At 44.3% G+C, this 144,179-nt stretch overlaps 1 protein-coding gene across 1 annotated transcript; it reads left to right on the plus strand.

Annotated features, from left to right (window-relative positions):
• The first annotated feature begins 40,810 nt into the window (after positions 1-40,810).
• Positions 40,811-104,238, plus strand: PUM3 (pumilio RNA binding family member 3). Its single transcript, XM_049897292.1, has 18 exons — positions 40,811-40,892; positions 42,758-42,849; positions 44,162-44,380; positions 47,537-47,672; positions 48,260-48,335; positions 52,047-52,140; positions 52,426-52,492; positions 53,901-54,075; positions 55,513-55,616; positions 57,014-57,092; positions 59,290-59,388; positions 61,599-61,652; positions 67,112-67,192; positions 86,508-86,650; positions 87,196-87,418; positions 90,247-90,334; positions 93,593-93,683; positions 103,938-104,238. Exons 2-18 carry the CDS (start codon positions 42,768-42,770, stop codon positions 104,068-104,070), a joined length of 1,944 nt encoding a protein of 647 aa, XP_049753249.1. The 5' UTR covers positions 40,811-40,892; positions 42,758-42,767; the 3' UTR covers positions 104,071-104,238.
• Positions 104,239-144,179: the final 39,941 nt, after the last annotated feature.

A 144,179-nucleotide genomic window follows, 5' to 3' on the forward strand; every position in this document is an offset into this window, starting at 1 on the left:
CGCCTCCAGACAGGAGCTGCCCACATAGTCTCATGTATCTACTTGAATTAAGAAACACGCTCTTCACAAGTATCATTTTATGTCTTACAGTCCAGTCTAGGAAACCCTGGTGTATAGTGGTTAAGTGCTGTGGCAGCTAACCAAAAGGTCAGCAGTTCAAATCCACCAGGCGCTCCTTGGAAACTCTATGCGGCGGTTCTAGTCTGTCCTATAGGGTCACTATGAGTCAGAATCAACTCGACAGCGACAGCAATGAGAGTCCAGTCTATGTCTGAAGAGTTGGCTTCGGGAATGGTTTTAGTTCTGGGTTAAGAGAGAGTCCAGGGTCATGTCTTCCGGGGTTCCTCCAATCTCAGTCAGACCATTAAGTCTGGTCTTTTTTAGCATAATTTGAGTTGTGCACCCCACTTTTCTCCTGCTCCATCAGGGAGTCTCTGTTGTGTTCCCTGTCAGAGTGGTCATTGGTGGTAGCTGGGCACCATCTAGCTCTTCTGGTCTCAGGCTGATGGAGTCTCTGGTTTACGTGGCCCTTTTTGTTTCTTGGGCTAATATTTTCCTTGGGCTAATGTTTTCTTTGGTGTTATTCATTCTCCTTTGCTTCAGGTGGGTTGGGACCAATTGATGCATCTTCCATGGCTGCTTGCTAGCTTTTAAGACCCCAAACACCACTCATTAAAGTGGAATGCAGAACATTTTCTTAATAAACTTTGTTATGCCAATGGACCCAGATGTCCCCTGAAACTATGATCCCCAGATCCCCACCCTTGAAACTCTGTCCCTCAAAGTGTTTGGTTGTGTTCAGGAAACTTCTTAGCTTTTGGTTTAGTCCAGTTGTGCTAACTTTCCCTATATTGTGTGTTGTCCTTTCCTTTACCTAAGATGATTCTTGTCTATTATCTAGTCAGTGAATTCCCCTCTCTCTCCCTCCCTGCCCTCATAACCATCAAAGAATGTTTTCTTCTGTGTTTGAACCTTTTCTTGAGTTCTTATAATAGTGATCTTATATGATATTTGTCCTTTTGTGACTGACTAATTTCGCTCAGCATAATACCTTCCAGATTCATCCATGTTATGAGATGTTTCACGGATTCATCATTGTTCCTTATTGTTGCATAGTATTCCATTGTGGAATATATCATAATTTGTTCATCCATTTGTCCATTGATGGGCACCTAGGTCGTTTCCACCTTTTTGCTATTGTGAACAGTGCTGCAATGAACATGGGTGTGCATATATCTGTTCATGTAAAGGCTCTTATTTCTCTGGGATATATTCCAAGGAGTGGGAATGCCAGATCATATGGCACTCCTATTTCTAGCTTTTTAAGAAAGCACCAAATTGATTTCCAAAGTGGTTGTACCATTTTATATTCCCACCAGCAGTGTATAAATGTTCCAGTCTCTCCATAGCCTCTCCAACATTTATAATTTTGTGTTTTTTGCAAAATTTTTTAAATAATTTATTTTATTTTGTTGTTATTGTTGAACATATACACAGCAGAACACACACCAATTCAACAGTTTCTATGTGTTCGATTCAGTGACATTGATTACATTCTTCAAGTTGTGCAACCATTCTCACCTGCCTTTTCCGAATTGTTCCTCCCCCATTAACATAAACTCACTGCCCCCTAAGTTTCCTGTCTAACATTTCGAGTTGCTGTTATCAGTTTGATCCCATATAGATAGTTCTTTAAAAGAGCACAATGCTCACGGCAGACATTCTTTACTAAACTATTGTTTGGTTTAAAGAAGACTTAAGAAGATATTTTTGGGTTAAGGACTAAGGTTTACAGATATGTCAGAGCAATAGTTTTGGGGGTTTATCCAGCCTCAATGGCTCCAGAAAGTCTGAATTCTATGAGAATTTTAAATTATGTTCTGCATTTTTCCCCCTTTTGATCAGGATTCTTCTATAGCATCTTTGAGCAAAATATTTGGTGATGATAGATTGTCCTGAAATTTTTTTAATTTCATATAATTAACACATAACTTTGATCTTTTAAAGTAGCAACTGTAGATAAACCAAAAAAAAAACTTCCACAAGTTACCTAGGAAGTAGTTGGTAATAGGATTAATAGGGCACAAAAACCACTTTGTCTCTAAAAAAGAATCCTGTAATTTCCATTTCTTTGTGAACATGATTGTTATTACTTTGTTCCTTTATTCATTTATTACTTTATTCCTGGACTACTGGAAAAGAATATAGCCCTTGTTACCAGAAGTAATTGCTTGGATTTTTTGCTTCTTTGACAGTTCATTTCTCAAGACAACCTTCTCTCCAGAGTTCTACAGTTGTACCCAAATGCCTCAAGTATAAATTGATCTGAGTTCTGGGAGAAAACAAGACTCAGGCCATCCTGGGCAGGACACAGTCAGAGATGAACACTCCAGAATGAAGAACAGTGGGAAACAAGGGAATGAAATGAGGACAGGAAGCAGGCCAATGAGATTCATGCTGAAATGTTATCTTAGTTATTCAGTGCTGCTATAACAGAAATACCACAAATAGTTGGAGGAAGGTCCTTGTCTCTTTTAACTTCTGCTTCTGGAAGATCTTCATGTGGCTTGGCATTTCTCTTCCCCATCTGTTTCTTTCACTTGCTTGTTTAAACTCTTTTGTATCTCAAAAGAGATCGACCAAAGATACATCCTGTACTTATCCTGTCTCATTAACATAACAAAGAAAATCCATTACCAAATGGGATTATAACCACAGGCAAAGAGGTTAAGATTTATAACACATATTTTGGGGAGACACAAATCAATCCATAACATTCCACCCTTTGGCCCCAAAATTCATGTTCTTGCCACATGTTAAACATATTCATCTGATCACATCATCCCAGAAGTCTTAAATCCACTCCAGAATCTCATCTTCTGAATCATCAAAATTAAATATGGGTGAGACTTTAGGCATATTCCATCCTGGGGCAAAATTCCTCTCCATCAGCAAACCTGTGAAATCTAGACTACAAGTTCCCTGTTTCCAAAGTACAATGGTGGAACAGGTACAAAGTAGACATTTCCATTACAAATGAGAGAAACTGTGGGGAAAGCATAGGTAACAGAAAAATCCAGAACCCAGCAGAATACATTACATGAGCTCTCAAGGTTTGAAAATGATCCTGTTCTCTGAAACCACCTGGGCAATGGCTCCATCCTCCAAACTCTGGGTGTTGGCCACACCCTCTGGATTCTGGATAGAGGCCCCTCAATCCTGTGCTTCAGCTTTGCTTTCCAGGCCCACTGGGACGGCAAACCTGCTTCCTTGGTTTTGGGCAGCCCTATTCTCCTAGTCCATCTGAATGGCGAACCTACTCTCTCAGCCCCAGTAGGCCCCATTCTTCTGTCCCCTGGGCATGGAAACCCCACCTCCTCAGCTTTGAACAATGGCTCCATCTGACTGGCACACCTTAATGGCAGTCCCACACTCCAGAACCCAGTTGGCGAAGATCCAACTCTTTGAAACCTAGGAGGCTATGGCTCACCCTTTGAGATCCAGGGGACTGTAGCCTCACCCTTTGAAACCGAGAAGGCCCTGCTTCCCATGCTCCTTCCAACAGTTCTGCTGATTCCCAAGCTACTCCAGGGATGGTTCTTTTCTTTTCTTGGAGGACAACAGATGTAGCTCCTTTGGCCTGTTTCCTGCCTGTGGAATTTCAAGAGTCAGACAGCATTGTCTCCTTTTGTTGTTTCTATCTCTGCTTTAGTCTAAGCTGGTCGGTTTTCTATTATGGTAGTTGGTTAGATCCCTCAGTCACAGGGTTAATCTCTTTAACAAATTTTGTGTAGCCATATTATTGGAGTACGTTCTAGGACACATGTCTTTAGTTTGTACCACAGAATTTTCCAAATCTTTAAGTTCTGTTTTCATTTTGCATAGTTCATTTTTAAGCCCATCTCTTTCATCTCACATTTTACTATAAGCAGCAAGGAGAAACCACAAGGCCCCTTTAAGATCTTGCATAAAAATATTCTCAGCCAAATATTCAAGTTCACCATTTACAAGTTCTTTGTCAATGCATAGAAAGCATCGCCCTTCCTCCACTGTCCAATCATATGCTTGTCATTTTCTTTTACATCCTCACTAGAAGCACATTTAACATCCACATTTCTAACAACGTTCAGTTGCCAGTGTCATATGTATTCTCTAAGACGATAGAGACTTTCTCTATTGCTCTCCTAACTTCCTTCTGAGCCCTCACCAGAATTGCCTTTGACATCCATAATTCTACCAACTGTCTCTTCAAGGCCATCTAAGCTTTTAATATTAGGCACCTTAAAACTCTTCGAGCCTCCACCCATTACCCAATTCCAAAACATGGAAGCAGCATTCTACTCTCCCAGTACGAAATTCTGTTTCAATTATCCAATACTGCTGTAACAGAAGTACAAGTGGATGGCTTTAACAAACAGAAATTTGTTTTCTCACAGTTTAGGAGGCTAGAAGTCCAAATTCAGGATTCCAGCTCTAGGCCAAGTCTTTCTCTCTCTATCAGCTCTGGAGGAAAATCCTTGCCTATTCTGAGCTTCTGCTCCTGGGCAATGTTCACGTGGCTTGGCATCTCTCTTCCCCCATCTTTACTTCTTTTGCTTGCTTGTTTAAACTCTTTTATATCTCAAAAGAGATTGACTTAAGAGACACCCCACACTAACCCTGTCTCATCACCTTAACAAAGACAACCCATTCCTGAGTGGGATTATAACCACAGGCATAGAGGTTAAGATTTACAACCCATATTTTGGGGGGACCCAATTCAATCATAACCCATGGTCCAAACAGTTAATGTGCTCAGCTACAGCTGAAAGGTTGGCAGTTCAAGACCACCCAGAGATACCTCCAAAGAAAGATCTGGAGACCTACTTTAGAAAATCAGCCAGTGAAACCCTATGGAGCACAGTTCTGCTCTGACACACACGGGTCACCGTGAGTCAGAGTTGACTCAACAAGTGGTGATTTTCTTTGTTAGCATTTCTGAAACATCATTGAGGGGCTTTTCCCCTCCCTCTGGAAAATACAGATTTCTTGCTCCCACCTCAGACTCTGCTCTGTCCCAGAGATGAGATAAAGAGCAGGAATGAGGCATAGGGGGAAAGACAAGAGAATGAATGCAAAGACATGTTAAATTGGAGGGAGAAAAGGGGATTGTAAGTAGAATCGATTGAATTATCAACAGCCCTTTTCCCAGGTAGCTGTTGAAGAGTGTCTGTCTGTCTAGCTATCATTATTTATTTATCTCCCTTACCCAGTTTTCCAACCTACCTACCCATCCATCCATCCATTTACCCATCTATCCATCCTTCCTGCCTTTTTCCAAAAATATCGACATTAGCTCCCAATGACAAGTTGTATATGATGTTATAGTGCAAATTAAAATTACAAGGAAACCCAAGGATGGGGGCAAATGAGCCTGTGCTACCACACACACTTGTTGTGGCTGGACCACAGTGCCTGTCATGGACAGCCTATGACAACAGAAGGCAGTGACACACCCCAGGTGAGCAGCTTGCTACACCTGGCACGTTGACCTGTGACACAGGTCTTCCATTCCAGATTTGCTTCTCTGGTTGTGTCTTGCTTGAACTCAGCCTCACCCAGTTGGGCTTTGTGTCGTTGCTGTTACTAGTTGTGACCAAGTCAATTCTGACTCATGGCGACCCCATGTTTGCAGAGTAGAGCTGCACTCCACAGGGTTTTCAAGGTTATAACCTTTTGGAAGCGGATCGCCGGTCCTGTCTTCTGAGGCGCCTCTGTGGGTTCAAACTTCCAGACTTCTGGCTAGTAGGCGAGTTCTTAACCATTCTTGCCACCCAGCGGTGAGCAATGAGTGGCGAAGGGAAGACAGGCTAAAAGTGTGAGTATTATGTATGTTAAAACCCAATGTAAAACTTAACTTCACTTGCAGAAGGCAAAGTAACAGAGGAACCCACCCAGCTACAGAAGATACCTTGTCGGGGCCATAAAACAGAGCAAATAATTTTTTCAGAGCTCGAAAGATAGGAAATTTTAAAACCACTTTATGAGTTAAAAAAAAAATAGATATAAAAGTGTGTTGCTAGGAAAGTCCTTTTCTTATCTGACATCTCCCTCTACTGAGAGCAGTCCCTAGCTTCCCGCTAACAACCCAGCAGGGAAGCCTTTGTAAGGGGTATGTGGTGAAAGGCCTTTAAGCCCTTGCCTGGAGATCGCAGGAGGCCCAAGGTTGGTGGGGGAAGATCAGAGGTTCTGTTTGGGATTTGGGGAATTGGAGCCCTCCAGGTTCAGGCAGCAACAGGTTACATGCCTGGAGCTCAGAAGACAGATGGCAGACAAAGGCATGTGAGAGTGGATGAAAGGAAGGAGGACATCACCTGAGTCTCTGATACATAGGGGTCAGGTTGATGGTAGGCCACCAGCCATCTGTCAGTTTGCAGTTCTCTGATGGTTCTCGTGTTGCTAGGATACTGGAAGCTATGCCACCAATATTTCAAATACCAGCAAGTCACCCATAGTGGACAGACTTCAGCAGAGCTCCCAGGCTAAGACTAGGAAGAAATGCCTGGCAAGCTACTTCCAAAAATTAACCAATGAAAATCTAGTGGATCACAACAGAATATTGTCTGATACAGTACTGAAAGATGAGCCCCCTAGGCTGGAAGGCATTCCAAATACACGATGGCTGCAACAATGGAGTCAGGCATACCAATGATCACGAAGATGGCAGGGGACCAGGCAATTTTTCGTTCTCTTGTGAATCGGGTCGCTGTGAGTTGGAGCCAACTCCATGGCAACTAACAGCAACAGACGGGTAGGAGCAAAACCACGTAAATTTGGTCATTTATTCCTCCGAATGCCTTTGACGGCTTTTCCAGACAGACACGCCCATCTTTGGCATGTGTGATTCCAATGTCGGGAAACTCACTTCTTTGTCACTGTTTAATCATTTGTTGTTGTTGTTGTTGTTGTTAGAACATAATCATTCCTTACAGTGAGCTGGAATCAGCTCCCCCACAATTTCTATCCTTCCCCCCCTCCCTGATTCTGCGTGATAAAGATAGAATCTGTCGGCTCACACATTCACCCGACAAATGCTTCCCCACGAGAATCCAGTGAGACAAATATGACTAAATGGTTAAATCACTCCTTTCAAGGTCTGTTTCTGCCCCTCGCCCCTGCCTCACCATAAGCCCTTGAGAAGAAGGATGGTTTCGATGTTCCTCCCTCCCCCCACCATCCAGAATGTTAAACATTTTAGGGAGGCTTCCTATATAGTACAACATACTCAGCTGCTAACTGAAAGGTTAGCGACCCAAATCCACCCAGAGGCACCTTGAAAGAAAGGCCTGGCAGTCTTCTCCAGAAAAAGTAGCCACTGAAACCCATGTAGACCACACACGGGGTTAACATGAGTCAGCGTGGGTTTGAGAGCAACTGGCTTGGTTTTTTTCTTGGTTTTCTACGTTGTAAGTGCTTGGTGTAAATGATCTCTTTAGACATCACATCAAACGTATAAGCCAGGTGTCTTTCTTCATTTACTAATGAGGAAACTGAGGTTCAGAGAGAGAGTCAGCTTCCACGAGGCTGTATTGCTCGTGCGTGGTAAAGCCTGGCTTAGAACACACGTCTTTCTGATTCCGAAGCCTGAGCACCTAAACCAGCATTAACCCACCGCTCTGCACCTCGACAGAGTCTAGCAGGGAAAAAGGCCACGGTAGTACCCGCTGGACTGAACCAAACTGTGATCACTCCTCTTTTCAAATCAGTATATTGGGGGTCACAGGTGGCTGAGTTACAGGTAAGACAAGCTTAGACTTTGTCTCTGGAACCAAGCTTCTCCTCAGTTAACACTGCTGTTGTTGTTGTCAGGTGCCATCCAGTCGATTTTCATGTGACAGAGCAGAATTGCCCCATAGGGTGTTCTTGGCTGTAATCTTCATGGGCGCAGATTGCCAGGTCTTTCTCCCACGGAACCAATGAGTGGGTTCTGTCAAAAAATAAACAGCTCAGGACTCCATTACTGTATTTTTACCCAAATAATGCATGGCTTTTACTTTTGTTTGCCAACTGCTCCCTTTCCCCACAGGGTATTTTTGCAAGTACCGCTATGCCTATTTGTTTTTCTTTTTTTTTCACATGTTGCTGTGAAAAGAATTAGCCTAGCACACTTACAAAAATACTTAATGGTGTGGGGAGGGGCAGTTGACAAACAGAATAGAAGCAGCCTGTTATTTGTGTAAACATACGGTAATGGGTCGCTATATAGGTTTAATAGACAATTTTTAAGTGAGGCAGTGCCTCATTTACCCGGTAAACGAGCGCTCCGATTAGTCAGGATTCTTAAAGTGCTTATATACAAAGGTATCAGAAGCTCTTCAACAAAAATTCTGATTGGTTGACATTTATGTAACATTGCTAAAAATCATGAGACAATCACAAGATTAGTGAGTCTTGGTTACAAGACTCCTAAAGTTTTGGAAACAGGCTATTTTCATCAATCTTGAAAACAGAATATGTTTATTCATTTCAATTGTTTTCTGAGTTTTAAGTGAAAGTTAATTAGTAATGAAACCAGTCTTTCTGGTTTCAGTGAGACTAGTCACCTAACTACTCTTAAAGGTTAGTTTATAGCATAGCTAAAATTATTTGTTAGGATGCAGAAATTTTCAACATTTAACGTGATGACCTTTAGCATTGTGGGTAAGAGAATTCTTTACGTTTTCATAATGCAAAACTTGTGATTTCCTGACAGTTCGAACCACCAGCCTTTCTCTTAAGAGCCAAGCGCTTAACCATTGTGCCACTAGGGCTCCTTCAATTAGCCACATTGACTCTTAAAAAACTTAATAAAGTTCTATTGGGCTATAGTTCACAAGGTCCCAGGAAGTTATACATAAGAATCAGCTGGGGGATCTTGTTAAAATGCAGATTTTGATTCAGTATATCTGGGGTGAAAAGGCAGATCTTCGGCAGGGAACTCGTTAGAAATGCAGATTCTCAGCAGAGGTTCAACCTGGAATGAACCGGTTCAAAGCCCTGCTTATCCCAACAACTGCCATAAATCAGCTCCCCTTGGCTTATTCCATCAGCGTAGCCATTCTGACCCTGACTCTTCTGTATGACCTTCACCTGCCCACAGCTCCCCTCAGCCCTCTCCACTGAACACTGCATCCACATAGGGACCCCTGTTGTGCTAAAGGTTTGGTCCCTCAGTGCTTCCAGCTCCCACTGCTCTAGATTCCTCCAGAGGGCAACAGATTCTGGCTTGCCGTATTTTGAATGTAATTGGCTCTGCGCTAACTAGTTTATTTAACTCCTTTGGGCTTCAAGTTTCTTATCTTTAAAATGGGAATGAGAACTAGGGCTTGAGGGCATATTGTGAGTTTAAATGAGAATGCGCATACAGCTTCCAACCCAGCGCCTGAGCTGTACCTTGTCCCTTCAGAAGGAGTAGCTACTATGGATAAGCACATGGATGGCCCTTGAAAACATGGTGCTGAGTGAAATAAGTCAAGCACAAGAGAACAAATATGGTATGATCCGACTTATATGAAATACCCAGAATAGGCAAATGGGTAGAGACAAAAGTAGATTAGAGGTTCCCAGGGCTGGGAGGCGGAAAACATGGGAAGTATTGCTTAACAGATAGTGAGTTTCTGTTTGGGTGATAAAAAGAAGTTTTGGAAATAGATCACGGTGATGGTTGCACAATATCATGATGTAATTAATATCACTGAATTGTATGCTTAACCTAAAACCTGGTACCGTCGAGTCGATTAGAAATGGTTAAAATGGCAAGTTTTATGTTATAAATACTTTATCACAATAAAATGTTTTGAATAGTAGTAGTTATTTTTGCTCTGTGGATGGAAACTGGAAAGTCTGTGGTTGTTCTTTCCACCTGGAGAAGATGCAAAATTAGAGGAAATAGAGACAGCAAAGAGAGAGAGAAGTCGTAGGGGAGAACGAGCAAATAAAAGATAACATCATGGAAGATGTAGAAAGACAGCGTGCCATCATTAATTCCTATTTCCTAGTGGGTGTTCAAGAATTTTCGTCTTGTGGGAGTATAGAGACCAAAGCTGACTAGTGGTTACCCAAGGTAGGAGGGAGGGCAGGGGAAAGAGGGGCCTGTTACTTAGGGACACTGAGGATCTGTTAAGGGTGATGGAAAAATTTGGAAATGGGTAGTGGTGATGATTGTACAACGTGATGACCCTAATCGATGCCACTAAATTGTACATATGAAGAATATTGACGTGGCCAGTGTTTTGTTACACACATTTACCACAAAACAAAACAAAAACTCACAGTCTTGTATTTGGCAAAGAGACACAGGGGACTTTGCAAAGCTTACATGTGTAGAGAAGTGGGGATAAAGGCAGATGGCAGAGAAATGAAGATAGCAAGATTGTAAGGCAATGATGACAGTTATTGGTGACTACTGCAGGAAAATGGAGGAGGAGGCAGCTATCGGAGAGCAACACATTCACGTTAAGTAGCTGATCAATAAATGCTCCCCAAATGAATGGCTGAGGGAACAAGTCAATGAGTGAATCAGTGAGGATGCTTGGAATTCGATTAAATGATTTTGATAATGTTGATGTAGAAATAGCTTAACACTTGGTGGGGTGGAGAGTACTCATTGCAGACCCATGAGTTCCAGATGGCTCATTTACTACAGATGAGCTGATTATTGTTGGCTCCATGGCATCTATAAACCTTTTTGGCAATAGTGGTGGTAGTCAGGGAGGTGGGGAGAATGGGAGGATTATACAAAGTTTTCAGTCAAAATAACACATCAGATGACCAGCAGCATTAGGTAAAAACTCTTTCACCTCCTCTGTTTGTGCATCCCTAAACCACCAAGCCTTCCTGAATACCCTCCAATTGTCTGAAATCTGAAAGAAGGGGCTCGTTGGAGACCCAGGAACAGCAGTTTTTGGATACAAGCTGTTATGGATTGAATTGTGTCCCCCAAAAATGTATGCTGAAATTCTGACCTCTGTACCTATAAATATGACCCTCTTTGGAAAGAGGGCTTTTCTTATGTTAATGAAACCACACTGGAGTAGGATGGATCCTAATCCTAGTCTGAAAAATCAGCCACTGAAAACTCGCTGGAGCACAGCTCTACTCTGATACACATGGGACCGCCATGAGTTGGAATTGGCACCATGGCAAGTGGTTTGGTTTTGTTTTTTTCTGACTCACAAAAGAGCGGGATAGTCACAGAGACACACGGGGGGGAAATAGACACTGTGTGGAGTTATATCTACATACAGCAAGGGAACCCCAAGGAACACCTGGGGCTATGGAAGCTGAAAGAGACAAGGACCTTCTCTCAGAGCCCACAGAGAGAACAAGAACCCTGAATTCACACTTCCAGCCTCCAGAAATGTGAGGAAGTAAATTTCTGTTCTTTGAAGCCATTCGCGTGTAGTATTTTTGTTACAGCAGCACTAGGAAACTAAGATAGAAGCTGATTTTTCAGGAGTTGCATCTGGACAGGTATCATGAGCTGAAATGGCCCCCCCCAAAATATCTGTCAACTGGGCTAGGTCATGATTGCCAGTATTGTGTGATTGTCCACCATTTTGTCATCTGATGTGATCTCCCTATGTGTTGTAAATCCTTTCTCTATGATGTTGATGAGATGGGATTAGTGACAGCTTTTTTTTTTTTATGTAGATTCAATCTACAAGATTAATCTACAATTTAAACCAATCTCTTCTGAGATATAAAAGGGAGAAGTGAGCAAAGAGACAAGAAAGGAGCACCACAAATGGAGTGTGTCCTTTGGACCTAGGGTCCCTGTGCTGAGAAGCTCTTCGACCAGGGAAAGACTGATGACAAGGACCTTGCTCCAAAGCCATCAGAGAAAGAAATCCTTCCCCTGGAGCTGACACCCTGAATTTGGACTTGTAGCCTACTAGACTGTGAGAGAATAAATTTCTCTTTATTAAAGCCATCCACTTGTATTTCTGTTATAGCAGCCCTAGATGACAAAGACAGCAGGTGAGGCTGAGACTTGAAATCCATGTGAGAGTGGCTTCTGAGAGTCTTGCACTCCGGTCGTTGAGGGCAGGATGAAAGCCCACTGATCTATTCCCCTCTGCCCTTTCCCAGATCCAGAACTTCCCTCCCTGAGGGCTCTTGGTTAGGCAGAAGTAGTCTAAACTCCACACCGGTTGGATGGAGAAAACAGACCCAGTGAGGACAGATGGTCACTTATTATAAATCAACACAGATCTCCTAGGAATCTTATCAAAATGCAGATTCTGATTCTGTTAGTCTGGGGTGGTAGGGATTGAATTGTATTCTGCAAAAAGGTATGTTGAAGTCTGTAATGGTTGATATTATGTATCAGTTTGGCTAGGCCATGATTTTCAGTGTTAGGTAATCAGCCTCCATTTTGTGATCTGATGTGAGCAGCCAATCAGCTGGAAGGGGAGTTTCCTTGTGGGTGTGGCCTGCCTTCAGTATATATGGATGTTCTGGTAAACCTCACTCTCTTGATCCATCCCTCCTGCATTTGTCTCACTGCCACCTGACCTGCTGATTTTGGGTCCATCAGCCCCTGCAGCCACATGAATCAGTACAAGCATTCAGCCTGTCGCCTGACTCATGAATTTGGGACTTGCCAGCCCCCACAATTTCATGAGTCATTTCCTTGAAGGAAATATCTGTATATATCTATATGTGCTTCACTGGTTTTGCTCCTCTAGAGAAGCCAGACTAAAACAAAGGCCTAATCCCAATACCTATGAATGTGATCTTCTTTGAAAATATTATTAGTTAACATGAGGCACCAGAGTAGGAGGGTCCTAATCCAATCTGAGTGGTGTCCTATAAAAGAGGAGAAGAGACACTGAGGGAAGACAGCCATGTGACCACAAGTTACACTACAGCTGCAAGCCGAGCAACACCTGGGGCCACCAGAGCTGAGAGAGACAAAGATCTTCCCCTAGAGCTTTTGGAGAGAGCATGGCCCAGCCAACACCCTGAACTCAGACTCCCGGCCTGCAGAACTGAGACAGTACATTGCTGTCACTTGAAGCCACCCACTTTGTGTTACACATCACTAGGAAACTAATACAATGGGACCTGAGAGTCTCCCATTGAGCAAGCACCCACATGATGCCGGTAGTACAACTGAGCTAGTTTGCCTGCACCCAACTTTGTGATATTTGCTGCGTAGTTGAGACATCCTTGGTGTCCGTCAGTATTAGGACAGGTTCTCTCCCATCCCCACCTCCCACCAACCCCAACCCAGACCTGGGAAATGCAATGAAAAATGGTAATAGGAGCTGTTCAGACTTCAGAGTTCACAGCTGAAAGATTTTTTTGCTTTGCAAAAAAAAAAAAAATATATGGGGGGAGGGGGCTTCTCTCTTTCTGAGATCCGAGAATTCTTGATTTTCCTGACCTTAAAGGTTTGATGCAAACCCACTTTTGTTGATCTGGCATTTCCTCTGTGGATAAACCTTCGGACTTTGGAAAAAGTCTCCTTCCTTTTTGAGGTTCCTGTCACCTGCAGGATTTCCATTTAGCCTAATTGGCATGTTTATGTATTGACACGGGGGCCTAGAAGGCTTGGGCCACGGCATCTTTTGTATAAATCAGAAAAAAATGAAATGAGCTCTTCTCACAGTCACGTGCCCTTCAGTCCTGCGGAGCGCTAAAAGGCTTGGCACCCACAGGCTGCCAAAGCTCAGGAAGATCAATGAGCATTGTGCAACCCGGACCCATGCAGAAGAGCAAAATGCGTCATCTTCAAAGCCCGATTATTTCAGGAACTTGGCCATTACTAATTCCCTGGGAAACCCTCCTGGGGCCTTCCATAACTCCCCTGCTAAGGAATGGCCTGCCCAGCTCCTGATGTACTTCTTCCTAAGTTAAGCTGGAAGCCATCTCCCAGGGCGGGGTAATTTGTAAACTCTGGGGAGCCTGGACAGTGTGTAAATTCCGGCTCCCGTCAACCCCTCAGATCACGAGCCCAGCTGGGGACTGTCACCGGTCAGGTCACGTCTGAAGCCCAGCACCCTCGGAAGGCAAGCGTAAGAGCTGACACTGGTTAATATCTCTATGGTTAATGGCTTATGGATTTTGCTGCAGTCTGGCCCTGCTAGGAGTGTCTGCTAAGGTTGATAGAGGTCAAAGGGACTGAGACAAAGGCCTGACTCCCCCAAGCCAGACTGAGAAATATCTCCTTAACAAGAGTTCTTAGGACCTTCTGACAATTTGCAAGAAAGAGGAATCTTGCTTGGCCCCTGCCTTCTAGAACGCACTTTTCACGAGAGGTGAGGATGACATCCGAAACAACAAACAAACAGTTGCTGTCAGGTTGACCCATCATGACCCCAAGTGTGTTAGGGTAGAAAGGTGCTCCACAGGGTTTTCAATGGCTGATTTTTTGGAAGTAGATAGCCAGGCCTGTCTTTCAAGGCTCCTCTGAGTGGGCTTAAACCTCCAACCGTTTTTTGGACCTTACAGGGATTCTGACAATAATAGCAAGGTGGCACAAATGCCCCACAGGGTGAGGTCATTGTTAGGTGCCACTGAGTTGATTTTGAACTCACAGTGACCCCATACAACAGAGTAGAACTGCCCCCTAGGGTTTTCTAGGCTGTAATCTTTACAGTAGCAGATTGCCATGTCTTTCTCTCTAGAAATCACTGGGTGGGTTCAAACCACTGACCTTTTGGTCAGCAGCCAATCGCTTAACCATTGCACCATTAGGGCTCCTTTTAATGGGATGAGAAGTTGATGAAAACAGGTTCAGGGGAGCCAGCTACCCCTGGAGTTTTCATCTTCTGCCAAGATGGTCGATGATTTAGGTTGCTGGCTCCGTCCTCCAAAATCAACCCTGGAGAAACTCTTGCACCAAAACGAAAACCTGAATTTCAGAAACTAGTGAAAAAAAAATGTGAGATGCCTTCAAGGATCCTGAAGGCTGTTGTCTGAGTCACCTAGCGCTGCTATAACAGAAATACCACAAGGGAATGGCTTTAACAAAGAGAAATTTGTTCTCTCACGGTCTAGGGGGCCAGAAGTCCGAAGTCAGGGTGCCAGTTCCAGGGGAAGGCTTTCTCTCTCTGTTGGTTCTGGGGAAAGATCCTTGTCATCAATCTTCCACTGAACTGGGAGCTTCCCAACACAGGGATCCCAGGTCCAAAGAATGCACTCTGCTCCTGGCTCTCCGTTCTTGGTTTTATGAGGCCTCCCTCTTTCTCTGCTCACTTTTCTCTTTTATATCTCAAAAGAGATTGACTCAAGATACAACCTAATCCTATAGATTGAGTCTTGCCTCATTAACATAACTGCCTCTAATCCTGCCTCATTAACATCAGAGAGGTAGGATTTACAACACTTAGGAACATCACATCAGATGACAAAATGCTGGACAATCACACAATATTGAGAATCATGGCCTAGCCAAGTTGATATACATTTTTTGGGGACACAGTTCAAATCATAACAGCTTTCTTGCCTTGGCGTAGAACAGGTGGGGAGCTATAGGCAAGACGATGACCTGAGGCAAGAGTAAAAAGAGATGTTGGAGGAAAGCTCATTAAACTCTGACCCTGCTTCTCCTTCAAGTTACTAGGGCTGGTCGCCAACTAACTCTTTACTACAAAAACCCCCACAATTGGCCAGGCTTCCTCTGCCAGTGTCCACAGGGTGATATAGATGAGGGCACAAAAGCTTTGTGTCTTTGTCATCTCGTGCTGCTATAACACAAACAACACAAGTGGGTGGCTTTAACAAACAGAAATTTATTTTCTCACAGTTGGGAGGCTGGAAGTCCAAAATCAGAGGAAGGCTTCTCTCTCCTGGCTCTGGAGGAAAATCCTTGTCTATTCAACTTCTATTTGCGTGATAGAATTTTGCAAGACCGACGACTTCTTCATTGCAAATACTTCTTTTCACCAACATAAACAGTGACTATACACATGGACCTCCCCAGATGAAATACACAGAAATCAAATCAACTACATCTGTGGAAAGAAATGATGGAAAAGCTCAATATCATCAGTCAGAACAATGCCAGGGGCTCAGACTGCAGAACAGACCATCAATTGCTCATGTGTAAGTTCAAGTAGAAACTGAAGAAAATTAGAATAAGTCCGTGAGAGCCAAAGTACAACCTTATGTAAAACCAGAAGACCCATTGCCATCAAGTCAATTCTGACTCATAGCAACCCTATCAGACGGAGTGGAACTGCCTCATTGGGTTTCCAAGGGGTGGCTGGTAGACTTGAACTGCCAACTTTTGGTTAATAGCTCAGCTGTAACCGCTGGACCACCAGGACTTAGCCTTGAGTATATCCCACCTGCATTTAGAGACCATCTCAGCATAGATTTGACACATTAAACACTAATAACCAAAGACCAGACAAGTTGTGGAATGACATCAAAGACATCATACATGAAGAAAGCAAGAGGTCATCGAAAAGACAGGAAAGAAAAAAAAGACAGAAATGGATGTCAGAAGAGACTCTGAAACTTGCTCTTGAACGTCAAGTAGCTAAAGCGAAAGGGAGAACTGATGAAGTTAAAGAGCTGAACCGAAGATTTCAAAGGACAGCTCGAGAAGGCAAAGTAGTATGTATTATAATGACATGTGCAAAGACCTGGAGATAGAAAACTAAAAAGGAAGAATAGGCTCAGCATTTCTCAAGCTGAAAGAGCTGAAGAAAACATTCAAGCCTCGAGTTGCAATATTGAAGGATTCTACATGGAAAATATTAAATGACACAGGAAGCATCAAAAGAAGATAGAAGGAATATACAGAGTCACTATATCAAAAAGAATTGGTCAACATTCAACCGTTTCAGGAGGTACCATGTGATCAGTAACCAATGGTACTGAAGGAAGAACTCCAAGCTGCACTGAAGGCATTGGTGTAAAACAAGATTCCAGGAGCTGATGGAATACCAACTGAGATGATGCAGCTAACGGATGCAGAGCTGGAAATGCTCACTCGTCTATACCAAGAAATTTGGAAGACAGCTACCTGGCCAACCAACCAGAAGAGATCCATATTTATGCCTATTCCCAAGAAAGGTTATCCCACCAAATGCGGAAATTATCAAACAATACCATTAATATCACACTCAAGTAAAATTTTGCTGAAGATCATTCAAAAGCAGTTGCAGCAGTATATCAACAGGGAACTGTCAGAAATTCAAGCTTGGTTCAGAAGAGGATGTGGAACCAGGGATACCATTGCTAATGTCGAATGGATCCTTGCTGAAAGTAGAGAATACCAGAAGGATGTTTACCTGTATTTTATTGACTATGCAAAGGCATTCGACTGTGTGGATCATAACAAACTATGGATAACAGTGCAGAGAATGGAATTCCAGAACATTTCACTGTGTTCATGAGGAACCTTTACATGGATCAAGAGGCAGTCATTTGAACAGAGCAAGGGGATTGGGTGGTATAAAGTCAAGAAAGGTGTGCCTCAGGGTTGTATCCTTTCACCATACTTATTCAATCTGTATGCTGAGCAAATTGTCCAAGATGCTGGACTATATGAAGAGGAATGGGGCATCAGATTTGGAATAAGACTCATTAACAACCTGTGAAATGCAGATGACACAGCCTTGCTTGCAGAAAGCAAAGAGGACTTGAAGCCCTCACTGATGAAAAACAAGGACCACAGCCTTCATTATGGATTGCACCTCAACATAAAGAAAACAAAAATCCTCACAACTGGACCAATAAGCAGAATCATGATAAAGAGAACAAAGGTTGAAGTTGTCAAGGATTTCATTTTACTTGGATCCACAATCAACGTCCCTGGAAGCAGCAGTCAAGAAATTACATGCCGTATTGCATTGATCAAATCTGCTGCAAAAGACCTCTTTAAAGTGTTAAAAAGCGAGATGTCACCATGAAGACTAAGGTGCTGCTGACCCAGGCCATGGTGGTTTCAATCATCTGATATGCATGCAAAAGCTGGACAATGAATAAGGGAGACTAAAGAAGAATTGACACCTTTGAATTGCGTTGGTGAAGAGCTTTGAATATACCATGGACTGCCAAAAGAACGAACAAATCTGTCTTGGAAGAAGTACAGCCAGAATGCTCCTTAGAAGCAAGGATGGCAAGATTATGTCTCACATACTTTGGGCATGTTGTCAGGAGGGATCAGCCCCTGGAGAAGGACATTATGCTTGGTAAAGTGGAGGGTCAGCGAAAGAGAAGAAGACCCTCAATGAGATGATTAACACAGTGGCTGCAACAATGGACTCAGACATAACAAGGTTGGTAAGGATGGTGCAGGAACGAGCAGCGTTTCATTCTGTGGTACATAGATAGGATAGATATGAGTCAGAATCAACTGGACGGCACCTAACAACAATTCAACTTCTATTTCTTGGCTCCTTGATCATCTTCATGGGGCTTGGCTTCTGTCTTCCCCCATCTCTCCTTTTCTTTCTTGCTTAATCTGCTCCTTTTGTAACTCAAAAGAGATTGACTGAAGACACACCCTACGCTAATACTGTCTCATTAACATAGCAAAGACAATGCATTCCCAGATGGAGTTATGACCACAGATATAAAACCCATTGCCGTCTAGTCAATTCTGTCTTCTATTTGCAACATGTATTTTGGGGGGACACAATTCAATCCATAACACCTTGCAAGGAGCCTTAGTGGTGCAAAGGTTAAGAGCTCAGCTGCTAACCACAAGGTTGGTGGTTTGAATCCACCAGCCACTCCATGGGAGAAAGAGTTGGCAATCTGCTCCTGTAAAGATTGTTGTTGTTGTTAGGTGCCACCGAGTCAGTTTCTACTCATGGTCACCCTATGTACTACACAATCGAAGTCCTGCACCACCCTTGGAGTAGTTGATATGTTTGAGCACATAGTTGCAGCCATTGTGTCAACCCATTTATTCAAGGTCTTCCTCTTTTTTGCTGACCCCCTACTTTACAAGGCATGATGTGCTTCTCCAGGTACTGGTCCCTCCTAATAACATGTCCAATGTACGTGAAATGAAGTCTCACCATCCTGGCTTCTAATGAGCATTCTGGCTGTGCTTCTTGCAAGACAGACTTGTTCATTCTTCTGGCAGTCCATGGTAGGTATACTCAATACTCTTCACCAGCACCACAATTCAAATGCACTGGTTCTTCTTCGGTCTTCATTATTCATTGCCCAGCTTTCACATGCATATGAGGTGACTGAAAATACTATGTCTTGGTCAGGCACACCTTAGTCCTTTTGATCATTAAGGTTGTGTGTCAACTTGGCTGAGCCATGATTCTCAGTGGCTTGGCAATAATGATGTATTTTAGCACTCATGTAATGATGTGATCACTTCCATGATGAGATTTGATATAATGGGATCACCTCCATGATGCAATCTACTGTGAGTAACCAATCAGTTGAAAGGTAATTTCCTTGGGAGTGCGGCCTGCATCCAACATTGGCGGACTTTCTGGCAAGTCTCTCAGGCTTTTGTTTGCTCTGAATCCTGCAGCCAGCTCCTGTTTGTCTGACCTCCAGCTCCTGGAACTTGAACTAGCAGTTTACCTGCCGTCTTGCCTGCCTATCTTGGGATTCGTCAACCGTCACAACCTGTGAGCCAGAGCTGTGCTGTCTGACCTGCCACTTTTCGGGTTCACCAGCCCCTGCAGCTCCATGAATCCTGATTCATGGACTTGGGATGTTCCAGCCTCTACAACCGCATGAGATATTTCTTTGATATAAATTTTTTTTTTATGTATATTTATATGCCTTACTGGTTTAGCTTCTCTAGTGAACCCAGCCTAAGTTCTCAAAGTGACATCTGTGCTTTTCAGCACTTTAAAGAGCTCCTCTGCCCCAGATTTGTTGAATACAATGCATCATTTGATTTGTTCACTGCTGCTTCCGTGGCTGTTGATTGTGGATCCAAGTAAAATGAAATCCTTGACAACTTCAATCTTTTCTTCGTTTATCATGATGTTGCTTATTGGTCCAGCTGTGAGGATTTTTGTTGTCTTTATGTTGAGGTGTAATCCATACTGAAGGCTGTGGTCTTTGATCTTCATCAGTAAATGCTTCAAGTCCTCTTCACTTTCAGCAAGCAAGGCTGTGTCATCTGCATAACGCGGTTGTTAATGAGTCTTCCTCTAGTCCTAATGCCCTGTTCTTCTTCATACAGTCCAGCTTCTCAGATTGTTTACTCAGTATACAGATTAAGTAAGTATAGTGAAAGGATACAACCCTGATGCACATTTTCCTGATTTTAAACTGTAAAATATCCCCTTGTTCTGTTCGAATGACTGCCTCTTGGTCTATGTACAGGTTCCTCATGAGCACAGGTAAGTGTTCTGGAATTCCCATTCTCTGCAATGTTATCCATAATTTGTTATGATCCACACAGTCGAATGCCTTTGCATAGTCAATAAAACAGAGGTAAACATCTTGCTGGTATTCTCTGCTTTAAGCAAAGATCTACCTGACATCAGCAATGATATCCCTGGTTCCACATCCTCTTCTGAATCCGGCCTGAATTTCTGACAGTCCTCTGTCCATGTACTGCTGCAACCGCCTTTGAGTTATCTTCAGCAAAATTTTACTTGCATGTGATATTAATGATATTGTTCAATAATTTCCTCATTGTGTAGGTCACCTTTCTTTGGAATAGGCACAGATATGGGCCTCTTCCAGTCAGTTGACCAGGTAGCTGTCTTCCAAGTTTCTTGGCATAGACGGATGAGTGCTTTCAGCAGTCCATCTGTTTGTTGAAACATCTCAGTTGGTATTTTGTCAATTCCTGGAGCCTTGTTTTTCACTAATCCTTTCAGTGCAGCTTGGACTTCTTCCTTCAGTACCATTGGTTCCTGATCATATTCCACCTCCTGAAATGGTTGAACATCAACCAATGTTTTTTTAGTACAGCGACTCTGTGTATTCCTTGCATCTTCCATGGGAGAAAGACCTGGTGATCTGCTCCTGTAAAGATTACGGTGTAGACAATCCTATGGGGCAGTTCTGCTCTGTCACATTGGGTTGCTATAAGTAGGAATTGACTCAATGGCACCCAACAATAACAAAAGCCTTACAGGAGGAGGGCATTGACTGCAATGAGAATCAACACTGAGCCTTCTGGGAGTACTCACTCCTCCACTTCCTCCTCCTCCAAACCCTGTAGCTCTTGCTTACAAACTAGGGAGGAGGCTCCCTCCTTCCAGCACTGCTTCTGTCTACCTTTAAAAGGTGTAACCCTGAACAGAGGTGTGATGACTTGGCAGCAAATGGCAATGATCAACAGTGGTTCTGTGGTGCCTGGGCACCACCCTGGATCTCCTTCCTCTCTCTTCAAACTCACCTGAACTCACACAGGTAAGCCCTTCATATTCCATCTAGAGCAGGAGTGCTGGAACAGAAGGACCAAGAATTTAAAATTAACATGGAAAGTGCTCGTGATAGGGAAGCAGTTACTAGTTGCCATCACATCAACTCCGACTCATGGTGACCTCACGTGTGCTATTCTCCACAGGGTTTTCAGTGGCTGATTTTTGGGAAATAGATGGCCAGGTCTTTCTTCCTAGGTGGATTTGAACCACCAACCTTTTGCTTAGCAGCTGAGCACACTCACCGTTTGCACCACCCAGGGACTCCAGGTGTCTGATTCCCAGGCTCAAATCAAAATTCAAAGCTAAAGGCTTTTAATAAACACTTTGAGCTTTGTTAGCTCTATTCACTATCAGCCTTGCCATAAATTTTTCAGGACCTTTAGTTACAGGCGTTTGGGTGAGTCTGACATCCATTTCCTGCAAAATACCATGAAACTTGCATTAATCACAGAGTGGTTGGTTTTCTAGTTAAATTTTTCCCATCTAGTTTTTCTGTGGAAACTCCGGAGCAGGTGGTTGGTAACATGAGGAGAGTTATTGTCCGAGTTATACACAAGAGCGAGCAGATGTGGGCTTTAACGGTTAGAATGGAAAGAACACCTGTAAAATATATTTTCCTCTGGTTTTCCAAGTATAACTCATCACTCCACCTCCCTCTAATGGTTCCTCTTTGCCCCAAACTTATATGAACCAAAACCCAAACCAAAACAAGCCCGTTGCCATCGAGTCGATGCCAACTCATGGTGACCCTGTGTGTTACAGAGCAGAGCTACTCCTTAAGGTTTTCTTGGCCTTTCTTCCGCAGCATCACCAGGTGGGTTCAAACTGCCAACCTTCAGATTAGCAGGTGATTGCAAACTGCTTATGCTACCCAGGGACCTTGAACTTAGGTAAAGGAACAGGTAAAAGATGGGCCACACCAACATCAGAAGCCAAATGCTAGAGATACTGAATTGGAAGGGTCAAGGCAAAGCTTCTCTGGAAAGTGGGCCATGGCCCATGTGGTGTGGCTGCAGCAATGCCAGGAAGTGTCTTGCTCCCTCTCAGACGCAGAGGGCTGGGGCCCAGGCTGCCTCCTGCAAATTTCCAATGCTTTATTCCTCGTTGGGAAGGAGCTGGAAGGAAAAGGTTCACACTGATGAGGACACCTGGAGAGAAGAAGGTCAGTTCTAGAGCCCAGGGCACAGGTCTGAGGGATTTGGAGAGGACTGTACTCTTAATCAAGAAGGCAGCAGCTCTGAGATTCATGGTTAACAGCCCTCCATGTCCCTCTTGACGTCATCAATGTATCATTAGCCAAACCTTCTTCTCCTTGTAGGTCCACCCCACTCCCACCTCCTTGCTGCTAGGAGTATCTATGGAATCAAGTTTATTAATAAAATTTATATTAAAGGCTTCATTACCAACTGCCCCAGTAGGACCTCTGGTGCCTAATACAGTCCTCTTTTGTCTCTGGAGACATTGTTTGAGATACAAAAGAAAAAAACAACCCAGTGCCATCGAGTCAATTCTGACTCATAGCGACCCTACAGGACAGAGTAGAACTGCCCCGTAGAGTTTCCAAGGAGTGCCGATAAGATGGGGCAAATCGATAAAGGACCCTTCCTTCATACTCCAAACCACACACGTGATTTTTTTTTTGGGGGGGGGGCGATGTTTGTTTTCTGGTTTTGCTCAGAGGTTTTAGGTATCTTCATCATGGGTGCCTCTGGGACAATAGTGGATGGGACAGTGACTGTGCCTGAAAAGGATCTTTGATTCTCACAAAGGTTACATTTCATGTAAAAGGTTCATCATACATCAGTTCTCTCCCACTCTGCATGCGTGAGGGGATACGAATGAGAATGTTCAGAGCAGTGTCACTCATAATGGTGAAAAGCTGGAGAAGGTGTCCATCAAAGTAAAGTTGATAAACTGTGGATACTTGAGAGCAACAAAGTAAATGAACCGTAACTACATACAAGAGTCTGAATCAGTTTTTTTTTTTTAATGTTGAGCAAAAGAGGAGATAGAAAAGGACATGTTTCTTATGATTCCTTTTTCAGAAAATTTCAATATATGCAAATCTAAACGACAATGCTGAAACCCACTGCCATCAAGTCGATCCCGACGCACAGCGAGCCTACAGGACGGAGTAGAGCCGCCCCGTCGGCTTTCCAAGGCTGTCATCTCCGGAAGCAGACTGCCACGTCTTTCTCCAGACGAGTGGCTGGTGGGTTTAAACTGCTGACCTTTTGGTTAACAGCTGAGCATCTAACCACTGCGTCACCAGGGCTCCTTCTATAGTGCTTAAGCCAAAAAAAAAAAAAAAAACCAAAGCTGTTACCATCGAGTTGATTCCGACTCGTAGTGACCCTATAGGACAGAGTAGAATTGTTCCATAGGGTTTCCAAGGAGTGCCTGGTGGATTCGAACTGGTGACCTTTATGATTAGCAGCCGTAGCACTTAACCACCACGACACCAGGGTTTCCTCTGTAGTGCTTATGGGTGCACCTTTATGTTGTTAAGTGTGGAAAAAGCCAAGGAAGTAATGAGCACGAAGGAGGTGTGCAAACACGTTTTTAGGCTCAATCATGTTTAAGAGAATTTTACTCCTAAGGGTCCTGAGCCATATTTCTAGAATCATGCATCTCAGGACTGAAAGGGACCCTCAAGGTCACTAAGATAAGTAGCCCTTTGAATTTTTAAACTTCAATTTTGATCATGTTTCACGAAAAATTAGAGAGTTCAATATAGGATTGCCAACCTTTTGATTTTGCCACCTAAAAAACCTGCCACTATTGCTGGAGTCCCTGGTGGTGAAAACAGTTAACGCACTCGGCTGCTAACAGGAAGGTTGGAGGTTCAAGTCCACGCAAAGATGCAGGACTGGGCAACGTTTCATTCTGTTGCGCACGGGGCTGCCGTGTGTTGGAGCCGACTCCATGGCGCCTAACAACGACAGGGGATCAGGAGTAATGGGGCCAGGAAAGGAGATATTTTAGGTAGAAAGATGTAGAGATTCTTTGGCAGCCGTATTTTGTGTCACGGTAACTACTGGACATTGGTGGCTTTCTCTTCTCCTTTTCCACAGCGGGCAGGAGAAGGAAAAGCAAAGAATGAGCCACTGAGTGGTGTTTCTGGGACCAAGAGGGACTGATCTTGGCTTTGGATAAAGATATAAAGGGAAAAGCAAAGGAGCCCTGGTGGCACTCGGCTGTTCAAACCCACCAGTGAATTCCCAGGTGAAAGACCTGACGACCTGCTCCCGTAATGGTCGTTGTTGTTAGGTGGCATCCAGTCAGCTCTGGTTCGTAGCGACCCTACGTACTACAGCACGAAACACTGCCCAGTCCTGTGCCATTCTCATAATCGTTGTCACGCTAGAGCCCATTGTTGCAGCCACTGTGTCAATCCAACTCATTGAGGTGCTTCCTCTTTCTTGCTGACCCTCTTCCTTACCAAGCATGATGTCCTTCTCCAGGGACTGGTCCCTCCTGATGACACGTCCAAAGTACATGAGTGAAGTCTTGCCATCCTGCCTTCTAAGGAACATCCTCACTGTACTTCTTCCAAGACAGATTTTTTTTGCTCTTCTGGCGATCCAGGCTATATTTAATATTCTTCACCAGCACCATAATTCAAAGGCATCAGTTCTTCTTTGGTCTTCCTTATTCATTGTCCAGCTTTCACATGCTTACGAGGTGATTGAAAATACCGAGACTTAGGTCAGGCCGATCCCCTAATGATTACGGCCAAGAAAACCCTATGGGACAGTTCTACTCTGTCACATGGGGTCACTATAAGTTGAAATTGACTCAACAGCGTCCAACAACAACACCAAAGAGGTCTTTCAGCTGCCAGGGAAGAGAGCATAGACTCAAGTAAGAGATAGTGGTAAAGAAATCTTCGTGCTTCCGAGGTCTGACACAGAAAGGAAGAGCGCTTCACCAGCAGACACCAGGAAAAGGGGGGTTGTGGTCGTGAACAGTGGCGAGTAGGAGAAAGGGTGAGGAGTGGCAGGGAGGGGCTGGGGAGGAATTGAATTCTTTCCTTCTCTAGCTTGAACCTGGCTAATCTGAGTGAGGCTTTGCTTCCTTCAATTGGCAAAATGCGTGACCGACTCATTAAAAAGTCAAGGAGCCTCAGATCTTCCCGTCCCCAAAAGGTCCATGGAGAGAATTCAGAAGGACCGTGAACTTGAATGGTTAAAAACAAAAGGTGGCGGGGGAGGGGGCGGAGGGAAGAGAAGGGAAAAAAAATCACATCTTTATTTTCGTTAACCTCTGGCTGAAATTAAGCATTTTAATCAAATGTGAAAGTAGACCACAAATATCACATTTCAATTGCTGCAGATACCTTGAAAAAAATTTTTTTTTCTCATTAAAAAAAAAAAAAGCCGTGGAGTTGACTCTAACTCATAGGGACCCCACGTGTGTTAGAACAGAGCTCTGCTCCAGAAGGTTGTCAGTGGCTGATTTTTCAGAAGTAGATCGCCAGCCCTTTCTTCCAAGGTGCCTCTGAGTGGACTCCAACTGCCAACTTTTCTGTTAGCAGCCGAACACGTGAGCCATTTGCACCATCCGGGGACTCGTACTTCAAGATTATCATGGATAAGAGGCCTGCACTGGATCTTGTCATCTGCTGTATTCATGTTGCTGTTGTCGTGCTGACAAGTTGATTCCGAATCTAGTGACCCCATGTGACACAGTAGAACTCCCTATAGGGTTTCTAGGCCGATTCTGAATCTAGTGACCCCATATGACACACAGAGCTGCCTATAGGATTTCTGGGCTGTGATCTTCACGGAGGCTGACTGCTCCGTCTGTATTAATAAGAAGCACACGTATGATAACTGCATCTCACATTTTCTTAGATGGTCTGACAATTACATTTCACTTTAGCTGGCTTCCTTTGTAAATCTATGAATTCCATTTTACACATTTAAAAGCGTAATGCTGAGGAGGAATTCAGAAGCCTTACCCAGCTGCCACAGGGCTAAGCACCCCAGTATTAAGCTCCCCTGAGAGCTTGGATGGGGAGAGCAGGATCCTTCTGAACTTCCTGTTCCAGGGAGCCTGCAGAATTGTCTAAGGGCAGACAGGACCATGCTCACCCCTGGCCTTTGGAGCTCCAGGCACCTGACATTGAAAGAGATGTTAATAGTAATCAACACTCTCCTCTCTAGCTGCTAATAATCCCTGCAGGCTTCCACCTTTATGGGTTTGGGGGGGAATCAACTCGATGGCACTGGGTACTGGGGTTCAGCTATTTCAGGAGAAATGGTGCCATCTGGTGGCTGATTTTCTTCCTCTGTGCATAGCTCTGTTTGCCTTGGAATTAGGGATATTCACAGCAAAAATACATTGGCATTTAGAACGGCCAATGCATCGCTCCACCCTTTTCTGTTCACTGCATGTGTCCAATCTTGTCAATCACCAAATCTCAAAAGATCCAACGCACCACAACACTTGAGCAAGTTTCTGCAGAATCCTACTTGTAGCCTTCTTAAAAATGTCCAGCAGGGGGCAGCAAAGGGCAGTGTTGTAGTTACAATTCTCACAACGTCCAGCGGGAGGCAACAATTGGCAATGTTTAAGTTACCAAGACCCAAAAAAAAAAGAAAAACCAAACCCGTGGCACTGGATTCCAACTCACAGTGACACTATAGGACAGAGTAGAACTGGCCACAGGGTTTGTGAGGCTGTAAATCTTTACTCAAGCGGACAACTACTTCTTTCTCCCACAGAGCAGCAGGTGGGTTTGAACCGCCAACCTTTCAGTTAGCAGCTGAGTGCTTAGCAACTGTGATAACAGGGCTCCTGACAATTCTCACAAGACTTCAATAATGGCGAATGTGCCTCCCCTCTCAGAAAAGGATTTCTATTTGTGATAGTGCTTGTAGCATTTCAAATGCCAGGTGCACACACGGGAGGGCTGTGTGGGCCGTCCATCTTTCTGTCTGTCTGGAAGCTTCAGGTAGCATTGACCTTGGTGGATCTCTGGGCTTCTGACATATTGCCCCTGGATTTTCTTCCTTATTGTGTTCAGTTGACCCTTGGATCAGTGTCTCGATGCTGGCTGCTCACCTGTAAGGATCACTGAATGATTGTCAAGTACGTGCTAAACTCAGGTAGGTTTCTCTGCTGCATTAAAACGAGACCCCTCCCCCCCCCAAAAAACAGCAGGAACCCAAATCCACTTCTCACGTCAAATTTGAACCAACCTGGGGCTGCACGGATCACTACATTGCAAGTTTTGCCTATAATTACTTTGGGGGAAACAACACTATACAAATTTACATTTGAAATTTTGCTTAAAATACTAATGCTGAGGCCCCTCCCCTTGGATATCCTAATCCAATTAGCCTGAGGTGGGAGCTTAGGCTTCGATGTCTTTGAAAAACTCCTGGGGTGATTCTAGAGACAGTGGTGGTCCAGTGGCAGGAGACCCGGGTTCGATTCCTGGCCCCGCACCTCAAGCGCAGCCACCACTCGTCTGTCATTGGAGGCTTGTGTGTTGCTATGATGCTGAACAGGCTTCGGCGGAGCTTGCAGACTAAGACGGATTAGGAAGAAAGGCCTGGCTCCAAAATCAGCCAATGAAAGCCCTATGGATCAAATGATCCAATTTGCAACCAATCATGGGGGTGGTACAGAGTCAGACAGTGTGTTCTGTTATGTAAGGGGTCGTCATGAGTCGGGCTGACTCAATGACAACCAACAACAACCTGAAGATCCTGGAAGGTCACTGAAAGCCAACCAGAGAGCCCAAGAACTGTGTCATGGATCGAATTTTGTCCCCACAAAAATGTGTGTATCAGTTGGGCTGGGCCATGATTCTTAGTATTGTGTGATTTTCCTATATGTTGTAAATCCTGCCTCTATGATGTTAATGAGGGAGGATGGACAGCAGTTGTGTTAGTGAGGCAGGACTCAACCTACAAGATTGGATTGTGTCTTGAGGCAATGTCTTGAGATAAAAAAGAGAGAAGCAAGTAAAGAGGCAGGGAGACCTCATACCACCAAGAGGGGTCCTTGCACAGAGAAGCTCCTAGTCCAGGAAAAGATTGATGAGGAGGCAGACACAGAGAAAAGGCCTTCCCCCGGAGCTGACACCCTGAATTTGGACTTTTAGCCTACTTTACTGTGAGAAAATAAACTTCTCTTTGTTAAAGCCATGCACTTGTGGTATTTCTGTCATAGCAGCACTAGATGACTAAGACAAGCTGGGACTAAGACAATCTAGGGCTCTTGTCAACCAGGGTACAGCAAAAGGCATCTGTAAACGAGGTTATATATCTATTTGTAACAACCTCCACTTCTTCTTGATAATTTTTTTTGGAAATATATACAGCTGTACACCATTTCAACAATTTCTACATGTACAGCTCAATGATGTTGGCCATATTCTTCAAGTTGGGCAACCATCCTCATGATCCCTCTCCTAATTGTTCCACCACCATTGACTTAATCTCACGGCCTGCTAAGCTTCTCATCCAGCCTTTTGAATTCCTGTTGTCAATTTGATCTCACATAGATAATTCTTTAAAAGAGCACAGTGCTCAAGGCAGACATGCTTTACACCCACTCCTCACTTATCAACATGGTTAAGTTCCGACAAGCAAAAACTGGCATTATGTAGAAATGTAGGATGACTACATCGGATGACAAAATGGAGGATGACTACATCACTCCGTAACTGTCAAACCACTGAGAATCATGGCCCAGCCAAGTTGACACATAACCTTAACCATCACAGTCAGCATTACTCTCGCCTTGCACTTCAGCATTCATTACTGCCAAACGTACTCATTAATGTGTAGGTTTTTTACCATTGTCATAAATGCAAAATGTCATGCAATGAGACAGTTGGTAAGTGAGGAGTGGGTGTACTTACTAAGATGAACTATTTTTTGTTCAGTGAAGACATCAGGGGATAGTTTTGGTTTAATGTTTAAAGATTTTCTCGGGGCAGTAGTTTCAGGGGTTCATCTAGCCTTGAGGGCTCCAGAAAGTTGGTATTCCTTTGAGAATTTGAAGTGTATTTTTACTTGCATTTCATTATCTGTCTTTTCCATTAGACTGTAAAACTCCTTGAGAACAGAGACCAGGCTGCCTCAATCACACAGAGCCGTGCATAGTTCATGGCCTGAGCCAACTTTTAGATCTAGCACCCAGAGACTGAAGAGGTGGCCAAATCCCCGGGGGGAAGAACCCTCCAACACCATAGCAAATATGTGCCATCAATATTCCCCTAGTCCTCCAGAGGAGAAGGTGGCAATGGAAGAAAGAGGTGACTGAGGGAAGAGGAATCCCCACACATTCCAAGGACTGCTGGGTTCCAGGCTGAGTTAACATCAATGTCTGGAAGCTCAAAGCATCATTATGTCCCTCCTTCTAGAGTGGGGATGTTCTAGGTCCAGGTAATAAGTAGAGTCCTGGCCAAAATCACATAAAGTAAATCTACTAGGTCTGTGGACACAGTTACCAATCATTTCTCTCATTCCCAAGAGTACAATCAAGACTGATTTACTCGGCAGTTGCAGTCATCCCCGCATGGGTTTTTTGGCTTGGAGGGTGTCATAGACTGAATTATGTCCCCCCAAAAATGTGTGTATCAATTTGGCTGGGCCATGATTCCCTGTATTGTGTGGTTGTCCTCTATTTTGTGATTGTAATTTTACGTTAAAGAGAATTCCGGTAAGATTCTGACACCCTTACTAAGGTCACATCACTGATCCAATATAAAGGAGTTTCCTGGGGTGTGGCCTGCACCACCTTTTATCTTACAAGAGGTAAAAGGGAAGGGAAGTAAGCAGAGAGTGGGGGCCCTCATATCACCAAGAAAGAAGCACAGGGAGCAGAAGGCGTCCTTTAGACCAGGGGTTCCTGCACAGAGAAGCTCCTAGTCCAGGGGAAGGTTGACGAGAAAGACCTTGCTCCAGAGCCAACAGAGAAAGAAAGCCTTCCCCTGGAGCTGATGCCCTGAATTTGGACTTCTAGCCTACTAGATTGTGAGAGAATGAATTTCTCTTTGTCGAAGCCGTCCACTTGTGGTATTTCTGTCACAGCACCGCTAGATGACTAAGACAGAGGGTTAGATGAATCGTAATGAGAACAGACGAGGGGAAGCCCCTGAAACTGCTCCGGCCACCCCTGCACCGCAGACTAAGTGGTAAATCAAAAGCTGTGTTACCTGCTGGGGGGTGACAGACACTAGTACCTCCGTTACAGACTGAAGGAGACGGGGTAGTGGCCTCTGTCATACTAACCAAACCGATCCAGCTGCTGCTCCGTCAGCTCCCATCCGTGGCCCTGTTGGTAGGGTGGTGCTCCATAGGGCTTTCAGTGGGTGATTTTTCAGAAGCAGATTGCCAACTCTTTCTTCCAAGGTACCTGCCTTTTGGTTAGCAGCATGCGCGTTAATCATTTGTACCAACCAGAAATTTTGGTCTCTGTCATTTCTCCCCTTAATTTGCCAGTCTGGCCCCTGCATAAACAGATGGGTCCAGACTACTGCATGTTCAGTCAAGAGTCCCCCTGAGTGCAGCGACTGTGCCATCCACATATTATTCCTGGGCCAAGGATGAGGCATAGGCTACGTGTATGCAGTCCTCCGTCTCTGCTTTGTGAATGCCAGATCAGAAAAGGGGACCAGCAGCAGTTCATTCCCTGGGATGAACAGCGATATTCATTTACAGCTTTGCACCAGGACTATGCCAACTCGCCCACTGTCTGTCTTAATATAGTCCACAGATCTGGGCCATCTGGCCATCCCACAGAATAGCACATCGATCCGTCACATCGGTAAGATCAAGATGAGAAGTATGCTAGTGACCTGGGCCATGTGCTCCAGAGGGCAGGAGACAAACCCTATGAAGATTCAGGGACATGCAACTTCAGTAGAGCTTTAAGGAGTCCAGGGGCCAAGGACATGTCAGATATTCCTTCCAATGTAGAAGACACATTGCTACACCTTGCGTCCTCTATGACAAAGAAAGAAGTTGAATGCCTGGTGGGCCTCTTCAGGTTCTGGAGGTGACATATTTCATGCTTGGGAAAACTGCTCCAGTCCACGTGCCAGGGGACAGGGAAGGTTGCTGGCTCTGAGTGAGGCCTGGACCAGGATCTACAGTAGGTCCAGACTGCAGTGAAGGCAGCCCTGCTGCTTAGCCCGGCCATCTGGTAGACTCTGTGGTGTTGGTGGTGTCCATGGTAAGAAAATATGCAGTGTAGAGCATATGGGAAACCAAAGTGGGAGAATCACAACACAAGGTCTTGGGGTCTGTCTTAGTCATCTAGTGCTGCCATAACAGAAATACCACAACTGAATAGCTTTGACAAACAGAAATTTATTCTCTCATAGTTTGGGAGCCTCAAAGTCCAAATTCAGAGCACCAGCTCTAGGGGAAGGCTTTCTATCTCTGTCAGCTCTGGAGGAACATCCTTGTCCCTTTAGCTTCTGCTTCCTGGTTCCTTGGAGATCTCCATGTGACTTGGCATACATCTTACTGTCTTAGTTATCTAGTACTGCTATCACAAAAATACCACAAGTGGATGGCTTTAACAAAGAGAAATTTATTTCCTCACAGTAAAGTAGGCTAAAAGTCAAAATTCGGGGTGTCAGCTCCAGGGAAAGGCATTCTCTCTCTGTCAGCTCTGGAGGAAGGTCCTTGTCCTCAATCTTCCCCTGGACTAGGAGCTTCTCCACGCAGGGACCCTGGGTCCAAAGGACACGCTGTGCTCCCAGCACTGCTTTCTTGGTGGCATGAGTTCCCCCTGTCTCTCTGCTCACTTCTCTCTTTTATATCTCAAGAGATTGCCTCAAGACACAATCCAATCCTGTAGGTTGAGTCCTGCCTCACTAACACAACTGCCACTCATCCTCCCTCATTAACATCATACAGGCAGGATTTACAACATACAGAAAAATCATGTAATACGGGGAATCATGGGCCAGCCAAACTGATGCACACATTTTTAGAGGGATGTAATTCAATTCATGACACTTACTGCATCTCTCCTTTGCTCACTTGTTTAATCTCTTTTATATCTCAAAAGAGATTGATTCAAGGTATCCCTTACACTAACCTTGCCTCATTAACGTAACAAAGGCAACCATTTCTGAGTGGGATTATAACCGCAGGCATAGAGGTTAGGATTTACAACAAGTAATTTGGGGGACATAATTCAATCCATAACAGGGTTCTAGAACAAAGCCTTGCCATCTGTAGTGGAAAATAACCTGCATTTCAAAAAGCAGCTCTGGGAGTGTTACTGGCCTCCAATAGAGATAGATGCTGGACCACAGGGAACCCTCTTCACAGGAAAGATGATGCAGGAGTGGACTCATACTTGTGGGACCCACAGGTGATATCACATCTGCATCATCCAGAAGAAGCTAGCCTGAGAGAGCATTGTGATGGTCTGTTGAAGGCTCAGGTGAGGCACCAGCTGGAAGGCAATAATCTCCAACCAGGGTGCTCTTCTCCAGGACACAAAATACATATTAACTCACAGACTTCTAGTGGCACTGTGCCCCTAATTGGAAGAATGCGTGGTCTGGGAACCAAGGAGTAGAAGCAGGAATGGCCCCACTTATCATCGCTCTCCATGACCCTCTGGGGAACTTTGTGCTTCCTCCCCCACAACTCTGGGATCTATAGCGTTAGAGGTCCTTGTCCTACTACCTCTTCCTGGGGGTACAGCAGGAGTCCCATTGAACTATGAATGCCACCTGGATATTCTGGACTCCTTGTATCCGGGACCTGCAGGTAAGAAATGGAGCCACTGTCTTGGCAGGGAGGATTTTCCCTGATGAGTAGGAGGTGGTAGCGCTGCTGTATACAATAGGGAAGCAGGGGGATATATGTACCATCCACGTGATCCCCTTGGGTGCCTGTCGGTGCCCCTTGACTCTGTTGTAACTGTAAATGGTCATGTGTGGCAACCACTGCCCTAGAAGATATGACTACCAGAGTCTCAGATGGCTCAGAAGTGAGGGTTTAAGTCAAGCTAATAGCTGAGGGTGAGGTGAACTTACAACGGACAGTGGAGGAGGAAGATGATGAGTACCAATTACAGCCCCAAGGGGACTAGGGATTGCCCCACTAATTTACCTCTTCTAACTTCCCCTCATGAAACAAGCAACTTTGTTGTTTCCCCCTAATGAAATATATGTTTGGTTATCAAGCCCTTATTGCTCATAAAGAAATCACAAGCCAACACCAGTGTCATGGTTTGAGTTGTGTCACCCAAAAATGTGTGTCTACTTGTCTAGGCCATGATTCCCAGTATTGCATGGTGGTCCACCATTTTGTCATCTGATGTGATTTTCCCATGTGTTGTAAATCCTACATCTATGAGGTTAATGAAGCAGTTATGTTAATATATTAATGAGACAGGACTCAATCTACAGGATCAGATAGTATCTTGAGTCAATCTCTTTTGAGATATAAAAGAGAGAAGCTAGCAGAGAGGGGAGGGACCTCATGCCACCAAGAAAATAGCGCCAGGAGCAGAGCCCTTTCTTTGGACCTTGGGTCCCTGCACTGAGAAGCTTCCGCCAGGGGAAGATTGATGACAAGGATCTTCCAGCAGACCAACAGAGAGAGAAAGCCTTCCCGTGGAGCTGGCACCCTGAATTCAGGCTTCTAGCCTCCTAGGCTGTGAGAGAAATAAATTTATCTGTTAAAGCCACCTACTTGTATTTCTTTTATAGCAGCACTAGATAACTAAGACAACCAGTCACTACCTTCCAAAGGAAATACTTTTTATCAAGCCGAAAAGAAAAATTTAAACAAAAACTTACATCACAAATGCGTCAACTGTTCTTGCTGTAGCTAAAACCCACGGCTGGTATATGCATGGAAGTGCCCATGTATAAGTGATAATTTGTGCCATTTAAGTGACATTAACTAACATTTATTTTTAATTCTCCATCACATGATGACATGATCTTTTATTAAAGGTGGCACAATCAGATAAATTTTCATTCTGGTCATATAATTTTTCTATTGCTCCAAAGCCTGTCATCAAAGAAAGAGCATGAGGACAAGGTCAATTCCGTGTTTACTAGGCAACACCCAGAATGTTGTGAATGTTCAATTGATGTTTAGACTATATCGGCGCACTTTTTAGCAAACGTATTGTGTTGAAAAACCATCATCCACACTACTCAGGAGCAGTTCTTTTCCACCCAAAGAAAATATGTTGGCAACCACTGCATTTCCATAGATTTGTGATTCTAATAGCGCCTGAAAATAAAACCCAATCTTTGCCAAAATCTTACTTAGGCTTTACAGCAATAACATGCCCTCTGCCCCTCCTTATGTATTTGGGAAACAGAAAAAACAATCCCAATTAGTTAAAAATCCACTAACTGGAACACTAACAAACTGATTTCGGGGAGGGGAGATATGTGACAGCTGATACATACTTGATTTTTGTGAAAAAGAAAAAAATGGCACAAAATCATGGGAAATTGAAACAAGCAGCAAACATTTTCCAGAGTGTGTTTGGAAGTGTCCGATGCAAATTTAAACCATTTTCAATATCTAATGATGTCAAATCACAACAGGAGACCTCGATTAAGAAAGATGTGGTTATGCCTAAGATATTCTACTTCAACGAGTACATCATGCATTTAGTCTCTAATTCTGCTGACTGCAATCAAAGGAAGGGCCGGGGGGGTTACAGGGCTTAACTCTAGTTACCTAAAAGATCAAATCAACAACTTGAACCCCATCTCTTAAACAAGTGGCTGGTGACCTTGGTGTACATTAGCATCGTTGGGGGAGCTGTTCAAACTCTTAATGCCCAGGTCTTACCTTGGACCAATAAATTATAAACACTGGTACATTTAAAACTGCATCGGTGACTGAGAACCACCACCTCGAATGCTACAGTTATTTCAAGTTTTAGCTCGTGAATTTAAACTAGATTTGTTTAAATTACAAGTTAAATCTCTACTACTGGATGCAAGCCTATTTGCCAAGTGACTTTACTAAACCCATTGCTGTTGGCTTGATTCCCACTCATAGGGACGCTACAGGACAGAGTAGAACTGCCCCATAGCGTTTCCAAGAAGCACCTGGTGGATTTGAACCGCCAACCTTTTGGTTAGCAGCCATATCGCTTGACCACTATGCCACCAGGTTTCCCTCAACTTTGCTAGAGTATTGGAAAAAAAGAATGAGATCTGAATGTCTGGTTAACATCATATGAGATGGTCCTCCAAATCCTGGGGCTAGACATGAGGCCCAGTTCCGGGCACTGAAATAGAAGGGGGAACTCTGTTGGTGGCTTTTCTTTTTAGGATAAAAAGAGAGAATCCTATGGGGGAAAAAGGCTTTTGTCCCTTTCACCACTCTTCTTGCCTTGAGCTCTGATATATATAAATCCTGGAACTGAGAATTACATTTTACAACCAGAAAGCAACAAGTGTGAGAAGGAAAAGCCAGCAAACTGGGGATGGCAGAGAAGCATAGAGAGCAAAAGAGCTTGGGTCTTTGATGACATCGTTCAGTCCCTGAACTAGAGCAACCAGCTACCTTCGGAATTTTTGTGTAACAAACATGAGGGCCTATTTAGTTAAGTAAGGCACTATTAGCTGAGCTTTTCATTACTTGCAGCCAAAAGCATTCCTAATGGATACATTTTACTTTGTTTTTCTCTGTCTTTATTATAAGCAATGAACCATTGACCATTTACTCTTGGCTAAGAACTTTATAGATATTATTACTTTTGAGCCATACAACAACTCCAAGAGAAAAGTGTTATTTTTCCCGTATTATATATGCAGAAACTGAGGCCCAGAGAAGTTAACTATCTCATCCATGGTTGTACAGAACTTGGTTTGTAAGCCAGACTCATACGATTCCAATGCCAGTAATCTTAATTGCATTGCTACAGTTCTGTGACTACCCTCTCGGATGTGAGCAGGTCTAGTTGCTCTGATTAAATTGTATGCTGTATCATGCAACAAGAGGAATGCTCTATTGCTGTACATTTAGATCCTTGGCTATTTGAAGGAATCATGGGGTCAACTTGGTAAACTGCAAAATTATAAGATAAACGTTTGTTGTTGTTCTATAAAACCACAAGATACTTTCAGCTCACTCCAAACAGATAAAATACTCAAGACAATCCACTTTTTTTGGCAGCACAGAAGACAAGATAAAAAAAGAACTGATAATAATCTAGAACTTTGGCACGTGATGACTTTTTTCTCTCCCTGATGAGAAGAAAATGAATACAGCAGTCGGGTTTTGATGTGTATGTTTAAGGTAGCTACACGGACGTGTCTGTGAGGATCTGGGGTGCTGTTATCTGTCACAAATGAATCCCTTCCAGGGATTGTGTGGTGTGTTTTGTGAATTTTTTTTTTTTTTTGGCCAGTATTTATTGCCAGTATTTCAGGCTATCTAATAGTTCCACTACCATACTATTTGGCCAATAGCCACTGCAGGTGGGTCTCATGAAATTCTATTTCTGAGCTCTCTTCTCTTGAGCATTTACTAAAGAAATAATGGGTGTTATGGATTGAATTGTGTCCCCCCCCAAAAATATGTGTCAACTTGGCTAGGCCATGATTCCCAGTATTGTGTTGTTGTCCTCCATTTTGTGATTTGATGTAATTTTCCTATTTGTTTAAATCCTAATTTCTGCCTGTGGTTAATGAGGCAAGATTAGTTCATGCTAAAGAGGATTAGGGTGGGATACAACACCCTTACTCAGGTCACATTCCTGATCCAATGTAAGGGGAGTTTCCCTGGGGTGTGGCCTGCATCACCTTTTATCTTGTTGTTGATAGATGTCCAGTCCATTCATTTGGACTCATAGCTACTCTGTGCACAACAAAAGTTAACGCTGTCTGGTCCTCAACCATCCTCACAGTTTTTGCTGTGCTTGAGCCCATTGTTGCAGCCACTGTGTCAATCCATCTCATTGAGGGTCTTCCTCTTTTTCACTGACTCTGTATTTTACCAAACATGATGTCCTTCTCCAGGGACCGATCCCTCCTGATAATGTATCCAAAGTATGTGAGACATAGTCTCGCCATCCTTGCTTCTAAGGAGCATTTTGGCTGCTCTTCTTCCAAGACAGACTTGTTGGTTCTTTTGGCAGTCCATGAGTCCATGGTATGTTCAATATTCTTCGCCAACAGCGCAATTCAAAGGTGCCAATTTGTCTAACATCTTCCTTATTCATTGTCCAGCTTTTGCATGCTTATGAGGCATTTGAAAACACCATGGCTTGGGTCAGTGCACCTTAGTCTTCAAGGTGACATCTTTGCTTTTCAATACTTTAAAGAGGTTTTTTTTTTTTTTTTTTTTTTTTTTGCAGCTGATTTGCCCAATGCAATGCATCTTTTGATTTCTTGACTGCTCCTTCCATGGTTGTTGATTGTGGATCTAAATAAAATGAAATCTTTGACAACCTCAATCTCCTCTCTGTTTATCATGATGCTACTTATTGGTCCAGTTGTAAGAATTTTCGTTTTGTTTATGTTGAGGTGTAATCCCTACCGAAGGCTGCAGTCTTTGATCTTTATCAGTAAGTGCTTCAAGTCCTCTTCACTTTTAGCAAGCAGGGTTGTGTCATCTACGTAACACAGGTCGTTAATGAGTCTTCCTCCAATCCCGATGCCCTGTTCTTCTTCATATAGTCCAGTTTCTTGGCTTATTTGCTCAGCATACAGACTGAATAGGTATGTTGAAAGTATACAACCCTGACACACGCCTTTCCTGACTTTAAACCATGTGGTAGTCCCTTGTTCTGTTGGAATGGCTGCCTCTTGATCCATATACAAATTGTTCATGAGCACAATTAAGTGTTCTGGAATTCCCATTCTTTGCATTGTTACCCATAACTTGTTATGATCCACACAGTAGAGTGCCTTTGCACAGTTAATAAAATATGGATAAACATCTTTCTGGTATTCTCTGCTTTCAGTCAGGATCCATCTTACATCAGCAACGATATCCCTGGTTCCATGTCCTCTTCTGAGTCCAGCTTGAATGTCTGGCTGTTCCCTGTCACTACACTGCCGCAGTTGCTTTTGAAGGATCAATTTTGCTTACATGTGATATTAGCGATGTTGTTCGATATGGAAGGAATACACAGAGTTACTATATCAAAAAGAATTGGTCAATATTCAACCATTTCAAGAGGTAACATATGATCTGGAATTGATGGTACTGAAAGAAGAAGTCCAAGCTGCTCTGAAGGCACTGGTTAAAATTTTAAAAAAGGCTCCAGGAATTGACGGAATACTAACTGAGATGTTTCAACAAATGAATGCAGTGCTGGAAGTGCTCATTAATCTATGCCAAGAAATTTGGAAGACAGCTACCTGGCCAACCGACTGGAAGAGATCCATATTTATGCCTGTACCGAAGAAAGGTGATCCAACTGAATGCAGAAATTACTGAATCTTTTATCTTACAAGGAAAAAAAGGAGAGAGAAGTAGAGAGATGGGGACCTAATTACCACCAAGAAAGAAGTGCCAGGAGCAGAGGGCATCCTTTGGACCTGGGGTCTCCATGCTGAGAAGTTCCTAGACCAAGGGAAGATTGATGACAAGGACCTTCCCCCAGAGCCAGCTGACAGAGAAAGCCTTCCGCTGGAGCTGGTTCCTTAAATTTGGACTTCCAGCTTCCCAGACTGTGAGAGAATAAATTTGTTTGTTAAGGACATCCATTTGTGGTACTTTTGTTATAGCAGCACTAGATAACTAAGACAACGGGCTAGGGAAAGCAGTCCAAAGGCAGCCATGTTGAAAAGATCATGATTTTGAGTCAGACTCATGGGATCAAATTTACTACAGGTTTTCCCCTTTTCCATAAAATGAAGGGGAAAGACTTAACTTAAACACTATTCTCAGACTCAAGAGAGCTGAAATGTGAACATATTTGTAGCAGTAAATATAGGCAACAACTGTTTATCAAACATAACTATGTGCTGGGTAGTGGGATAGATGCCTGGCAAGTTACATGGCCCCTGCTCTCAACAATTCACTACAGTCTCAATCCTAATGCCTTAAGAGGCAGGAAACGGCATGAGTTGGAACACAGTAAAATATGAAGCTTGACACACCTGCGATCAAGTTCCACCCCAACTTTGCAGATGTGTATGGTGGGTTGTATGGTGTCCCCCGAAATGCTATGTCTACATGCTAACTCTCAGAACCTTATTTGGAAAATGGGTCTTTGCAGATGTAAGTTAAGGATCTCGAGATAAGATCATCCTGGATTATCATGATGGGCCCTAAATCCAATGTGTTCTTATAATACAGAGAAAAAACACCGATAAAGAAAACGGCATGTGAAGACGGCGGCAGAGACTGGAGTGACGCAGCCATGAGCCAAGGAATGCCTGGAGCCACCAGAAGCTGTAAGAGGCAAGGAAGCATTCTCTTCTAGAGCCTTCAGAGGGAGTGTGACATCTTGATTTTGGATTTCTGGCCGTAAGATATTAAATTTCTGTTGTTTGACACCACTAAGATTTTTGGTTATGTTATGAAAGCTCTAGGAAACTAATACCAAACAAACAAACAAAAACAGTTGCCATTAAGTCTGTTGGGACTCATGGGGACCCCATGTGTGCAGAGCAGAACTGCTCCATAGGATTTTCAAGGCCATGACCTTTCAGAAGCAGATCACCAGGCCTTTCTCCCGAGGCACCTCTGGTTGGAACCGCCAACCTTCTGGCTAGCAGTCAAGTACTTAAGCGTTTCTGTCATGCAGGGACTCCAGGAAACTAATACACCAGATTTATCTTCTCGGGCGAGTTATTGAACCTCTCTGTGCCTCAATTTCTTCATCTGTAAAACGGGAATAACCACCTAATGACAGCTTCACTTTCTAAAGTGGAAAATGAGGATAACTACAATCTTAGAATTGTACAGACATTAGTAATGGTCTTTATTGAGCGCTTACCATGATCGTTCATTGTGCTAAGCACTTCGCACGTGCGATTTAGCTACCTCTGTTTTATTGATTAGAAAATCGAGGCTGGAACAATTTAGTAATTTGCTCAAAGCCACTCAGCTACTGCGCAGAAAAGCCGGGATTACAAGTCAAGCCTACTCTCCGGATATTCCTTTTAACCTCCACCCAACACAGCCAGAGAGAAGGCAGCCGAACGCACTTTAAAAACATTAGCGATTTTAATATTAGTACAGGCTACAGGATTAACCGCGTCTGAGCTGAGACTCCAACGTGCCAGCTAAGTCCCCTCCCAATAGCGACTAAAATCATTCCCACAAGGAAATGACAGGGTTAACAACGTCACTTTCAGGAGCCACCGACACATCTTCGGTCCTACGGGTCCTTTCGAGGGCCAAACTTCGCGTTAGGCACGTCCGTCGCACCTCAAGATTAGGTAGGCAGAAGCGGACCAATAGAAATTTAGCATTTCCGTTTTTCCTCCGAGTCCCCGCCCCGTTTAACCCCAGTTCCGTTCCGGACAGGAAGTAAGATGGCCGGGGGCGGGGCAAGGTCTGGAGGCGGAAGTGGCGGTCGGAGAGCAGGATCCACGCGTGGCGCGGCCTCACGTGTGCGGTGAGTGCGGTGAGGTGGTAGCCTGCAGCTCGGTGCAGGGGCCGGCGAGCCCCGCGGCGCCCCGGGAGAGGGCGGAGGGGGTCAGGCCACGGTTTCTCAAAAGGGTTCGGGGATCGACGGTGACCTGGCAAGGGGCGGCTCGTTCATTCCAGGGTCCCCCTTCGCCCCGCGCGGCCCCCGTACTGCTGCGTGGACTGGAGTAGGTTCCCTCTCTAAAGTCCCGGCCCTGCGAGGTCGTTCACCGTACCTGTCGTACGTGTGACAGACATCCACTCTGCGCCCGATTCTGTGCTGGGCGGTAAATTGGGTACTCACTCCCCTGGGATTTACAGCCTAAACGTACGGTTGCGAATTGTAAACGCTGGGAGGGAAACGAACCGGCTTGCCGAGATAGAGGATAGGGGAGTCTGAAGACGTGATCTCTGAGCCGAGACCTAAAGCCTAACAGGAGGAAACCGTGAGCTCTGAAAGCTGAGGAAAGACAGCTCTGCAGTAAGTCTGTTGAAGGCTTATAATCAAGGGAAAAGCACGATAGACCTGGGTGCTCTTTCGAAAATATGCTGTATAAAAAGTGGAAGGCTAGTAAGGAAGTGGTTTGGTTTTGATAAGGATGGTGGTTTGGATTCGAGTGCTGGTAGTGGAGTTAGGAATTGGACGGTTAGTTGTTAGGTGCCATCGAGTCAGTTCCAACTCATAGCGACCCTACATACAACAGAAGGAAACACCGCCTAGCCCTGCAGCATCCTCACAATTGTTAGGCTTGAGCCCATGGTTGGAGCCACCGTGTCAGTCCATCTCTTGGAGGTTCTTCCTCTTTTTCTGCTAACCCTTAGAAGTATTTTTAGAAGGCATCAAGAGGACTTCCTGATGGATTGAATGTAGGAGACCAGTGATTGAAAAACGTGAAGGACAATTTTTAAGTCCCTTCCTTGAGCAGTGGAGTGAGTGATGTGCCATTGACTGAGATGGGGAAGAATAGGGTGGGGTGAATTGGTGAAGCTGTTTGGGGTGCTTTACAGTGGAGATATAAAGAATTGTGTGTCAGGTCTTTTAAATGTAAGGTGCCTGTTAGACACACAGAGGTGTCAGGTAGGCAGTTCGACATGCAGGCCTGGAGCCCAAGGAGAAGTTCATAATAGAGAAATAAATTGGGAGTCTTCAGCATAGAGATCCATGAGGTCAGATGAGATCATCTAGGAAGAAGTGTGGAGAGAAGAAAGGTCATGAGGACAAAGACTTGAGGTATGTTAACATTTAGGGTAGGTTACGGAGCCCTGGTGGTGCAGTGGTTAAGCCGAAAGGTTGGTGATTTGAACCCACCCAGCGGCTCTGCAGGAGAATGACCTGGCATCTGCTCCTGTAAAGGTTATAGGCTAGAAAACCCTATGGGGCTGTTCTATTCTGTCACATGGGATTGCTATCTGTTGGAATCTAGTCAACACCACCCAACAACACAGTGAATGGTAACTATTTTCAAAGTAAGAAACCCAATGGTAATACTGTCAGTTACCCGTCACAAAGCCTTCCCAGATTACAAGAAATGCAAATGCTGATACTTTTACTTAATATAAACAAGGGCCTATTTTTAGCTAGTACTATTTCTGACTGGCCTCCACATAGGTATATCCATGAGGCAGGAGTCAGGGTGGATGTTCTTAGTGTCTGTATTGAAACTGTGTTCATTTTTCATTCTAAAGTCTTAGAGCAGTGAGTGGTGATGGCTGGGCTTGTGTGGATACCCGCACCCTACCTGGCAATTTTGTACTCCACCAGGGAGCTGAAGGACTGCGTGCGGCAATGACTGTTTACTGACTCGTATGTGATGAGAAGCAATTCAGTGATCCCGTTGTGTTTTTGTTTTCCAGAGTTGACGTGATGGAAGTCAAGGGGAAAAAAAAATTCACTGGAAAGGGCACAAAGGCATCACAAGGGAAAAACAGATTTCATAAAAGCACTGGTAAGGTGGACGCCCCCAAGCAAGTGTCACAGCGTGGTTGTTCTGGCCATCACGATTGGAGGTGGGGGGAGGCGATGGTGGAATAGTGGGGTGGGTAGTAGACTCCAGTTTGTACTCATGGGCCACGATTAGGATTGAAATGTTCGAATGAAGTAGGTGTTAGCGTATGTGGGTGGGTTAGCATGTTTTTTTGAAACTGAAAACATTTGAGAAATTGCCAGAATAATTAGAGAGCATGACACGTGATACTCATGAAAGACTGCGTGTCTCAGCCGGAGATGCTGCTGCCTGGTTACATTCACTCTAACGCACAGGTTGTACTTTAATGTTTGACAAATCAGGGCTGGTTGATACATAGTGCTGGTCATCCAGATACTTTCAGTGTCGGGATCTGTAACTACATGATGTCTTTATTATTCCCTCAGGTGTCAGTGTTGGAAAATAGGAATGTCAAGCACCATGTAACTGACTAAATGTAGGGGTCGGAATTGACTTGATGGCAGTTGGTTTGGTTTTTTGTTGGAAGCTCATCTCACCTGTTAAGCTCTTAGTTTGCAAGCTTTATTGACCAAAGGTAGATTTTATCAAATAATTTTATTATAGACTTTGAAAAAAATTTTTCTCTAAACTAGAAATTTTGAAAACATTATTGATTTATGTTTTTGATGTATTTTCTAAATTTCAAGGGTGTTGATTTTATTCTTAGAGTCCTTCTGTTTTATTGGACCACCAAAAACTATGTGTAAAGGCCTTGATGAGCTAGAGTCATTAAAGTGGAATTCAAAAATGTGAATAATATCCCTACTAGCTGCTTAAAACTAGAGAATTACACTAAATACATGTCACCAGCGGCCTCTCTCTTGACCAGGTAGTAGGATTATGGGTAGTTTTTGTTACGTATTTTTGCTTTCTAGGTTTTTTATAATGAACTTTTAATTTTTTAATCAGGGAAAGAGTTTTTGTTTTTTCTGATTGACTTTTTTAAAATCCCACTCTATTCAAAAGGATAAGTTTTGCATGTTTGAGAGTAAGACAAAATATATCTCACAAAAAAAAAACCCAAACCTGTTGCCATTAAGTCAATTCCCACTCATAGCAACCCTGTAGGACGGTGTATAACTGCCTCCTTGGGTGTCCAAAGAGCACCTGGTGGATTCAGACTGCCAACCTTTTGGTTAGCAGCAGAGCTCTTAACCGCTGTGCCACTGGGGCTCACTAAAGAGCCTGCACATTTCTGTAATGAACACAATCCAGTGAATAAAAGAGATCTGTGCCCAGGGTCATGGAATTAATTGCTTATCATTGTCACTAGATTCTGGTTCTTCAAAGACGTTCCCAGGAAAAGCTGTTAAGGAAGGTGGACCTAAAGGCCCATCTAAGAACTTTGAGAAAAGTGCCACCAAACCTGGGAAAAAGGGTGTGAAGCAGTTCAGGAATAAGCACCAAGGGGATAAAGTACCAAAGAACAAATTCCAGGCGGCCAATAAATTCAACAAGAAGAGAAAGTTCCAGCCGGACAGTAAAAGCGATGGTAAGCACTGGTCCCTTTAGCCAGGTCTGTGCAGAGCCCTTGCCCTGCCTGAACTCCTGCCTGAACCAAGGAGACTCAGAAGACTTTCGAAGTCCTCTATAGACCTCTCATTCATGTTCTTGAAATGCAGTAGTTTTGTGGGGAAGGAGTAAGGAACAGATTGGCTTACATAAGCAATAGAAACCTTCCCTGGCCAGCATTTCCCTCTTAAGAGTTCCTCATTTCCTAAAACCCTCCTGAGTTAGCTATGGAATTAAGCTAAGCGGTAATGACACAATACAGTGAAGCATCAATAAAACATTCAGGAGGTTAAAATTCATTCATTCATTCATTCATCAAATACTTGAGTTTCCTATGCCCTGTGCTAGGAGATGGAGTTAAAAAAAAATTAACCAGTAAGAGGACTGGCCCCGACTAACAGGCATAATTGTTGTTACATGCCATCGGGTGGATATTGACTTATAGTGACCCCGTGTGGTGGAGCAGAGCTGCCCCATAGGGTTTTCTAGGCTGTAATTCTATAGGAGCAGATCCCCAGTCTTTCATGGAGCTGCTAGGTGGATACAAACCACCAACCTTTTGGTTAGCAGCTAAGCACTTAACTATTGTGCCACCTAAAATAAACCCATTGTTGTCGAGTCGAGTTTGACTCATAACCATCGTATAGGACAGAGTAGAACTGTCCATACGGTTTCTAAGGCTGTAATCTTTGTGGAAGCAGACTGCCACATCCTTCTCTCGTGGAGCAGCTGGTGAGTTTGAATCGCCTAACCTTTCGCTTAGCAGCCAGGCGCTTAACTACTGCATCACCAGGGCTCCTTAATTGGTTCGTTCCAAGTTACTATCTGATCGGAAGTCTTGGCAGAGCTCCTGTTTGCCTGTTGAAGTAAACCGCTGATGTCTTCATCTGACGCTTACGGGGCATTTTTCACCCAGAACTCTGTTGAACAGCACATCCTGCTGTGCGTTGTCCTGCCCAGGTCTCAGCTGTCTCCCAGGTACAGGAGCTGACGGACACGCACCTCTGCTGCAGCGGGATGGAGATCACTTGGGTGGCTTTCATTCTTTTTCTCCAACACGGCATGTCCCAGCACTGTCGCATGGCCACCAGCTGAGGCCATGCCGTGGGGCCGTCTTGGGAGCTCTCTGATCTGCCTCAGCGCTCAGCGACAGAGAGGGGGGAGAAAGGAAGGAAAGGAAATGTCATTGTTTCTCGTCATGCCTGCAGGATCCTTTCGTACTGCAGCCTCCATTTTTTCCCCAGGTTTTCCTCTTCCCTTTCTCTCCCTCCTCCCACTCGAGTAGTTTCTCGTCCAGCTTCTCTGTCCTATGTTTTCTTTCCCAGCCTGTCTGTCGTTAGCTGCTGTCCAGTTGGTGCCCAATTCACGGTGACTCCATGCAGAGCAGATTCGAATCATTGTGATCCGTATGATTTTCATTGGCTGACTGTTTGGGAGTAGATTGCCAGGCCTTTCTTCCTACCCTACATTAGCCTGGAGGCTCCATTGAAACCTATTCAGCATCATGACAACACACAGGCCTCCGCTGACAGTCAAGTGGTGGCTGCGGATGAGGTGCATCGGCCAGGAATCAAAACAGAGTCTCCTGCGTGGAAGGTCGGAATTCTCCCACTGAGCCACACTGCCCCCTATCCTGTCTAACAGGTCCTAAATCTGCCTTTTCCTGTGGGAGTTCTCGAGGCTCGCGTTCTAAACACACACGTTCTCACAGTACGACCCTGTGGTGCTAGAGCCCTGCTTCCTTTGGCTGTGGGAGACACGTTCTTGACATCTCAAAGTGAAGCTGAATTTGTTTTATTTTTATACCAGCAGCTGAGAGGGATTGGGTACTACTGCATCTCCCCAGAATTGATGTATCTGCTATGACCTAGCGTGGCATCTGCCATGGACGCCCAGATATTTGTGTTCTTACTCTCTGTTCTATAGAATGGAGTGCTTTAGGGTTGATGGTAGACACTCCCCCCATTGCCTGTAACATGTCTTACCGGGGGGGAACAACGAGGGGAATAATTAAATAAATTTTGGCATGTAAGCTATTAAAAGCTATGATCTTGAGGAATATTTCGTGGGAAAACACTTGTAACACGAAGTTAAGTGAAAAGACAGGAAGATGATAAATTTCTATAGGAGATTAATATAAAGTTAACACGTGTAGAAAAAAGGCACCAATGAGGTAAAATGTCAGTGGTTATTTCCGGGTTTTGATATTACAGGAGGATTTTGTTTTCTGTAGAAGTTACTTTTACAGTGAGTCTGATTTTTTTTTTTTACAAGAAGTGGTTTTACAGTGTGTATGTTTTCTATGTGTAATCAGAGGAAGATATTTAGAAATCACTAATTCTCCACAGGGTGCTCCTTTTAACAACACCCATTTTATTAGGTTACTGTTTGTTTTACCTCTTCGGGTTTTTTTATTCAGTTGGTATATTGCTCAGAGTTTTGAGAACAAGAAAAAAGAGTAATAGATACTAGACCTTTATAGCATTCTCAACTGTTCGTAGAGAACTTAGAAATTTCAGCTGCTCTTTGTTGTAAGAGACTGCAGAGCACGGGGTTTCAGAGGGTCGTCTCTGGGTTTGGATTCCAGCTGTACCACTTGGGAGATGTGTGACCTTGGGCCCAAGGAATTTAACTACTTGGTTCCTTTGTTTCCCAAACTCGAAAGGGGATATGATAATAGTAGGCACGTCCTAGGGTTACTGTGAGAATGATTTTAAATGCATTCCAGACAGTGAACTGTGTACGGTTATTCCTGGTCTCATTTGGACTCTCTTTTGTTGAGAACTGGTGATACCTAAAGCCCAACGATATTATCTAAAGCAGAATTTTATTTTATAATTGAAAAAGATTTTTTTTCTTTAAATTGCCTTTACAGTCCTTTCTATTTTCTTAATAATTGTTTCTGTTAACACCTCGTCAGTAACTGTTCAGTGAATGAGTGATTGGCCTTGATCAAGTTTAAAATGTACAAACTGCTCAGAAGATGAAATAAAGTGTTAAATCTTAGGGGCTATTTCCCTCCTCTAGCCTCCACCGGAATAGCGAGCCTGATTTCTGATAGACTTGCGTACCTAAGTTGTATTCGTTTATAGCACTCAGAATGTTAAATGTGATCAAAAATCATTTCTATAATTAGAATCAGCCGCCAAGAAACCCAAATGGGATGATTTCAAAAAGAAGAAGAAAGAGCTGAAGCAGAGCAGGCAACTCAGCGACAAAACCAACTATGACATTGTTGTCCGGGCAAAGCAGATTTGGGAGCTGTTAAGAAGGTAAAGATGTCTTTACTAGTCCTTTTGAAATGATGGAGAAGTATTAGTGCCTTGTAAACAGCGAGAAGCCCCGGAGTAAATGGCAGAGCACTTGGGCTACTTAGGGATCACATCTACCACCCCAGTAGACACATTGGTATTTGGATGTCTCCTCATTGCAGAAATGTGCGGAATCGTTAGGATGGTGTCAGGTATGTTTCTGAAATGTATATTGTGAAAGCCAAAATGGACTTGACATCCTTCCTGCAAGACTCGAGAAAACGAAGGACGAGACTTGAGAAAATGAAGGACCGTTTCTTACTAGCTAGGCTTGGAAATACTTCTTAAGTATTTGGTATCCTCGACTTGGTTTATGGTTTTCTTTACTTCTGAAGTTCTGGCTGTGAAGATTTAGATTGATGCATAAATTTACACCTTAGTGAGATGAGTGTCTGCCTTCGAGGGGATTACTTTATCTCTGGCTGCTCAGTTTTAACTTCTGAAAAGAAAATCACGCTGAACTGGGTGAACACGTTAGTATGGTTTTTAGTCGCGTGTGTTTAAAATAACTTCTTAAGCCATGTTTCCTTCCACCTTCTTACTTATAGAAAAGACTGTGACAAGGAAAAAAGAGTGAAGTTGATGAGCGACTTGCAGAAGTTGATTCAGGGGAAAATTAAAACCGTAAGTGTGGCGCACTCATGGTTGCAATTGTAAGCAGTTGAAACTAACTCACTCTCAGTGACCATTTATGGCAAGTGGATTCTTCATCGTTTCAAATGTATTTGGTCAAAAAATTTCAAATGCCACTCATAACATGGACCAAATACAAACTTAATAGTGAGAGAACCTTCCCGCTGGGCACTTACGGGAAGACTCACATACTTGGCTGTGTCATTTTTTAGTAATTTACTTAAAATCCATTTTCTCTTAAAGTTATCTTGAGAAATTTAATAGTATGTGTTCGAATGTCTTACTCAGAACTGTGTATAATTTAGGACGTTTTAACTCGTTGGCTCTTTTGTGTTTGTGGTAAGGACATTTAATTCCTTCTTTCTTTTCTTCCTTGCTCTTACAAACTTCCTCCAAACATCTTTAACTGAAATTGAATAGATTTGGGAGCTGTGGGGTAATTTTCATTGTTGCTGCTAATCCTGTTTGTAGTAAACTTCCCTTGATTCTCGTGTATCTGGATAAGTACTTAGTGGCCGCATACTTGAAGGGAAACAGACTCCAGTAGCTTTGGGGCCCTGGAGGTGCCGGCTTTGCCGAACCACATGCGTAACCTGTTGATATCAAGTCGATTCCAACTCAGAGCGACCCTGTAGGACAAAGTAGAATTGCCCCGTATGGTTTCCAAGGCTGTCGTCTTTACGGATGCAGACTGCCACATCTTTCTCCCGCAGACCAGAGCAGCTAGTGATTGTGAACCACCTGCCTTTTGTTTAGCAGCCGAGTACTTGACCACGTGCAGAGATCTAATCCAATCCCAGGTTACAGTCTGAAGGAATGTCTTGAAACAGCAAGGCTCCAGCTGCTGCTTTCTTGCTAATCTAAGCAAGATCTTTTTAGGGCAGAACTGCCGCTCAGCTCTAGCTGTCTTCTTTTGTCCTCAGTTTACAGGTATTTCCTGCTCAAGGTCGTTCCCTGATGGCCCTTGGGTTTTATGACAGTACCACGGACTTAGCCTTTGAGCAATAATAACAAATGGTTAATCAGCTGTTACTGTGTGCCAGGAACCGTGCTGACCGACATACAGTGTCTCGTTTAACTTGTGTCCTTGTCCCCATCCTACACGTGGACATCTCAGGCTCAGAGAAGTTCAGTTTCTTGCCCAGGGCCATGGGGTAGCCAATTCCCTAACTTGTCATGACCTCACTCTTCTCCTGTAAAGCAGGAGTAGCAGCACTTCACTCTTAGGTTGCCTTGAGTTCTGAATGATAGCCTGTGTGTTAAAGATCTTACTTTGGTTATGTGGGAGCTGCTCGAATATATGCGCATGTGATTCTCAGCCGTTTTTTTTTGGGAAATGTAACCCAACCTCAAGCATGGGAAGAAGATCAAGAACTTGACTTCTAGTGTTGGTATTTTGTTACTGTGCAGCCAGCCAGTAAAAAAGGTCAACAAAGTAAATGATTGTATATCCATCTCTTGAAAACAGCCTTTTTGTTGTTGTTTTGTTTTCTCAAAGATACCTAAGCAAATCTCCCTTAAAGAAATTCTTCTGTAATCCCTATCTTTGATGGAGTGTACTTTCACCTTCTGACTTGTTGTAATTAAAAAGAAGTTAAAGATGAGGTGAGCAACAAACAAGGACTTCTGGAATAGACCAGCACAGTAACATAATAAAGACAATTTGGTACGATCGATTACCTGTGGCCGTTGCTATAGAAAATTGATCATCGAGGCCTTGATAGGGTCTAATCTCTCTAATATTTGTAGAGGTGGTGAGGGGGAGCGGGGAGAGGAATGGGGTGGAGAATCAGATTTGGTAGATAGTGACCGTTCTAGGAATATAACCAGATGTGTGTGCAGGGATTATGAAAATAGGAGAAGTGGAATATTGGTAATGTAGCTGCCAGTGTGTGTTTATAGATGTATTTGATCGATTGATTTATCTTTATCTATGGAAGAAATGCAGCCAGAATGCTCCTTAGAGGCAAGGATGGTGAGACTCAGCAGAAAAGAGGAAGACTGTCAACGAGGTGGATTGACACAGTGGCTGCAACAATGAGCTCAAGCATAACAACGATTGTAAGGATGGTGCAGGACCGGGCAGTGTTTCGTTCTGTTGTGCACAGGGTCGCTATGAGTCGGAACCGACTCGACGGCACCTAAAAACGATAGGAGCCCTTGGATGGCACACACTGTTAAGCACTGAACTAGTAGCCAAAAGGCCCATGGTTTGAACCCACCAAGCGGTGTCCCTGGAAGACAGGCCTGGCGATCTGCTTCTGAAAGGTCAAAGCTTTGAAAACCCTGTGGAGCAGTTCTGCTCTGCACACATGGGGTGGCCATAGTCGGCTTGACGCAACAGCAGCATCTTTATCTCTGCCCTTAGTTGCTTAACCCGAACATTTTTAGATTGTTGTTGTTGTTAGGTGCTGTCGAGTCGGTTCCAACTCATAGAGACCCTGCGTACCACAGAACGAAACACTGCCCGGTCCTGCCCCATCCTTACGGTCTTTGTTACACTTGAGCTCATTGTTGGAGCCACTGTGTCAGTCCACCTCGTTGAGGGTCTTCCTCTTTCCCGCCCACCCTCTATTTTACCAAGCATGATGTCCTTCTTAGGGACTGATCCCTCCTGACAACATGTCCAAACTATGTAAGATGCAGTCTGGCCATCCTTGCTTCTGAGGAGCATTCTGGTTGTACTTCTTCCAAGACAGATTTGTTCGTCCTCTTGGTAGTCCATGGTGTATTCAATATTCTTTGCCAGCACCACAATTCAAAGGCGTCCGTTTTTCTTCAGTCTTCCTTATTCATTGTCCAGCTTTCACGTGCATATGATGCTTTTGAAAATACCATGGCTTGGGTCAGGCGCACCTTAGTCTTCAAGGTGACGTCTTTGCTCTTCAACACTTTAAAGAGGTCCTTTGCAGCAGATTTACCTGATGCAATGTGTCTTTTGATTCCTTGACTGCTGCCTCCATGGGCGTTGATTGTGGATCCAAGTCAAACGAAATCCTTGACAACTTCAGTCTTTTCTCTGTTTATCATGATATTGCTTATTGGTCCAGTTGTGAGGATTTTTGTTTTCTTTACGTTAAGGTGTAATCCATAGTGAAGGCTGTGGTCTTTGATCTTCATCACTAAGTGCTTCAAGTCCTCTTCACTTTGAGCAAGGAAGATTTGTCATCTGCGTAATGCAGGTTGTTAGTGAGTCTTCCTCCAATCCTGATGCCCCGTTCTTCTTCATATAGTCCACCTTCTCAGATTACGACAAACTGACAGACATGGGGGGTTCTTAGATTATATATATGTAAATCCTAAAATAATAGTATTTTTGAACCTGGAAACTTTCCCTTTTTAGGGAAAGAAACTTTCAGAGAGATACAGTACATATGATCACTGGACAGTTTTGGTTTGGTTTGGTTTTAATTGTGATGATAGGAATCTTGCAAAATGGTTAAATTTATTCCTCCTTAATACCATTATTAATTATACCTATAAAATGTGTTAGGTAACAAAAGCAAATACGGCTGGTTCATCCTCGTTCTATACAATTAAAACAAGCCTTTTTACATCCTAAGCAATCTAGATTTTATTTTATATATGAAAACCCAACTTTCTTTCTAACAAGGAATTCTGAAGGAAGTAGCAATAAAGCAAGAAGGGAACGTAAGTCCTCAGAGAGAATCAGTCTGAAGGGCCATACTGTTTTCCCCACAGATTGCCTTTGCACACGACTCCACGCGTGTGATCCAGTGCTACATTCAGTACGGAAATGCAGAGCAGAGAAGAGAGGCTTTTGAAGAACTGCGAGGTATTCGTTGTGTACTGAAGTTGAGACTTATCCTAATCGTTTGTAGTATGTCGTTTCTTCCTCTTGAGATACCCAGGACACCCCTGGCAAACGATTCTATTGAGCAGCAGTGTGTGCTTGGCAACACGCTTTTTGTTTTTGTCTTTGTTTGGACTTGTTCTTTGCCTGGACAGGGAAGGCAGAGTTACTAGTTTGTGTCCCCAGTATTGTGCTTTTATTCTCTCCTCTGCTCAGAAGGGCTGAAGTGAGAACACTAAATCATTGTTAAGTTATTTTGTTTTTCAGATAATTTGGTTGAATTGAGTAAAGCCAAGTATTCTAGAAACGTCGTTAAGAAGTTTCTCATGTACGGGTAAGTTGTTTCTGTGTTTCTGTTTTGTTTTTTTCCTTAGCTTTTTAAAGGAGCAGGTATCATGTGCGTGTGTTACTTAGAAAGCTGGCCATCACCGTAATAGTCCTAAGCAGGCATTTGTCGTGTTTCCAGGGAATGTAGTCCAGGCAAGTTATTGAAATTAATGTGAAATTATGCTACTACCTTTACTGTTCTTAAGGGTATATTTTTATATCTTGAAGCTCTGGAGGAAGAGAGTTGGAGTAATTAGTTTGTAATTAGTTCCAGTATTTGGAGAGGGCAGGGGGTGGGGGCGGGGGGGTCAGGTGGGTAGACTCAGGTAGTGTAAATGGGTCAGGAAAGGTCAGGATCGGGGAGTCTCTAGATTAGGTGAGATTGATACTTGCCTCGATTTATCTTTTTGAGCATAACGATATACCAGAACATGATAACCACCAACAACAAAATGACAGTACACACAGTTGACAGAGTCTTCAGAAAACATATACCTGGCTAAGGTGCTGGATTATTTTAAAATATGAATACTTCTATCGACTCCTGTCTTAAAAGAACATCCTAGAAAATGTTGTATTCCTGTTTCCCCACATCCTCGATTTTTTGCCTTCCCTTTTCTCCTACTTTGTTTCAACCTGAAAATTAAGTAATAAACCACATACTGTGCAGTCAACTCTGACTCTTGGGGACCCCATGCATGTCAGAGTAGGACTGTGCTCCATAAGGTTTTCAATGGCAGATTTTTCAGAAGCAGATCGCCAGGCCTTTCTTCCTAGCTACCACCTAGACACTCCAAATTTGCTAACAGCAAGTGACACTTACTGAGCACTTACTACGTGCAGGTCACTGGTCTTGGTGCAGCTTTTCCCCCATAATACAGCCTTACTCTCTGTACTTTATGTGTGTGGAAGCTGAGGCACAGAGACATTGGCTCACTTGCTGTAGGCCCTTCAGCTGGAAGCAGAGCCAGGTCGCAAACCTCGGCAGCCTGGCCACCAAGCCGCTTTGACAGCTCTAGGTGGAAACACAGGGCAATTGGAATTGTCCTCTTATCAGATTGTTCAGTGGGAGCCTTCCCACGCACGCGTGAGCTACTCACAGGAGAAGTCAGTCAGTTTTTGTTGTTGTTGCCAGCCAGCCGCCTTCTTTCATCATTTATTATTGTTCTCTATGATTGCTGGGATTAAGAAGCCGTACTGGCACAGTGGTTAAGCGCTTGGCTGCTAACCGAAAGGTCTGCAGTTCAAACCCACCAGCTGTTCACCAGGAGAAAGATGTGGCAGTCTGCTTGTGTAAAGATGACAACCTTGGAAACCCTGTGGGGCTGCTCTGTCATATAGGGTCGCCTTGAGTCGGAATCGACTTAGTGGCAACGGGTTTGGTTTTTTCTTTTTTGCTTTATTGTTGGGTCTAGGAGCAAACCACAGATTGCAGAGATCATCCGCAGCTTCAAAGGCCACGTGAGGAAGATGCTGCGGCACGCCGAAGCCTCGGCCATCGTGGAGTACGCCTACAACGACAAAGCCATCCTGGAGCAGAGGAACCTGCTGACGGAGGAGCTGTACGGGAACACGTTTCAGCTCTACAAGGTGACGGCTCAGGAGCTGCTTGCAGGATTCTTACTCTACGTGCTGCTCTTCCTTCGGTGCCCCGTTTTCTGAATGGACTTGTACTTTGGTTGGGCATTGAAGAAACCATGTCACATCCTTGATTCTCTTAGATTATTTTGTCCCTAGCGAGCAAGTGACCATATGGACATATCTGTCTCCCAGGGCTCTCTAAGTCCTCCTCACCACTGCTTTGTGGGTAGCATTCCAGTACTTTTGGTTCAGCTGTCAGTCAGGCCAAGAGCTTGTTTTTTTTTTCAGTTGCCATCTAGTTGACTCCAACTTACGGCAACCCCATGTGCGTCATTGTAGAACTGCTCCGTGGGGTTTTCAGTGGCTGAGTTTTTGGAAGTGCATAGCCAGACCTTTCTTCTGAGGTGCCTCTGGGTGAACTCAAAGCTCCAGCCTTTTGGTTAGCAGCCCAGCGTGTCCCAGGGAGTCGCAGGCCAAGGTGGAAGACTCTTAGTAGCTAGTGAAGCTGCACTGTGTTGGGTGCTCTGTGGCTGCCGTCCCCATGCTATTCATGCACAGGGATGCCCCTGCCCCAGGTCGTGCCCGGGGGTGAAGGGGAACAGAAGCCGACTGTTGATGCGGGGTAGGGACTGACTCTGAGAAAGACAAGTGGTGGCACTTGGACGCTAAAAGGGTCTGTTTCAAACCTAGGGACGTAAATGCATGTGTTTATCTGTAGAAATATGGATTGATTCCGGGGTTGCTTCGCCATTTGAACATGGTGCTCTGTTTCTTTTGTAACAGTCTGCTACACGGGTGATTATAAAACACTCGGTGGTAAGAATTTGTGAACTGACCACTTAGGGCACGTGCCCGTTAGCTGCTTGCAGGTTGGTTTTGGGCTGGCCTCTTTGGCCTGGTCCCTTGGAGGATGTCCAGACTGAGAATCGGATCATCAGGACGTCTTCCACCAATGTGTATACATCAGGGCTTTCGTTGTGCAACTGTGGGGAGTCTGAAATTTCCTGTAAGGCTATTTAAACTGTCTGTAATTGATTTTCTTTGATCTAAAATTGGAGAGTCCCTAGGTGGTGCAAACGTTAACGTGCTCGGCTGCTAACCGAGAGGTTGGCAATTCAAGTCCCCCCCCAGAGGCACTTTGGAAGAAAGGCCTGACGACCTAATGGAAAAGCAGCCATTGAAAACCTTGTGGAGCACAGCTGTACTCTGACAGGGGCTTAGAACTTGTCACATTTCTAACAAGCTCCCAGGAAGTTATACTTAAGAATCTCCTGGGGATCTGGTTAAAATGTAGATTTTGATTCAGCGTATCTGGGGTGGACGTGCAGGTTCTCAGCAGGGAGCTCGTTAGAAATGCGTGGGGTTGCCAAGAGTCAAGGCAAGCAGTGGTGGCAAAGACGGAGAACACGATTAAATTTAGAGGGTGTGATTTTTCTTTCGTTGCAGGCAGCAGATCACCCAACCCTGGACAAAATATTAGAAGCACAGCCAGCCAAACTGGAGCTTATTATGGACGAAATGAAGCAGATTCTAACGCCAATGGCCCAAAAGTAAGAAAGATGCTTTTGGTTTTTCCTTAACAGATGGTTTTTGAAGGAGGAAAGCTTTACCATAACGCTGGCGTGAAAAAGGTGGCTGTTTCTTCTTGACTGTTGCTATCTACCCCAAGTTAAGAGTATGTAAACCTGGGGATTGGAAACCATTCTTTGGTGTGAATGGAGTTGTTCTCTGATAGTGTATGCTGTGGAGCAATACCATGTAGTTGTGGCTTGTAGACCTTTTTTGTTAGCAGTGAAACATTTTTCCTTCAAATGAAACATTATCCTGAATTTTACATACTAAGTAGTTTCACAAGTACAGCCCGTGGTCTAGATTGACTTGTAAGGCCCAGAAGCCCAAGTGTGTGCCCTTCTTGGCGTTTGTAGGATAGTGGAGTGGTTAGGAGCATGGACTGGGACCAGGGCGTTTGGGTGTGAATCCTGGTACCTCCAGCTGCTGTCTCTGTTACCTTGGGCACCGTCACCTCTCTGCATTTTAGCTTTGTTATCTGTAAAGTTGGGAACATAATCGTAGGTGCCCCCTACCATTCTAAGATTAAATGGGTTAACATTCCTAACGCACTCAGAGTGGTGCTTCCCCCACGGTAAAGGCCACCTAAGTGTTTGCTGTCTACTTGGATGCTCCATGTGACCTCAGGTCTGTGATGCCCAACCATCAACCTCCACACCACACCTGAGTCCCCCAGGTGTCATGTGGGGAGGCTTGAACCCATTACGTGTCAGTGCGATTGCTGGTATTGTTTTGATCCATGTAAATTTTCACTGTGTTAGTCATTTTATGGAACAGATCCGTTGTGAAGGATGACTGACAGAAAGCGTTGTTCAAGAAAGCAGGTCCACAGGTGTGAATTTCTAATCATGTGATTCCTCGTTGGGGAAAAATACAGGTGTTTCTCTTTAAAAGGCAGAGTCCTTGGGTGGTGCAAACGATGGATGAATGTACTCGCTGCTAGCTGCTAACTGAAAAGTTGGAGGCTCGAGACTACTCACAGGTACCTCGGAAAAAAGACCGGGCAATCTACTGCCAGACAAGCAGCTATTTGAAAATGGCATGGAGCCATAGTCTACTCTGGAACACGGAGTTGCCATGAGTAAAAAATTTTACGAGGTGGAGTGTATTTTGAGTGACGCTTCATCTCTGCTGATTAGATAACTAGAAATTCGTTCCCCTGGCCTTGGTTGTAGATGGCACAAGCTCAATTTCACAGCCTAAAAGTAAAAAAAAAAAATCTTTAGAATTGCTGAAAGAGACAATCTACCTCGTCACAACTGCATTCGGTAAAACCATTTCACTTTGCTTTGAATATTTTATAGGCCATACCAAGGTTCCTGTCTCTGAATTAACTTCAGCGTCAGGTCTGACATTTTCCTTTCTTTTGTGCTTTCAGGGAAGCAGTTATTAAGCACTCTTTGGTACATAAAGTGTTCTTGGATTTTTTTACCTACGCACCCCCAAAACTAAGATCGGTAAGTTCTTGGTTTTGTGTTTGAACCAGGGCCTGGTGGGTGAGCTGTGTCGAAACGTGAAACGCACCTGTGATGTACACGGCCTTCTGCAAAGTTTCAAAGGCTATTTCCTTGCTTAGAGAAGTTCGTAAAAAAAAATTCCTCCGAACACATCTGCTAATTCCGTTCAGATTTTTACCAGAAAACCATTGAATAGACCTAATTTTTATTAATGGGATTTTGATCGACTTATTTTTAATCTACTGAATTAAAGTTAATCCATTACGTTTTTTCTGTTTTAATTATAATTTAGGGAAATGTCCTCCAGCCAACCCAGTCTGAAAATTAGCTAACAAGTAGTGGTATGGTCAGAATTCACGTAGTTTTAAAGTCAACTGTGAATCCATAAAACGAGAAGCCATGTTGGTGTTGAAAGGTTATGGGAGGGTGCTTGATTAAAAATAAATGGATGGGGTGTGTCAGAAGGATGAGGAACCAAGAGTGAAGGTGGGCTGCGCCACCCCAGAAGCCAGCCGTGGGGACACAGAGGAGGGTTCAACATTCGGTCTCCTGGGCTTTGCTTGTCTCATCCTGCATGGAGCTCACTGTTCATTTCTTCTTTCTAATCACAAGAGATAACTAGTGAGACTGACTGCTTTCTAGCAAACATGACGGATTGTGTAGTCATAGGAATTGTGAACCTTTCGGGAGCGGCCACCCTCGAGCCAGGCTTCACTGCCAGGGCCGCTGCTGCTTTCGTGGGGGTTTCTCCCCCTTTCCTGCAGGGGGCAGTGTCTTACAGGCCTGGTGCACCACGGCGGGACTGTGCCTGCAAAGCTGACAGTGTGGTCGTTGCAGTGTACTTACTGGTGGAACGTCTGTCTCTTTTTAGCATTGAATGTGGTTTAGTTAACAGCAAAAAAAAAAAAAAAAAAAATGGAAATTAGCGTGAATATAAAATAAGCATATGAATTATCTTTCCGGGCCCCAGGGGCATTTTCTTTAAAAAAAAAAAAAAGAAAAAACGCTCTTGGGGATGATGGAAATGTGCTTGGAAACCTGCAGAAGTCCCCCGTGGGACCTCTTGGGAGGGTGGCGGTCACCAGGGGTGTGTAAGTTCCGGCGTGTGAGCCGAAAGCTGTGTTCCTGGGTTCATTCCAGGAGGGTTGTAAGCCAGTTGTGGAGGTGAAATCTCCCGTTGGCATTAAAGGTGGGTGCCCACGCTCCTCTTTCCTGACATGAGACTTCTGTATTTGTTTATTTCATTTGAAGTTCTTAAGTTGGCACTACGTGCTTAGACTTCCAAGGTATGATTTAGAAATTACCTGCACTGGAAACCAAGACTGAAGGTTAAAAGTAAGCCAGATTTGTAAGAAATCAAATGACAGAGTTTTTCCTGCAAGGGCATTGATAGGCAAGGGCCCTGTTGAAACATTAACACAAAGGTGGTTTTTTCTCAGGGAAATGTTACTGAAGTGTCTGTGGGGAAAAATAGGAGCCCTCGTGGTGTGACAGTTAAGCACTCAGCTGGTAACCAAAAGGTTGGTGGTTCGAATCCACCCAGTGGCTCTGTGGAAGAAAAGACTTGGTGATCTGTTCCCGTAAAGATGACGGCGTAGAAAACCCTACGGGGCAGTTCTACTCTGTCACGTGGGATCGCTGTGATCCGGAATTGATTGACATGACCTAACAACAACATGGTGAAGAATGAATATGAGTTCTGGAGTTAATTCAGTGAGAAACTACAAAACAGAAACTTTCCCAGCTAAAATTAGGGCTTGGGTTCCCCCCTCACTATATACACTCCTGTTTTAGGGAAAAGCGTTTTGTTCTCTTTACCTAGGCTTTCTGTTATGGGGTCCTTTCTCACCACAGCCACCCGTTGGACTTCTTTCTTGACAGATGGCTTAGAACAGCGTATCCTGTACATACAGCCTGTGACTGGTTTTTGGTAGACATGGGTACAACTTAAGTGTTTTGTTTATAGAAATTGCTTTCCAGCCACAGTTGCTGTTCTGGATAGAAAAGAACCTTTCTAGAAAGAGGTCATGTTTCTGCATGATTGTCTACAAAATTAATAATTAAATTGGTGGCTACCTTTGCTCTCTTTCTCTCATTCTCTGTGCATAACCACCCCCACCCCCCCAGTCCCAATGGACAGACAAAAGGTTGGAAAGAAAGAAAAACCACCCAATCGCTGACAGCCTTTGCCCCCTAGGAAATGATTGAAGCCATCCGAGAAGCGGTGGTGTACCTGGCGCACACCCACGATGGTGCCAGAGTGGCCATGCACTGCCTGTGGCACGGCACCCCCAAGGTACGTGAGCTGGGCCGCCTGCACGGGGGGCAGTGGGTCCAGTGGAGCCGCTCTTTAGACCTCCCTCGCCGTGGTCTTTGCCCCATGGTGCATAAACATCATTGTTTCCGTGGAGCTGTGCCTCACTGGAATCGGCTGTCTTCTCTGTTTTGGTAGAAACCTTAAGCTTTCATTAGAAGTATGGTAAGGGATCTGCCAAGCCAGTAATCACAGTATTTGTGTTATTTATAGAAGTTTTGATACCTGTCGGGCTCATTAAATTCTCGCCTTCTGTATGGGGAGACCCAGGTTCAATTCCCAGCCAGTGCCCCTGTAAAAAAATGGTGTGAAGGCAGAGTCTGACCTCTAACTTCACAAGGGGTATGGAGAACCAAGATCGACAGCCCAAGGCTGATTCTTATGAGGCAGGAGTCAGACATGCCTCCTCTCTCTGCCATCTTTACCAGTTCTGGTACCAGCCATCCCTCCCACAGCACTCTCTACTTCTCTGTTGGGTTTGATTATTCGTTGCAGTGGCCACACAACTCACAGACCGGTCCCACAATTATGGGGTTTATTAGCAAAGTTACAGATTATCATTCAGGCTCAGAAACACTCAAGGATATAGTTCTTCCATCAGGACAGCCTCTCCCCAGCCATGCTCGCAGGCATGCTTCTCAGAGGCACTCAGCTTTCTCTCTCCATGGGCCAGGAAGCCCACCGTGCTGTCTCCTGCTGCTGGGCCTCTCCTGCCACTTCTCACTGCCTTCAGGGTTAGAGCTGACTCTGTGTTTCCTGTGCCCAGGAGCTTCTAAGCACAGGGATACAGAGTCTAAAGGACTTGCTGGTCCCTGGCTGTTCTTCCTTGGTGGTGGTAGGATCCTCTTTTTTCTTGCCTCTGGGGTGGCTCATTTCAAGCCCAATGGGATGACAAAATTGACCAGTCCCCTTGGTGGACCACAATTACCCTATCACATCGTCCTGCCCAGTCAGTGCCTGGAAGTTACGAGACCATGGCTAGGAAGGTCACACAAAAGCGATCTGTGGCACTGCATCACCTCGCACACAGTCCCATCCATCTGTCACTGGAGGCTGGCATGTTACGATGATGCTGAACAGGGTTCACTGGAGCTTCCAGACTGACTGACAAGGAAGAAAGTCCTGGCAATGTAGTCCCAAATAATGTAGTGAAAACCCTGTGGATCTCAGTGACCCTATCTGCACCTCCTCCTGGGGATGGTGTAGGACTGGGCAGCATTTTCTTCCCTTGTGCATGGGGTTACGATGAGTTGGGGGCCACCTGGAATGACAAAGATCCCAATGGGGGAGGACGAGGGAGTAGGAGATTAAGAACAGCTACAGGTTTGCTCAAATGGGTGTTCAGTGCTCTGACGGAAAAGATAAGGCTCCGTATTAATCACAGAAGTTTAACGGAATGATAGTCATTTCTTTGTATGGTTATATCTTCACAAGACACTTGCCCATTGTCTACTTCTTTAAATTAATACAAATTAAATTTAAGTTAATATAGCGCCTGCTAGATCCTCATGTGTTTAAGGACAGTTTAGACATTGGGAAAGGGCTCTTAGCCCTCACTGTGAGAGGAGGCATCGGTTTCACTATGTTTGCCTGCTACTTGCAGATTTTATGGTTCCATATTTATATCTGGAGCCCTGGTGGCACAGTGGGTAAGAGCTGCAGCTGCTAACCAAAAGGTCAGCAGTTCAGATCCACTAGCCGCTTCTTGGAAACCCTGTGGGGCAGTTCTCCTGTGTCCTGTAGGGTCTCTTTGAGTCGGAATCAACTCGACAGCTATGGGGTATGTTTATAAAAAAAAAAAAAAAAACCAAACCCACTGCCGTCGAGTTGATTCCGACTCATAGTGACCCTACAGGACAGAGTAGAACTGCCCTGTAGGGTTTCCAAGGAGAACCTGGCAGATTTGAACTGCCGACTCTTTGGTTAGCAGCCGTAGCACTTAACCACTACGCCACCAGGGTTTCCGGTGTGTTTATGTCTGAATGGATTTTCACATAGAAGACTGAGATGGTGAGGGCTGCAAGAGGACTTCTGTGCTATCTTGCAATTCTTTGTTCCAGCTGAGCAACAGTTATTTTCACCAATCAAAAGTTATGCCATCAGGTGGAATTCAATAATATACACAAAATTTGACTGTAAGATACCCTTAATCCACACCAAGCTTACCGAGGCACTTTTTCTTTTCTTTTAAGGATAGGAAAGTGATTGTGAAAACTATGAAAACGTACGTTGAAAAAGTGGCTAATGTAAGTATAATAAATCTACACGTTTCCTTTCATTATTTTTAATAGTAAATTTATGTCAATTATAGAAAATTTGAAAAACTCAGAAAATTACCAAGAAGAAATAATTATTTAATCTTTTTCTATACATATGCAGGTATTTTTATATGTTCTTAAACTCACACAACACAGCGTCCATACCATGTGTGTTCTTCTCGCTGCTTTTCATTGAACATTGTGTTGTGGCCGTTTCCCGTTTTTGTCTTAGCTAGTCTGAAGACCAGATAGTTACTAATTACTTCAATGAATTTGTTCAGTTGTGTTGCTGGACATCAAATTACCTCTTTAATGTTGCAGTGCACAGCTTTGAATGTAGCTTTTGTGTGTTTTTGCTTATTTGTAGGCTCATTTCCTGGAAGCATAACTGCCTTGCTAAGGTATATACATGTCTTAGGCTCTAGGTAAATAATGGCAATTTATACTGTAGAAAGTTGGGACTGTTTTTGTCACCACCAAAAACATATCAGAAAGTGAAACTTGTGTCTCTTTTTCTTTATAGTGTGGTCACAGGAAAGCCTAAGCTCTTGAATCCTTTGGAGATCAACTTTCCTGATGAACTTAGCACACGCAAAGTTATTTTTGAGGGATCGATTGCCTTAAAATGTTCATTTTTGTGTGTTTAAATGCTAAACAGTTTTTCACACTATTTCTGTAGAATACTGTAAGTAGAGCATATGTAATAGTAACCATTAAGTGCTTGCTACTAACCAAGACTTCGGAGGTTTGAACCCACCTAGAGAGGATGTGCTTCCGAAAGGCCACGGCCTTGAAAACCCTGTCGAGCAGTTCTGCTCTGAAACAGATGGGATTGTCGTGAGTCAGAGTTACTCCACAGCACTGGGCTTTCACCATTATTTTAGTTTTAGAGTTATATTTTGTGTATTATGTTTAACAGCTTCTAATTTGCTAGTGAACTAGAATTATTTAGTGATAGCAACTACTTTTGCCCCCGGAAAAATCCCGTGAGAACTGCTGACCTCTGGTAGACACTTAAGCTAGCAAATGCTAACTCAAACAAAGGAAGATTGGTGCCGGTGCCTCTGTGTCCTCTCTTAGGCTTGGGGACTTGGAGGGGAGTTAGTACAAAGCCACCCAGAAGGCGGCTAACTTCTGTAACAAAGCGAGATTCTCTAGTGGTTGACTCTGTAGCATGAGAAGACTTAGTTATTCATAATTTATCATGAAGTAAATCTTTGGTATGATGTTTTCATGTGAATATTTTAAATTAGAAATGAGTAAAATCGTAATGTTAATAAAAAAAAGTATTACTAGTAAGAAAACAATTTTTAGTCATAAAATTAATGACATTGTTTTCATTTTAGTTTGGTTACGTTAGATGATTCAACACACAGGCTTTTGAGAACCTGATCCCAGCCGTTAGCCTGGTGATGGTAACACACGTTGACAATACAAGGCCCTTTTTAATCTCAAGGAGTAGCGTTTCTAAGGGAAAGATAAATTTAACGCAGCCCCTGGGTCGTTTAATCCATGAGCTATTTAGAAGTGTTGTTTGTTTATTAGCTGCTGAGAGAAGCGTGTTAACCTCTCCAGGTACGATTGTGGAAGCGTCTAGTTCTCACTTAAATTCTGTTTGCAGCTTCTTTTGTAGTCACCCAAGGATCCTTCGTTTGTGTGCCTGTTTGTGTGCCTGTGACTTAAACGGAAGCCAGTGGTTGTGTAGTCTGTAGGGCTTCAGACTGGTTCCTCCTGGTTGGAACCCCTGCTGAGAATTTCCGTTTCTAACTAGTTCCCAGGTGACGCCAGCGCTGCTGGTTAGGGACCAGTTCCGAGAAGCACTAGTAGAGCAGTGGTCTCACGATTTATTATAGGTAAGAGTCACTTGGGGATCTTGTTAAAATGTTGATTCTGGGGTGGAAGCGTTAGCATCCCCCAGGAACTTGTTAGAAATGCAAATTCTCCACAGGGGTTGTGAGCCAGAAGGCACCTGTTCCAGGCCCTGGTGTGTTGCACATTGTTCTCAACTTCGTGCTCTTCACTTAATTCATTTTGGAGGTCATTTTATTCCAGTACATATACATTGTTAAGAAAAATAAAAACCTGCCAGAGTTTGAACATTAAGGTTTCTTCTGAGCATTGTATTTTGTATGCATATAGGGAAGCCATTTCGATCCAGAAAAAGCAAATGGCTCGGAGAAGCCACGTGCAGGAGGAGGGAGAAATTATAGAAGGTCAACCACTGGCTAATCTTCACGTGACAGATTGAGCCCTGCCCTCCCCCTTTGCTGAGATCTGCTGATAGCAGTTTATTTCTGGCCTGGCTGCTAACAATTTGGCCCTCTACCACCTGCAAGGAGCCTTGGTGGCACGGTGGCTAAGCACATGGCTGCTAACTGAAAGGCCGCTCCATGGGAGAAAGATGTGGCAGTCTGCTTCCATAAAGATTACCAAAATCGTTGCCATCCTGTCTACTCTGATCCATAGTGACCCTATAGGACAGAGTGGAACTGCCCCATAGGATTTCCAAGGAGCAGCTGGTGAATTTGAACTGCCCACCTTTTGGTTAGCAGCTGAATTCTTAACCACTGTGCCACCAAGGCCTTGGAAACCCTATGAGGCAGTTCTGCTCCATCCTATAGGGTCACTGTGAGTTGGAATCGACTCTATGGCAAAGGGTTTGGTACCCACCATTGGAAAGCCTGGTGGCATAGTGGTTAAGTGCTACAGCTGCCAACCAAGAGGTCGGCAGTTTGAATTTACCAGGCGCTCCTTGGAAACTCTGTGGGGCAGTTCTGCTCTGTCCTGTAGCGTCACTATGAGTCAGAATCAACTTGAGAGTAACGGGCTTTGCAGCATGAGCTTTTTTGGGGATTTGAATTAGGAGGCAATGGTTTGACCAGCTGTCCTTCTCTAGCAAGTTAAAACAGATTTACATTGCTACAGCGCAGCTTCTGGCAGGCTTTTGCAGGTTGGGTTGGGCTTTTTATGGTTAATATTTGGTTTCCTGGATAAGAAAAACCTTAAAATCAAAGGAAGATGTCTGTTGGTAATTTTCCTGTTCCACACCTTTCCCCCTCACGCCTTTAAATGACTGGGTAATATTTCAGTCCATGGCTGTGCCTTCATCCCTTTACCCAGCCTCTACTGTTGGACTCGGGTACTTTCTAGGTTCTTGTTGTTACAAATAGTACTCCAGTGGATATCCTTCCACACCGGTCATCGTGCTTGTGTGGCAGCATGTCTGTGGGGTCAGTTCCTAGAACAAGAATTGCTGAATCACTGGGCGCACGTTTCATGTTTTTATTGGGGTTGCCAGTCAGCCTCCAAAGAGATAGAAACCCTTTGTGCTCCCACCCGTAGCCTGCAAGTGCACCGGCTTGCCCCAAACCTTTGCCAACTTAGCGTATTATTAAAGGGCTTCCTCCTTGCCAGGAGCATAAGTGGAAAACGGTCTCTTATTGGCTTAATTTGTGAGCAAGCTTAGTTAATGAGTAAGGTTGACCATTGTTTCACGTGTAAAGCCTGTGCCCTTCCCTTTTCCGTGAGCTGACATTTTAGTGGGTTGGAACTACCTTTATCTAAATATATAAAACTTTATGCATTCGAGGAAGTTAGCCATTGGTCGTTCTCCTCCAGTTGTTTTTTGACCTTGTAATTGACGTATTCCTCAGTGTTTCTAATTGAGATTTTATTACCTGCCATATTCATCAGGCTTGGCTCTGAGTGAGTTCTGGCTGATATCAAAAATCAAATCTTCCCCTTGGAGTAAAAGAAAAGAATTATATGGTCATCCAGGGTACTAAAAAGAATTGAAAACACGCTCTGAAAACTTTCTCTAATCCCAAGTAGCAGTGTTTTCAGTGTCTGGAACACTGTCAGCACCATGGAAATAAAGGTGTCGTTTCAGGAGGCAACTGCAGGCAGCCCTGACTTAGGACGTCTTCAGCTACAACGAACTGCACTTACGACCATCTTTTTTTATGATTTGTGTCTTTTTTATGTATTAAAATGTATCTCTAAGTTTATATGTAATGTTTCCAGCACTCAAAGACAAATATTGTATTTATAAAGATACTGATAATAAAAGGCAATAATGAAAACTAAAAATGATTAGGTATTCGACTTAGAGCAGAACCGACTTACGAGTGAGCCGTCAGAACAAACCCCATCCTAAGACAGGGATTACCTGTATTAAGAAGGCCACAATGGATATTTCATGAGGCCATGCTGCCGTATTTATTTAAGAACAATTACTTTTATCTCATTCTTAGGTTCGGTATGTGAAGTATAGACTTCTAGTCTGTTTTTCACTGTTGCTGTTCTGGTTACGTACGATCATTCTATAGCAGTTGGAAAGCTTCCAAAAGAAAATGAAAAATCATTGTAATCTTTTAACCCAAAGATGACTATTGCAGTGTTTTTCCTTCAAGGATTTTCTGTGTACATGTATTATATATAATCATGTACGTATATGGAGCCCTGGTGGCGCAGTGGTTAAAAGCTCACCTGCTAACCAAAAGGCTGGCAGTTCCAATCCACCAGCTTCTCCGTGGAAACCCTGTGGGGTAGTTCTACTCTGTCCTGTAGGGTCGCTATGAGTCCAAATCAACTCGATGGCAATGAGTTCTAGTTTTTTTATATACACATATAATTCCATGTTTATATATTTTCATGATTGGAATGCTATTCTACAGTTTTATATTCTCATTTTTCTTTTTCACTTAACCTTTCATTTGAGTTTTCTTGAATATAATTTTCAAGTAGCTGTTTATTACAGGGGGAGTTTTAGTTTTTTTATGTATGTATATATTTCTGTGTTTCTGTATTTTCTTTTCGTGACTGTAATGCTATTCTCCATACAGTTTTATATTCTTATTTTTCTTTTTCACTTAGTCTTATCATTTAAGTTTTCTTGAGTATAATTTTCAGGTAGCAGGAGGAGCCCTGGTGGTACAGTGGTTAAAGCACTGGGTTGCTAGCCCAAAGGTCAGCAGTTCAAACCCACCAGATACTCCATAGAAGAAAGATGTGGCAGTCTGCTTCCCTAAAGATGACAGCCTTGGAAACCCTGTGGGGCAGTTCTGCTGTGTCCTGTAGGGTCACTATGAGTCGGAATCAACTGACAGCAACAGTTGTTTTTTTTTTTAAACTCATTAACAGGACAGTTATTTAGAGAGGTACTGCGTCCTGGTTAGTTAGAAAAAAATGAGCCTGAGATATTTGGTTTTGAAGAATGTGTTTTTTTATTTCTTCTTTTTTTTTTCCTAACCAACCTTGCCTCTAGAGTATAATTAACTAGGTCCTGATAAGAGAGGAGGTTTATTTGAATGGCTTTTAGCTGTCTTGTTTATATCATGTGCGAGCAGTTGTCAGTGTTGGTAACCTTCATAAAGTGACTCCACAGGGCAGAGTAAAAGGGAAAACCTGGGCATTTTTAAACCTTAACTGTCTTCTCATTCTTACAGGGCCAATACTCCCACCTGGTTTTACTGGCAGCGTTTGACTGTATTGATGATACTAAGCTGGTGAAGCAGATAATCATATCAGTAAGTAATTCTGATGGTCTTGGCCTTACTTAAATCAATCAGTTGTGGGTGTCTGAGCTTGATCTCACATATGCATGTGTGCAGAGACTTACGTATGCTTTCTACCCAGTATTTTCTGTTATCCTGTCAGGTGTCTCAACTGAGTCTTATTTTTGCAATTTGCTTTGTTCTTGTATAGACTATAATTTTATAACTTGATGTTAATATTGTTTTATCTGTTTAAAGACTCAACACTTTTACATTTGGGGTAGGATAACAGCCTTTTTTAAAATTTTTTCCCTAAGATGGATTTGTAAAAACTATTTTTTAGCACTGTGCAGAAACCTTTTATGCTAAATAATATCGAATTTCATTCTTCTGAAAGATGTTGCTGATGTTTCTTAGGGCACTCCTATACATACTATGTTTAGTGAAACTATTTTTTACAAAGCAGTGACTTGGGCAGACCAACCCTAGTTCAGTAAGTCATTCCCTGTTTTCATTTAGAAATCGCAGGGTTGTGCTTCTGTAGTTTGCCTACCCAGCAGTGTAAAACACGGACACATTACAAAACAAAACAGAAACGGAGTAAAAACTCACAGTCCTTTTGATTGATGCTCAGAGGGTAGTCAGTACCAGGAACCAGTCCAGAGCGAAGCCAGATGCCTAGTCAGCGTGTCACACGGCCCCAGTGGCTCAGCCTGTCTGCATCAGCTTTCTCTAGCCTGAGACCGGATCAGTTCAGTCTTCAGTACGGGGAATGGGAGGAACACACCGACCTCCAGCCATCAAACTTCCCTCAAGCTCAGGAAACTGTTTCACAGGTAACCGTTCTGCCCCATAGCAGGCAGGCAGCTTTCTCAAATCTCCAGCTCTGCCCCCTGCTTCTAAGCCACCAGGTTGTCTCAGAAGTCACCTTGGATCTCAGTGACGTTAGTGTGTTTCCTCCAGCTACCTTGTCACCTGTGAGCTCATCATAAAGAATCATGGCCACCAAGTCCTGGGAAACTCTGCTGGACTTGGCCTGTCACTGTAGCGGGCTCTGTTTGTGGAGCCCAGGCTTTGATCAACGATCCATCTTGGTGGCCTTCTGCCCTCAGGAGGTCTGTTACCAGATGCCCTGCGAGGTGCACTGCCAGCTTCTCGAGCAGGTGCTCCATTTGGTTTAAAAAACACTTCAAGCCTCAGGCCCGTAAATCTAGCTCAGTGTCCCGGTGGCTCGCTCATTTTTAACACTTGGCAACAGCAGCTTTCTCAGTTTACTTCAGGACAACCACCTCAGCAACCCACAACTTGTAGTCCTCAACAGCCAGGAGGCAGGGTTCTGGACCAGGCTCGGGCAGTTCAGAGCGGGCCTCACCCGCTGAGGAGGCTGCCGTTGTTAACCTTACCACAGCAGGCTGTGTGCAGCCCCAGGCAGCTGGCGCACTTCTTGCAGCCCAGATGTCCGCGGTAGCAGCAGCAGTACAAACAGCTCCGTCGTCATGGGCGTGCAGGCGGCCAGTCAGAAGGTGCAGTGAAGAGAGGCGCGCCAGCCACTCCACGATCCTGAGTCTTGGAGAAGACCAGAGCATTGAGTATGGCTTTCTAGACCACAGGAGATATTAAGAAAAGAATAAAAATTAGCAAAGCAGTGTTTGGATTTGATCTGAAATTAGTTTACACAGTAATTCTTGAATTAATCGGGGACTGTGATCCAGGCAGAGGGTGTCCCTGGCTGTTTAACCTTCCCTCCTTATGGAGAAGCCGCCTGTGTACAATGACCCTGTCCACCGATCTCTCCCCGATTGAGCCGGAGAAGAAAAACTGATAAAACTCACTCGATTCTGATACTTCTTAGAGCTTCTGTGAAAAATTTTATGGAAACAGATTAAAAAACGACTACCGAAGACCCACGGGAGGAGAGTGTGGAACAGGATTCAAATTCTTGAAAAGCGCCGGCTTACCGGATCAGTAGAGGCTAGAGGACTCCCTGAGACTGTTGCCCTGAGATGGTCTTTAAACCTTGACCCAAAACTATCCCCTGGGGTCACTGACCTTTTAGCAAAATAATGGATTGGCACACAAAGGATATTATCCGCAATACAGTGCTCCAATAAAAACATCTGTGTAAGACCAAAAAGTCAGCAATTATGCTAAACCAAAAATGAGAGGATAAGGGGCAGGGAAACTAGAGCAGTGGAGATGGAACAGCCAGGACGCGGTGAAAGAGAATGTGGACACGTTGTGAAAAATGTAGCTAATGTCATTGAAAAATTTGTGTCAAAACTGTCAAAAGGGAACCTAATTTGCTGTGTAAACTTTCACGAAAACACAGTGTTTTTTTTTAATTATTACTAAGATTAAAACCCTAGCTTCCATTTTGTATGTCAGCAATTCCTTCCAGCCCGGTCTAATGACCACATAAAGCGGTAGTCGTTGGACGCAGTTTAATTAACCCTAAGATTGCCTTCAGAAAACCCAAGCCATCTTTTTGGAGAAACTCCTCCAAAGTAAAAAGTACAGTCTGAAACATTTCTCTCACCCTGCAGCGACCCTTCTTCTGACTTCTAGTTCTGTTATCCTCTCTTCCCTTCCTTTATATGTAGTGTGTGAGTGGTATCGGGTATACTATACGGAGAGAGGGGGTAGTGGCCATTAAGAACTTGGCAACATTGATAGCAAAGAGCGACCTTCTTTTATGGAGCCCTGGTGGCTTAGTGGTTAAGAGCTCAGCTGCTAACTAAAAGGTTGGCAGTTCGACTCCACCAGCTGCTCTTTGGAAACCCTATGAGGTAGTTCTGTTCTGCCCTATAGAGTCACTGTGAGTTGGAATCGACTCAGTGGCAATGGGTTTGGTTTTTTTGGTTTTGTAGTCTGTATAGATGTAGATTCTTCATCTGAACGTTTCACAACCTTTCTGCTTGATAAATGGCCGGGCCCCTTGGAGAAATCTTAGGGGCAAATGTGGCTTTCACACAGTCCAAAGGGAGAGGCATATGGATGATGCAGAAAGAGACTTTACCTGGTGACAGGTGGTCTTGCTGTGACCTGTCTGTGTGGCCTGTCTGGACCAGCACAGCTGGGTGTAGTTAAAAAAGTGTATCAGTTGGTAGAGGGAAAGATTTGTTTTCTTTGGTGGCAGCTAAAGCTCCTGTGCTTGGGTTTCTCATGCCCTGGCTGTCATTTTCCGGCTTTGCCCATGCGTGTTTGATGGTGGTGACTTTGTTTGGGACGGACTTGTGGGAAGAAACCCGTTGGCAAGACTTTCGTGTCACCGACTTGAGTGTTTTGACAAGTTCCTGGTGACTTTATTACCCCTCTGACTCCAATCAGTGATGATTCTTTTTCGTTCCTATAACAGCGATGGGAGCCCATGGAATTAGCTAATGAATAAAGTTGTTTCATGAAAGTGGAAACTGGCTGGGGCCATTGAAAGTTCGCTTTTGTTTCATATTTTCACTACAAATAAAATTTGCATAACCCCTCCAAGTGAATTTCCAGGGAAGCCAGACTTTCTTCAGAATTTGTCACAATTGTGTGCCTTCTAGTTTTTTCTGAGATTGATTCCTTTTAAGTCATCATTGAAGCAGTCGTGGTTCCCTGAGCATGACTCCGTTTATCAGTTCAGTTCCCACAACTCTTTAACCCGCGTTCTAATGGCTACTCATACTCAGGGCGACTTTGCGACCTCCCGCCTCTAACTGACAGACGCTCCCCAGGTTCTGTGTATCCTTCAACTGTGGAGCAAGTGAAGTAACTCTGAATGCTAATTGCTCTTGCGTTTTTTCTCACCCATCCACCACAAAACCTGTTGCAGTATGCAGTGCTTTTGAACACTAGCCCAGACAGCTTAGTGTTGCTAGGCGTTCCGTTCAGGGGGACCAAATTTTCCAAAAGGCCAGATTGCGATTACAGCCTGGTCAGCCAAGCGCTTCACTTTGAAAATGAATGCACTGTTTCCACCCACTTCACTTTCCGAAATAAGCGTATGGAGAACATTTGGTCTGTTTTACCCTTAAATCGCTGCTGTGGTGTAGCTGGTTTGACAGCAGTGATCCCCTGGAAAGGAAGTAGGTGCACCAGCCAGTTGCTGAGGAGCCCTTGTGGTGCAGCGGTTAAGCTCTCGGCTGCTAACTGCAGCGTTGGCAGTTCAAACCCACCAGCCAGCGGCTTCTGGGGAGGAAGACCTGGTGATCTGCTCCCATAGAGATGACAGCCTAGGAGGCTCCATGGGGCAGTTCTACTCTGTCATCTAGGGTGGCCGTGAGTTGGAATCAACTTGATGGCACCAAACAATAGCCAGTTGCTATTTGAGGTTGAATAAATTTTGGCACATATTTTACAACATATTATCTTTAAAACGTACAGCTACGTGTATGAGTATAGCAGTGAACACCCAGCTTCCCACCATCTGACATAGGGAGGAAAACCTGACAAACACAGTTCAAATTCAAGCCTTGGTGTATCCCCCATCGCGTGCCGCACCCCCACTCTGTATCCGCTGTGCCGAGCTTGCTGTTTGTTATTGGCTGGCATTTCCTTGTTCTCTCTCTATATGTAGATGTGTCCGGTATTGTTTTGCATGTTTATAAGTGCTGCATAAACGTCCTGTGGTATGGCTTCTTCTGCAGTTTGTGTTCTCCTTTTGGCGTTATGTTTGTGAGATTCACCCGTGGCTAGATGAGCCTCTTTTGTAAATACGACGAGTATTTTAGGCTTTGTCGGCTGCATGTTGCCTGTGTTGCATACTCGTGTTTGTTTGTTTTTGGAACCCTGGAAAAATGTAAAAACCATTCTTTGCTCATAGAATGTGCAAAAACAGGCCACGAGCTGGATTTGATCCACAGGCTGTGGTAAGCCTACCATTGTTCTAAAAACACATATATGTTATTGTCAGGTAATATTCTACCGTATAGAACCAAAAACAAAAAAAAACTTAATAAACCCATTGCTGTTATGTTGATTCCAACTTACGGTGACCTCGTGTGTTACAGAGTAGGACTGAGGCCCATAGGGTTTCTTGGCTGTTATCTTTACGGGGGTGGAAGACAGCTGCCTGCCCAACCTACTGAAGAGATCCATATTTATGCCTATTCCCAAGTAAGGTGATCAAACCAAATGCGGAAATTATAGAACAATATCATTAATATCACACACAAGCAAAATTTTGCTCAAGATCATTCAAAAGTGGCTGCAGCAGTATATCAACAGGGAACTGCCAGAAATTCAGGCCGGTTTCAGAAGAGGACGTGGAACCAGGGATATCATTGCTGATGTCAGATGGATCCTGGCTGAAAGCAGAGAATACCAGAAGGATGTCTACCTGTGTTTTATTGACTATGCAAAGGCATTCGACTGTGTGGATCATAAATTATGTGTAACATTGCAAAGAATGGGAATTCCAGAACACTTAACTGTGCTCCTAAAGAATCTGTACATAGATCTAGAGGCAGTCATTTGAACAGAACAAGGGGATACTGAGTAGTTTAAAGTCAGGAAAGGCATGTGTCAGGGTTGTATTCTTTCACCATACCTATTCAGTCTGTATGCTGAGCAAATAATCCGAGAAGCTGGACTATATGAAGAAGAACGGGGCATCAGGATCGGAGGAAGACTCATTAATAACCTGCGTTATGCAGATGACACAACCTTGCTTGCTGAAGGTGAAGAGGACTTGAAGCACTTACTAATGAAGATCAAAGACCACAGCCTTCAGCATGGATTACACCTCAACAAAAAAAGAAAACAAAAATCCTCACAACTGGACCAGTGAGCAACATCATGATAAATGAAGATTGAAGTTGTCAAGGATTTCATTTTACTTGGGTCCACAGTCAACACCCATGGAAGCAGCAGTCAAGAAATCAAAATGATGCATTGCATTGGGCAAATCTGCTGCAAAGGACATCTTTAGCGTGTTCAAAAGCAAAGATGTCACCTTGAAGACTAAGGTGCGCCTGACCCAAGCCATGGTATCTTCAATTGCATCACATGCATGTGAAAGCTGGACGATGAATAAGGAAGACCGAAGAAGAATTGACGCCTTTGAATTGTGGTGTTGGTGAAGAATACTGAATATATCATGGACTGCCAAAAGAACGAACAAATCTGTCTTAGAAGAAGTACATCCAGAATGCTCCTTAGAAGCAAGGGAGGCGAGAGTGCATCTTACATACTTTGGACATGTTGTCAGGAGAGATCAGCCCCTGAGAAGGACATCATGCGTGGTAAAGTAGAGGGTCAGTGGAAAAGAGGATGACCCTCAATGAGATGGATTGACGCAGTGGCTGCAACAATGGGCTCAAACATAACGATTGTAAGCATGGTGCAGGACCGGGCAGTGCTTCGTTCTGTGGTACATAGGGTCGTTATGAGTCAGAACCGACTCGACAGCACCTTTGCAACAATCTTACGGAAGCAGTTCACCAGGGCTTCTTCCACAGAGCCTCTGGGTGGGCTCAAATCACTAACCTTAGGTTGGCACCTGATTGCAAACCACTTGCACCACCCAGCTCCTTTCTCCTGTGTAAGTATACCACAATTTATTTTTCCGTTTTCCTGTTGATGGGCATTTTGGTTGTTTATGGTTTGAAGTCTGTTTATTCATTCATTCATTCATTCTGCTGCTCCCAGTAGTTCTACATTGTAGTCCCTGTCTTCTCATACATGTGTTACGTCCCCCTGAGGTGTTGGCTTAGCGGTAGAATGGCCGGGTTGTCATGTAGGCTGCTCCCGGTGATGAGGAGCCGAGTGGGCATGTTTCCCTCTCAGCCACTGCAGAACCTGTTGTATTGTGGTGCTTTTTGAAGTAGCTGAGGAAGCTTTGTGTTGCTAAGCATTCTGTTCAGAGTAGCTGGGTTTCCCAAAATGTCCGATTGGAATCATAGCCTGGCGAACACTCTCCCCTTTCTCTCTTGTTCAAAGCCCAAGCTGCATTTTGCTTCCCATGTAGCAGCCTTGATATCCCAGCCACACCTGGTCTCCCACTCACTCAATCCTGTAGTTCTTGTCTTTGCCGTCTGTCTTAGTCATGTGGTGCTGCTATAACAGACATACCACAGTCGATGGCTTTAACAAAGAGAAATTTATTTTTTCACAGTCCGGTAGGCTAGAAGTCCAAACTCAGGGCATCAGCTCCAGGGGAAGGCTTTCTCTCTCTGTCAGCTCTGGAGGAAGGTCCTTCTCATCAGTCTTCCCCTGAACTAGAGCTGCTGCATGTAGGAACCCCAGATCCAAAGGACAGAACGTGCTCTGCTCCTTGCACAACTTTCTTGGTAGTAGGAGGTCCCCCACTCTCTGCTTGCTTCCATTTCCTTTTATCTCTTGTAAGATAAAAGGTGGTGCAGGCCACACCCCAGGGAAACTCTCTTTACATTGGATCACAGATGTGCCCTGAGCAAGGGTGTTATATCCCACCCTGATCCTCTTTAACCACTGGCAGAGATTATGATTTAGAACACATAGGAAAGTCACAAAATGAAGGAGAACCACACAGCACTGGGAATCATGGCCTACCCAAGTTGGCACATATTTTTTGGGGACGTGATTCAATCCATTACGCCATCCGTTTGTCTAGTGGTACTTCATGTGCTGACTCATGGAGTTCCTGGGTGGTACAGCTGGTAAATGGTCTCGGCTGCTTACAGAAAGGCTGGTGGTTTGAGTCCACTCGGAGGCACCTTGGAACAAAGGCCTGGTGATCTACTTCCAAAAGGTTACTGACCCATTACCATCGAGTGGATTCTAACTCATAGTGACCCTATAGGACAGAGTCGAACTGCCCCATAGGATTTCCGAGGAGCAGCTGGTGAATTCAAACTGCACTTACCCACTGTGCCACCAGGGCTACCTGAAAGGTCACAGCCGTTGAAAACCCCGTGGAGCATGGTTCTACTCTGATAAACATGGGGTCTCCATGGCTCAGAATTGACTCTGCAGCAGCTGGCTTTTTTCATGATCAGGCCCAGTGCTTGCAGACTCAGAAGCGCTCCTGGACCAGGAGGGAAACAAGTAGGCCACGAGTGTCAGACAAGGGAGCCTGGGAGCAGGGGTGGCGGGGCGGGGGAGGTGCTGTGCTAATGGAGAGAGCAGGTGCCTGGACCAAGTTCACGGCCTCTGCTCGGCCAGCCTCTGGGAGCGTGGGCTCCAAGTTCACAGACCGTCAGATTTCTGAGTACAGCCAAAGAGGTGGATTTTGGGGTGAAATCATCAGATTTTTGAAACAACTCAGGAAGCTGGTGTCACTGCCACTTTGTGACTAATGATGCAAAAAGAATGTTATCCTCTAAACTTCTGCTATGAGCCATTATTTAAATCTTTTATTTTTAGCTTTTGGTTAAGTTTGTCTTGCCTCTTGCCACAGATTTTAGCTCTGTAAGGTTCAGGCCAGTCTGCGTTCCCGTTTGTCCTCACACACCGCCTACATGGAGTTGCATGCACCCAGGCTCAGCTCTGTGCATGTGGTGTTTCCTGCGTTACTGCAGTGCACCCAAGGTGCACGTGCACTCTGACTCTGCTTCCTGTGTGCACCTTTGACTTTGGCCTTTACCTTTCCTTTTTAAAAGAGGATTGGCCAAACAAGAGTGCCAGGAATCTGGCAGGGGGTCAGTACCAGGTCAGAGCTCACCAAAGACATCTTCATGAGGGAAGCCGTTTGTTCTTCCTGTGATTTGTCATCTGTTCACATACCTGCTTTAGAGCATAATAAGAAATTACAACTAGATGGCTTTGGGGTGGTTCTGTCTGAGATAATTCTTGCAAGGGGAAAACGCTAAGCAGAAAACCTATAAGATTGAGTCTCTACTGCTGGTATTCACTTTTGCTGGGATCCCAAGCCCATGATCCTCGCTCCTTGGAAACTCTATGGGGCAGTTCTCCTCTGTCCTATAGGGTCGCGATGAGCCGGAATCGACTCAGCGGCAGTGGGTTTGGTGGTTTATATACTCCTAATACTCCTAATTACCCTCCCCCTAATGAGACAGCAACTCCTTCTCTCCACCCTGTATTCCCGTGTCCATTCAGCCAGCTTCTGACCCCCTCCGCCTTCTCATCAACCCTCCAGACAGGAGCTGCACACATAATCCATGTGTCTACTTGAGCCAAGAGGCGCACTCCTTACCAGTATCATTTTCTATCTTATAATCCAGTCCAATCCCCGTCTGACGAGTTGGCTTTAGGAATGGTTCCTGTCTTGGGCTAACAGAGGGTCCGGGGACCATGACTTCCACAGTCCTTCTAGTCTGTTAGACCATTAAGTCTGGTCTTTTTATAAGAATTTGAGGTCAGCATCCCACTGTTCTGCTCTACCAGGGGTTCTGTGTTGTGTTCCCTGTCAGGGCAGTCATCAGCTGTAGCTGGGCTGCTCTCAGGCTGATATGGTCTCTGATTGATGTGGCCCTTTCTGCCTTTTGGGCTCATAATTACCTTATGTCTTTGCTCCAGGTGGGTTGAGACCAAATGATGCATCTTAGATGGCCGCTTACTAGCATTTAAGACCTCAGACGCCACCCTCCAAAGTGGGATGCAAAATGTTTTCTTAATAGATTTTATTATGCCAGTTGACTTAGATGTCCCCTGAAACACCATGGTCCCCAGACCCCCGCCTCTGCTACTCTGGCCTTTGAAGTGTTCAGTTTATTCAGGAAACTTCTTTGCTTTTGGTTTAGTCCGGTTGTGCTGACCTCTCCTGTATTGCGTGTTGTCTTTCCCTTCACCTAAAATAGTTCTTGTCTACTACCTAAAATGGTAAATACTCCTTTTCCTAATGTGTTTAAACTGTTTCTTGAGTTCTTAATAATAGTGGTTTCGTACAATATTTGTCCTTTTGCAACTGACTAATTTCACTCAGCATAATGCCTTCCAGATTCCTCCATGTTATGAAATGTTTCACAGATTCATCAGTGTTCTTTGTCGATGTGTAGTATTCCATTGTATGAATATACCATAATTTATTTATCCGTTCATCCGTTGATGGGCACCTTGGTTGCTTCCATCTTTTTGCTGTTGTCAACAGTGCTGCAGTAAACAAGGGTGTGCATATATCTGTTCGTGTAAAGGCTCTTATTTCTCTAGGGTGTATTGCAAGGAGTGAGATTGCTGGATCTTATGACACTCCTATTTCTAGCTTTTTAAGGAAGTGCCAAATCGATTTCAAAGTGGTTGTACTATTTTACATTCCCACCAGCAGTGTATAAGTGTTCCAGTCTCTCCATAACCTCTCCAACATTTATTATTTTGTGTTTGTTTTTTTTTTTAATGCCAGACTTGGTGGAGTAAGATGGTATCTTTGCAGTTTTGATTTGCATTTCTCTAACGGCTAGTGATTGTGAGCATTTCCTCACATATCTGTTAGCTGCCTGAATGTCTTCTTTAGTGAAATGTCTGTTCATATCCTTTGCCCATTTTTTAATTAGATTATTTGTCTTTTTGTCGTTGAATTTTTGCAGTATCACGTAGATTTTAGAGATCAGACACTGATCGAAAATGTCGTAGCTAAAAACTTTTTCCCAGTCTGTAGGTAGTCTTCTTACTCTTTTGGTGAAGTCTTTGGATGAGCATAGCTGTTTGATTTTTTAGGAGCTCCCAGTTATCTAGTTTTTCTTCTGGCGATTCTGCATTGTTAGTAACATTTCGTATACTGTTTATGCCATGTATTAGGGCTCTCAGCGTTCTACCTATATTTTCTCCCATGATCTTTATCATCTTAGATTTTGTATTTAGGCCTTTGATCCATTTTGAGTTAGTTTTTGTGCATGGCGTGAGGTATGGGTCTTGTTTAATTTTTTTGCAGATGGATATCCAGTTATGCCAGCACCTTTTGTTAAAGAGACTGTCTTTTCCCCCATTTAACTGACTTTGCACCTTTGACAAATACAAACTGCACATATGTGGATGGATTTATGTCTGGATTCTCAATTCTGTTCCATTGGCCTATGTATCTGATGTTGTAACAGTACCAGGCTGTTTTGACTGCTGTGCTGGTATAATAGGCTCTAAAATCAGGTAGCCTGAGACCTCCCTTTGTTCTTCTTTTTCGGTAATGCTTTACTTCTCCAGGGCCTCTTTCCCTTCCATATGAAGTTGGTTATTTGTTTCACCATCTCACTAAAAAATGTCATTGGAATTTGGATAAGAATTGCATTGAATCTATAGATCGCTATTGGTAGAAGAGACATTTTTACAATGTTGAGTCTTCCTATCTATGAGCGAGGTATGTTTTTCTACTTACGTAGTTCTGTTTTGGTTTCTTGCAGTAGTGTCTTGTAGTTTTCTTTGTATAGGTCTTTTAAATCTCTGGTTAGATTTATTCCTAAATATTTTATCTTCTTGGGGGCTGTTGTAAATGGTATTGATTTGGTGATTTCCTGTTTGTCTCTCTCTTTGCTGATATAGAGGAATCCAACTGATTTTTGTATGTTTATCTTGTATCCTGATACTCTGCTGAACTCCTATATTAGTTTCAGTAGTTTTCTTGAGGATTCTTTAGGGTTTTCTGTGTATAAGATCATGTCATCTGCAAATAGAGATACTTTTACTTCTCCCTTACCACTCTAGATGTCCTTTATTTATTTATCTAGCTTAATTGCTCTGGCTAGGACCTCTAGCACAACGTTGAATAAGAGTGGGGATAAAGGGCATCCTTATCTGATTCCCGATCTCATGGGGAATGCTTTCAGACTCTCTCCATTTAGGATGATGTTCTCTGTTGGCTTTGTATAAATGCCCTTTATTATGTTGAGGAATTTTCCTTCTATTCCTATTTTGCTGAGAGTTTTTATCATGAATGGGTGTTGGACTTTGTCAAATATCTTTTCTGCATCAATTGAAAAGGCCATGTGGTTCTTTTGTTTTATTTATATGGATTACATTGATTGTTTTTCTAATGTTGAACCATCCCTTCATGCCTGGTATGAATCCCACTTAGTCATGGTGAATTATTTTTTTGATATGCCGTTGAATTCCATTGGCTAGGATTTTGTTGAGGATTTTTGCCTCTAAGTTCTTGGGGGATATGGGTCTGTAATTTTCTTTTTTTTTTTTTTTTTGTGGTGTCTTTACCTGGTTTTGGTATCAGGGATATGGTGGCTTCATAGAATGAGTTTGGGAGTATTCCGTCCTTTTCTATGCTCTGAAATACCTTTAGTGGTAGTGGTGTTAACTCTTCTCTGAACGTTTGGTAGAGCTCTCCAGTGAAGCCCTCAGGGCCAGGGCTTATTTTGTTGGGAGTTTTTTAGTTACCTTTTTGGTGTCTTCTTTCGTTATGGATTTATTTAGTTGTTCTACCTCTGTGTTAGATTAGGTAGGTAGTGTGTTTCTAAAAATTCATCCATTTCTTGTAGGTTTTCAAATTTGTTGGAGTACAGTTTTTCATAGTAATCTGATATGATTCTTTTAATTTCATTTGGGCCTATTGTGATATTGCCCATCTCATTTCTTACTTGGGTTATTTGCTTCCTCTTCTGTTTTTCTTTCGTCAGTTTGGCCAGTGATTTATCAATTTTGATAATTTTTTCAAAGAACCAGCTTTTGGTCTTGTTAACTCTTTCAGTTTTTCTTTTCTCTATTTAATTCTGCTCTTTATTATTTGCTTTCTTCTGGTGCTTGAGGGTTTCTATTGTTGCTCTCTATTTTTTCAAATTGTAGGGATAGTTCTTTGATTTTGTACCTTTCTTTTTGGATGTGTGCATTTATTGCTGTAAATTGACCTCTGAGCACTGCTTTAGCTCTGTCCCAAAGGTTCTGATCAGAAGTGTTTTCATTCTCATTGGATTCTATGAATTTCTTTATTCCATCCTTAATGTCTTCTATAACCCTGTCATTTTTGAGCAGGATAGTGTTCAGTTTCCAAGTGATTGATTTCTTTTCCCTGCTTTTTCTGTTATTGATTTCTATTTTTGTGGCCTTATGGTCAGAGGACATGCTTTGTAATATTTCGATGTTTTGGATTCTGCTAAGGCTTGCTTTATGACCTAATGTGTGGTCTGTTCTAGAGAGTGTTCCATGTGCACTGGAAAAGAAAGTATACTGGGCTGCTGTTAGGTAGAATGTTCTGTATGTGTCTGTGAGGTCAAGTTGGTATTTGGATCTTCCGTGTCTTTATTGGGCTTCTTATTGGATGTCCTGTCCTTCACCAAAAGTGGTGTGTTGAAGTCTCCTACTATTATTGTGGAGCTGTCCGTCTCACTTTTCAATGCTGATAGAGTTTGTTTTATGTATCTTTCAACCCTGTCATTGGATGCGTAAATATTTAATATGGTCATGTCCTCCTAATATATGTCCCTTTAATCATTATATAGTGTCCTTCCTTATCCTTTGTGGTGGATTTAACTTTAAAGTCTATTTTGTCAGAAATTAATATTGCCACTCCTGCTGATTTTTGATTGTTGTTTGCTTGATATATTTTTTTCTATCGTTTGATTTTTTGTTTGTGTCTTTAGGTCTTGTAGGCAGCATATAGATGGATCGTGTTTTTTTATCCATTCTGCCCCCTCTGTCTCTTCATTGGTGCATTAATCCATTTACATTCAGCATAATTATGAATAGGTATGAGTTTAGTCCTGTCATTTTGGTGTCTTTTTTTGTGTGTTGTTGACAGTTTCTTTTTTTCCACGTAATTTTTTATGCTGAGTAGTTTATATATTGTCTTTTCCTCTTATTCGTTGTTGTTTTGTTTTTGCTGAGTATTTATATTTTTCTTGTATTTTATTTTGATGTGTAGGAATCTTGGTCTCCTTTGTGGTTACCTTAATATGTACTTCTATTTTTCTAAGTTTAAACCAAAGTTTTATTTCTTTATATCGTCTTGACTTCCTCTCCATGTGAAAGATCTGTGACTACATTTTTTAGCCCCTCTTTATTGTTGTAATGTTGTCATCTTTTGCATAATGACATCACTGTTTCCCTGTTTTGAGCATTTTTTAATCTTGATTTATTTTTGTGATTTGCCTATCTGGGTTGATATCTGGTCGCTCTGTCCTGTGTTCTAGTCTTGGGTTGATATCTGATATTATTGATTTTCTAACCAGAGAACTCACTTTAGTATTTCTTGTAGTTTTGGTTTGGTTTTTAGAAATTCCCTAAACTTCTGTTTATCTGGAAATGTCCTAATTTCATCTTCATATTTGAGAGACAGTGTTGCTGGATATATGATTCTTGGCTGGCAGTTTTTTCCTTCAGTTATTCATATGTCATCCCATTGCCTTCTTGTGGCATGGGATCTGCCGAGTAGTCCGAGCTTATTCTTATTTACTCTCTTCTGTGGGTGACTTTTTATCCCTAGCCGCTCTTAAAATTCTCTCTTTGTCTTTGGTTTTGGCAAGTTTGATTATAACTTGTCTTGGTTACTTTTGAGATCTACCTTATGTGAGGTTCGTTGAGCATCTTGGGTAGGTATCTTCTCATCTCTCACGATATCAGGGAAGTTTTCTGCCAACAAATCTTTAACAGTTCTCCCTGTATTTTCTGTTATCCCTCCCTGTTCTGGTACTCCAATCACTTGTGGATTATTTCTCTTGATAGAGTCCCACATGATTTTTAGAGTTTCTTCATTTTTTTTTTAATTCTTTTATCTGATTTTTCTTCAAATATGTTGCTGCCAAGTGTTTTAGCTTCAGTCACACTAATTCTGCCTTCCATTTCCTCAATTCTGCTCCTCTGACTTTCTATTGAGTTGTCTAATTCTGTAATTTTATTGTTAATCTTTTGAATTTCTGATGGCTGTCTCTCTGTGGATTCGTACAGCCTGTTAAAGTTTTCCTCATGTTCTTGAATAACCCTTTTAATTTCTTCACCTGCTTTATCTGTGTATTCTTTGGCTTGTTCTGCATTTTGCCTGATCTCATGAAGAGTTCTGTAAGTTAATCTTTTATATTCTACATCTGGTAATTCCAGGAATACATCTTCATCTGGAAGATTCTTTGATTCTTTGTTTTGAGGGCTTGTTGATGTGATTGTGGTCTGCTTCTTTATGTGATTTGATATTGACTTGTCTCCGAGCCAGCTATAAGTTATTGTATTATTTTATGTTTGCTTACTGCATCCTAGCTTCTTGCTTTGTTTTGTTTGATTTGCCTAAATAGGCTGCTTGAGCTAGCTTGATTATTTGCTTCTTTGAAGCTCTAACGTCCTATCTGTAGCTAGAGCTGTTACCACATATATGAGCCCAGGAGTCCATTCACTTTTCTTGTATGGATTCAGCTCAGGTGTCCAGGTAGTTGGTCATCAAGTGTGTGGTACAGGCTCTGTCCTACAGTCTTACAGGGGCAGGGGTGATTGGTGTAGGCACAGGTATCTGGTTACAGCGGGGAGTGGGGTGTCACACTCTGAACAAGGCAGGGGGCTGACAACCGTTCCCTTAGTGTCTGTGAGGAAAGTATGTCCCTGTTTCCTAAAGCGCACAGGTGGGTGGGTTTTGTAGCCAGACCATGGGTATCCAGTGCTTTTGGTGGTAAGGACTGGGAGGCACCACTTATCCTTGGACCCCTGTCGCAGGTGACTGTGTGACTTGAGTGGAGCCAACAGTCCTCAGGCCACTGATGTGGATATGTGAGAACCGTGTTTAATAGAGAAAGTGGTGTCAAACATCAAAAACCCACCTCTCCACCACACAGCTAAAACAGTTGAAGTGAGACCTGAAGCACATACACTGTTGCAGTAAGAAGGGCCTGATCTATTGAAATGGGCCCACACAAGCCCGTGCAGGGGTGAAAGGTATTCAGAGTCAGCAGACTGTTTGTGCCTGGACAGAAGCCACTTCTGTCCTGAGCTCCCCAGCTTAGTGGAGCTGGCAGATTATCTTTTCCCCCAATTGTTAATTTATTCCTTCTTCAAGGCGGGGAGAATGGCCAGAATGGCTCAGGGTTCACAGCAGGACCTATCTCAGGCCCAGGGAAATCTACAGCCAATAAAGCAGGCTTGGCGGCTGGAGTCATGGCAAAATAAATGCAAGTACTTGGCTTTTACCAAAGCGCTGTTCTTCTCTGGTTCTGGAGGTGTGAGTAACCTGTGTGACTCACCGTCTCTTCCTGAGGAAACCGCGTCCCAAACGCTACCATCAGCCCCGCCGCGGTTGCTCCAGGAGATCGTGCCTGAGGGGCGCTGGTTCTCGCCAAGTGAGGTCTGGCAACTCCTTGCCACTTCTGAACCATCTCTCCTTTCGCCTGCTGCTCAGTCCGATTTCTAACTTTGCCTTTGATGTTTGGGACTTCTAGCTTGTCATGTATATAATCGTTTCACTTGGTTTTTTTGTGTCTTCGTTGTAAGAGGGATCACGAGATGCATCTGACTACTCCGCCATCTTGGGCACACCTCTCTCAAACTCTAGAGTGGTATTTTTAAAGATTGCCAAGTTGTTTTGTTTGTTTTTGGCCCAAGCTGTGTATCATTCCAAGTAGCCCTGGTGGCACAGTGGTTAAGCACTTGGCTGCCAATCAACAGGTCGATGGTTCAAATCCACCAGCTGCGCCACAGAAGAAAGATGTGGCAATCTGCTTCCGTAAAGATTACAGCCTTGGAAACCCTATGGGGCAGTTCTACACTGTCCTATAGGGTTGCTATGAGTCAGAATCGATTTGCTGGCAATAGGGTTTTTTTAAATGTATTGTTCGCACCCTTCTCTCTTAACAAATTCACAGATTGGACAACAAATTAAAGTGTCTGTCTGCTTTTATGAGTTGGTGAAACCGAAAATAGAAAAAGCTACACTCAAAGTAACATGTATTTGTGGCACTAAAAAGTTCATTATCAAAAACAAATATATTGAGCCCACTTTGAGGGTCATCTCCTTTGGGATTACAAAAGAATTCCCTACCCTATAATAAGCCTGCCCATTCTTTCTTTCCGTCTTTCCTTTTATGACTGAAATTTTAAGCTCTTTGCCCTCTGGGTAGTTGAAATGATGAATTCTTTTTGAGGTGGTCAGATCTATTGCACCTTTTCTCTGCTGTCCTTTAGGTTTTATGTAGAAATCTTTATACTTGGACCTTAAGCTTCTTCAGAAGTTTAAGTTTAAGGAGTCGTGGGAAGAGGGGAGCATATCTTGGCTCTGCCACGTTCTGGGTCAGTGACCTTGGACAAGTTGCTTTCCTTATCTGAGCCTCATGGTTCTTACCTGCAAAATGACAAAACTGTAGTACCTACCTCATGGTATCATGAAGATTGTTTCAGATGATCGGTGTACAGCTGTCAGCGTAGCATCCGGCTCCTAGGAAGCACTTAACAAGATGTGTTGTTGTTGTTGTTAGCTGCCATCAGGTCAGCCCCAACTCGGGGGGACCCCACCACAACAGAAGAAAACGCTGCCCGGTCCTGTGCTGTTTCTGTGGCTGGTTGTGGATCAAGCTCTGTGATCTATAGGTTTTCATTGACTGATGTTTGGAAGTAGACTGTCAGTTCCTAATTGTAAGTCCTAATTATTAATATAATTTTGTGCAAAAACGAGGGAACCTGGGATTTTAAAAGAAGAAGAAATAGAATAGGTGTGGTGTGTGGAGGCTAGAGTTGCTTATTTTGCTGTGTCACAATCCCCTGGTTGACGACCGATCATTTTTAGCTTGGTTCCTTGGACAAAAATTACTGATCTCATTGTAATAAACGGGTGCTTATGATAATAGAGCCCTGGTGGCACAGTGGTTAAGAGCTTGGCTGTTAACCGAAAGGGCGGCAGTTCAAACCCACCAGCTGATCTTTGGGAGAGTTGTGGCAGTCCGCTTCTGTGAAGATTATAGCCTTGGAAACCCTACAGGGCATTTCTACTCTGTTCTGTAGGGTCGCTGTGAGTAGGAATCAACTGCACGGCAGTGGGTTTTAGCGGGTTTAGGAGAATAGCAAATTCTAGTACGTCATTTCCTAGAGAATCTCTTCCCTTAAGAGGAGGGCCTATGTTTTATTTGAAAGAGATGGGATTTGGAATCAGGGGACCAGGACTGGTCTGAGTCCTGCCACTGATACTTGTCATCCTCTGGCAGGTCACCTCTCTGCTCTGCGAATCCATCGTCTGCAAACCTGGGGAGGTGGACTGAATGAAATCTTCCTGTGGCCCTGCTGTTAGTTACCATCGAGTCAATCCCGGCTCATGGTGACCCCATGTGTGCAGAGTAGAACTGCTCCATAGGGTTTTCAAGGCTGTGACCTTTTGGAAGTAGATCACCAGGCCTGTCTCCTGAGGTGCCCCTGGGTGGTTTTGAACCACAAACCTTTCAGGTAGTACTCAAGCGCTTAACCCTTTGTACCACCCAGGGGCTCCACCAGCCGGCTGTAAAGAGCCCATGCTGCTCAAACATACATGCGCTTCAGTGCCTCTAATGTTTGTGATAAGAAATAGGAATGCCCTTGTCAGTTACCTTTGAGTTGGCTCCACCCGGAAGCGACCTTACGTGTAGCCAAGAGAAACATCGACCTGGTCCTTTGCCATCTTCATGATCGTTGGTACCTTTGAGTCCATTCTTGCCACCACGGTGCCAGTCCATCTCGTCGCAGGTTTCCCTCACTGTCCTTGGCCCTGATGACGTGTCCTGTTCGCTGCAGACTGGAAAGGTCAGAGGACAGTAAGACAAACCGGTGATTTTTCTGTCGCATATTCCGTAGTAAGAAGAAGGGCATTTTTAAACAGTGACGTTTCTGTCTTTGAAAACATCAGCTAATTTATAGGGGAGCCCAGTCGGGGTGGGGACGACATTGCCATTGTCACTGAAATTCACACAGCCAACAGAGGGGCTACTGTTCTGGGGTAAACTGAATGAAAATGTCATAGGGCCTTGCTGGAACCCGGTCAGTGGAGCCTTCCTGGCTTTGGCTCCCCTCCCCGCGCAGCTCTTGTCTTTCATGGCACGGCTCCCCCCGCAGCCTGCCTCAGCTGTGAATGCACACCCTAACTTGAAAGCCTCTCTCCACTTGTTCGGTTTAACAGAGTTCCTTTATCTCCCTTCACATACATCTCAGCGGGGAATCCTAAGGGGAACGGTCTTCACCGCCTGGTGCAGCGTTTAGCTGCAGCTGCAAATTAACTGTGTGCTTAGGGACCCCAGCAAGCAGTGTCCCTCGTAATAGTGGCCTGAGGAATACCGGTCACTGTGAATGAAGATGACGCCTTTAAATGTTTTCTTAAGTCCTTGGGCTTGGCCAGTCCAATGTAAATGGATTGCCCAGTAATGCTTGCCACTGAAGAGGGTCGACTCAGTTCCAAGTGTAAACCTCTTTGGGCTTTAATGAGAGGATTTCAGAGCCAGCCACCAGATTTCCCAGGAAGCACCCCGGGGGAGACAGTTCAGGATGTGTGCTTCTGTGCCGTTGGAACCCCAGGGTACTTCATTTTGAGGGTGTAGGTGTAGATGACTTTTTTGTTTCTCTCCCTTTACAGGAAATTATCAGCTCCTTGCCCAACATAGTAAATGACAAGTATGGAAGGAAGGTGCTGTTATATTTACTGAGCCCCAGAGATCCCGCACACACGGTGAGAGAAATCATCGAAGTTCTGCAGAAAGGTGACGGAAACGCACACAGGTGGGAGCAGCTAGAACGGCCTGAGCCCGCTCCTCTCTCAGGTCCTCCATTAGTGGTGTGCATAGCACGAACTCACGGAGCTTTTTGTGAAAATAAACCTGTTGCTGCTGGGTCAATTGTGACTCACAGTGACCCCGTAGGACAGAGTGGGACCGCCCTGTAGGATTTCCAAGGCCGTGATCTTTAGGGAAGCAGACTGCTGCGTCTTTCTCCCACAGAGCAGCTGGTGGGTTCAAACCGCTGACCTTTTGATTAGCGTTGAAGGCTTAACCACTGTGCCGCCAGGGCTCTTTTTTGTGATAATAAGACCTCCTATTTCCTTTGTCATTTATCTCCCCTTAATACCATAGTGGTTAAGTGTTTGGCTGCTGACCAATAGGTTGGCAGTTCGAATCCACTGGCAGCTCCTTAGAAACTCTATGAGGCAGTTCTGCTCTATTCTGTGGGGTGCCTTTGAGTCGGAATTGACTTAACAGCAACAGGCTTGGTGGTTTTTTTTTTTTTTTTTTTTTGGTTTTAATACCACATTCAACGTATTCCGACAGTAAGAAGGATACAGAGACCCGCCGGCGTGAGCTCTTAGAGGCCATCTCCCCAGCTTTGTTAAGCTACCTGCAAGGACACGCCCGAGAGATGGTGCTGGATAAGTCTGCATGTGTGTTGGTGACCAACATTCTGGGATCCGCCCTTGAAGACGTCCAGCCTGCCACGAGCGCCATCGCCAGCTTGGCAGCAGAGGAGCTGCACCCTGGCGGCCGGGACGGAGAGGTAAATTACAGGACAGGCAGGAGGGATGCCCAGTGCTCAGTCCCCAGGCACTGAGAACGTTGCCACGAGGAGAGCTCCGATAACACTCCTGAAATGGGCCTCATGCCGGCCATACGCTTGGAAGCTGTGACTTCAGACATAATGCCATTGCAGTACTGTCTTTCTCAGAAACTTACAGTGACCCCGTGGTGCCCACAGAGTGAGAACAGAGTCCTTGTACTCCGGTTCTCTGTTGTCCGTGATTGGCCTAGGCTGTCTTCCCAGCATATTCTTCCCGTGTGTCTGAACTCTCTCTCTTGGATTTCCTGTGGCTTCGCACCTTCTGTGTTTGCCCAGGCTTCTCCCCTCAGCCTAGGCTGCTGCCGTTTCACCATTTCCTGTGCCCTGTCTGTGGAAAGCCTGCCTCCCCTTCACGGTCCCCAGAACCCTTCTCCACGAAGCACCCCTAGTTTCTCCTCATCAGAGGTATTTGTTCCTTCTGATAGCTTCTGCCTGTGTTGTTTCGGCCTTCTCTTACTCCGCCTTGCGTCTTGAATTCATTGACTTATGCATCTGATTCTGCTAGACGGTGGTCAGCACGGTCTGCGTCAAAGTGCCATCTTTGGAGGGTGCAGTATTCAAATAAATATTTACACAAAGAATTATTCACGTTAAGATGGAGATAAGCGATCTGAAGGAAAACCAAGGGCTCTGTGAGGATGTAGAAGCAAGGGAGCCAGCCTGTCCCCAGGAAGGCTTCCTGAAGCAGTGATGGCCAGCCTGGGCCCCAGAGGACTAGTGAAGAATGGTGGGATGAAGGTGGGAAGAAGGTTCCAGGCAGAGGACGCAGTGCAGGCAGCAGCCCTGAGGCAGGAGGAGCTGGGTGCAGCTGAGAAGAGCAGGCTCTGGGAGTGGATGTCAGTGAGCAAGGGAATTGGGGGCCAGAGGCCAGCCCCCAGGGAGCCTTTATCCCCTGCTCAGTCATATGCTCCTTGACAAACATGTTTCTGGGGTTCCTGCTGCTCTCTGAGGCAGTGCGTCTGCTCTTACTTAGCTTGTTCTTACAACAACCTTTCCTTATTGTCCCCAGTATTACAGTCGGGACAGGTCATCATTTATGCAAGTCTGATGCCCTCCAGGGAAACCCTCGTGGCCCAGTGGTTAAGAGCTATGGCTGCTAACCAAAAGGTTGGTAGTTCGAATCCACCAGGTGCTTCCTGGAAACCGTATGGGGCAGTTCTGCTCTGTCCTGTAGGGTCGCTATGAGTCGGAATTGACTCGACGGCAGCAGGTTACGGTTTTACAGTTAATGCCTTTCACTTATTCCTCAAAAATGCAGTAAATCCCTGCAGGATGCCTGCAGGAGTGTTAAAGATGCGGTAGGTGCAGGCTCCCTGCCCTTCCCAACAAAACCCAGTGCCGGAGCCGGAATCCAGATGGGAAGGCAAAAGATGACGGTCTACAGCATTGAGTCCTGTTCAGGCTTCGCGGGGAACTGAGTGCAAATGTCTGAATTTAGTCCAAATCTAAGGACTTTAACTGCATTTCTGTGGGTAGTAGTTGTTTCAGTGCAGAAGCCTTTGGCTGCAAATAAGGGCGTACTTGGTAGTGGCCGTTAAGATGTTTAGTTACCATAATAAGAAAACGGGGGGGTGACAGTTCCACGTGACGTCCGAGCTGGCTCTGGCTTTCCTGCACGCCGCCTTTGGGGTTGTCGTTGCATTATGGTCACGTGCTAACGTTCACAGCCTTCGACATCATATCTCACATCAGTGTACCAAGTAGGTGGAAAGGGCCAGAGCAAAAGGTGTCTCCTGTGACTGAGACGAGAACCTCCAGGCAGATGTCCTCAAGTGCTTTACTGCTCAGGATCGAGTTGCATGTGGACTCCTGATGGTTTACCAGGACTGGCTGAGGCTGGGGGAGGACCCCTTAGAAATGAACAGAACGTACAGTGGAGGGCGGGAGGTGGGGGTCCACAGGGAGAAAAGCCAGGGGAGGGAGATGCCTGTTGAGTAAAAACCCAAGAGTCTCATCCACAGGAGCCAGTAGCCAGTGCCAGGCTTTGACCCAGATGGTTAGGAGGATTGAAGATGACAGGACACCTGGGTCACAGCTTGGTGCTCGGAAGTGCTTGGTGCAGGTGCGTGTTTGAATCTGAGTCAAATCAGGACCACGTACTGAGTGCCCAAGTGTCCCTGACAAGTGGGATTGAGAAAGAGACAGGGCCATGGGTCTCATAGAGCAGGTCACACTGGTACAGCGGAAGACTGCGGGCAGGCATAGTGAGAGTTCTCTGGGAGGAGACTGAGCCCAGTGCCCCCAGGGCTTGAGAAGGAGCTGCCTCGGGCACCATCAGGACTGCCGGCATGGCCCTTGGGGAGAAGTAAGGTTGAGCAGAGGAGACGCTTTGGTGGCTTGCTCTTCAGATAACACCCCTTGTCACATAGTCCCGTGTACTTGAATATTGTTTTGGTCTTAATGTCTCTGCTGTAGTGTTCTAGCTGATGAGGTACCCACAGCTGCACACGGTGGCTGTCACGTGGTTAGTGCGATTCAGGGAGTGTGTGGGGCGCTGTTCACACTGCAACTCAGGAAGCTTGGTGTAGACTGCCTTCAGTGGCTATGTCATTGAGAGTGACCAGCTTTGTCTTGGTCTGGGGGGCGGAGTGGATCTCTACTCCCTCCAGTTGTGGTCATTTGGGATCAAGATGCCCTGAACTCGTGGAACTTCAGACTTGCCTGGGTCTTTATCTGCAGTGGTAATGTAGAGGACACTGTCAGCCAGGTCCCAGGGGAAGCAGCTGTGTGAATTAACCTGTGTTCTTGACCTTGATCTGTTCTTGCAGCTTCACGTTGCAGAGCATCCCGCAGGACACCTGGTTCTGAAGTGGCTGATAGAGCAAGACGGGAAGATGAAGGAGAGATCAAGAGAAGGTAGGCCGTGGAGCTTGACCTTGCCTTGTATTGGTTGTGGAATCTCAGCAATTCCTCGTTTCCCTGAACTTTACCCTGGCCATTCAAGTTCAAGTGACAGCTTGTTGAGTGTTTAGAAACAGTATCTGTTAGTAGGAAGTGTTTCAACAGCACCGGACGGTGCTTTTCCCTCTCTGAAATGGGTGTTCCTGGAATCCTTTGATTTTCTTTCCTACCCTCCCTCCGCTTCCTCCTCTGCCACTTCAGACCTCTAAGCAGGCTTGGCCAGTGCCCTGAACTGCTGTTGTATCCGTATCCTTGGGGGTGGAGTCCGTGGATGGAGCTGACTGCGCTGGGCTGCTAACCAAAAGGTTGGCGGTTCATGTTTACTCAGAGGTGCCTTAGAAGAAAGGCCTGGTGATCTACTTTGGAAAAATTAGCCTTGAAAACCCTGTGGAGCTCCTTCTACTCTGACACACATGCGGTTACCATGAGTTGGGGTCAACTGGTGAACAACCGAAAGAGAAAAAATCTTCGGGGATGTCGGTTACCATGAGTTGGGGTCAACTGGTGAACAGCTGAAAGAGAAAAAATCTCCGAGGATGTCGGTTACCACGAGTTGGGGTCAACTGGTGAACAACTGACAGAGAAAAAATCTCCGGGGATGTCGGTTACCATGAGTTGGGGTCAACTGGTGAACAACTGACAGAGAAAAAATCTCCGGGGATGTCGGTTACCATGAGTTGGGGTCAACTGGTGAACAGCTGAAAGAGAAAAAAATCTCCGGGGATGTCGGTTACCATGAGTTGGGGTCAACTGGTGAACAGCTGAAAGAGAAAAAAATCTCCGGGGATGTCGGTTACCATGAGTTGGGGTCAACTGGTGAACAACTGACAGAGAAAAAATCTCCGGGGATGTCGAGAGTGGGGTGGGGGAGGCCCAGCTGTAAGTATCCTTATCTCAATTGAAAGGTGTGGTATTTGTCTCTGGTTTTTGGAGAAGGATAAGCGGACGACCGTTATCCTCATCAGAGAGTTTATACTGGTGCCTCTTTGTTTCACCTTGAAATACACAGGGCCCAGGAGTACGCCAGCCCTTGCTGCTTTTCAATTGTTCTAAAACGTAAAGCTGCTCTGTAGAAACTCAGCAGTCAGGAGGACGACAGCATCTTTGATCTAATCGAAGAGTTGCCTGTCTGTCCTAAATTCAGACTACACCTGCTAGTTTGGCCCTTAAGAAAGGTTTTCCCCGCTGGGCATAAACAGTGAGGGCTTTCTGTTACCGTGTCTGGAAGAGTTTATGTCCTGAGGCAAGTTGCAGTTCTCATGGCCGCTGCGCAGTCAGTGGAGAGGTCGCCTGGCACTTCTCGGTCTACTTTTAAGAACAGGAAGCTGGGGCTGCTTTTCACTGTTAATTTTTGGTGAGAGGTGACACTGCTTGAAAAAATAAATATTGAAAAAAACTAAAATATCGAATCATCTTTCCCATTATTAAAAAGTTAGTACATTCTTAAATTTATTTCAAAACAGTTGTCTGGCTGGCTCTTCAGGTTCAAAGAATTTCCCAGTGTTTTTTTTTTTTTTTTTTGCCTTTTCCTTGCTCTTAATTAAAATGCACTGACAGGTCTAAAACATGCCTGTTTGGGCCTGATATGTGTGTCATTTTCATGTAGCACTGAATGAGTGTGTCTAGTGGTTTTGGTTGTCTCTTGTTGGCTAACAAGCCACCTCAAAACTTAGTAGTCTGAAAAAAACAATCATTGGGTCAGGGCTTGGCAGAGCTTATCTCTGTTTCATGCAGAGTCTTCTGGGGCTGCTGGAACCCAACAGCCTCAGTTCCTCATCTTTGGTTGCTTGGGCTTCCTCACAACATGGTGCCTTGGTGCCAAGTGCGAATGTCCCAAGAGAACAAGGCAGATGTGTGGTGCTTCCATGATTTAGCCTCAGAAGTCATATGATGTCACTTTTGCTGTACACTCTGAGTCAAGTCAGTCACAAAAGCAATATTCAAGAGGAGCACACAGGACAGGAAATAATGTTTTGGCTGTCTTTGGAAAATATAATGCGCCTAGCTAAGCTCTGTCCCTCTTCAGCAGGTGCCACGAAAGACTGAACAGCCACAGGCCTTCTTACCTTTCAGGAGGTCCTTACATCTGGGCCTGGGCTTTTCCCCCACTACTTCCCAAATCTCCTGTAAAGGCAAAACACGTTCGTTGTTTGAATTTTCCTTTTTTTCCTTGTTGAAGGGAGGCTCGTTTATATCATTGAATGACGTACCCAGGCTACTTACCATTATAAGACCAAAATGTTTGCCTTCAAGATAGGCTGTCCTTACCTCCACCCGCATTAAATCCTGGCCTTCAGAAGTTCTCTTTTGTCCAAGAGTTAGTTGCACTGAGATGGCACAGTGAGTAAGAGAATATACCAAGTCTGTGGGCGTCAGAAGTACAGGTAGTCCCCCCGGCCTGTCCGAGTTACGACGCACTGCACTCACGACTGTCTGTCTTTTTTGTACATGTTATCGTTAGCGATATGTACTATATACAGTGTTACAGCACGTAATTTGCTGTTGTCATTCTCAGATGTCCCCTCACAGGTGTTCAGTGCAATGATTTATAGAGTCATCGTCGTCGGGCCGGAGCCCCGTTGTCAGTTCGGGGACCTGCCTGTGCTATGATGACAGAGGTGGGTGGTATTTTTGATCGGAGGATGTTACAGCGTTGTAGAAAGGAGGTGCCAGGTGAAGTGACAACAGTCATTGTTTGGCCGCTAGTTGTGTTGGTGGCACCTTCTAGCTGAGCATTGCCCCACGAGGGAAAATGCCATTCCAGCCAGCCATGCTGGCTGTCAGACATTCATTTCCTGAGTAACTTTCAGATCAAGGTGAAATCATTAAGTAGCACCAAGAAATGCAGATGTGACCGACTGAGGGTTTATAAGAATTCATTGTTTCTCTTGAGTGATTCCCGTTAAACATAGTTTAGGATTTGGATCCAAATGTCTGTATTAAAAACGCGTTTTTTTTTTTTTTTTGGTCACTGAATTGTACATGTAGAAGTTGTTTACGTGGCATATGTTTTGCTATGTATATTTTTACCACAGTTATTAAAAGCATGTTATTTAAAACAGCTGGAATTTTTAGTGTTAGGAGAGTTTGGGTGAGAGTTCTCTTTATTAGCTGTTTTATTAAACCGTAGTTGCAGGTTCAGGCTGGCAGAGGAGGGGCTTGGGATTTACATCTTGGTATGTGATATTTGCTAAGCTCCAGTGTATTTTGCAGGTTGTTTTGCAAAGACACTGGTGGAGCACGTTGGGATGAAGAACCTAAAGTCCTGGGCTAGCGTGAACCGGGGTGCCATTGTCCTCTCCAGGTGCGTACACCTCATCCTTTCTCTGCTCAGCGCCCATTCATCAACAGGCACTCTTCCTTCTCATTCACCTCCATTCTGATACCAGCCCAGGATTCTGGTGTCACTCTCAGTTGCTCGTGGTCTAGACAAACATTCCAAACTTCAGAGAGCAAATGTAACTCTTTCCTTCACTCCTCACCGTGGTTTTCAGCTGCCCCCGTTGTTTAGATGTCAAGGATTATAACATTCATGGCATCGGCAAGGTGTTGAAGCACTGGTGGCCCAGTGGTTAAGAGCTCGGCTGCTAACCATAAGGTCAGCAGTTCAAATCCACCAGCCGCTCCTTGGAAACCCTACGGGGCAGCTCTACCCCGTTCTGTAAGGTCGCTATGAGTTGGAATTGACTCAACGGCAACAGGTTTGTTTTACCATGTGATTGTTGCACCCCATTTATGGTTTTCATGAAAACACACAGTCGTCTTTAGTGAATAAATCTTGTTTCTCTGAAAACAGTGACAAAGTTGTTGTTTAAATGTGACTAACTTTACATTTAATTTTCTATCAGTGTTTTCAGCTATTCTCAAAATAGTCCCTCTTAGAAAAACAAACAAAAAAGCCCATTTCCTACTGAAGTCTGCCTGCTAATCGTATATCTCTAGTTCAGCGCTAGCTAGTGACGTGGGGCTGAGGCCTGTGCTCAGCTTGCCGGTTGTCCTCTGGCATTGTTATGTTGAGCTTATAATTTACAGGGCCTAGATTTCTGTGCACTTGATGCCTGACTGAAACCCTTCTGTTTAGGATATTCATTTGAAATAGATTCGTGTATTGTTTTGAAGCAATCACCATTGATTTTTTCTTCTGTTGTTTTATCATAGCTTTGAAAAACCAGATATCAACCCTAGTTTGAATTTCTCACAATCTCTCATGTGCAACATGCTATGCAGTTCGCTCTGTGTTGTTTGTAAATGTTGAGTGATACGTTTCTTCCCTAGATAATTTGATCTGACACACATACGCTCACGCGCACACTTGTCTGAGCGTTCTTGCTTCAGGTACACCAGTATCCCAGATACGGATAATGCAGGTCATTTCGTTCATTTCTCATTAAAACCAGTTAATTTTCCAGTTGACGTTGAGCAGCCAGAATCCATTAGCTAAATCATGAACTTTTTGATATGAATTTCTTTACCAGGGATTTGGAGTAAAAAAAAAAAAAAAAACACCTAATAACACATTGTTTTCTTAGACTCAATTAACTAGAAATTTCAGTGATGTCATGAAATTAATTTATAAAGATCGCTCATCAGTCAGCGCTCTCCTGGGATAGATTTCAAACATATAAGGAGGATATGCTGGGTTTACGATGGAGCACCACTTCCAGCTGGAATATTGGAGGTTCTGAAGGGAGGTTTGACTGTAGAGAACTGAACAGTTGATTAATACAAGCATATTTTGTTTCTTTTTAGTTTTGGAATATTTAATACGCTTAACTTGTTTGGGAAAATTTCCCACCTGTTTAATTTAAAACACATTTGCATTTTTTTTTTTTTTTTTTTTGGCCAAACCTTTTGACAGTAGCTAAAAAAGCATCCTGGGTGAAGAGACAAAATTGGCCGTATATGCAGTCTGAAAAATCTCTCAGGAACTTGGGATACTCTAGCATTTCAGAGCACGGCTCTAGACAACAACCTGGCTTCCAGTCCTGGCTGGCTCAGTGTGCTACCCAGGGCAGCTCGTTCAGCCTTTCTGAGGCCTAACACGCTTGGTTGTAAAATGTTGTTGTTAGGTGCTGTCGAGTCGTTTCCGACTCACAGCGACCCTGTGGACATAGTACTTCGTTAGTGTGTAAGCAATTTGAGATTAAAAACCCTGTCTAACAGAAAATGTGTCTTCTCTATTCTCCTAAGCTCAGTCCTTGTCCACCTATCTCATCAAAATTTCTTTTTAAAAAATCATTACTTGTACAATTTGTACATGTATTTATTGTGGGAAAAGTTAAAAATATAAACAGCAAAAAAAGCAAAAGTCAGAAAATTCCATTTTCTTACTTCCCATAGGTAAATCCTGTTAAGATGGACTAAAGCACTATGAAAGCCTAGATTAGTTCTAAGTCAGTGTTTTTTTGTTTTTTTTTTTTTTCCATCATTGCCCCCACTAAGGAACATTTATGGAGCTCCTGGGTGGTGCAAACAGTTAACACACTTGGCTGCTAACAAAAAGGTACCCCAGAAGAAAGGTCTGGCAATCTGTTTCTGAAAAAACCAGCCATTTGAAAACCCTATGGGTCACAGGAGTTGGAGTCAACTTGACAGCAACTACAAGGGGCATTTTTAGACATTTTTCTTAATCACTTCCACCTCCCATGAAAATTTAACAGCTCAGATATGCCATATATACAGTTGAGTTGAGCTTTGGATGGTAACAAACCACTGTGATATCTAAGATTTTCTTCTTCCTCAAGAACGAATTTTCACTCCCTTGGGGCAATATTGCTGCCATTGAGAATGCTATTGTTAGGTGACCTCGAGTCATTTTCAACTCATAGTGACCCGTTGTGACAGATTAGAACCACACCATAGGGTTTCCTAGGCTGTGATCTCTATAGGAGCAGATAGCCAGGTCTGTTCTCCCACAGAGTTGGTGGTGGGCTCCAACCTCCCACCTTCTGGTTATCAGCACAGTGCTTTAACCATTGTGCCACAAGGGCCCTGTTGAGAATGTTACCATCAAGTCAGTTCCAACTCAGAGGACTCTACGGGACAGAGTAGAACTGCTCCATAGCATTTCCAAGGAGCAGCTGGTGGATTTGAACTGGTGACTTTTGGTTAGCAGGTGAATGCTTAACCATAAACACTATTGATTTTAAATGCCGAAGGCCTTGGCATGCCTATAGCATTTTAAATGGACAGCGGTGCCCATCCAAATGAAAGCAGATTTCAGTGAAGTCTTAAGTGCAGAAATAAAATCTGCTAGAGAATAAAGATCATGAGACATTGAAAGAAATGAAAGCTTTCTAGAGTGGCAGCTAACATAATCTTATAAAAAGGAAACATAAAAGAAAGGTTTGAGGGGCAATAGATAGAAGGGAAATTGTGCTGGGTAAGAAAGTTGATGATGATGTAGTCAATTTTGATTTCTACATCAAGAAGAATTGACGCCTTTGAACTGTTTTGTTGGCGAAGAATATTGAATATACCATGGACTGCCAAAAGAACGAACCAATCCGTTTCGGAAGAAGTGAGGCCAGAATGCTCCTTAGAGGCAAGGATGGCGAGACTGTGTCTTACATACTTTGGACATGTTGTCAGGAGGGATCAGTCCCTGGAGAAGGACATCATGCTTGGCAGAGTACAGGGTCAGCAGAAAAGAGGAAGACCCTCAACGAGATGGATTGACACAGTGGCTGTAACAGTGAGCTCAAGCATAACAACGGTTGTGAGGATGGCGCAGGACCGGGCAGTGTTTCGTTCTGTTGTGCACAGGGTCACTATGAGTTGGAACCAACTAGATGGCACCTAACAACAACAAGAAAGTTGAAGGAAATAATATCAATTTTTCTTTGTTTCAGGTGAAACTTACTATAATAACTAGGTAGCTTTTCTCTGCTGTTTGAAAAGGAAAGATTAAACACGATTGAAAGTGAGAGGCATGTCATGCATTGGAGACAATAGGAAACAGAGCCCACCAGTCATCTGTCAGTAGGTTATACTATGGTGGCTTGAGTGTTGCTGTGATGCTGGAAGCTATGCCACTGTTTTTTCAAATACCAGCAGGGTCACTCATGGTGGAGAGGTTTCAGCAGAGCTTCAAGACTAAGACAGTCAAGGAAGAAAGGCCTGGCCATCTACTTCAGAAAATCAGCCAGTACAGTCCAATGGATCACAACGAGAACATTGCCCTATAGAGGTGCTGGAAGATGAGCCTACTAGGCTGGAAAAAAACACCAAAACCAAACCATTGCTGTCGAGTCTATTCTGACTCATAGTGATCCTATAGGACAGAGTAGAACTGCCTGATAAGGCTTCCAAGGAACAGCTGGTGGAGTTGAACTGCCGACCTTTTGGTTAACAGCTGAATGCTTTAACCACCACGCCACCAGGGCTCCTCGAATGTGTAGATAGATAACCTTTATCTTACAGATGGATGAATGAAGATAAATAGAAACAACAAAGTTAACTGGGTTATACATTTCATGTTTTGTTTCCTGCTCATCTGTTAGCATCCTTGTGACAGAGTAGAACTGCTCCTCAGGGTTTTCTTGGCTGTATTTATGGCAGCAGATCACCAGTCCCTTCCGTGGCACTGCTGGGTGGGTTTGAACCACCAGCTTTTAGGTTAGCAGCTGATAGCCAGCCACTTGCGCCACCACGGGACCTTTTGAATATCACACATGTTGGTTCTATATAGGGCAGCAGGATTTTTTTAGGTATATGCTATAGGCTGTTGTTGTTGTTGTTGTTAGATACTGTGGAGTCGGCTCCAACTCACAGTAACCCTATGCACAACGGAACGAAACACTACCCGGTCCCGAGCCATCCTTAAAATCGTTGTTACGCTTGAGCTCATTGTTGCAGCCACTGTGTCAGTTTACCTTGTTGAATGTCTTCCTCTTTTCCGCTGACCCTGTACTCTGCCAAGCACGATGTCCTTCTCCAGGGACTGATCCCTCTTGACAACATGTCCGAAGTATGTAAGATGCAGTCTCACCATCCTTGCTTCTAAGGAGCATCCTGGTTGTACTTCTTCCAAGACAGATCTGTTCATTCCTTTGGCAGTCCACGGTATATTCAATATTCTTCGCCAACACCACAATTCAAAGGCATCAACTCTTCTTCCGTCTTCCTTATTCATTGTCCAGCCTTCACATGCATGTAATGTGATTGAAAATACCATGGCTTGGGTCAGGCACACCTTAGTCTTCAGGGTAACATCTTTGTTCTTCAGCACTTTGAAGAGGTCCTTTGCAGCAGATTTGCCCAATGCAATGCATCTTTTGATTTCTTCACTGTTGCTTTCATGACTGTTGAATGTGGATCCAAGTAAAATGAAATCCTTGACAACTTCAATCTTTTCTCCATTTATCATGGTGTTGCTTATTGGTCCAGTTGTGAGGATTTTTGTTTTCTTTATGTTGAGGTGCAATCCATACTGAAGGCTGCGGTCTTTGATCTTCATCAGTTAGTGCTTCAAGTCCTCTTCACTTTCAGCAAGCAAGGTTGTGTCATCTGCATAATGCAGGTTGTTAATGAGTCTTCCTCCAATCCTGATGCCCCTTTCTTCTTGATACAGTCCAGCTTCTCATATTATTTGCTCAGCATACAGATTGAATAGGTATGGTGAAAGGATACGACCCTGACGCACACCTTTCCTGACTTTAAACCAATCAGTATCCCCTTGTTCTGTCTGAACAACTGCCTCTTGATCTATCTAAAGGTTCCTCATGAGCACAATTAAGTGTTCTGGAATTCTCATTCTTCGCAATGTTATCCATAATTTCTTATGATCCACACAGTCGAATGCCTTTGCATAGTCAATAAAACACAGGTAAACATCCTTGTGGTGTTCTCTGCTCTCAGCCAGGATCCATCTGATATCAGCAATGATATCCCTGGTTCCGCGTCCTCTTCTGAAACCAGCCTGAATTTCTGGCAGTTCCCTGTTGATATACTGCTGCAGCCATTTTTGAATGATCTTGAGCAAAATTTTGCCTGCGTGTGATATTAATGATATTGTTCTGTAGTTTCCACATTCGGTTGGATCACCTTTCTTGGGAATAGGCATAAATATGGATCTCTTCCAATCAGTTGGCCAGGAAGCTGTCTTCCACATTTCTTGGCATAGACGAGTGAGCACCTCCAGCGCTGCATCTGTTTGTTGAAACATCTCAATTGATGTTCCATCAATTCCTGGAGCCTTGTTTTTCACCAGTGCCTTCAGAGCAGCTTGGACTTCTTCCTTCAGTTCCGTCAGTTCCTGATCATATGCCACCTCTTGAAATGGTTGAACATCGACTAATTCTTTTTAGTATAATGACTGTGTATTCCTTCCATCTTCTTTTGATGCTTCCTGCATCGTTTAATATTTTCCCCATAGAATTTTTCACTATTGTAACTCCAGGCTTGAATTTTTTCTTCAGTTCTTTCAGCTTGAGAAACGCTGAGTGTATTCTTCCCTTTTGGTTTTCCAGCTCTTTGCACATGTCATTATAATACTTTGTCTTCTCAAGATGCCCTTTGAAATCTTCAGTTCTTTTACTTCATCAATTCTTCCTTTTGCTTTAGCAGCTCGACGCTCAAGAGCAAGTTTCAGAGTCTCCTCTGACATCCATCTTGGTCTTTTCTTTCTTGTCTTTTTAGTGACCTCTTGATTTCTTCATGGATGATGTCCTTGATGTCTTTCTACAACTCGTCTGGTCTTCGGTCACTAGTGTTCAATGCGTCAAATCTGTTCTTCACATGGTCTCTAAATTCAGGTGGACTGTACTCAAGGTCATATTTTGGCTGTCGTGGACTTGCTCTAATTTTCTTCAGTTTCAGCTTGAACTTGTATATGAGCAGTTGATGGTCTGTTCCACAGCCGGCCCCTGGCCTTGTTCTGACTGATGATATTGAGCTTTTCCATCATCTCTTTCCACAGATGTAGTCAGTTTGATTTCTGTGTGCTTCATCTGGGGAGGTCCATGTGTGAAGTCACCATTTATGTTGGTGTAAGAAGGTATTTGCAATGAAGAAGTTGTTGGTCTTGCAAAATTCTATCATTCGATCTCCAGCATTGTTTCTGTCACCAAGGCCGTATTTTCTAACTACTGATCCTTCTTCTTTGTTTCCAACTTTCGCATTCCAATCGCCAGTAATTATCAGGGCATCTTGATTGCATGTTGGATCAATTTCAGACTGCAGCAGCTGATAAAAATCTTCTTTTTCTTCATCTTTGGCCCTAGTGGTTGGTGCGTAAATTTGAATAATAGTCCATATTAACTGGTCTTCCTTGTAGGTGTATGGATATTTTCCTATCACTGACGGCATTGTACCTCAGGACAGACCATGAAACGTTCTTTTTGACCATGAATGTAACACCATTCCTCTTCAAGTTGTCATTCCCAGCATAGTAGAGTATATGATTGTCCGATTCAAAATGGCCAATACCAGTCCATTTCAGCTCACCAATGCTTAAGATATCGATGTTCATGTGTTCCATTTCATTTTTGACGATTTCCAGTTTTCCCAGATTCATACTTCGTACAATCCAGGTTCCGATTATTAATGGATGTTTGCAGCTGTTTCTTCTCATTTTGAGTCGTGCCACATCAGCAAATGAAGGTCCTGAAAGCTTTACTCCGTCCACATCGTTATGGTCGACTCTACTGAGGAAGCAGCTCTTCCCCAGTCACCTTTTGAGTGCCTTCCAACCTGGGGGGCTCATCTCCCAGCACGTGTCTGTCAGTTTGTTGTACTGTGGGGGCTTGCGTGTTGCTGGGATGCTGGAAGCTATGCCACGGGTGTTCAGATACCAGCAGGGTCACTCATGGAGGACAGGTCTCAGCTGAGCTTCCAGACTAAGACAGACTAGGAAGAGGGACCTGGCAGTCTACTTCTGAAAAGCATTAGCCAGTGAAAACCTTATGGATGGCAGCAGCACATTGTCTGATACAGTGCTGGTTGTAAAATAGACTAATGGTAATCCCTGGAGTGCTAGGAAAACTGAAGGTGATGTTGTACATGAAAGGCTTAGCATTCTGTCTAGTAAAAAGGTTAACTTCTTATCATTGTGTATCCTCATGTGACAGAGTCCCTGGGTGGTGCAGACAGTTAATGCATGTGGCTGCTAACTGGGAGATGGTAGTTCAAGTCCACCTAAAGGTGCTGCGGAAGAAAGGCCTGGCGATCTGCTTCTGAGAAATGAGCCATTGAAAACTCTGTTGAGCTCAGGTCTTCTCTGACGCACACAGGGTCCCTAGGAGTCAGAGTTGACTCGATGGCACCTGATTTGGTTTTTTCCTGGTTTTGTGGCTGTGCGTTTAGCCAAGGGTGAAAAATAACAGCACCTAGCAAGTCACAACCCTATGAAAGGAGGCTTTACTTTTCCCACTTTTCAGCCTTGCAGGTGGCAGGCTGTGCCTGTGTCTCGTCTCCATCAGCAGTGGGGTGCCTGCCGCTGGACGCTGCTGACTTGCCCCCCTCTTGGCTGACCTGAGGGACATTAATGGGAATCAGGGACTTTGGAAAATGCCGGGAGTTGGCTTTCTGGGATGATTCAGAGACCGCCATTTCAGTGAGGTTGTGAAGATGTGGAGGGAGAACAGGAGAGGCAGACCTGGTATTCTCTGCTGTGTCCACTTGTGGTGACAGCGCGCAGACAAGCCTTCAGAAAGCAGAGGCCGGCAGTTTGTTTAAGGGTGACGTTATGGAGCACTAACTGACTGCCAGGCTCTGGCTGCGTGCTTTATACCTACAGCCTTTTGAAACTCAAAACGTCCCTGGGAAATAGAAGGTGGATGCTGCTCTTAATCCCATTTCATAGATCAGGTAACTAAGTCATAGAGAATTTGAATAATCTTGGTTATATAGCCAGTGAGGGGCAGAGACAGGCTTCACCCCCTGTAGTTAAGCTCCCAGGTAAAGCTCCTCACTTCTTCATGAAATGTCACGGCCATTGAGCTCAGTGCACAGGCCCTCTCTCCTCTCTATTGAGCTCAGTGCACAGACCCGCTCTCCCCCCTCCCTATTGAGCTCACTGCACAGGCCTGCTCTCCTCCTCTCTGTTGAGCTCAGTGCACAGTCCCGGTCTCCTCCCCTCTCTATTGAGCTCAGTGCACAGGCCCCCTCTCCTCCCCTCTCTATTGAGCTCAGTGCACAGGCCCGCTCTCCTCACCTCTCTGTTGAGCTCAGTGCACAGGCCTGCTCTCCTCCCCTCTCTATTGAGCTCAGTGCACAGGCCCCCTCTCCTCCCCTTTCTACTGAGCTCAGTGCACAGGCCCGCTCTCCTCACCTCTCTTTTGAGCTCAGTGCACAGGCCTGCTCTCCTCCTCTCTATTGAGCTCACTGCACAGGCCCGATCTCTTCCTTTCTATTGAGCATAGTGCACAGGCCTGCTCTCCTCCTCTCTGTTGAGCTCAGTGCACAGGCCTGCTCTCCTCCTATTGAGCTCAGTGCACAGGCCCGCTCTCCTCCTCTCTACTGAGCTCAGTGCACAGGCCCGCTCTCCTCTTCTCTATTGAGCTCAGTACACAGGCCCGATCTCCTCCTCTCTATTGAGCTCAGTGCACAGGCCCGCTCTCCTCCCCTCCCTACTGAGCTCAGTGCACAGGCCCGCTCTCCTCCCCTCCCTATTGAGCTCAGTGCACAGGCCTGCTCTCCTCCTCTCTGTTGAGCTCAGTGCACAGGCCCAGTCTCCTCCCCTCTCTATTGAGCTCAGTGCACAGGCCAGCTCTCCTTCCCTTTCTGTTGAGCTCAGTGCACAGGCCCGCTCTCCTCACCTCTCTGTTGAGCTCAGTGCACAGGCCCCCTCTCCTCCCCTCTCTATTGAGTTCAGTGCACAGGCCCGCTCTCCTCCCCTCTCTATTGAGCTCAGTGCACAGGTCTGCTCTCCTCCTCTCTATTGAGCTCAGTGCAAATGCCAGCTCTCCTCCTCTGTATTGAGCTTAGTGCACAGGCCCAGTCTACCTCCGCTGTGGTGCCACAAGGCCTGAAGGAAATAAACACAAGGGCGCAGCTCTTGTGCTGACAATCTAGATGAGAAAGAAAAGATACGAAGCGTGTTACCAGTTACCGTCGAGTAGATTCTCACTCGTGGCAGCCGCGTGCATGTCAGAGTAGAGCTCTGCTCCACAGGGTTTTCTATGGGAGATTTTTCAGAAGGAGACCTTCTAAGGCCTTTAGGTAGACTTAAACCATCTGGTTAGCAGCTGAGTGCATTAACTGCACCACGCAGGGACTCCAGGATACATGTAACTAATTCCGAGGCAGCGTGTATGTCAAGTCGTAAGGTGAGGTACAGGTGCGGTCAGTCTGGACCACAGTTGGCCCCAGCAGTGTCTTCTCTCGGGTGACTCCACCAGCAGGGTTATAAAACGCTCTCTCTGTAGTGTTAGATACAGGCTGCTGGCCCCCCGTCCTTCATCTGGCAGATGAAACACATATTTGCATATAGCTACAGCCTTGTCTCACAGGCAGCGCGTTTTTATACCATGAGTACAGGGACATTGGCACGTGATCTGCAGGTTGTCATGGAATTCAGCTTTTTGTTGGCTGGTTTCAGTTTTTCCTTTCTCTTCAGCCTTCTCCAGAGTTCTGATCAAGAAGTTGCAAGCAAAGTTAAAGCTGGACTGAAGAGCCTGCTTCCCGCGTTGGAAAAGACCAAACACACCAGCAAAGGAATCGAAGCACTGCTGGAAAAACTGGGGGCCTAGGCGGGACAGTTCTGACCGAGACAGCCGTCCCCCTATCCTGCTTCACTTGCCCAGAGAGGGAAAGAAGACTTGGGGTCCACCTGGCTGGTAATTCGGGTGCTCTGTACATGTTTCTTCTTTGTATGAGAATCTATTTATAAAGTGGTTTCTAAAAGTGGTCTTCTTTCTTCTTTAATTATACCCATCTCCTGTATCAGATTGGGTAGCAAGCAAATCACAGCATGAGGCCGTGATGCAGAAGCTTAACAACTGTACGGGGTACGAACCAACTCTGTATAGAGTGTGGCAGCCTGGGTTGATTAGGGGGAGAAGGCATCTCCCATGAGCAGTCTGAGAAGGCTTCATGGAGGAGGTGGCGCTGGTTGAAACCTCAAAGGGAAGTCTGAGTGTAGGAGAGGACAGCACATTGAGGTGGGAGTTACTGCCCTTGAACTGACCTTCAGGAGCCTTAGCGCCTGGATGGGTTGGGGAGAGGATAGGATCCATAGCTGCATTCCCAGCTGCCCTGTGATTGGGTTCCCTGTTAGATTTTGTTTGGAAGCCACTCGAGAAAATGTTTTAGATGAATTAGGGGATCACGGGGGTTATTGGCGTTGGATCAGCGTCACTGGGAAAATCTCCTAGTCTCTGGATCTGGGACCTCCAAGGAAATGGCTCCTTGGGGGTGACACATTCTCCCTTGAGACTGCCTCAAAGTAGTTAAGAGTCTACAGGGTTTGTGTTAGAAGGAAGGAGATGCAAGTTGGTTACAGTACAGAAGTTCAAAGTTAAGTGCAGGTGATAGTGGTGGTGGCTGGCAAGTCAGCTCCGACTCTTGGCAACCCCACGTATGAAACGTCCAATTTTGTGCCATCTTCACAATCATTGATATGTTCAAGTCCATTGTTGCAGCCACTGTGTATTTTGAGTGCTTTCCAACCCAGGAGCTCATCTTCCACCACTCTATCCAACAGTGTTCTGTTGTGGTCCCTAGGGTTTGCACTGGCTAATTTTCAGTAGGAGATCTCCAGGTATTTTTTTGTAGGCTGTCTCAGTCTCGAAGCTCCACAGAAACCTGTCTTCCATGGGTGACCCTGCTGGTATTTGAAATACTGTTGGTGTAGCTTCCAGCATCGCAGCAGCGCGCAAGCCACCACAGCACTACACACTGACAGACGGTGGTTTGAGTACAGGTGGGATGTTTGGATTTTGAAACTGTGTTGACTCTCAGCAACAAAGCTTGGAAGGGTTGTAGCTCTCTGCCTGTGAATGTCTGCCCTCGACACAGAGCTGTGATGATGTCCTGTGCTGCTGGCCCTTTCTCTGGTGGCCTGGCAGAACAGAATGTCCTCTTGGGTCTCTGTCACTGCAGTCACCCCTATGGGGGCATCGTGGTGCTCCCTCACCAGGCTGCAGGGTCCTAGGGCCACTCCCAGCTGACCAGCTACAGGGCTGACCTGCCGGGTGCATCAGCCTTTCCCAGGGTGTAAAAGAGCCGATACCTGCTCCTCTTGGCGTGAATTCTGCCTCCCTGCCCACCCTTTGCCCAGCGAGAGGCCTAAGGGTGGGGTGGGCAGCTGGGGGGAGTGGGCGGGGTGAGGGGGAGCAGGAAAAGGCAGTAGGGAGCTGCTTTTGTTTAATGCACGGTGAGTTTGTGCTCTGCATGTGAAGAAAGAATTCCGGGGCGGAGGGGGAAGCCAATTTTTTCATCTTTCCAAAACTAAAAATAATGTGCATAATTTCAAGAGTTAGTCAGAAAATTTGAAGGTTATAACCAAAGCAGCAGCCCTGTCCGAGCCTTCCACATCCCTCCCTGACCCTCCCGGAAGCAGATGGTGCTTGTAGTTCTTCTAGCGTCACTGCATTTCTAAATAGACAGTATCTTTCGAGTTATCAGTGGGAGACATTTTCTTTTGACTTCCTGTTATAAAAAACAGAGTTAGAGCTTTCACCACGGCCACCCCCCTGCTTCCCCTCTCACCTCCCTGCCAGTAGAATTGCGTCCTTTTTGATAAATCAGCAGTTCCACGTAAATTGTTAAATGTGGAATCGGGTAGCAAACTCTCATTATGTTTCCTATACCATTTTGTTTTTCCTGGAATTAATCATGGCTTCATTTGTTTTCATTTGCTTGGTTTTCTACATTCCTGTGATGAATTTCTCCCAGGTTTTTCATGAGAGTTGCTTAAGCTTTTCTCTAACAGGCACCATTGCTGTCCACCCGACAGTGGGCAGCTCTTGTCCTCTTCTTTTAGCCTGGTGGTGTTCCCGTGTTATTCTGGCCTACCCCCTCCACGATACTCAGGTCCAGCCTGATGGGTAGAGTCCAGTTCTCTCCACCCAGGGCACCTTGAATGGGTCAGAGATGTGCTGAGATTTAACAACCTCAACCCTGGGGCGCTTGAGTGGGAGCAACCATGAGCTGGCTGCCCTGGCCTCCAGCAGCCTCATCTGTTACCCCAGGGGCCATGCACAGATGTTCCTTGTATGTCTGCTACAAAAGAGCTCCAGTGTAAACTCATCCTGGGGGCCCATTCTTTACGTCAGCGACAGGCTTAGGAAGGGCCCTGGCCAATGGAAGCAAGGTGGTCCTGGGAGGTTTCTTAGGTGGTGCTCACAAGGAAGAGAGACCCTTTTCTGCCAGCCGACTGGTTCGTGCAGGCAGGATGCCTGGAGCCATCGGGCCAGCTTGCAGCCACAAGGTGAGGAACAGACGTGCTGAGGACGGGCAGACACAGGGTAGAGAGATGGGGTGGGTCTGCCGACTAAATCAGCTCCGAGAGACAGACGTGCTGAGGACGGCCAGACACGGGGTACAGAGATGGGGTGGGTCTGCCAACTAAATCAGCTCCGAGAGCTGCTGCTGTTGTTGCGGGGTGTCTGAGTCAGTTCTGACTCACGATGGCCCCTGGGTGACGGGTTTCCTAGGCTGTAATCTCTGCAGGAGTCGGTCACCAGGTCTTTCTCCCGAGGACCCACTGGGCGGGTTTGCGTTGTCCCAGCCCTGGACTGTGTTATGTGAGAGAGTAAGTCCGTGTGTCTCATTTAGGCTCTGTGGACTTGAGTCTTTAGAAACTTGGTGCCCAAAGTACACGAACCTGCAACAGCCCCTAGTATGTCGATTTCCATACTTTCCAGCATGTAATGTCCACTAGCATTTCTACTTTCTCCCAGAGCCAGTGGGCTTTCTGGGTACAAACTGTCCTTATCACCCTGGACTTGCCCTTCATTTCTGTCCTACAGATCCCTTGCTTTTCTCTTTCTTGTCTAACAAGCTCTGTTGAATGAGGCACAGCCTCCGGTAGCTTCCTGGGAAAGAATGCCCGGGAGGTAAAGTTCTGAAGACCTTGCAAGTCTAAATGTCTTCATTTCTACCCTTTCACACCTAGGTGCCTAGTTTGGCTGGATTTAGAATTCTGGTTTGAAATTAACCTTGCCACAGGATTTTGAAGGCTTCGGTCAGAGTTGCTATGGAAGTCCAGTGCTGTCCTCAATCCCAGTCTGTGGGTGGCCTTTTTTGAGGGCGGTGGGGAGCGTCTGTGGAAGCTTCCAGGGCTTCCTTCATCCCCAGCCTTTTCACATTTCAGGCATCGTGTACGTGGATGCTTGTCACGTGTGTCGTCTTCTTGCTGGGCCTTTGATGAACCGCTTCAGTGAGAGAAGCCTTTCCATTCTTGGAGTTGGTTTTGTATTATTTCTGATTATTTTCCCCTCTGTTTTCTTTAGTCTTTCTTTTTGGAACTCCTGTTATTCAGCTTTTGAGTGCTGGTTCCATCCTCTGATTTCCTGTATTTTCTCCTGTTTTTCATCTCATTGGCGTTTTGTTTTGTTTTCTGAGTGAGACATTTGCTCTCCTTTCCCCCCCAGGCTTCCCACTGACGTGACCTTTCATCTTTCTTGGAAGCAATATCTCTTGTGTTGCTGGGCGTGTGTGTATTTAATTTTCGTCTTGCTTTGTCTCTTCTGTCATCTGCTCTCACTGTTGGTTTTGGTCTTATGGTGGAGGCTTTCCTAGAGAGATCTCTGGCTCTCCTTGTGTATTTAAGATACAACTCTGATTAGAAAGGGGCAGGCCTTCCTGTTCCCTCCTGTTGGCTGCTTCCTGTACAGGTCACCAGGTGCAGACCCTGCTGTTTCATTGGGGTCCTCCAGATGTCAGTATCTGTAGGTCTTTTGTCTGGCCATTCATTGTCTTTGCAGAGGAACTCACCGTCAGCCCCTGCTCTGAGCACTGTGTGCTCGGGCGGGGTTGTAATTAAGCCCTCTTTTCAGGACAGTGCCTCTGCTCTGCTCCGTGCTCCGTGCTCCGTGCTCCGTCACATCTGGTGCTCCCCAAGCTACAGAAACCGAGCCAGCGTGGGTCTACAGCCTCCTGCCGGGGTGGGGATGGGGGTCCTCATCTGCTTAGAAAGAGCTGTAACTAACCCCCCGTTTTCCACCCCGGGCCTCCTGCAGCCCCTGGTACCTCTGATTGCTGGGACTTTATGGTATATTGTGGTGAGAATTTACTTCAGTGCACGCACTTGGTATTCAGTTTCCCCAGCTCCACTCCATTCTCTACTGCTTTCTGTTCTTCCAGAAACTGGCTGTCGTCGCTCATCCATCGCCGGCTGCTCCCCTGCTGACTTTGCCCCGTGAGTTTATGCCATTTTTACTCTTAAATTTCCCTTTCTGGAGGGAGCAGAGATGCCCTCACAACACACTTTTTTTTTTTTTAATTGAACTTTACATGAAGGTATACAGAACAAACTAGTTTCTCATCAAACAGTACACACATTGTTATATGACATCGGTTAACAGCCCCACACATGTGAACGCTCTCCCTTCTCAACCCTAGGTTCCCTATTACCAGCTTTCCTGTTCCCTCCTGGCTTCCAGTCCCTGCCCCAGGGCTGGTGTGCTCCTTTAGTCTTATTTTGTTCCAAGGGCCCGTTCAATCTTTGGCTGAAGGGTGAACCTCAGGAGTGACCTCATTACTGAGCTGAAAGGGTGTCCAGGGGCCATACTCGCAGGGTTTTTCCAGTCTCTGTCAGGCCAGCAAGTCTGGTCTTTCTTTTTGAACAACACAGCATTTTTAAGCAGAAGTTTGCAAATGGCTTTACTCAAACTAAAATCAACCCACCAGCCTGGAGGAAGGGCTCATTTTCCATGCATTCAATAATGTCTTGATTTTAAAGTTCAACTTGTTGTAGCCAACATGCACCCAATCTTTGTTTTCCCCAGGGATCTGATGTTGCCTCGAAGGAAGGAAAACCCCACTTCTCCCTTTAAGTGAGGTGTGATAAGCATTTGTATAACCCAATATCAGCCTGTCTTAGTTAGTTCGTGCTGCTATAACACACATTACAGGTAAGTGGCTTTAAAGAACGGAAATTAATCTTCTCACGGTACTGGAGGCAACAAGGCCGAATTGATGGCACTGGCTCACTCTGCCGTCTCTGGGGGAAGATCCTTGCCTCTTTTAGCTTCTGTGGCCCTGGCGCTCCTTGTTGACCCTCATGTGGCATCTGTTTTCCCCCAGTTTGTCTGTGTCTCTTGCTCCTTATACTTGAGAAGTGATTCGTGTAGGTGACACCCTACACTGACTTGACCTTGTTAACAAAACAAACCTTCCTCCCACATGGGATTACATCTATGGGTACAAGGGTTAGGATTCCAACACATACTTTTAGGGGACACAGTTCAGTCCATAACAGGGCCTCTCATGGCCTACATGACGGAACTTGAAGAATCAGCTCTTCAAAATAGGAGATGACCTTGCTATTTTCATTGAAATTCTGAAAAGTTTGCATCTTCGTTTTAGGAGGTTATTCTTAAGTAACTCTTGCGGAATGAAGATACGCATGTGTATACATTTAGAGTAATGGCTAAGCTGAATGCAAGGTTTCCAACAACGCCAGATAATACTAGGCGAACAATCATAAGCTATTTCTAGACCAAAACTAAATAGATAAACATAGAAATCTGCGACTTGAATTCTTACCCCACATGGTGCTTAACCTAAAGAAACTAAATATTAACCACCTCCATAACTCTTTTCCTTTTTACTTCTTTCCTGAACTTAAAACCAGCACCACCACCACAGGGCCCCGAGTTCTGTAATCTTTTTCCCACGTAAATGATTAAGGTTTTTTTAAATGAAGAGTCTTAGCCAAGAGAGACAGTATGTTCCTTGGACAGTAGGTCTTTTATGAACAGGATCAAAGTGGCTGTTTGGCCCTGCATTCTAGAGCATACAGACAGACACTAATCACTGCGTGTGTTTGTACCCCAAAACCAGCACCTCTCAAGATACCGCTGGTGTTTCCACTCCCTTCCCCATGAAGGACGGCATTGGGAATCTCTCATCAAAACGTCTTATCTAATTTTAAACATGGACTCGTGCCCATTGCTTGATGTACGTGGACAGACAGCCACAAAAATGTCGAAATGAGAAATCTCGATCCAGGCTCTCTTGTTCTTGAGGAGTTGTTTATATCTTGGGAAGCTATGATTAGCTCTGATATGCGCCTGGTGTGTGATGAAAACTTGGCGTGGAAGGTGCTAGGAATTTGAAAGGTTATGAGAATCATCTGACTTTTGCTCTTGATGACTCTAATTAAGCATAGTGAATAATTTAGATATTGTAAATGACTTCCAGATGCTTGCAAACAGTCTTTCCTGGTAGATGGAAACCCCCTCCCGTTTAGAACTCATGTCCTTATTGATAGGCCTTCCCACAGTGAAGGGATGCTCTCTTGGTGTGGCTACATTTAGCATTTGGCAGCGATGGAAAAAGAACGTGACCCCTGAAGACTTGAGTGGCCACAAGAAAGCGCTTCTGAGAAAATGGACAAGACTTGGATTTTGTTTTACATACCAGAGCAACTATTCTGCCCCACCTGTGCTGATTAATATCTAAGCCTGATTTTAAATATAGATCTGTTGGAATCCAGTCTATCTGCTGGTAATAATAACCTGGTGGATGGATGTTTCACTCTGGAATACCTCTTTTCTTTGGGGAGTCCCCTCCTGCCACATTTCAAAGTCATCCTATTTGGGTGGACGGTAGTAGGCCATTCTGATTCAGAAAATCATATGGTCTACTATGCTGGGAATGACAAATTGAAGAGGAGTGGTATCTCATTCATCAGCAAAAAGAACATTTCAAGGTCTATGGTGAAGTACAATACTGTCAGTGATAGGGTAATATCCATACGCCTGCAAGGAAGACCAGTTAATACAAATATTATTCAAATTTACTAACCAACCGCTAATACCAAAGATGAGGAAATTAAAGATTTTTATCAACTTCTGCAGTCTGAAACATACCGTCAAGATGCACTGATAATTACTGATGATTGGAATGCAGAAGTTGGAAATGAAGAAGGATCCGTGTTGGAGAACATGACCCTGGTGATAGAAACGAGACCAGAGATCATATGATAGATTTTTGCAAGACCAGCGACTTCTTCATTGCAAATACCTTTCTTCAACAACATAAACGGCAACTATACACATGGACCTTATCGGATGGAATACTCAGGAATCAAATCAACTACACCTGTGAAAAGACTGGAAAAGCTCAATATCGTCAGTCAGAACAAGGCCAGGGGCCAGCTGCAGAACTGATCATCAATTGCTCACATACAAGTTTAAGTTGAAGCTGAAGAAAATTAGAACAAGTCCACAAGAGCCAAAGTACGAACTTAAGTATATTCCACCTGAATTTAAAAACCATCTCAAGAATAGATTTGATGCATTTAACGCTAAAGACCAAAGACCAAAGGAGTTGTAGAATGGCATCAAGGACATCATACGTGAAGAAAGCAAAAGGTCATTAAAAAGACAGGGAAGAAAGAAAAGACTAGAATGGATGTCAGAAGAGACTCCGAAACTTGCTCTGGAACATAGAGTGTTTAAAGTGAATGGAAGATGTGATGTAGTAAAAGAGCTGTACAGAAGATTTCAAAGGGCAGCTTGAAAAGACAGTAAAATATTAAAATGAAATGTGTGAAGACCTGGAGTGAAAAAACCAAAAAGAGAAGAACACACTTGGCATTTCTTAAACTGAAAGAACTCAAGAAAAAATTCATGCATTGCAAATTTGAAGGATTCTGTGGGCAAAATTGCTTGAGAGCTTGGCTACTAACCTAAAGATCAGCAGTTTGAATCCACCGGCTGCTCCTTGGAAACCCTGTGGGGCAGTTCTACTCTGTCCTATGGGGTCTCTATGAGTTGGAATTGAGTCTATACAATGGGCTTTTTTTTTTTTTTTTTCCTAATGGACAAAATATTGAATGACACAGGCAGCATCAAAAGAAGATGGAAGGAATACAGAGTCACTGTACCAAAAAGAATTGGTCAACATTCAACCATTTTAGGAGGTAGCATATGATCAGGAGCTGATGGTATTGAAGGAAGAAGTCCAAGCTGCACTGAAGGCCTTGGCAAAAAACAAGGCTCCAGGAATTGATGAAATACCAATTGAAAAGTTTCAGCAACGAATGCAGTGCCGGAGGTGCTCACTTGCCTATGACAAGGAATTTGGAAGACAGCTACCTGGCTAACCAACTGGAAGAGATCCATATTTGTGCCCATTCCAAAGAAAGGTGATTCAACAGAATGAGGAAATTGTCAAACAATATCATTTATATGACACGCAAGTAAAATTTTGTTAAAGATCATTCAAAAGTGGTTGCAGCAGTATATCAACAGGGAACTGCCAGAAATTCAGGCCGGATTCAGAAGAGGATGTGGAACCAGGGATATATCATTGCTGATGTCAGATGGATCTTGGCTGAAAGCAGAGAATACCAGGAAGATGTTTACCTGTGTTTTATCGACTATGCAAAGGTATTTGACTGTGTGGATCATAAGAAATTATACATAACAATGCAAAGAATGGGAATTCTAGAACACTTAATTGTTCTCATGTGGAACCTGTACGTAGACCAAGAGACAGTCATTCCAACAGAACAAGGGACTAGTGTGTGGTTTAAAATCAAGAAAGCTGTGTCAGGGTTGTAGCCTTTCACCATACCTATTCAATCTGTATGCTGAGCAGAGAATCCAAGGAGCTGAACTATATGAAGAAGAACTGGGCATTAGGACTGGAGGAAGACTCATTAACAACCTGTGTTATGTAGATGACACAACCTTGCTTGCTGAAAGTGAAGAGGACTTGAAGCACTTACTGATGAAGATCAAAGACTATAGCCTTTAGCATGGATTACACCTCAGTATAAAGAAATTCTCACAACTGGACCAATAAGCAATAACATGATTAATGGAGAAAAGATTGAAGTTGTCAAGGATTTCATTTTACTTGGATCCATCATCAACGCCCGTGGAAGCAGCAGTCAGGAAATCAAATGACCCATTGCACTGGGCAAATCTGCTGCAAAAAACCGCTTTAAAGTGTTAGAAAGCAAAGATGCCACTTTAAGGACTAAGGTGTGCCTGATCCAAGCCATGGTATTTTCAATCACATCATATGCATGCGAAAGTTGGACAATGAATAAGGAAGACCGAAAAAGAATCAATGCCTTTGAATTACGGTGTTGAAGAATATGGAATATACCGTGGATTGCTAGAAGAATGAACAATTCTGTCTTGGAATACAGCCAGAGTGCTCCTTGGAAGCAAGAATGGCAAGGCTTCATGTCACATACTTTGGATATTTATCAGGTTTCAGGGGAGCTTCCAGGCTAAGACAGGCTAGGAAGAAATGCCTGGCAGTCTTCTGAAAATCAGCTGATGAAACACCGTGAGCCACAGCAGAATATTGTCTGATGAGGTGCCGGAAGATGAGCCGCTTAGGTCGGAAGGCACTCAGATACAAGTGGCTGCAACAATGGACTCGAGCACACTTGTGCCTGTGAAGATGGCGCAGAACTGGGCAACATTCCTTCTGCTGTAAGTGGGGTCAACATGAGTAGGAGCCGACTCAAGGGCAGCTAACAAGGACAACCCATCACGACCTGCCTGGAGAAAGACATATGGCCCAGGTCTCCCAAATCACGGCATGATATTTCTTTGGGCACAGTGATTCATTAATGGGCAAAGCACTCTGATTAATAAGTAGCATCAAAACAGGATCTCGCGTGGGGCTGAAAGCAGAGCATGTGGTGTCCAGGGGCCTCTGCAGGAGACACGTGATGGATGCTCGCGCTCCCCCGGATCTCCAGCTCCTCACTCAGGTCGTGGGCTAGAGAGGCCTGGCTGCGTGTCCCTGTGCTCGTCAATTCTCAGATGCACGTTCGTTTCGCATTTTAAGAAACATGAAAGCAGGGTCCGTCTTAACAGTCGATGTCTCAGCGTGGCCGTTGTTTATTGGCAGCTCTTTTCCTTTCTGAGCGATGCGTAAAACAATGGTGGTCTTAGGGTCAAGGCCTTTTGCTGTGGGTAGAATACAGCACCTTTTCTCAGTATCTCCCAGTGTCTACCGAAGCCTGGGCAGCTTTTTTGTAGTAACTTTTCCCCTCTCAGAACTTTTCTCTACAGTGGGCACTCCTGGAAGTGAGCAGGTTTAGGGTGGGGGGTTTTCTGCTGCACATTCGCACACCAGTCCCTTTGGAATGGGAAAGTTGTCTTAGTCACCTGGTGCTACTGGAACACCCACTACCACACGTGGGTGGCTTTGAAGACAGCAGTGTGTTTTCCCACAGTTGAGAGGCTAAAGGTCCAAATCCGGGTCTCGGCTGTATAGCTTCCTTCCTCATGGGTAGCTTCCCACGGGCGTTCCTTGGTTCCTTGGCTGGTAGTCAGTCCTCACAGGGCGTTTCCTTCCACCCCACCCTATTTCTCTTTTTATAACTCAGAAGAGATTAGGTTTAGGATCGGCCTGTATTGGTATGGCCTCATTAATATAACAAAAGAAAGCCCTATCCAAACAGGATCACACCCACAGGTACAGGGGCCAGGAATTCAACACGTTTCGGGGACACAGTCCAACAAAAGTCACAAAAAATTAGAGGCAGTGTAGGGTAGTGGCCAGGAGTACTGGCTCTGGAAAGAACGTTGTGACTGGAAGCCAGGCTCTAGCTGGGTGTCCACAGACACTCCCTGCTTCGGTTTCCTTGTTTATAAAATGAAGGTAACGCATCCTCTTTGTGAGAGTTAAATATATGGAAAGCATTTAGGGCTGGGCCCCGCACACAGACTAGACGGGGCTCACTGTCGAGGCCAGTTTTCCATACAGGCAGGGGCAGTGGCAGTTCCGTGTGGTAGAATTCTCACCTTCCATGCGGGAGACCCAGGTTCGATTCCCGGCCAGTGGGCCTCGTGTGCAGCCAGCACCCGTGTGTCAGGGGAGGCTTGCATGTTGCTGTGATGCTGAACAGGTTTCAGAGGAGCTTCCACACCAGGAAGAAAGGCCTGGCAATCTACTTCTGAACACCCCCAGTGAAAACCCTGTGGGCCACAGCTGTCCCATCTGCATCTGATCATGGGGACGCTGCAGGACCACAGCATTTCGGTCAGTTGTGCTTGGTGTCACCTTGAGTTGGGGTCACCTGAATGGCAGTTGGCATTAAGAATCCCAGAGATTGGGGCACTGCTGGACAGCCCCTGTGACAACTCTGAAAGTCGTGACTTTGAAATCAAGTAAGGTTCCCATCCCTGAGTTTTTAAACATCAAACATTCCAGGGATCCCTGCCCCCCCGCCACAAAATTACGGTTGTGCTTTTGAGCAATCTATTGGCCAAGAAATCACATAGAAACCGCCATGAGTCCATGACCACTTTTAAACATGTATTTTACATTTTAAAACATCAGTGGTGACGTCCATTTGAAAAGCAGCCAAACACGTGTGGGACATCGTGCCCTTGGTAGCCAGTGCTAGGGAACAGTCAGGTGGCAGGCTGCTTACAGTCGTGTCTGCCCACAGGTTGGGAGGCAGAGAATTAAAGCATGTGAGCCAAGCTGGGGCCTTTGGAAATGCAGATTGCTCTGGTAGGTTCGAAGAGCCCCTCTAGCGGTGGCCTGCCATTCACCTTACTGCGAGGTCTCTCACTTTGCTCAGGTAGACAGCTGAGAGCTAGACAGGTTAGAAGGAGTTTGTTTTCTTGAAGGAGAAAAGGGTAGTTTTACCTCGAGGCAAGGAGCCCTGGCAGCGCAGTGCTTAAGCGCTCAGCTGCTAAATGAAAGGTTGGTGGTTCGAACCTACCAACCACTCCTCGGGAGAAAGATCTGACAGTCTGCTCCCAGAAAGATGACAGCCTTGGAAACCCTATGGAACAGTTCTACTCTGTCCTAGAGGGTCGCTGTGAGTCAGAATTGACTCAAAGGTAACGATTTTTTCACCTGAAGGCTCCCTGCATGACACAGACAGTGTCGCGCTCAGCTCGTAGCCAAATGTTGGTTCCAGTCCACCCAGAGGCACCTCGGAAGAAAGGCCTGCCGACGGGCTTCTGGACAGTCGGCCAGCGAAAACCCCATGGAGTGCAGCTCTGCTCCGACACACATGGGGTTGCCGTGAGTCGGAGTCGACCCTACAACAACTGGTTTCACCTGGGAAGGTAGGCCTTCCGGTGTATGGTGGCAGCATCCAGAGGCAGAGTGTGGTCTGCACCAGGAGGAGCCCTGGAAAGAGCGCACCGACCCTGGGTGACGCTAGTTGAGGAAACAGCCTTGGACGTGTTTGGGGAACCCAGACACTTGCTGGGCAGATGATCTGGGGCTTCCTGCTCCTGCCATTTATAAAGGGCTTTTCATTCTTTTAATAATTTATTTTCTTTGTTGTTGTTGGGAATATCCACAGCAAAATATACACCAATTCAACAGTTTTCTACCTGTACAACTGAGTGTAGTGGATTGCATTCTTGAAATTGTACAACCATTCTCACCCTCCTTTTATGGATTTTTCTCCTCCATTTACATCAACTTACTATCCCTCAAGCTTCCTGTCTAACCTTTAGAGTCGCTGTTAATTTGTCCCGTAAATAGTTCTGCAAAAAGCACAATGCTCAAGGCAGACATTCTTTACTAACTAAGCTGTTGCGAAGTTTAAAGAAGATTTCAGGGGATACTTTTGGTTTAAGGCTTAAAGATTATCTCAGGACAGTAGTTTTGGGGGTCCATCTAGCCTCAATGGTTTCAGAAATTCTGAATTTCATAAGAATTTGATATTCTGCATTTCCCCCTTTTTGATCAAGGTTCATCTAGAGAATCTTATACAGGGCTTTTTAAATGAGAATCTGTGATTGTGAGGGGTTGCTGAGAGCTGTGCCACAGTGAAAACCACTTGAGGTTCATGGTATAGAAGATCCATCAGTCTTGGAGGCTTGGCCTGGCTCCACCCAGCCCTGGAATGGGGGCAAATCACAGCCCTTAGGAACCGCCACACCCTTAATTGTAAAAGTAGGGGTAATAGCTGAGAACCCCAGGGCTGTGTCAGAATCTAATGAGGCTGTGTGTGTGAAGGTGCCTCTCTCGGTGATCCGTCACATGTGTGGGGCTGGCCCTCCTCCCCTTGTCTGACTCCCAGGTCACAGGGCTACTGTGAACAGTCTTTTTAAAGTCTCCACTTATATTAGTTCTGTCCTCCATCAGAAGAGGGCTTGGCATAGATCACATGGGATCCTCGAAGGCCCGGGGTGCCTGAGACACTTGAAGAACTGCAGTTGGGTCCGAGGCCTCCTAGCAATCGTATTCATCCCTCACAGAACGTCTTCAGATCTCCAACGATGCCCTGAACTGGCCCCTGGCCCCTCGGCAGTGAAGGGCAGGGGGTGAATTCCCAGAGAGCAGAGGTGTAGTCAAGGGTGAGGTCACAGGGCCCTTCTCAGCTGAGTGCTAGGAAGGACTTTCTGAATGGGGAGGTGGAGAACAAACCCGTTAGCAGCAGGGTCTGAGCTGAGGGGCACAGCCACTGGAGGGGGTCAGAAGGTGAGGAGATGGGACACCAGGTAAAGGAGAGGGGAACATTAAAAAAATCAGTGGCTGTCAGATCAGCCCCGACTCTTGGTGACCCTACGTGTGTCAGAGTAGAACTGTGCTCTGTAGGGTTTTCAGTGGCTGATCTTGGAGATGCATCTCGCCAGGCCTCCTGAGGCAGCTCTGGGCGGACTCGGCCTGCCAGCATTTCACTGAGCAGTTGAGCGTGTACCCGTTTGCACCACCCAGAGACTCCTCCAGCATTATATCAGGCAGTGTTCCGTTGTAATCCACAGACGTTTCACTGGCTAAATATCAGAAGGAGCTCACCTGGCCTTTATTCCAAGCCACCTCTGGGTAAACTTGAACCACCAACATTTCCGTTAACAGCAAAGTGTGTTAATCATTTGCACCACCAAGGGACTCCAAGGTAGAAAAACCGCTGACCTAATCCAACCCCAAGCGGTGGTGCACCTGCCCCAAGGCAGCAGAGAGGGTCCACAGCAGGTCTGCTGTCTGATACCTGGCTGGCCCTGGAACTGCCCCAAGCCGGGTGCACCGCCATGTTAGCTGCCTCTCATGTAGTGGTCAGTGATGTAGGGTGCTGGGTGCTGGAGGCTCTCACTGCGCTCAGCTCAGTAACTGACCGCTGAGGCCCATCAGTTTCCTAACAAAATTTTCCTTGGTGACATGGAAACAGATCATTTTAATTAGCATTAGATAATGAATTTAAACGGCCTTGAAGTAGTTCCAAAATCTCCCTTAACTGCCCTGAATAACATCATGAAGGAGCTGCTGCAGTGGGATTTCTTGTTGAGAAATAACCAGCAAGGACGCAGCCAAGAAGGCTCTCTGTGGATTATTTTCTCTGGTATTTCTTCGAACGTGCAGTCAGATTAGAATCAGAGGCCGTTAGAGCCGCGGAGACTTAGATGTCCTCTGATGCCCTCCTGGTCCCTGGGCGGTGCAAATGGTTAACACGCTAGGCTGCGAAAGGTTGGTGGTTTGAGTCCACCCGGGCATGCCTTGGAAGAAAGGCCTGGTGATTTACTTCTGATATTAACCATTGAAACGTCTATGGATCATAACAGACCATTGCCCCGTATAATGCTGGAGGAGTTCCTGGCTGGGTGGTGCAAACCGATACCACACTGTGCTGCTAACTGAAAGGTGGGTGGTTTGAGTCCATCCAGAGGCACCTCAGAAGAGAGGCCTGGTGATCTGCTTTCCAAGATCAGCCATTGAAAACCCTATGGAGCACACGCATGGGGTCACCGTGAGTTGGAGTTGATGGGACGGCCACTGGTTTTTTAATGTTGCCCTCCCCCTTACCTGGTGTCTCATCTCATCTCTTGTCGCCCTAAAGTGGCCATACCCCTCAGCTCAGATCCTGCTGCTAACAGGGGTTTCACCCTACCCCATTCAGAAAGTCCTTTCTAGCACTCAGCCGAGAAGAGTCCTATGGCCTCACCCTTGACCACACTTCTGCTGTCTGGGAATTCACCTCCTGTCCTTCACTGCCGAGGGGCCAGGCACCATATTGGGGGATCATTGGGGATCTGAAGAGATGTTGTGAGGGAGGAATACCTCTGCTGTGAGGCCTTGGGCTGGAGGGTCTGGGAAGATGCCACATTGTCACTTGCCACAGGGATCATTTCAGAATTGGCCATGAATATTTGTGTTCCCCAGTTCTCTAAAGAAAAGAAAAACAAATACTTAGCAACCTGAGCCATCGGGTTATGGGCATCTTGTTATGGTATTAGCATCACCAGTCATGTTCTGATTTAGAAAGGGGAGCTCGGACTTCTTAACTGGCGAGGGAGCAGCATGGGACCACGGCTGTTGTTGGTGGGTGCCATCAAGTCGATTCCCACTCACAGTGACCTTCGTGTGACCGAGTAGAACTGCCCCATAGGGTTTTCTAGGCTGTCATCTTTACAGAAGCAGATTGCCAGGTCTTTCTTCCACAGAGCTGCTAAGTAGGTTCAAACCGCCAGCCTTTAAGCCTTTAAGCCAAGTGCTTGACCACTGCTGCCCCCAGGGCTCCTCCCATCAAGGCTGTTGGAGTGTTAGCATCAGCAGTCGTGTACTGATTTAGAAAGGAGAGCTCCAACTTCTAATCTGGCCAGGGAGCAGCATGGTGTCACGGCTGTAGCATTCCACAAAGGCTCATTACCATTGGGTTCCAGTCCCACTGTGGTTCCTTGCTGGCCCTGTGATGTTGGACAAGCTCCTTTTACCTTCTGAGTCTTACTTTTCTCACTTAACGGTGGAAACAGTAAGGTCTGCCCTGCCCACATCTCCGAGTTGTCTTCAGAATAAAACCAGACGACGAGAGTTACGTGACTGAGTATTACTCAGTGAGAGTCTGTGACATTATGGAGGCTTCTTGTGAAGTGCAGGTGGAAATGGAAGCAGATTTGTGGGATTTCACCATATCCACTCCTGCTCAAGTCTGCCTTCACCGATTGCACATCACAATGGAAGAAGAAACAAGACCAACCAATTTGCTGAACTCATTCATCTTCATTTGGTCTTTAGTTGGTACCTCTACTAGTAACGTTACTCAGTTAACACAGAGCAAACAAGCATTAAACCCACTGCCATCGAGTTGGCTCTGACTCATAGCAAGCCTAGGACAGAGGAGAACTGCCCCACGGTTTCCAAGGCTGGAATCTTGACGGAAGCCGACTGTCGCATCTCGCTCCCAAGGAGCAGCTGGTGGGTTCAAACCGCTGATGTTTTGGTTAGCAGCTGAGCGCTTAACCACTGCACCCCCAAACCCGTTCCTGTTGAGTTGATTCCAGCTCATAGCGACCAGATCGTTAAGACTAGCGGAATTGTTTTCCTTTAGACAGACCCCCTTGAAATAGGGCTCACTGATAAGCACCGCAGTTAACTGCTCAGCTACCACTTAAACCTTCCCTCCTCTCCCTCCCCTGGGGAGAGGAGAAGAAGGGGAAGAGATAAAAGCAATGGCTTGTTTTCATGTTGGCCTTCTAATGTTGATAATTTACAACTCATAAAATTAATTGCTGCCGTTATCAGTGGGTTGTCTAGAAGGCTTGTTCAGGAAGTCTCAGGGAGGGAGCTGCCAGTCCGCTGGAGAGCTGGCCAGAAGGGCCAGGGTGATGGCCCTGATTCCTCGCCATGTAAAAGAAAGAATGCAGTAAACAGGGTTTTACAAGTTCAGGCAAAGTAATTTAGAAGTCATTTGTTCCCTGTGAATATTATGTGAATATGTATTTATCACATGCAAATGTATTGTTCCCAAAAAAACCAACCCGTTGCTGTTGAGTCGATTCCGACTCATAGCGACCCTGTAGGACAGAGTAGAATTGCCCCATGGGTTTCCAGGGAGCACCTGGTGGATTCAAGCTGCCGTAGCACTTAACCACTTAACCACTGCGCCACGTGCTGTTAGGCTTTCAACTCATAGCGTCCCCACGTGACAGGAGAACTGCCCCACAGGGCCAGGTCCTTCTCCCACAGAGCTGCTGGTGAGTTCAAACCACCAACCTCTCAAGCCGGTGGGCGGGTTCGAATTGCCACCTTTTCGGTTAACAGCCAAGCATTTAACCGTTGTGCCACCGGGGCTCCTTCATGTGAGTACCTGTTGTGAGAATAATAACAGAGCATATAGTGAGTGTGTGTGTTCTGTGTGTGTGACCACCAGTTGCCATGGAATCGGCTCCGACTCATGGCGACCCCATGTGTGTCAGAGTAAAGCTGTGCCCATTGGGTTTTCGATGGATAATTTTTCAGAAGCAAATTGCCAGGCCTTTTTTCCGAGGCACCTCTGGATGGACTCAAACCTCAGTTAGAAATGGAGCGTGTTAACCATTTGCACCACCCAGGGACTCCTTTCTCTCTCTCTCCTAAAAAAAAAAAAAATTATATATGTATATCATTTTTTTAACCCACACGCAGCGAGGGCACTTTAACGTCTCGGAACTCCTCGGCCATGATCCGGATCTGTCGTCAGAGCTTTGCTGCTCTTCCCTGGTGTCTCCTCTGACTCAGGAGGAGACTTGGGGGCCCCTCCCCAGAGGCTGGCTTAGAAATGGGCTGCATCTTGGCCTCGGCAGCAGAGACCTGCCTCCTCCCCACGCCTCCACTGACCGCCACCCATCGCAGATCCTCTGTGACCTTCACTTGGCAAGTGTAAAAGCCTCCCAGGAGTCCCTGGGTGGCTCAGGTGGCTAAGTGCTTGACTCCTAGCCAAAGGTTTGCAGTTTGAACCCACCCCAGAGGCGCCTCAGAAGACAGGCCTTGAAAACCTTACGACCAGTTCTACTCTGAGACGTGGGGTCGCCGTGAGTCGGAATTGACTCAGCGGCAACTAACAACAAAGCCCTTCAGTGTTTCCGTGTGTTATTTGTGTGTGAGGCCGCCATGAGTGCACCCCAGGGACTCCCCTCCCAGCCTCAGGGGTTATCGCCTTCCTGCCAGACTGAGCCAGTCCCGCCTCTGACCGCAAGCACCAGCTGCCATCCTCTTCCTCCGCATCCCAGCGTGATCCCACTCCCTCAGCTCACAGAGAAAACCCTGTATGGCGAGTCTGCTGGCTGTCGGTCCTGAATTACCGGAGTCACAAATAGCCCACGGAGCCCGAAGACCCAAAACAAAAGGAACAGCAACCGGAAGCAAATGTCTGGCTCTCTTAACTTTGGCGCAGGGAAAAACCAAAAACCAAACCCAGTGCCATCCAGTTGGTTCTGACTCACAGCAACACTACAGGACAACATAGAACTGCTCCACAGAGTTTCCAAGAAGCCACCGGTGCATCTGAACTGCTGACCTTTTGGTTAGCAGCCGAGCTCTTAACCACTGTGCCACCAGGGCTCCTTGGTGGAGGCAAGGAGTGGGTACAAACTACCTTTGGCTGCTAACCAAAAGGTCAGCAGTTCGAACCCACCGGCTGCTCTGTGGGAGAAAGATGTGGCAGTCTGCTTCCGTAAAGATCGCAGCCTTGCAAACCATGTGGGGCAGTTCTACTCTGTCCTACAAGGTCACTATGAGTCGGAATCGACTCAACGGCAGCGGGTGTGTGTAAGTATCTTCTAGGAGCCCTGGTGGCACGAACGGTTAAACGCTCGACTGCTAACCAAAAGGTTGGTGGTTCCGACCCACCCGGTGGTGCCATGGGAGAAAAGACCTGGAGATCTGCTTCTGTAAAGATTGTTGTTAGGGCTGTCAAGTCTGTTTTGACTCTCAGTGACCCCGTACAGAACAGAACGAAACACTGCCCGGTCCCGTGCCGTCCTCCCAGTCGCTGTCATGCTTGAGCCCATTGTTGCAGCCACTGCGTCAATCCATCTCCTCGAGGGTCTTCTTCTTTTTCGCTGACTCTCTACCGAGCATGATGTCCTTCCCCAGGGACTGGTCCCTCCTGATAACAAGTCCAAAGTATGTGAGAGGAAGTCTCGCCATCCTCGCTCCTAAGGAGCATTCCAGCCTAGGAAACCCTGTGAGGCAGCTCAACGCTGTCACATGTGGTTGCCGTCAGTTGGAAATTAACTTGATGGCAACTAATAACAAACATCTTCTACGTGAGCAAAAAGAAGTTTAAAGTTATCAAAACATAAATTATTCTGTCACATAGAAATAAGCGCAGATAAAGTAAACACCCTTTGGTTTCCTGCCTGGCAGTTTGAGAAATGAGGCAAGGTAGGGATGCTGGAGTGGGAGGCCAGCTTGTGGCTGAGCCCATGTCCCAGGGAGGAATGGTCATGGTGATATCATGAAAGTGCACAGATTGTCCTGAGTCATAATTCTGTCATTCTCCAGAGATGGGTGACCTCTCAGACCTACTGGCTAGCCAACTTCACTGAGCCCAGTGTGTCAACCAGAACCCCCATGGATGGATGTGTTTGTGAACGTGGAGCTGTCAAGCAGATTGAGCTTGCCATCAGCCCCTTCATGAAGATTCCCCAAGTGTCTGCGGGGTACCAGGTGTTGGGAACACAGCCAGGAACAAGACAAACAGGGTCTCTGCCCTCGCGTGGTGAGCATCTGTTGGTCTGTTCACCGTCTCCCTGTGGGAAAAGCCATGCCAAAAGCTCATTGATGGTCAGAAAGCTACTTGGTGGGCCTGACATGCAAGCAAAGGTCCAGTGTGTGGCCTTAAATGGCTAGTGGTGTCTTGCTTAGATGGCCCAGGAGGGCGCATCTGTCCAGAGGCGAGCCTGTGGATCAAGGCCCCTCCACTCCCCTCCTCCCCCTGGGAAATGATATCTAAGTCGGGATGCCAAACTCCTTTTTCTTAACTCCATCCATTCCTCTCACTTTTTAAAAAATATATATATGTATTTTAAATTTATCTTTTGTTGTTGAGAATATGCATAGCAGAACATATACCAACTGAATAATTTCTGCATGTACGATTCAGTGACGATGATGTTCAAGTCCTGCAGCCATTCTCACCCTGCTTTTCTGAGCTGTTCCTCCCCCATTAACAGAAACTCACTGCCGCCTAAGTTTCCCATCTGACCTTTTGAGTTGCTGTTGTCCATTTGATCCCATATAGTAGGTGGGTCTTTACAAGAGGGCAAGGCGCAAGGCAGACATTCTTCACTAATTAAGCTAAACTGTTGTTTGATTTAAAGAAGGCTTAGGGGATATTTTTGGTTTAAGGTTTAACGATGTTCTCAGGGCAGTTGTTTTGGGGTTCATCCACCCTCAGTGGCTTAAAAATATGTATATTTTTTAAGTTTAAAGGCGTGAGTGGAAAGCCAGGGTTTGAAATTGGGGGCCGACTGAGGGCCAGCTGAAGCAGAAGGTGCCGTAAGCAAGGCTGCTTCATCCCAGCCCCCGTGAGGTCTGGCAAGCCCACTGCACCTGCAAGCTGCTGCCATCCCCCCAGGCCAGAAGGTGACTTGACCTCCAGGGACACCTGTGTGGAGAGCGACCTTGGCGCAATAGCTATCTGACTGTGTCTCAAGCAGGTGGCGTGTGCTACCCTGAGCCAAGAACAAGATGGGAAAAGCTTGCTACCTGCTGGTCCATCATATGACTTGGTGCCCTTGACGTCACCAGCTGCAGAAGGAGCCAGAAGTGATAGGGCTGGAGAGGGAGGTGAAGACTTTGCACGCACATCCCAGGAGCCATCCTGCCACTTCCAGGTCTGCATTAGGAGGCTGTATAAGTCTGCCACTGCAGAAAGCAGGCTCCCCCCAACCCCCCAGAAATTCTTGCATGTGGGCTATCCAGAGCCCAACGTCAGCTCCAAACTTTAGGCTCCGTTGCCTTCCTGTTCAGCACAATCCCACCTTGTGTTGGGTGCCTTCAAGTCGATTGCAACTCATAGCGACCTCATATGACAGAGTAGAACTGCCCCATAGGGTTTCCTAGGCTGTCATCTTAAGGGAGCAGATCACCAGGCCTTTCCTCCCACAGAGCTGCCAGGTGGGTTCAAACCATCAACCTTTTGGTTAGCAGGTGAGTGCTTAACTGCTGTACCACTAGGACTACTTCATACAGATTACAGCCAAGCAAACCCTAGGGAGCAGTTCTACACTGTAACACATGAGGTCGCCATGAGTTGGAATCAACAGCAGTGGGTTATAGACCAGATAACAGCCTCATCCCAGGCAAATGCCATCTTTAGTAAACTTTGAAACAATGTGCTCTTATCTGCCCCTCACCTGGTGACATAGTGGTTAAGAGCTACAGTCGCTAACCATAAGGTCAGCAGTTCGAATCCAGCAGGTGCTCCTTGGTAAACCCTATGGGACAGTCCTACTCTGCCCTACAGGGTCACCATGAGTCGGAATTGACTCAATGGCCAATGGGTTTTTTTTTTTTTTTTTAAATGGTCTTCTTGCTGCTCCACTCAGCCCTCTTCTTCCTCTTCCTCTTGCCTCCCCATCTTGGTCTTCCTCTTCTGTATCTCTTTCTCTGTCCCCTACCTACCTCCCTCTCTGTCTCTCATGTTGTTACGCCTCACTCCCTGCACTGATGTCACTGGGGGGTGCAGGAGGTGTGGACCATAACACTGTCAGAGGGGAGGCACTAAAATGACTGTCTATAAAATTTTCATGCAGTGTTTCCACAGAAATTTATTATTTTTTTATAAAAATATCCCTGTAGGGTGGACACTTGAGACTGTGTTGGCATCTCCTGTCTGGAGGGGAGATAGGAGGGTAGAGAGGGTTAGAAACTGGCAAAATTGTCACGAAAGGAGAGACTGGAAGGGCTGACTCATTAGGGGGAGAGTAAGTGGGAGTATGGAGTAAGGTGTATATAAGCTTATCTGTGACAGACTGACTTGATTTGTAAACGTTCACTTAAAGCTCAGTAAAAATTATTAAAAAAAAAAAAATCCCTGTAGTTAGTTACAACAACAAAATAGTTTTTGTAAACCCAGCTTACAAGTAACAATATACCTACAAGGCTAAAACTCTACGCTAATTCACTTTCTGAACTTTCTAAATCTCTCGTCAGAGCTGTCATTATTACCCAATTAAAAGGGTGCTCCAAATCACGTGGTTTCGCCGGCCCGCGCCACCAGCCCGCACCACCAGCCCACGCTGTGTTTCCGTTGCTGCCAGTGTTTTTATAGTCATTGATTTTGTCAAATTTTCTGGTGTTTTAGCTACAAGATTGTGGTAATTAGCGTGGGGCGGGGCGGGGGTGACACCATGAGTTACCACTGGATGACACCACCCCTAGTGATGCTGCTGACTCCCCGACTCTTATCCCCATTCTCTTTAGTTTTCTCAAAGACCAAAGCAAATTATTTTTTGGAGTTTTAGTTTCCAGTGTGTGGGGGAGATGAAATTGCCCCCTTTCCTGGAGTTCCCTTGAGCGTCTTCTGCTTTCATGAAATAAGTGACCTGGAGGAAGACGTGGTGAGGAGGCCAGTGGATGGATCTGTCGTGTCTTGGTTCCTCACTCCCTCCCTGTTTGGCTTTTTAAAAAAATTTTATTGCGCTTTAAGTGAAAGTTTACAAATCAAGTTAGTCGCTCACACGAACATTTATATACACTTTCTACACTCATAATTGCTCTCCCCCTAATGAGACAGCACACTCATTCCCTCCACTCTCTCTTTTCTAGTCCATTCAGCCAGCTTCTGACCCCCTCCACCCTCCCATCTCCCCTCCAGACAGGAGATGCCAACAGAGTCTCAAGTGTCTATCCGAGAAGCTCACTCTTCATCAGTATCCTTTTCTATCCCATTGTCCAGTCCAATCCCTGTATGAAGAGTTGGCTGTGGGAATGGTTCCTGTCTTGGACTAACAGAAGGTCTGGGGACCATGACCACCAGGGTGCTCCTAGTCTCAGTCAGACCGTTAAGTCTGGTCTTTTTACCAGAATTTGGGGTCTGCATCCCACTGCTTTCCTGCTCCCTCAAGTGTTCTCTGTTGTGTTCCCTGTCAGGGCAGTCATCGGTTGTAGTTGGACACCATCTAGTTCTTCTGGTGTCAGGCTGACGTAGTCTCTGGTTTATGTGGCCCTTTCTGTCTCTTGGGCTCATAATTACCTTGTGTCTTTGGTGTTCTTCATTCTCCTTTGCTCCAGATGGGTGGAGACCAATTGATACATCTTAGATGGCCGCTTGCTAGCGTTTAAGACCCCAGATGCCACTCTCCAAAGTGGGATGCAGAATGTTTTCTTAATAGATTTTATTATGCCAATTGACTTAGGTGCCCCTGGAACCATGGTCCCCAAACCTTTGCACCTGCTATGCTGGCCTTTGAAGCATTCAGTTTATTCAGGAAACTTCTTTGGTTTAGTCCATTTATGCTGACCTCACCTGTATTGTGTGTCATCTTTCCCGTCACCTAAAGTAGTTCTTATCTACTATCTAATTAGTGAATACCTCTCTCCCACCCTCCCTCCCTCCCCCCTCTCGTAACCATCAAAGAATATTTTCTTCTCAGTTTAAACTGTTTCTCCAGTTCTTATAATAGTGGTTTATACAGTATTTGTCCTTTTGCAACTGACTAATTTCGCTCCTTCCAGGTTCCTCCATGTTATGAAATGTTTCCCAGTTTCCTCACTGTTCTTTATCGATGCGTAGTAGTATTCCATTGTGTGAATATGCCGTAATTTATTTATCCATTCATCCATTGATGGGCACCTTGGTTGCTTCCATGTTTTTGCTATTGTAAACAGTGCTGCAATGAACATGGGTGTGCATATATCTGTTCGTGTGAAGGCTCTTATTTCTCTAGGACATATTCCAAGGAGTGGGATTGCTGGATCGTATGGTAGCTCTATTTCTAGCTTTTTAAGGAAGTGCCAAATCAATTTTCAAAGTGGTTGTACTATATTACATTCCCACCAGCAGTGTATAAGTGTTCCACTCTCTCCACAACCTCTCCATTTATTATTTTGTGTTTTTTGGATTAATGCCAGCCTTGTTGGAGTGAGATGGAATCTCATTGTAGTTTTGATTTGCATTTCTCTAATGGTTAATGATCGTGAGCATTTCCTCATGTATCTGTTAGCTACCTGAATGTCTCTTTAGTGAAGTGCCTGTTCCTATCTTTTGCCCATTTTTAAATTAGGTTATTTGTCTTTTTCTAGTTGAGTTTTTGCAGTATAATGTAGATTTTAGAGATCGGTGCTGATCAGAAATGTCATAGCTAAAAACATTTTCCCAGCCCGTAGGTAATCTTTTTACTCTTTTGGTGAAGTCTTTGGATGAGCATATGTGTTTGATTTTTAGGAGCTCCCAGTTATCTAGTTTCTCTTCCGCATTGTTAGTAATGTTCTGTATACTGTTTATGCAATGTATTAGGGCACCTAATGTTGTCCCTATTTTTTCCTCTAAGATCTTTATCGTTTTAGATTTTATATTTAGGTTTTTGATGCATTTTGAGTTCGTTTTTGTGCATGGTGTGAGGTATGGGTCTTGTTTCATTTTTTTGCACATAGATATCCAGTTATGCCACCACCATTTGTTAAAAAGACTGTCTTTTTTTCCCCAATTTAACTGACTTTGGGCATTTGTCAAATATTAGCTCCTCATATGTGGATGGATTTATACCTGGGTTCTCAATTCTGTTCCATTGCTCTATGTGCCTGTTGTTGTACCAGTACCAGGCTGTTTTGACTACTGTGGTTCTAAAATCAGGTAGAGTGAGGCCTCCCACTTTGTTCTTCTTTTTCAGTAATGCTTTGCTTATTGGGGGCCTCTCCCCCTTCCATATGAAGTTGGTGATTTGTTCCTCCATCTCATTAAAAAATGCCATTGGAATTTGGATCGGAATTGCATTGTATCCATAGATCGCTTTTGGTAGAATAGACATTTTTACAATATTAAGTCTTCCTATCCATTGGGTTGTCCGTGAGCAAGGTATGTTTTTCCACTTACGTATGTCTCTTTTCGTTTCTTGCGGTAGTGTTTTGTAGTTTTCTTTGTATAAGTCTTTTACATCTCTGGTAACATTTATTCCGAAGTATTTTATCTTCGTGGGGGCTACTATAAATGGCAGTGATTTGGTGATTTCCTCTTCGATGTTCTTTTTGTTGGTGTTGAGGAATCCAACTGATATTTGTATGTTTATCTTGTATTCTGATAACTCTGCTGAACTCTTCTATCAGTTGCAGTAGTTTCCTTGAGGATTCTTTAGGGTTTTCTGTGTCTAAGATCATGTCATCTGCAAATAGAGATACTTTTACTTCTTCCTTGCCAATCTGGATGCCCTTTATTTCTTTATCTAGCCTAATTGCTCTGGCTAGGACCTCCAGCACAATGTTGAATAAGAGTGGTGATAAAGGATATCCTTGTCTGGTTCCTGAGCTCAAGGGGAATGCTTTCAGGCTCTCTCCATTTAGGATGATGTTGGCTATTGGCTTTGTATAAATGCCCTTTATTATGTTGAAGAATTTTCCTTCTATTCCTATTTTGCTGAGAGTTTTTATCATGGATGAGTGTTGAACTTTGTCAAATGCCTTTCCTGTATCAATTGATAAGATCATGTGGTTCTTGCCTTTTGTTTTATTTATATGATGGATTACGTTAATTGTTTTTCTAATGTTGAACCATCCCTGCATACCTGGTGTGAATCCCACTTGGTCATGGTGAATCATTTTTTTTTGACATGTTGAATTCTATTGGCTAGAATTTTGTTGAGAATTTTTGCATCTAAGTTCATGATGGATATAGGTCTGTCATTTTCTTTTTTTGTGGTGTCTTTACCTGGTTTTGGTATCAGGGATATGGTGGCTTCATAGAAAGAGTTTGGGAGTATTCCGTCCTTTTCTGTGCTCTGAAATACCTTTAGTAGTAGTGGTGTTAACTCTTCTCTGAAAGTTTGGTAGAACTCTGCAGTGAAGCACTCTGGGCTAGGGCTTTTTATTTGTTGAGAGTTTTTTGGTTACCTTTTCAACCTTTTCTTTTGTTGTGGGTCTACTTAGTTGTTCTACCTCTGTTTGTGTTAGTTTAGGTAGGTAGGGTGTTTCTAAGAATTCATCCATTTCTTCTAGGTTTTCAAATTTGTTAGAGTATAATTTTTCATAGTCATCTGATATGATTCTTTTAATTTCAGTTGGGTCTGTTGTAATATCGCCCATCTCATTTCTTATTTGGGTTACTTGCTTCCTCTCCTGTTTTTCTATTGTCAGTTTGGACAATGGTTTAACAATTTTGTTAATTTTTTCAAGAACCAGCTTTTGGTCTTGTTAATTCTTTTAGTTGTTTTTCTGTTTTCTATTTCATTTAATTCTGCTCTTATTTTTACTATTTGCTTTCTTCTGGTGCGTGAGGGTTTCATTTGCTCCTCTCTTTCTATTTCTTCAAGTTATGAGGATAATTCTTTGATTTTGCCCCTTTCTTCTTTTTGGATGTGTGCGTTTATTGATATAAATTGACCTCTGAGCACTGCTTTCGCTGTGTCCCAAAGGTTCTGATAGGAAGTGTTTTCATTCTCATTGGATTCTATGAATTTCTTTTTTCCATCCTTAATGTCTTCTACAGCCCAGTCTTTTTTGAACAGGGTATTGTTCAGTTTCTAAGTGTTTGAATTATTTTCCTGCTTTTTCTGTTATTGATTTCTATTTTCACAGCCTATGGTTATTTTTTTTTTTTTTTTTTTATGGTTAGAGAAGATGCGTGGTAATATTTCAGTGTTTTGGATTCTGCTAACACTTGTTTTATGACCCGATATGTGGCCTATTCTAGAGAATGTTCTATGTGCACTAGAAAAGAAAGTGTACTTGACTGCTGTTGGGTGGGGTTTTCTGTATATGTCTATAAGGTCAAGTTGGTTGATTGTGGCAGTTAGATCTTCCATGTCTTTATGGAGCTTTTTTCTGGATGTCCTGTCCTTTACCGAAAGTGGTGTGTTGAAGTCTCCTACTATAACTGTGGAGCTGTCTATCTCACTTTGCAATGCTGCTAAGAGTTTGTTTTATGTATCTTGCAGCCCTGTCATTGGGTGCATAAGAGTCGGAATCGACGCGACAGCACTGGGTGGGGGTTTATATCCTCCTGGTATATTGTCCCTTTAATCATTAAATACTGTCCTTCCTTTGTGGTGGATTTAACTTTGAAGTCTATTTTGTCAGAAATTAATATGGCCACTCTTGCTCTTTTTTTTTTTTTTAATTTTTATTGTGCTTTAAGTGAAAGTTTAACAAATCAAGTCAGTCTCTCACACAAAAACTTATATGTACCTTGCTACATACTCCCAATTCCTCTCCCCCTAATGAGACAGCCCGCTCCTCCCTCCAGTCTCTTTTTGTGTCCACTTTGCCAGCTTCTAACCCCCTCTACCCTCACATCTCCCCTCCAGGGAAGAGATCCCAACATAGTCTCAACTGTCCACCTGATCCAAGAAGCTCAGTCCTCACCAGCATCCCTTTCTAACCCATTGTCTACTCCAACCCCTGTCTGAAGAGATGGCTTTGGGAGTGGTTCCTGTCCTGGGCCAACAGAAGGTCTGGGGGCCATGACCACCGGGGTCCTTCTAGTCTCAGTCAGACTATTAAGTCTGGTCTTTTTACCAGAATTTAGGGTCTGCATCCCACTGCTCTCCTGCTCTCTCAGGGATTCTCTGTTGTGTTCCCTGTCAGGGCAGTCATCGGTTGTAGCAAGGCACCATCTAGCTCTTCTGGTTTCTGGCTAAGGTAGTCTCTGGTTTATGTGGCCCTTTCTGTCTCTTGGGCTTGTAATTACCTTGTGTCTTTGGTGTTCATCATTCTGCTTTGATCCAGGTGGGTTGAGACCAATTGATGCATCTTAAATGGCTGCTTGGTAGCATTCAAGACCACAGACGCCACTCTCCAAGGTGGGATGCAGAATGTTTTCTTAATAGATTTTATTATGCCAGTTGACTTAGATGTCCCCTGAAACTATGGTCCCCAAACCCCCGCCCCTGCTACGCTGGCCTTCAAAGCATTCAGTTTATTCAGGGAACTTCTTTGCTTTTGGTTTAGTCCAGTTGTGCTGACCTCACCTGTATTGTGTGTCATCTTTCCCATCACCTAAAGTAGTTCTTATCTACTCTTATTGGTGAATACCTCTCTCCCACCCTCCCTCCCACCCCCCTCTTGTAACCATCAAAGAATATTTTCTTCTCTGTTTAAACTTTTTCTCAAGTTCTTATAATAGTGGTCTTATACAATATTTGTCCTTTTGCAACTAATTTCACTCAGCATAATGCCTTCCAGATTCCTCCATGTTGTGAAATGTTACACAGATTCATCAGTGTTCTTTATCGATGTATAGAATTACATTGTGTGAATATACAGTAATTTATTTATCCATTCATCTGTTGATGGGCATCTTGGTTGCTTCCATGTTTTTGCTGTTGTAAACAGTGCTGCAGTGAACATGGGTGTTCATGTATCTGTTCATGTAAAGGCTCTTATTTCTCTAGGCTATATTCCAACACTCCTGCTCTTTCTTGATTGTTGTTTGCTTGATATATTTTTTTCCATTTTTTTTTCAGTTTTTGTTTGTGTCTCTAAGTCTAAGATGTGTCTCTTGTAGATAGCATATAGACGGATCATTTTTTTTTTTTTTTAATCCATTCTGCCACTCTCTGTCTCTTGATTGGTGCATTTAGTCCATTTACTTTCAGTGTATTTATGGATAGGTCTGAATTTAGTGCCAACATTTTGATGTCTTTTTTTGTGTGTTGTTGACAGTTTCCTTTTCCCACTTAATTTTTTGCGCTGAGTAGTTTATATGTTATCTTTTCCTCTTCTTCATTGTTGATTTTTTTTCTGCTGAGTCTCTATTTTTTTCTTGTATTTTATTTTGATGTGTAGGATAGTTTGTCTCCTTTGTGGTTACCTGAATATTTACTCCTATTTTTCTAAATTTAAACCTAACTTTCGTTTCTTTGTATCGCCTTGTCTTCCTCTCCATATGAAAGATCTATGATTACATTTCTTAGTCCCTCTTTATTGTTTTAATGTTGTCTCCTTTTACCGAATAACATCGATGTTTCCCTGTTTTGAGCATTTTTTTATCTTGATTTATTTTTGTGATTTCCCTGTCTAGGTTGACATCTGATTGCTCCGTCCATTGTTCTAGTCTTGTGTCGATACCTGATATTGATTTTCTAACCAAAGAACTCCCTTTAGTATTTCTTATAGATTTGATTTGGTTTTTACAAATTCTAAAAACTTCTGTTTATCTGGAAATGTCCTAATTTCACTTTCATATCTGAGAGGCAGTTTTGCTGGATATATGATTCTTGGATGGCAGTTTTTTTCCATCGATTCTTTATATAAGTCACCCCATTGACTTTTTACCTGCATGGTTTCTGCCAGGTAGTCCGAGCTTATTCTTATTGACTCTCGTTTGTAGGTGACTTTTCATTTATCCCTAGCTGCTCTTAAAATTCTCTCTTTATCTTTGGTTTTGGCAAGTTTAATTAGAATATGTCTTGGTGACTTTCTTTTAAAATCTACCTTATGTGGAGTTCAATGAGCATCTTGGATAGATACCTTCTTATCTTTCATGATATCAGGGAAGTTTTCTGCCAACAAATCTTCAACAATTCTCTCTGTATTTTCTGTTATCCCTCCCTCTTCTGGTACTCCAGTCACTCGTAGGTTATTTCTCTTGATAGAGTCCCACGTGACTCTTCGTTTTTAAAAATTCTTTTATCTGGTTTTTCTTCAAATATGTTGTTGCCAATTGCTTTATCTTCAAGTTCACAAACTCTGCCTTCCACTTGCTCAGTTCTGCTCCTCTGACTTTCTATTCAGTGGTCTAATTCTGTAATTTTATTGTTAATCTTCCGAATTTCTGATTGCTGCCTGTCTATGGATTTTTCCAGGTTATTCAATTTTTTGTTATGTTCCTGAATAACCTTTTTAATTTCTTTAACTGCTTTATCTGTGTGTTCCTTGGCTTGTTCTGCGTATTGCCTCATTTCCTTCCTGATGTCTTGAAGGGTTCTGTATGTTAATCTTTTGTATTCTGCCTCTGGTGATTCCAGGAACACACTTTCATCTAGAAGATCCCTTGATTCTTTGTTTTAACAGCTTGTTTAAGTGATCATGGTCTGTTTCTTTATGTGATTTGATATTGACTGTTGTCTCCAAGCCATCTATAAGTTATTGTATTAGTTCATTTTGTGTTTGCTTACTGTGTCCTACTGTATCCTTCTTGCTTTGTTTTGTTTTGATATACCCAAATGGGTTGCTTGAGTGAGCTAGCTTGATTATTTTCACCTTTGAATCTCTGAGGTTCTGTCACCAGATGGCTAGAGCTGTTATCAGGTATGTCAGTCTAGGAGTCCATTCACTTTTCTTGTATGGATTTAGCTCAGGTGTCCAGGTACTCCTCATCAAGTGTGTGGTACAGGCTCTGTCCTACAGTCTTAGAGGGGCAGGGGTGATTGGTGTAGGTACCGGTATCTGGTTGCAGCAGGGTTTCACGCTCTGAACAAGGCAGGGGGGCTGAGAATCGTCACCGTGTTTCTGAGGAAAGTGTGTCCCTCTTCCCTAGAGCGTACAGATGAGTGGGTTCTGCAGACAGACCATGGGCACGTAAAGTTTTTGGCTGTGAGGACTGGGAGGTACCAGTTATCCTTGGACCCCTGTTGCAGGTGGCTGGGTGACCTGTCATTAGGCCCCTGATATGGGTAGGTGAGAACCCTGTTTAATAGGTAAAGCGGTGTCAAACATCAAATACCCATCTCTCCACCGCACAACTGAAACAGTTGTAGTCTGCCAACAAGGGCCTGTTCTCCTGAAATAGACCCACACAGGTCCACGAAGAGGGGAAAGATACTCAAAGTCCACGGACTATTTATGCCTGGACAGGAGCCACTTCTGTCCTGAGCTTTCCAGGTTAGTGGAGCTGGCAAATTATCTTTTCCCCAAACTGCAAATTTATTCTTCCTTCAAGGCTGGAAGGATGGCTTTAGGCGCTCAACGGGGCCTATCTCAGGCCCAGGGAAATCAACAGCTGCTGAAGCTGCCTTCGGGGTGGGGGCCATGGTAAAATATACGCAAGTACTTAGCTTTTGCCAAGAGCACAGTTATTCTCTGGTTCCGGAAGTGTGAGTAGTCTGTGTGGCTGGCAGCTCCTCCCTTAGGAAACTGCAGCCGAACGCTAGTACCAGCCTCCACACCCGCTCCTGGGAATAGTGCCTGAGGGCTCCCAGCAATTCTGGTGTGGTAACTCCTCTCCACTTCTGAACCATCTCTTCCTCCCCGTGCTGCTCAGTTCGTTTTCTAACTTTGCCTTTGATGTTCAGGGCTTCTAGCTTGTCATAAATATACTTGTTTCACTTGTTTTTTCGGGTATTTGTTGTAAGAGGGCTCACCAGAAGCGTCTGACTACCTCTGTCATCTTGGCCCCGCCTCACTGCCAGTGTTTTTATCGTCACTGATTTTGTCAAATTTTCTGGTGTTTTAGCTATAATATTGTGGTAAGTAGTGTGGGGAGGTGACACCAACCCTAGCGATGCCTCTGACTCCCTGACCCCCTTTCCCATTTAGTTTTCTCAAAGACCAAAGCAAATTATTCTTCAGAAAGGGTTTCCAAGGTGTAGGGGAGATGAAATCATCCCCTTTCCTGGAGTTCCCTTGAGCATCCTCTGCTTTAATGAAATAAATGGCCTGGAGGAAGACGTGGTGAGAAGGCCGGTAGGTGGGTCTGTCATGTCTTGGCTCCTCGCTCCCTCCCTGTTTGGCTTTTTGAGGGGCGGGCAGGGCAGGCTTGTCTCTGGCCCCTTGCCCACTCATGCTACTGGTGAAAATAGAGATGAACGACAGGAGCCTCGAGATGTTGAAGAAAATGAAGGAGGGAGAAACCCCTCTTAGTAGTGAGGTGACTGAACTTGAAGCGAGTAGAAAAATATCCTCATCTTGAACGCCAAGTTCCCATTTCCATGGATGAGTTGGCCTATGGGAGTCCACTCTCTCTCCCTCCTGAATTTATTAGCCTGCAATAGCTGCATGTGGTGCAACCAGGGGGACAGTTATGATGTTGGGGCACCCACCCCCTGAGAGGGAAGAGGTATCCCAGGAATTTTGCAGTCTTCATTGGATAGCAGCAGCATGGAAAGAACAAGGACTTTGGTTTCAGGCATGTTGTTTTTTGCTGTTGTTCTTAGTTGCCATCCACTTACCTCTGACTCATGGTAACCTTAGGCACAGCAGAACGAAATGTTGCCTGGTCTTGCACCATCTTCATGATTGTTGTTTGACTACATTCTTGTGGCTATTATGTCAGTCCATCTCATTGGGTGTTTCCCTTGTTTTCGCTGACCCTCTACTTTACCAACTACCATGATGTTGTTTTCCAATAATTGGTCTCTCCTGATGATGTGTCCAAAGTAAGCGAGCTGAAGTCTCGCCATCCTCACTTCCAAAGATCAGTCTAGATGCATTTCTTTCAAGACAGATTTTCTCATTGTTCTGGCAGTCTACGGTATATTCAATATTCTTTACCAAACCACAGTTTGAACACATCAAATCTTCTTCAGTCTTCCTTTTTTTAAAAAAAAATTTTTTATTCTGCTTTAAGTGGAAGTTTACAAATCAAGTCAGTCTGTCACATATAAGCTTATATAGACCTTACTACATACTCCCATTTACTCTCCCCCTAATGAGTCAGCCCCCTCCCTCCTTCCAGTCTCTCCTTTCGTGACAATTTTGCCAGTTTCTAACCCTCTCTACCCTCGCATCTCCCCTCCAGACAGGAGATGCCAACACAGTCTCAAGTGTCCACCTGATACAAGTAGCTCACTTTTCATCAGCATCTCTCTCCAGCCCATTGTCCAGTCCCTTCCATGTCTGATGAGTTGTCTTCAGGTGTGGTTCCTGTCCTGGGCCAACAGAAGGTTTGGGGACCATGACCGCTGGGATTCTTCTAGTCTCAGTCAGACCATTAAGTCTGGTCTTTTTATGAGAATTTGGAGTCTGCATCCCACTGATCTCCTGCTCCCTCAGGGGTTCTCTGATGTGCTCCCTGTCAAGGCAGTCGTCGGTTGTGGCTGGGCACCATCTAGTTCTTCTGGTCTCAGGATGATGTAAGTCTCTAGTTCATGTGGCCCTTTCTATCTCTTGGGCTCATAGTTATCGTGTGACCTTGGTGTTCATTATTCTCCCTTGATCCAGGTGGGTTGAAATCAATTGATGCATCTTAGATGGCCGCTTGTTAGCATTTAAGACCCCAGACGTCATACTTCAAAGTGGGATGCAGAATGTTTTCATAATAGAATTTATTTTGCCAATTGACTTAAAAGTCCCCTTAAGCCATAGTCCCCAAACCCCTGCCCTTGTTCCGCTGACCTTCGAAGCATTCAGTTTATCCTGGAAACTTCCTTGCTTTTGGTCCAGTCCAGTTGAGCTGACCTTCCCTGTGTTGAGTATTGTCCTTCCCTTCACCTAAAGTAGTTCTTATCTACTAACTAATCAGTAAATAACCCTCTCCCACCTTCCCTCCCTCCCCTCTCTCGTAACCACAAAAGAATGTGTTCTTCTCAGTTTATACTATTTCTCAAGATCTTACAATAGTGGTCTTATACAATATTTGTCCTTTTGCCTCTGACTAATTTCACTCAGCATAATGCCTCCCAGGTTCCTCCACATTATGAAATGTTTCACAGATTCGTCAGTGTTCTTTATCGATGAGTAGTATTCTGTTGTGTGAATATACCATAATTTATTTAACCATTCATCTGTTGGTGGACACCTTGGTTGCTTCCAGCTTTTTCCTATTGTAAACAGTGCTGCAGTAAACATGGGTGTGCATATATCTGTTTATGTAAAAGCTCTTATTTCTCTAGGGTATATTCCGAGGAGTGGGATTTCTGGGTTGTATGGTAGTTCTATTTCTAACTTTTTAAGAAAACACCAGATAGATTTCCAAAGTGGTTGTACCATTTTACATTCCCACCAGCAGTGTATAAGAGTTCCAATCTCTCCGCAGCCTCTCCAACATTTATTATTTTGTGTTTTTTGGATTAATGCCAGCCTTGTTGGAGTGAGATGGAATCTCATCATAGTTTTAATTTGCATTTCTCTAATGGCTAATGATCAAGAGTATTTTCTCATGTATCTGTTAGCTGCCTGAATATCTTCTTTAGTGAAGTGCATGTTCATATCCTTTGCCCACTTTTTGATTGGGTTGTTTGTCTTTTTGTGGTTGAGTTTTAACAGAATCAAATACATTTTAGAGATCAGGCACTGGTCGGAGATGTCATAGCTGAAAATTTTTTCCCAATCTATAGGTGGTCTTTTTACTCTTTTGGTGAAGTCTTTAGATGAGCATAGGTGTTTGATTTTTAGGAGCTCCCAGTTATCTGGTTTCTCTTCGTCATTTTTAGTAATGTTTTGTATTCTGTTTATGCCTTGTATTAGGGCTCCTGATGTTGTCCCTATTTTTTCTTCCATGATCTTTATCATTTTAGTCTTTATGTTTAGGTTTTTGATCCACTTGGAGTTAGTTTTTGTGCATGGTGTGAGGTATGGGTCCTGTTTCATTTTTTTGCAAATGGATATCCAGTTATGCCAGCACCATTTGTTAAAAAGACTATCTTTTCCCCAATTAATTGACCCTGGGCCTTTGTCAAATATCAGCTGCTCATATGTGGATGGATTTGTATCTGGGTTCTCAATTCTGTTCCATTGCTCTACGTGCCTGTTGTTGTACCAGTACCAGGCTGTTTTGACTACTGTGGCTATATAATATGTTCTAAAATCAGGTGGAGTGAGGCCTCCTACATTCTTCCTCTTTTTCAGTAATGCTTTACTTATCCGGGGCTTCTTTCCCTTCCGTATGAAGTTCGCGATTTGTTTCTCCATCACATTAAAAAATGTCGATGGAATTTGGATCGGAAGTGCATCGTATGTATAGATGGCTTTTGGTAGAATAGACATTTTTACTATGTTAAGTCTCCCTATCCATGAGCAGGGTATGTTTTTCCGTTTATATAGGTCTCTTTTAGTTTCTTGCACTAGTACTTTGTAGTTTTCTTTGTATAGGTCTTTTACATCTTTGGTAAGATTTATTCCTAAGAATTTTATCTTCTTGGGGGCTAGTGTGAATGGTATTGATTTGGCGATTTCCTCTTCCATGTTCTTTCTGTTGATGTAGAGGAATCCAAGTGATTTTTGTATGTTTATCTTATAACCTGAGACTCTGCCAAACTCTTCTATTAGTTTCAGTAGTTTTCTGGAGGATTCCTTAGGGTTTTCTGTGTATAAGATCATGTCCTCTGCAAATAGAGAGAATTTTACTTCCTCCTTGCCAATCTGGATGCCCTTTATTTCTTTGTCTAGCCTAATTGCTCTGGCTAGGACCTGTAGCACAATGTTGAATAAGAGCAGTGATGAAGGGCATCCTTGTCTGGTTCCCATTCTCAAGGGAAATGCTTTCAGGCTCTCTCCATTTAGAATGATGTTGGCTGTTGGCTTTATATAGATGCCCTTTATTATGTTGCTGAATTTTCCTTCAATTCCTATTTTGCTGAGAGCTTTTATCATGAATGGGTGTTGGACTTTGTCAGATGCCTTTTCTGCATCAATTGATAAGATCATGTGGTTTTTGTCTTTTGTTTTATTTGTATGGTAGATTACATTAATGGTTTTTCTAATACTAAACCAGCCTTGCATACCTGGTATAAATCCCACTTGGTCATGGTAGATTATTTTTTTGATATGTTGTATTCTATTGGCTAGAATTTTGTTGAGAATTTTTGCATCTATGTTCATGAGGGATATAGGTCTGTAATTTTCTTTTTTTGTGGTGTCTTTACCTGGTTTTGGTATCAGGGATATGGTGGCTTCATAGAATGAGTTAGGTAGTATTCCATCATTTTCTATCCTTTGAAATACCTTTAGTAGTAGTGGTGTTAACTCTTCTCTGAAAGTTTGGTAGAACCCTGCCGTCCAGGCCAGGGCTTTTTTTTGTTGGGAGTTTTTTGATTACCGTTTCAATCTCTTTTTTTGTTATGGGTCTATTTAGTTGTTCTACTTCTGATTGTGTTAGTTTAGGTAGGTGGTGTTTTTCTAGGAATTCATCCATTTCTTCTAGGTTTGCCAATTTGTTAGAGTACAATTTTTCATAATAATCTGATATGATTCTTTTAATTTCAGTTGGGTCTGTTGTGATATGGCCCATCTCGTTTCTTATTTGGGTTATTTGTTTCCTGTCCTGTATTTCTTTAGTCAGTCTGGCCAATGCTTTATAAATTTTGTTAATTTTTTCAAAGAAGCAGCTTTTGGCTTTGTTAATTCTTTCAATTGTTTTTCTGTTCTCTAATTCATTTAGTTCAGCTCTAATTTTTATTATTTGTTTTCTTCTGGTGGCTGATGGATTCTTTTGTTGCTCGCTTTCTATTTGTTCAAGTTGTAGGGACAGTTCTCTGATTTTGGCTCTTTCTTCTTTTTGTATGTGTGCATTTATCGATATAAATTGGCCTCTGAGCACTGCTTTTGCTGTGTCCCAGAGGTTTTGATAGGAAGTGTTTTCATTCTCGTTGCAGTCTATGAATTTCTTTATTCCCTCCTTAATGTCTTCTATAACCCAGTCTTTTTTGAGCAGGGTATTGTTCAGTTTCCAAGTATTTGATTTCTTTTCCCTGATTTTTCTGTTATTGATTTCTGCTTTTATGGCCTTGTGGTCTGAGAAGATGCTTTGTAATATTTCGATGTTTTGGATTCTGCAAAGGTTTGTTTTATGACCTAATATGTGATCTATTCTAGAGAATGTTCCACGTGCACTAGAAAAAAAAGTATACTTTGCAGCTGTTGGGTGGAGTGTTCTATATAAGTCTATGAGGTCAAGTTGGTTGATTGTAGCAATTAGGTCTTCCATGTCTCTATTGAGCTTCTTACTGGAAGTCCTATCCTTCTCCAAAAGTGGTGTGTTGAAGTATAATTGTGGAGGTGTCTATCTCACTTTTCAGTTCTATTAAAGTTTGTTTTATGTATCTTGCAGCCCTGTCATTGGGTGCATAAATAATTAATATGGTTGTATCTTCCTGGTCCATTGTTCCTTTAATCATTATGTAGTGTCCTTCTTTATCCTTTGTTGTGGATTTAACTTTAAAGTCTATTTTGTCAGAAATTAATATTGCTACTCCTGCTCTTTTTTAATTGTTGTTTGCTTGATATATTTTTTTCCATCCTTTGATTTTTAGGTTGTGTCTCTAAGTCTAAGGTGTGTCTCTTGTAGGCAGCATATAGATGGATTGTGTTTCCTTATCCAGTCTGAGACTATCTCTTTATTGGTGCATTTAGTCCATTTACATTCAGCATAATTATAGATAAGTATTTTTTTATGTGTTTAGTGCTGTCAATTCGATGCCTTTATGTGTGTGCGTGTTGTTGACAATTTAATTTTTCCACTTTTTTGTGCTGAGACTTTTTTCTTTGTAAATTGTGTGTTCCTCATTTTCATAGTATTTGACTTTATGTTTGCTGAGTCGTTATGTTTTTCTTGGTTTTTATTTTGAGTTATGGAGTTGTTATACCTCTTTGTGGTTACCTTAATATTTACCCCTATTTTTCCAAGTAAAAACCTAACTTGTATCATCCTATATTGCCTTGTTTTCCTCTCCATATGGCAGTTCTATGCCTCCTGTATTCAGTCCCTCTTTTTGATTATTGTGGTCTTTTGCATAATGACTTCAATGATTCCCTGTTTTGAGCATTTTTTTCTTTTTAACATTAATCTTAATTTGTTCTTGTGATTTCCCTATTTGAGTTGATATCAGGATGTTCTGTTCTGTGACCTTGTGTTGTGTTGGTATCTGATATTATTGATTTTCTGACCAATTTCCTTTAGTATTTCTTGTAGCTTTGGTTTGGTTTTTGCAAATTCTCTAAGCTTGTGTTTATCTGTAAATGTTTTAATTTCACGTTCATATTTGAGAGAGAGTTTTGCTGGATATATGATCTTTGGCTGGCAGTTTTTCTCCTTCAGTGCTCTATATATGTCATCCCATTGCCTTCTTGACTGCATGGTTTCTGCTGAGTAGTCTGAACTTATTCTTATTGATTCTCCTTTGTAGGAGACCTTTCTTTTATCCCTGTCTGGTTTTTAAATTTTCTCTTTATCTTTGGTTTTGGCAAGTTTGATGATAATATGTCTTGGTGATTTTCTTTTTGGATCAATCTTATATGGGATTTGATGAGCATCTTGGATAGATATCCTTTCGTCTTTCATGATGTCAGGGAAGTTTTCTGCCAACAGATCTTCAACTATTCTCTCTGTATTTTCTGTTATCCCTCCCTGTTCTGGAACTCCAATCACATGCAAGTTATTCTTCTTGATAGAGTCCCACGTGATTCTTAGGGTTTCTTCATTTTTTAAAATTCTTTTATCTGATTTTTCCTTAACCATGTTGGTGTCAATTGCCTTACCCTCCAGCTCCCCCCCTCTGCATTCCAGTTCCTCGGTTCTGCTCCTCTGACTTCCTACTGAGTTGTCTAATTCTGTAATTTTACTGTTAGTCTTTTGGATTTCTGAATGCTGTCTCTCTATGGATTTTTGCAGCTTATTAATTTTTCCACTATGTTCTTGAATAATCTTTTTGATTTCTTCAACTGCTTCATCAGTGTGTTCCTTGGCTTTTTCTGTAGATTTCCTTATTTCATTGATGATGTCATCCCTGATATCTTGAAGCATTCTGTAAATTGGTTTTTTATATTCTGCATCTGGCAATTCCAAGATTGTATCTTTATTTGGGAAAGATTTTGATTCTTTAATTTGGGGAGTTGTAGAAGCAATCATGGTCTGCTTCTTTATGTGGTTTGATATTGACTGCTGTCTCTGAGCCATCTGTAAGATATTGTAATGATTTATTTTATATTTGCTCACTGAGTCTTATCTTGTTTTGTTTTCTTTCAATATACGTAGATGGGCTACTGGATTGCACTGTCTTGATTGTTATAGCCTTTGAATCATTTATGTCCTATTACCAGGTGGTTTGGGCTGTTACCAGATATATAAGTCTAAGAGTGCATTTGCTATTCTTGAGTAGAATCTGATTTTGGGTCACCAAGTGTGTGGTGTAGACTGTCACCTATTCACTTAGAGGAGTAGTGGTGATAGTTGTGTGCACCAGATTCTAGTAGCAGCAAGGGGTCACACTCCAGGGGGGCAGGATGCTGACAGGCTTCCCCCGAGTGCCAGTGAGGTAGGTGTGTCTCTATTCCTAAAGCACTTTGGTGGGTGGGCTCTGCAGCTGTACCTTAGGCACCCAATGCATGTATCTACAGATTGGTAGGTGTTGGTCTTCCTTTTTCATTGTCCAATTTTCACATGCATATGGAGTGATTGAGAAGTCCGTGGTTTGGATTCAGATTCCACCCGCATTATTTTCAACCTCTGAAACCTTGGGCGTAATACTGAACTACTTTGTGTCTCAGATTCCCTTTCTGTAAAGTGGAGATAATAATACATACTACCTCTTTGGGTGTTGTGAAGGTGGGAAAGGATGCTCAATAATGATAACTCAAACACCATGTGCCCGACGTGGTGCTAAGTGTGCACATGAGCTTGTCTACATTGCCCATGACAGTGCTTGGCCCATAATGTGCGTTTGATACGTTAGAACTAGCATGACTGTCCTGCACTGTGTAGAGGACGAATCTGGGAGACAAGAACATTCAAGATGTGTGAGTATTTAACTCAACACTCTGTTGTGGACAGAGCAATTAAAGCTTCCTTGGAACCTTGATACAGAATGAAACATTTGTCATAATAAGCTAGGTTATGCTGCAGTAAGAAACAACCCCACCCAGAGGCATCCCAGAAAACAGGCCCGACAATCTACTTCACAAAAATCAGCCATTGAAAATCCCATGGAAGACAGTTCTACTCTGACACACATGAGGT

The sequence above is a fragment of the Elephas maximus genome, chromosome 9 (genome assembly GCF_024166365.1).
Source record: "Elephas maximus indicus isolate mEleMax1 chromosome 9, mEleMax1 primary haplotype, whole genome shotgun sequence".
In the NCBI taxonomy this organism is placed as follows: Eukaryota; Metazoa; Chordata; class Mammalia; order Proboscidea; family Elephantidae; genus Elephas; species Elephas maximus.

What these genes read in the sequence shown, in the direction of transcription:
- PUM3 (XM_049897292.1), top strand. Translation starts at nt 42,768, where the DNA reads ATGGAAGTCAAGGGGAAAAAAAAATTCACTGGAAAGGGCACAAAGGCA. An exon ending in ACACGTTTCAGCTCTACAAG is followed by an intron (nt 54,076 to 55,512) that starts GTGACGGCTCAG and finishes CTTTCGTTGCAG; the next exon opens with GCAGCAGATCACCCAACCCT. An exon ending in ACGTTGAAAAAGTGGCTAAT is followed by an intron (nt 61,653 to 67,111) that starts GTAAGTATAATA and finishes TCATTCTTACAG; the next exon opens with GGCCAATACTCCCACCTGGT.